Source organism: Aquarana catesbeiana, linkage group LG10 (genome assembly GCF_042186555.1).
Source record: "Aquarana catesbeiana isolate 2022-GZ linkage group LG10, ASM4218655v1, whole genome shotgun sequence".
Lineage (NCBI taxonomy): Eukaryota > Metazoa > Chordata > Amphibia > Anura > Ranidae > Aquarana > Aquarana catesbeiana.
In genome coordinates this window covers 112311377-112455555 of record NC_133333.1, presented here as the reverse complement: position 1 = coordinate 112455555, position 144179 = coordinate 112311377, and the positions used below count along the sequence as shown (strand labels likewise).

Genomic DNA, 144179 nt, shown 5'->3' with positions numbered 1-144179 from the left:
TTACTACTTACTCCTTTCAGAGTTGAGACATTAGTTTTGAAGCTCTCTGCCATTGAGACGTTCATTGGGTTTGTTTTCATGCAGTGGGTTTTATTTAAAAGAAATACCCTTTTAGCTTGTTAAAGTGGAGTTCCAGACATGTGTTTGCTTATTAAAAGTCAGCAGCTACAAAAAGCTACAGCAGCTGACTTTTAATAAACTTTTAATAAACAACCATTAACCTGTCCCATAGTCCAGTGGTGCACTCACCACAGCCGTGTTCTCCCGTGTCTTCCCTTGGCGGCGCCAGCATCTCTACTATAGGCAGTGATGGCTGGTGTTTTTTTTGGGGGGGGTGTGTGGCAAACAACCCCCCCCCACCGATGTTTGCCAGTTGGTCCGGCACTTACCCCATCGTGGCGGCTGGCAGGCAGTGTGGTGCAGTGGCTCTGAGTCCTCTCCTCCATGGCAGCTTCCAGCTCCTCCCTTCCTCCTCCTAGGTGTCCAATAGGATCACCTGTCCTTTCAGCCAATCGGGTGACCGGTGTCAAAACCCGCTTCCTGATTGGCCAGGGGAGGAGGATCGGTGTTACAACAACGAATATGGATTCACTGTTGTAACACACCCGGATGGGCTCGGAGCGCACTCTCTGCGACCCGAGCCCACCCTATATTGAAGCCTATTAGAGCCTGTGGCTCTAATCGGTGCTTCAAAAAAACAGCTCCCCCCGCATTGGAATCCATGCCTCGGTGTCCTGAAAGGAGCCGGATGCATGGATAGGGGAGGCATGATGGACAGGAGGGGGGGGAGGGGCGGCACCCATGCGCCCTTAATGGATGGGCTGCCCCTGATTATGGGCACCTGGCTGTGACAGCTTGCAGCTTCACAGCCAGGTGCCCACTGCGCATGCACGAGTGGCGCTGACGTCTGCGATTGGTCATGAAGTCTTCTAGGACCTGTCATATGTCCCAGAAGACTTTGGGAGGGAGAGCTACTGCTGAAGTGGGGACAATGTCAAATTTGGGTACCTGCTCTCCCCCCCCCTCCCCAAAAGCTCAGTTTCACAAACAGGATTGGGGGAGGAGGCCTTAAAGCGGAAGTTCCACTTTTGAGAAGAGAAGTGTGGGATTTTTTTCCCCTAATCATACTTATCTAGGTGGATGCAGCATTGGTTCGATGCTGCATCTGTCCCTGCTGGCTCTAACACTGAGAACCGAGCGATCAAACACCACCGATCGCTTGGTTCTCAGGGCTCCATGAGCAGCGAGCTGTAGACTGTAAGTCACCTTTTCTCTGCTCTGACCCTCACCCCCCCCCCCCCCCCCATCGCTCCTTGGAGCGCTGGGCTGTGGAGGGGGGGTTTAGTGGCTGGCTCAGGCTCTCAGCGGCTCACTGAGAGGCTGAGCTGGGTGCGGTCCAAGCATGTGGGTGGATCCCGACTCTATTGTCGCGGTCTTGCCCGAGCCCAGGCCGACACTGTGATGTCAGCAGACTTCAGCCATTGTCTGCTGAAATGAGGCACAGGAGTGCAGAATGAACTGCACTCCTGTAATCTACAAATGAGCTTCGGCTGTACTTCTCCTTTAAGTCATCATGTACACAGATTTGTGCAGAAAAGGGAAAAACAAATTCTGATGACAGTTACTATAAAAGTTTCATGAGTGACCAGATGAAGAGTCTGATAAAAAAATATACATACATGACAGCAAACATCTTATAAATGACAACTAACAGCATACCATTGGTGTTATGATATATAGGAATGTCATCTCAGCAAGCAGGCATTTACATGGAGAATAACAAAGTAATCCTGTACAATGTCCAGAGTTTGATTATTCCAGAAGTACCTGTGAATTAGAATAATAGGGATTTAGTAAAATTGGAGTAGCTGTGCATAATCAATGCACCAATCAGCTTCTAGCTTCAGCTTGTTCAGTTAGGCTTTGGAAATGAAAGCTAGAAAAAAAAAAAAAAAAAAAAAAAAAAAAGGAAATGAAAGCTAGAAGCTGATTGGTTGTCATGCACAGCTGATCCAGATTGCTATTGTCGGGGGTTTTGGTGTGGATGCGATCCAGTGCTCAGTGACAGTGAATCAGGAGAGAAGTATGGTGACAGTATGGTGACAGGCTGGGCTCACATTGTTTTGGAGAGTAAGGTGTACCTGGCGGTGACTCCTCCCAGTAATAAGATCTGGCAGGGCAGGTGGGGACACCACTCCCTCCTAGACGTGTACAGTCATTCCTCCACATCCAGCCTGGAAGTCATGAGATCTCCCGGCTCCCTCGCCCTGACCCTTCTGCTGGCCCTGGCAGGCTCAGGTAGGTCCATGTGGGTTCCATATTGCTGGTGGAGGGTGATCACAGGCAGAGAGGTAAGGGCTGTGCCTGGATGGGTCGGACACTCGCTGAGATCCAACGCTGCTTGTTTACAGCTTAGTAAATAACTGACAGGTTCCGACTCGTCCAGCTCTCCTATTACAAGTGCTGCACTCAGAGGCATTGTCCCAGTACTTCCCAGTGCTGAGGAATCCCATCACTGGAGAATGTGCCCCCCTGATCACTGGGGAGTGTGCCCACTGATCTCTGGAGAGTGTGCCCCCCTGATCACTGGGGAGTGTGCCCCCCTGATCTCTGGGGAGTGTGCCCCCCTGATCTCTGGAGAGTGTGCCCCCCTGATCACTGGGGAGTGTGCCCCCCTGATCTCTGGAGAGTGTGCCCCCCTGATCACTGGAGAGTGTGCCCCCCTGATCACTGGGGAGTGTGCCCCCCTGATCACTGGAGAGTGTGCCCCCCTGATCACTGGGGAGTGTGCCCCCCTGATCACTGGGGAGTGTGCCCCCCTGATCACTGGAGAGTGTGCCCCCCTGATCTCTGGAGAGTGTGCCCCCCTGATCACTGGAGAGTGTGCCCCCCTGATCACTGGAGAGTGTGCCCCCCTGATCTCTGGAGAGTGTGCCCCCCTGATCACTGGAGAGTGTGCCCCCCTGATCTCTGGGGAGTGTGCCCCCCTGATCTCTGGGGAGTGTGCCCCCCTGATCTCTGGGGAGTGTGCCCCCCTGATCTCTCACAGGTAACTGTCTGGGGGGTCAGAACTAGAAGGGTTAATCTGGGTTAATCCCATGACTCTGTCCTGGAGAAATGGATTGTGCAGAAGTCTGTCTGCAGCTCACTTTTCTTGTTTTCTCTGAGCTCTGACTTCTCACATTATATACATTTTACAAGCATTCTCTGCTAAGTGCTCTTGGACACAGGGGCCAAAAATCATACATTTTATAGACTCTTTTTTTATTGCTCTAAATGCAGCCCATTGCTTTCAATGGGCCTGTACACATGGCGGTAATAAAAAAAAAAAAAAAAAAAAAAAATCTGCGATACTGGTCAGTATTTTGCGCATGTAAATCACAACCCTTTAATTCTAGAGCTAGAGGAACCATTCTGGAATTTTTACGCTCGTATTTGTACGGAAGTTTCTGTGTTCGTTTTAAATAGGCGCACTGTACAGACCATACTCGCTCTTTTTAATGCAAACATTTCTTTTAGGAATGTCCAGCATTATTAGATCGGTACCGTGTGCAAGGGCCATAAAAGAAATGATTTAGGGGAAATTTGTAATTTTTTTTTAAACTGCTGTGTGTGTATGTATGTGTGTGTGTGTGTATATATATAATTTATTAGGGCTGTTACTGATTAAAATTTTTGTGTTCAATTAATCAATTTTTTTTTTTTTTTAATTGATTAATCGACTAATTTCTATTAATTATAACGCACATACAGATCCAACTACTTTCAGCTGATCTCCTTGCATTGCAACTCTGCATTAGTCAGTGGTAAATGTGGTATACACTATATACAATCACCCGACACTAGTTAGTTTCCACAATCCATGACTTAACTTCACAGTTCACACAAATACGTTTTAAATTCAAACTATAGCACTGACGTAAGTAATTTTTTTTCCCACAGTAGCGTGACAATCCCTCCACCTCCGGTCTAACTAATCGCTCTCACCTTATGGCATGGACCCCTGTGCAAACAGGTGGTAAAGCAAGCAGGTATCAAAAGGGTTAACACGGACCATAAACTTCTCTCACATCTCCTAAGGCCCCTTTCACACGATCGGACCGTTCAGGTCCGCCTGTCAGTTTTGACGGCGGACCTGAACGGGTGCTCCATGTTAGACTATGGAGCGACGGATGTCAGTAGAGACATGTCCACTGACATCCGACCCGGTCCGATCCCCAAAAAGCAGACTGATGGCCCTATGTTCAGATCCATCCCTGGCAGATCGGATCGGGTTAGATCCGATCCACCAGCGGCGCCTGACAAGCTCCTGCCCGCTCAGTGAGCAGAGAGGGACCTGTCATCCGCCGGCTCAGCGGAGATCAATGGGGAGATCTCCCGCTGAGCCGGTGGACCGAGGCGGACTCCGTGGAAGCGGACTCCGCCTCATGTGAATGAGGCCTTAGATCTCAGCAAGGACGCCAGGTCAGAAAGAAAAGATCTAAGTGCTCACTGCTTAAGTATAAGATTTAATTTTTGTGTTCAAACACAAACTACTCACATAGAGATGATAAAAACACAGCATGTGAAGCCGACAATCGTGTTAGTTCCGTAGGGCAGCAGCGGGTGACATCATGCATAGCTCCTCCCCCGTACGCGTTACGTTCAATCAGAACTTCGACATCACCGGACTCCTCCCCCCTTCCCCAAGTGCCTCCGTCTGCTAACGAAGGGAAGGGGGGAGGAGTCCGGTGACGTCGATGTCCGTGACGTCACCGGTTCTCTGACGGACCTCCCTGAAGACACGGAAGCCGGCGGAGAGGTGAGTACCGATCAAAAGAATTTTGATTGATCAAAAAAATTTATCGATTAATCGAGGAATTAATCTTTAATTATTTATATATATATAGCAGTTTGTCAGCTGCACATCCATGATGCGAATCTCCCGTTCCTCCACATCCCAAAGGTGCTCTATTGCAGTGCTTCTCAACCTCAGTCCTCAAGTACCCCCAACGGGCCAGGTTTTGGGAACTTCCCTTAGATAAAATAGCTGTTATCCATACTATGTCATTGATGATTTTGATTTAAAGCTGCTGTGCAAGGTAAAGGAAAACCTGAAAACATGGCCCATTGGGGGTACTTGAGGACTGAGGTTGAGTACCCCTGCTCTATTGGATGGAGATCTGGTGACTGTGGAGGCCATTGGAGTACAGTGAGCAAGAAACCAGTGGTGACATGATTGGAGCTTTGTGACATGGTGCATTATCCTTCTGGAAGTAGCCATCAGAAGATCGGTACATTGTAGTCATTAAGGGATGGACATGGTCAGCAACAATACTCTGGTAGGCCGTGGTGTTTAAACGTTGCTTAGTTGGTACTAAGGGGCCCAAAGTGTGCCAAGAAAATATACCCCACACCATTACACCACCAGCCTAAACCATTGATACAAGGATGGCTCCATGCTTTCATGTTTACGCCAATTTCTGACCCTCCATCTGAATGTTGCAGCTGAAATCAAGACTCATCAGACCAGGCACAGTTTTCCAATCTTCTATTGTCCAATTTTGGTAAGCCTGTGAGAATTGTAGCCTCAGTTTCCTGTTCTTAGCTGACGTGACGTGGCACCTGGTGTGGTCTTCTGCTGTAGCCCATCTGCTTCAAGGTTTGATGTGTTATGTGTTCAGAGATGGTATTCTGCACACCTTGGTTGTAACAAGTGGTTATTTCAGTTACTGTTGCTGTTACCTTTCTATCATCTCAAACCAGTCTGCCCATTCTCCTCTGACATCAGCAAGGCATTTTCTTCCACGCAACTGCCGCTCACTGTATATGTCCCCTTTAAACCATTATCTGTAAACCCTAGAGATGGTTGTGCGTGAAAATCCCAGTAGATCAGCAGTTTTTGAAATACTCAGACCAGCCCGTCTGGCACCAACAACCATGCCACGTTCAAAGTCACTTAAATCCTCTTTCTTCCCCATTATGATGCTCGGTTTGAATTTCAGCAAGTCGTCTTCACCACGTCCTAGATGCCTAAATGCATTGAGTTGCTGCCATGTGATTGGCTGATTAACAATTTGTGTTACCAAGCAATTGAACAGGCGTACCTAACAAAGTGGCCGGTGTGTGTGTGTGTGTGTATATATAGATATAGATATAGATAGAGAGATATAGATAGATCCAGCCAACAGCTGATTGGACCAGAGAATAGCACAGAGTGTAAGTTTGGATAGAGCTGAGGTTGAGCGGATGCCTAAGCTCATCTTGGTTAAACAGAAGGGTTGAGTTCAGGATCCTTCAGATCCTAGTCTGAACCATGAATGAACCCACCAAGAAGTTGTCACCTGTACCTGGCCAATCATCTGCAGCCTGGCGTATTCCCCACCCCGCAGAGACACATATACAAGAGGCTGTTCACTTTCTGCTGCCTCCGTTGCAGATAATTGGCCCAGCACAAGTGACAGCTTCATGACAGGCTCACTCACGTGGATTTCAGCTGGGATCCAACAACATCTGAGTCAGGTTGTATCAGTCAAAACAGCTTTACTACAATTAGTCATACACCGGCAGACTTTTGTTCGAAAACAGTTGTTTTTGAAACCTTACTTTGATTTTTCAGTGGTTAGTGTGATCAAATCAACAATCGTTTTTTCCACCGCAGTGACAAGCAAAATGGTAATCACAATCCCCTTTTTCCATTCCAAAATCAAATAAAATCGGCAACATTGTCATCCCCTGCTGTAGTAAATTGGATCATGCTCTACTGGGGTTTTTCACCTTCCTCTGGATCAACTGTGAGTGAAGGATTGTGTATATGGGATTGTATGATTTATTTTTTTTGGTTGAAGTGGATGGACTTGTGTCTTTTTTCAACCTGACTAACTATGTAGCTACTTTCTGTAGGCACTTACCAACAAACAGGGCACATAAGATATAGTTTTATGTTTCCTAAACTGTAATGAGTCTCCTGACTCCTCCAAACAGCCCCCTATTAGGTCATGTTCTGAATTTTGGCAGATATGTCCCAGAAGAGGAAAACATAATGTAGATCAAAAGCTTGGTGCTGCCCTGTACCCCTGCTGTTCTAGGCACTGATCCAGAGTACCATTATTGTGAATATAGCCATGTCCTTGAGTGTGTAGCTCTCCCAATCTATATATACACACATTGATCAGCCATAACTTTATGACTACAACCTAATATTGAGTAAGTCCCCCCTTTGCCACCAAAACAGCCCTGACCCATCAAGGCATGGATGCCACTAGACCCTGGAAGGTATGCTGTGTGGTATCTGGCACCAAGCCGTCAGTAGCAGAACCTTTAAGTCCTGAAAGTTGCATGGTGTGGCCTCAATAGATCGGAATTATTTTTCCAGCACATCCTACAGACTGCTTGATTGGATTGAGATGTGGAGAATTTAGAAGCCAAGTCAACACCTCAAACACATCGTTTTGTTCTTCAAACCATTCTTGAACCATTTCTGCAGTGTGGCGGGGCACATTATCTTGCTGAAAGACGCCATTGCCATTCGGGAATACCGTTTCCTTGAAAGAGTATACGCGGTCAGCAACAATGTTTAGGTTGGTGGTATGTGCCAAAGTAACATCCACATGAATGGCAGTACCCAAGGTTTCCCAGGAGAACATTGTCCAAAGCATCATACTGCCTCTGCCAGCTTGCCTTCTTCCCATGCTACATTCTGGTGCCATCTCTTCCCCAGGCGAGCAATGCATATTCACCTGGTCATCCACGTGATATAAAAAGAAACATCAATCATCAGACCAGGCCACCTTCTTCCATTGCTCCATGGTCCAGTTCTGATGCTCCCATGCCCATTGTCTTTTGGCTGCGGTCAGCATGGGCACCCTGACCAGTCTGCAGTTGCGCTACCCCAAACACAACAAACTGTGATGCCTATTTTCTATTTTTTCTGCTTTCAACATATCAACTTCAGGGACAACATGTTTACTTGCTCCCTAATATATCCCACCAACTTTCAGATGCCATTGTAATGAGATGATCCATGTTATTCACCTAACCTGTCAGTGGTCATGAAGTAATGGCTGACTGGTGTGCGTTTGTGTATATACACTATATTGCCAAAAGTATTGGGACACCTGCCTTTACATGCACATTAACTTTAATGGCATCCCAGTCTTAGTCTGTAGGGTTCAACATTGAGTTGGCCCACCCTTTGCAGCTATAACAGATTCAACTATTGTGGGAAGTCTGTCCACAAGGTTTAGGAGTGTGTTTATGGGAATGTTTGACCATTCTTCCAGAAGAGCATTTGTGAGGTCAGGCACCGATGTTGGATGAGAAGACTTGGCTCGCAGTCTCCACTCTAGTTTATCCCAAAGGTGTTCTATCGGGTTGGGGTCAGGACCAAACGCTCTCATCCATGTCTTTATGTACCTTCTTTATTTCTTGGTATTTTTGTATGTAAAGGCAGTTTGCAGGCAGGGGTTTGTGTTACCAGTCCTCTTCCCCTATGTTAGCAGTTTGAGACCCACTGACATCATCAGGTACAATGCAGATCCTATAGCTTTGCAGTTCTAAGTGAGGATGCCGAGGGACAGTCCACAAGCAGGAACGTAATGAACAAGAGGAGAGCGCCAATGCCGGGTGGGTCAGGTAGACAAAAAAGAAAAAAAGAATATTTAACCCTTGAAGTGCTGGGGCAGTTCCATTGCAATTAAGGATTTCTGTCTTTCCTGAATTTCAACTTTAACTGACCAACAGGGACCAAATTAGAGAAGTTCGCTGTTCGGATTCTCAGTAATGTTATCTATGAGGCTCTGTGTGGTGTCTTTTGACAAGAGAACTGATAATGCTTTATGAAAAAATACTGTTTTGAGTGAAAATAAAAAGCTTTCAGCGGTGAGCTGTTCGATCTTTTCACACCTATGTAGTATTTTTAGCATGTGAATTGAATGTTTTCATGGGAAAATGAGTGTGTTAAAAACAAAACTAATTCATGCATGTTGAGACTGATCAAATGTCGTAGCCTAGTGTTATATGATCTAACTGCAAAGTCTTGTGACTTTCAGAACATTCTCGATACTTCCTGACTCCCAATTCTGCTTCTGGATTTACCCAAATGTCTACAGAGGTGGCCCGAGCGAGGGAAAAATAGAATGTGAATGTTCCACCTGCGGCCTTGGCACAGAACATGAGTGCCAGATGGTGAACATGGCCTTGATATTGAAAGGTGCTTTTAGCTTGGATATAAAGAGAAGACTTTGTTTTAGGTTTGCAGTCTGGTTATCATGCATAAAGGGTTTTCATAAAGTGCATGATAAGATAAACCTGGAATAATAAACAATACAAGAATTTTAAATCTGACAATGAATATGAGATAAAAGCTGCCAAATGTTCCATTTTGCAGCAACGTTGGGTTGCAGTCTCATGTGTCTGGTAGGAAAGTGAGGGGTGCAGTTGGATTGTTTGAAAGCCTGATTTCCCCCCAGCACTGCACACTATTTTCTTATCTGCCTGTGCTGTAACTTCTCGCCATTAACAGCAAATGCTTTTACTGAATGGAGCATTTGTGTCTATAACAATGCTGCCTGTTGCAGGTGTTAGGTCCACCAGGCCGTTTGATGTGGCCCTTGCACCCAGGATTTTTTTTTCAGCTGAAGGTGGTGGAACTTAAGGTTCCACCACCTCCAGCTCTCGCCCTCCGCTCCCTGCTTACCACTGTTACTTGTAAACACAGAAACCTTTTGTATTTACATGGACAGGGTTCCTCTCAGTAGCAATCACAGATCCCTGCCTGCCCATCACTTACGGCAGGGACAGGGGAGATGCAGTGTGGGATGGGGCATCACGTGGTAAGCTGCACTGTGATCCTCATCTGTGCCTGGGTGCACAGATGCCAACCAATCTCCCTGCAAGTGAGAGAGAGCCGCCTACACTGCCGGGGGTTACTAGAGCAGGTGAGATATGAGAAACAAAATTAAACTTAGCGCATTTTTTGTTTAAAGAAAATTAAACTTAGGGCTGCTTCCATATCAAATACATGTACTAAATAAACATAAATAAAGTGCTTGTGCAAACTCTAGTCCATCATAGTGCAATAATAAGTGAAAAGTTCATCCATGCAAGCAAAGTGCCAAACATAGAAGATTGTTGCTTGTGAAGACTCAGGTGCCACTCTGTGCGCCCCTCCCGAGTCCCCACTCACCAGCAATATGATTCAAAACCGCATGATCTTTATCCTGCATCAGTGGATGAATCTACCTCCTTCCTTCTCCTCCATTTAAAAAGGTTCACATCATAGTGGTATAGGCATGCCAATGAAGAAAGAGATGTATATAGCGTAATACTGTTTTGGTTTATTGAAAATATTAAAAGCGGATGCGCTTGCAGCAATATAAAATGTTCAGGCATGTGTGTGTGTGTGTGTGTGTAATGTCCACCGTCATGGCGTCCGTTCCAGCTGTCAGATAAACTCTCTATTTCATCCCCGTTTGAGAGGGACGCGATAGACTGCAGGGATCCTCAAACTACGGCCCTCCAGCTGTTGCGGAACTACACATCCCATGAGGCAATGTAAAACTCTGACCTTCACAGACATGACTAGGCATGATGGGAATTGTAGTTCTTGAACAACTGGAGGGCCATAGTTTGAAGACCCTTGCATTAGAGAGTCTATCTGACGGCTGTAACGCACCATGCGGTTTTGAATCATATTGCTGGTGAGTGGGGACTCAGGAGGGGCGCACAGAGTGGCACCTGAATCTTCACAAGCAACAATCTTCTATGTTTGGCACTTTGCTTGCATGGATGAACTTTTCACTTATTATTGCACTATGATGGACTAGAGTTTGCACAAGCACTTTATTTATGTTCATTTAGTACATGTATTTGATATAGAAGCAGCGCTAAGTTTAAGTTTGTTTATTTTCTGTTAAGAGGTCTCTGACCTTACACGATAGCAGCAGCTTTAATTGATATTGTTACACATATTGCATTTTAAATGCACAATATTATTATTAGTTAGTGGGACACACAAAACCATAAACCATTACGTGTTATTCTCATTATTTTACTAGGTAATATACGAGGAAACTTTGGGGGTGGGGGGGATGAGGGAGGGTTTTGCAGTGGGTCAGAGGCGAGGAGGGGTGGATGTGAGATGTGGACAGCCTGTGAAAAGACCTGAATCCTGCACACTGCATAGCACACCCCTAAACCCTGCACACTGTATGTAGCGCACTACTCAATACTGCACTCCATACAAAGTGCATAGCTCCCAACTGTCCCTGATTTCGAGGGACTGTCCCGGATTTGGAACAGAGTCCCTCTTTTCTCCTCATTTGTCCCTCATTTTGGTGTCTGATATATATAGTTGTATATAAAATGCACTTTTTATCTTTCAGAAAGTGTTTCCAAGTTCTAAACCTTTCATTCAGTTTCTAAATTGCTGTATTTGTAAATTTCAAAAGCCAGTATAGAAGAATAGTAGTGGTAAAAAAAAAAAGCACGTGTGGGTTTAACTAATCATTTTTTCATATAATTCTCCTTTTTAAGGGGGCATGGCAGGGGGTGTGTCCTATGCCTACATACTTTTGCTAATAGGTGTCCCTTGTTCCCATCTAAAAAAGTTGGGAAGTATGAAAGTGCACCCCTGAACTTTGCACTCTGTAAGCAGCCACCCCTGGAAACTTCACTCTGTACATATCACACCCCTGACCTCTGCACCCAGTATGTAGCACACCCCTGATCTCTGCACTAAGTATGTAGCACACCCCTGATCTCTGCACTAAGTATGTAGCGCACCCTAGAACTCTGCACTCTACATAGCGCACCCCGGCCTTCTCCATCAGCTCATCCCCCACAGCTATTACCTTGTGTATAACTTGCCCCTCCCTATTAGATTGTAAGCTCAACAAGCAGGGCCCTCCTAATCCTTTTATTTTGCAACTGTTCTGTTTCCCTTTATTTTGTAAAGCACTGTGCAAACTGTTGGCATTATATAAACTCTGTATATTTAATATTATACTGAATTGTAGCCATCTTTCTATCCCCTAGTTTCATCAATGGAGGTGTATACTTCGAAGGAAGTCCAAGCAGTCAATGGAACAGATGTCCGCCTGAAATGTACATTTAGTTCCTCGACAACTCTAGGAGAAGATGTCACGGTGTCCTGGACATTCCGCCCTTTAGCAGGAGGCAGTGAAGAGTCTGTAAGTATCAGGACACTTTTACTTCAATAATGGTGAAGGCCAGAAGCCTTTGTTGATTGTTTGATGTATTAAACTCTAAACCGAATATGTAATATATTGCAGCTTTCCAATCATTGGATGTTGTGGCTCCGTGGCTGCATTTGTTTCTCTTTTTTTTTTTTGCCTTTTTTCCCCTTTGTTTTAATATGGTGATCTGGAAAATAACACACCCCCTGTTATAGATTGCCCCCCCACCTTGGATAAGGAAGCAAAAGATAGAGCTTTGGACAACAGTAGTTTAAGTCTGGGGAGGGGGGTGGGGCTTAGTGTTCGATGCACCAACAAATTTAGATATACTGTACTAAAATTGAAGCCAAACTCCAACACTTTTTAAGCAGTTAGTGCAACAGTTTTGTTCTATTTGGGATAAAGGTATTGCCTAAATAAATAAATAAAAGCTGTGTATTGTAAGCACCCCCTATCAGTGTTAAATGATTTGTCTCAACCTAACTGCTACACCTGCAGGACAGTATATTCTGTTGAAAAACAACAGACTTGCTTGCAAGATCACCAGGTGAAAATAAAAGAAAGCTTAAAAAAGAAAACGAATGCAGCCACCATTTATAAGATTTGGTAAGCTATAGTATAATGGTTTCTTTTGGATTTAATACCTCTTTAACTCTCATCCTTATAGTGACAGGGCCAGTAAAAAGAACGTGGGAATTTACAAAAACTGGAATGAACAGAATCTGGAGCAACTGTGCATGGCAGTCAAGGGGCTTCTATCTTCAATGATCATTAGAAGCTCATTTTCATGCACTGCGGCTCTAGATTCTGTTCGCTCCAGTTTTAGTAAATTCCCTTTTGATGTATAATAACTCATAGGAGCCAATCAGATGACAGAACAATTTAAATATGCATGGTTGCTATTTGCTACTATACTTTTGTATATTAATGTTTGCCTTATAAAATAAGTATGTTCGTTTTCAAATCAATTTTTTAAAGGGGTTGTAAAATCTCAATTTTTTTTTTTAATATAAAAATGACAAACATGGGGAAACTTGGGTGAGAAGGGGACAGGAAGAGGGGAGGAGGGGGAGGGGGAAGGAAAAACGAGAAGAGCTTTGTTTTGTTTGATTGTTTTCTCTTTGTTTCTGTTCTTACCCATCTATATTCTTCTCTTTGCGCTCTTTTTTTTTCTCTTTTTTTTTTTATATATATGACTATGACAATGTAATATGAAAACGCATTCTTAAGGTCATTGATATCCGGTAATACCCGATGATGTGTTGTTGAAGATGTATGTTCCATATTCCCATGATATTGTAGTACATCAACTGTCATATATTATGTAATGTGAAAGTCAAAAAAAATAAATTTTCTTTTCTGATTTAAAAAAAAAAAATGACAAACATGCCTATATTTACCCGCTCTGTGCAATCGTTTTGCACAGAGCAGCCCCAATCCTCTACTTCTGCGGTGACCCACTGGCGCTCCTGACTCCTCCTCTTCATCGGTGACCCCGCGGAAAGCCGCTTTTCCTGGGGGCACCTGTGCGGGCTCACTTTCGAGTCCCACTGCTGCGTCTATTGACACAGATAGCAGGACTCGGCCCTGTACCCCCTAAAACCTCCCCCCACTCCCGTGTCACTGAATTTGATCAACAGCAATGGAAGCTAATGGCTCCTGCTGCTATCAATCTGTCTAATGAGGAGAGAGATAGCGGCTGGATCTGCTGCCCTCGTGCACATCGCTGGATCAGATCGGGCTCAGGTAAGATAAAGGGGGGGGGGGGGGGGTTCGGAGGGAGCTGCAGCACAGAAGGTTTTTCACCTTACTGCATAGAATGCAGTAAGGTGAAAAACCGTGAGGCTTTACAACCACTTTAAGAAGGAAGGAAGGGATAAGCTTTGACAGGATCAGGAAGTGCAGAAACTTTTCCCATCACAATAGTTGGGCATTCAGCTGCAAAAGCAGAATTGGAGTCTTCTGCAGGTACAGTATGTGCAGGCAGCTCTAGGCGCTGAACGCTACACCTGCAACAGGTTTTTCTTTAATGAAAAAAATGATTTTAAAGAGCACTCTGTGCCTAATGATGACAGATATAAGGACACATTTAGGGACATTAAACCATAAGGATGATTTAATAATACATTTTGTTAGCTTCCTGTATTGTACAAGTGAGTACATGCCCCACTAGGCTCTGCTGCAACATGTTCTCACCAAGGAGGAGTCGCTATTGCAGAAAGTAACAACATATGTGATATTGTGTAACCTTTTCTACACTTTCCCAGGATGAATAGATTTGTGGTTATCTATCCATGGTAACTATGTAGAAAAGTTAAACTAACCCCACTTTAGAATCTAAATTTTGCTTATATTTTTTTTTCAATTCCTATATTCCGACACACTCATTGGTGGTCCTATTTTTAAATGTTCTATATTCTGATAAATATAACAAGCTTATTACTCACATTTTGTATAACTGTGAAATGTAGATCTAATAACCAAGCAAGGGTAGCTTGACAAAGTGTTTAACATTTGTTAAAGATAAGTAGTCTAATATTTATGCAATGTAGAATTATTTAGAACTAGAAATGCCACCTATGTAACAGCTCTAGCTCTTAAAATGTTCTCCCCTATCTTTCCTGATCCAAAAATATCTCCGACCATTTTCAAATCACTGTATTTGTAGACCTATAAGACAGAATATTCACCCCCTGCTTTGTCCTGATTTCCCTGATTTATTGCAGTAAAGCACATGATTTCCAGTGCGACTTTGGAGCTTGGCTTTGATGTGACTTTTGGTGCAATTTTTGATTCGACTTTACATTCTATGGATCAAAGTTGCATCAAAAGTCACACCAAAGTAGGGACTTTAAGTTGCAGTGATTTGAACGGATGCCATTGAAAAGAATGGTGTGTGATTTGTCATGCCTTATTGTCTTGTCTTCAACGAAATGCTAGATTGAAGGGCACCTTGTTAGTGCTTTTTCAATCTATGTCATTTATTAAATAAACAGACTCTCCAACGCCATACTGGCACAGTGTCTGAATGTAATTGCCCTCTAGTTGAGTCATTTAAAGGTCTAATTAGAGTTATCTAAACAAATCCAGGTTTGATTAAAGCCTGCCACACTCAATATTTACCTTACTGAACCTCGTTACCTTTGTAAAGTTGCCAGCGTGAACATCCAGCAATAAAAGGAAGTTCCTAAATTAATAAGAAAGTTGATTTCACCTGTCTGTAAATGGCTACAATGCAATTTTTAAGGCCATGTTCACAGGGGGCATCATATTAAAGCGTACATCTGTGGAAGGAGCTGTGTTTAACTGCATGGGGATGATCCCTATGCAGGCAATCCCTGTATGCAGAGGCTGCACCAACACAGATTCTGCTCTCAATCTGACATCTGTGCTGGTGCACAACCGCAAACATGTGCAGTTCGGAGAGGTGAACCCACACAGATGGCAGAATGGGAGCAGTGTCTGTGTCTGTGCAGCTGCTTTATCACAATTGACATTAATAGGACTGCAGGACTGCCTGCATGGGCATGCATGGAACACCTGTGCATCCCCATGCAGGTAAACATGGCCTTGCATGGGAGTATGCTTCAGTACACCTCCTGTGAACAAGGCCTTGGATTTTAGTGTTGAAAATATATATATTGACAATTTCACAGAACACAGTGAACAACATGTGAAATCACAATCCAAGTGTAGGGAGTCAGCCCAATGGCTATCGCCCACAGCTTGACTCCTGTTCTCTAGTAGTGTTGAGCTAGGGTGAAAGACCGTCCTCTGATACAAGGAATGATTCTGGCTAATAAGCCTTGATGTTCATAATAAAGATTTACATATGTAGGTTTTAGAGAGTAAAAAGAGAAAACCAGGTCGGAAAAAAGGAAAGAGAGAGAAAGAAGGAAGAGGGGAAGGGGAAAGGTGAATCGGAGAGGTACGGGAAGTAAGCAAGAGAAAGGGAGAGGTAGAGAGAGGGGGGAAAAGAGTAAAAGTCAGGGAAGAGCGAAAAAGCTGCTGAGGAGACATTCTCATGGAAAAGTAGATGTTAGAGTAGAGAGTGGCGGACTAATGGACTTGTGAGTCAGTGCACCTCAGGGATAGGATGCTTGTTAGGATAATCCCACCTTGTTCGACAGCATGTTCATGAGGGTGTCTGAGGTGGAGAAGTGGAGCCAGATAGACCACAGTATCTTGTACTTATCATATGTGTCATTATCAAGGGCCAACATCTACTCCATTCTCATGGTATCATTCATAATTGAGACCCAACGTGACAAGGGAGGAGTGGTGGTTGTCTTCCAATATGATGGAATGAGCTGTCTTGCTGAGGACATAAAAAAACATAGGAGGTTCCGTTTCTATGCCGTTATAGACCTGGGGAGTATGGAGAGGAGAGCGATCTTTGGGGAGGTCGGTAGTGTTTCATCATAAATGTTATTATAACATTCAAATACCTGAGTCCAGAAGGGGCGGATCCTCTCACATTCCTACCAGATGTGTAGGTAAGTCCCAGTAGAGGAGTTACATCGCCAACTGGAGGCTGGAGTAGATGGGAAAATTTTGTGCAAAGTGGAGGGGTCCCTGTACCACCTGGACAGAATCTTGTAGTTCTTTTCCTGAGAGTAGCAAGATATTGTTGATTTATGAGTAAAATGGAACAAGGTCTGCCAGACTGGTCTGGAGATGTCCTCACCCAAGTCCGCAGACCACATCCTGGTGTAAGATGGCAAGTGATCATGTGTTAGGGCCTGTAGTAGACCATAGAGGGATGAGAGAAGGTGTCTGGGTGTTTCAGAGAGGGAATATAGGTCCTCAAATTTAGAGTGGGGCGGTGTATTTGGCAGGAAGCGTGTAAGTGTTTGGTGAATGTGGATATGTGCAGTGTAGTGAGCCAGTCACAGGATTCTGCCAGCATAACCGGTGTCCCTTGGAGAGGATGTACAAACGCATGTGCTTGAGGCCAGTCAGGGTGTTTGAGAGACCACCAAGGTCGTCCCTCCAACGCCCTGAGGAAACGTTGGGTTATCAAACAGAAAGGTCAACGGGGATGGGTCAGAAGATAAAATGGCTCACAAACCCCTGTAGTTCCAAAGTTTAAGAGAGGCGAGCATCAGTGGTAAAGGAGAGGGTACAAGGCCTTGGATTTTAAGGCCTCATGCACACTGGATGTTTTTGGACGTTTTCACAGCTGTTTTTTTGGCTACAGATGTTTTTTCCTACAGTCAATAAACTCTCCAGCATGTTATCCTATGTGTCCATGCACATAGGCTGTTATCAACTGTTTTTGGCTGGGGCGTTTTTTGGCTGTAAAAAAAACCCAAGACTAGTAGGTTCTGAGAGGAGTTTTTCCAGTTGTAAAAACGCTCCCAAAGTCAAACGCCCAAAAACGCAGCTCACCATCGTTTTTTAACGTTTTTGATCCCATTGAAAAAAAAAAAAACGTTATTGCAAAACCGTTGAAAAACTCACTACAAAGCTACTGACGTTTTTTATAACGTTTTTAAAATGTCCTGTGTGCATTAAGCCTAAAGCTCAAGTTTATTTATTTTTACCCACTGCTGCAATTCGCATAGCTTACCTGTAATCATTTCACATGTCCTGCAGGCTGATTGTTCCTAAGGAATCTTCTCTTCAGTGATGCCCAGTCCTTTTCATGGCTCTCAAATTCTGTATCTCTCAGCGTTTATAGGTTCAGTCTTCAGGTCTTACATTGCATTTCAAAGCTCCCTATGGGGACCACCATCGGCACCTTCTTCAATGGTATGGTTAGACCAAAAGCTATAAACCCCCCACAGCTTTGGAAGTTCAGAGCCGTGTGGGGGACTGGGCATCGCCATACAGAAGATTTCTTCATCCCACAGGATGTGGGTCATACTGTTTTACATGTAAGATTTGTTACTGCAACAGTAGAAAGAACAATTAAGCAGACATCGGCTTTATTCTGGCCATACACTATACAGAAAATTGGCTGAAATTCTGTCATTTAGACAGTTTGTTCGTTTTTCAGCCAGTTAATGGGCACAAAATCGATTGGGATGTTTTTGAGCGGAAAAAACGAAGGACAAGTTTGGAAATTTTCTGCCGAACAAAAGATAAATTGAAAGGTTAATGTGTTTCCTGTCTGAATTGTTTGCACTAGGTATATGTAAAAGACTAACAAAAAATTGATTCATTTATGTCCACTGAAGGATTTATTGGCCATTACATGATGGCACAATCGTTTGCTCTCACGGCCAAATGTTCGTTTTTTAAATATGGGTGCGGCCGATTTTTTTTGTATAGTGTATGGCCAGCATTAGTCTAAGTTCACATTGTAGCGATTTGGCATGTGATTTGACATGTCAAATCGGAGGCAATTGCCGGCAATGGCACTGTCTGAATCGGTGCAGTGCTGCATTTGTCGCGCCACACCGATTCCCAAAAGTAGTTTCTGTACTACTTTTGGCGACTTCGGGGTGCGATTTCTATAGACATCTGTGCAGCAACCCACACAGATGTCTCTGAAATCTCCCCCGAAGTCGGGATTGACATGCGGGAATTAAATCGTTCAGTTTAGCTGAACTCGCACAATTTCATTCTCGCTGTCAGTGTCAGCCTGGGCTTAGCGCTCCTCCAAACCACAGTTTTGTAAAAAAATTGTAAAAGTAGTAATACTTTTAAAAAATAACCGCCTTTACAATTTTTTCTTTCCCAGGATGTGGGAAAAAACATCCATGAAGCCACAGATGAACTTACATTTTTGTATGAGCATGACTTTTACCGACACAACTCATTCTGTCCCTCTAGAGAATTTTCCAGAATTATTTTTTCTATTACCTTGCATCTCTAGGCAAGAAACTGCATTTATTGTGCGCTTTTGTGTCATCTCCTGGCTTGTAAAATTCTTGCAGGGGCAGCTGCTGCGAACTCAGCTCCTAACAACATAAGTGCTTCCCCCAGAACTGTATCTTACAAGATCCTTACATGTGGTATAGACCCTTTGAAGTCAAGGCAGTAGTCTTAGCTGGGAATCAATGTATGCATGCACAGAGAAGGGTGGGAGAGTTCTATAGTCCATTAGGTAGGGCTGACCATGCTACTTGGAATTTTTTCTCACTAAAGTTTATTAAAAGATATGCCTGTCAACATGGTACAGTTTATAGTACAATGTCATTACATTTTGAGTAGAAAGAATAAAAAACTCTCTAATGTTTGATGACCAATAAAACACAGAATGCCCCCTTCAATTCCTTCTCTACTTTCGGGAGATGCACACAATTAATCCTTTTACAAAGGGCCTACAGGACTCTCCAATAGATATTCAGTCGCAGGGAATCCCCATTATGCACATGATGTAATAGAAATGCGAACAAAATGCTGTATTTGCCATGATTAGTGGATGCAAACCAACCATGTTAGTCTCTTCTTTTTTTTTTTTTTTTCATGTCCCCCCCCCCATTCCCTTTATCTTTATCCTTTCCTTTATGAAAAAAAATATATATATTACTTCATAAAAATATTTTTTCCTTATTTTGCACAGATATACACTTTAACTGGTCACGCTGTCTTTTCTTTTCTTTGTATTAGGTGTTCTATTACCACAGGGAACCATTTCCACCAACTGAAGGACGTTTTCTAGGACGTGCAGTCTGGGATGGAAATACTAAGCGCAGTGATGGATCTATAATAATTAGGAATATCCAGCAATCCTATAATGGAACTTACCTCTGCCAAGTCAAGAACCCTCCGGATGTACATGGAGAAATGGGAGAAATTGTACTCAAAGTGGTTGACAAAGGCAAGTATGTAAATTTACTGTTTGCAGGCATCTAGAACTGTGTGTGATTCTTTATAACCTGTACTTGAAATAATTAAATTGTTCTTGTTGTCTTCACAGTGAAGTTTTCTGAAATCATGGTGCTGCTGTTGGTGATTGGGGTTGGCAGTATTGTGATTATCATTCTAGTTCTGGCCGTGGTCATGTTTCGACATTATCGCAAGCAGAAGACTCACAGCACAGCAATGTCAGTAATGGAATGGTGAGTGTCCACTTACTGAATGTTATGGGGGAATAAAGTATTGTAATTCATAGGCATGGATGGTATCTGCCAGGATAAATCATCAGCTGACAAGTATTCTGCATATAATTCTCTTTTTTTTATTAGTAGGGAAAAGTTAACTGAGAAGCCACTCAATCTGACAGAGGTCAATGCATGACTCCAAGAAGTTCCATCCAAGAGGTCAGTAAATGCTAATCAAAAAAATAAATTTTATAAAGTTTCAGATTTTTAAAATAGATGTAAGCGCTAACTTAAAATGGTTGAAAACGACCTTTTTGTGACTGAGTCACTTTAACATGTTACATTTTATTTTTCTGTTTCAATGAATTTTTTATTAATCACATCATATAAGACACAGTTACAATGGTTTTGCATCAATTCAGGTTACATATCAAAATGATCAAGATTGACCTTGTTTGATTTAACTATGCCCCGTTAGCTCAATCCACCATTAACACAATTTGGCCACACTTTGCTGCTGCATTACTACGCTCCTTGGGGCACCCAAAGATGTCCCAGGTCTTTTACATTCCAATATATAGTATTCCAATATACTACCGAAAAGAATTTGCTATGCACCGCTAAAGTGTTCGGGGTTGGATTGAGGACGAGGTATCACCCTAAATCCAAACTTCTATCAGAGCTGATCTTTGCAGCCATTGTGTTTTATCCGTATATATTGGATTGGGATATTGTAATGCTCTATGAAGTTGTTAAACGTATATGCTATCTATCTTTTTTTTTTTGCAGGTTTTTGTAGAAATCATTAAGTCTACCTCCAGTCCCGTGATTCTGTAGACGACATAACTTTTATCACTAGAAGACAAGCAGATGATCTCTTCACCGGTGGATAACAAAGGCACATTCTCATATCTCAGTGCCTGTTGGACTTGCTACAGTCTTGTTTTTACTGAATCGGATCTACTGTATGAATTTGTATGCTATTAAGAGTAGCATTGATGTGTCACTTGTATGTAATTAGAGTTGTGCCTGTCACAAACTTGGACAGTTCAAATTGAACATATGAAAAATCCATTAACAGAGCTTGGCCTCACATCCTCATGTGTATTGATCTTTGTGCGTGCCCACCATATTTATGGACCTGTAGGAAGGCTAGGGAAATGGGACCAAGCTCAACTTTTACAGGAAAAGTGGAAATTTGTATTTAACTTTAGCTGCCTATATTTGCTAGTATGTATCCTCTGCTTATGTATTTTTCCATCATACCTTTTAAAGTGAGCAGATTTGTTACAGACTTTTTTATTGAAAACCTGAGGTGCAAAATACTTACCTAACCAAGAACTGTCAGTCCATAGCTGGAATATCTGGGTGCCTGCAGGTCAGGTCCATTTTTAATTTAGGCACCCTTGGTGCTCTGATACACAGAAGTTTTGTAGTTCAATGTGTCAAATGCCTGACCCCATTCCTTTCCACTTCCTAGGCTTCACTATTTGCCAGGGAAGTTTTACATTGCAGCAGTCTGCCAAAAGTGAGGTTAAAGAGGCAGAAGTGTGGGGGGGTCCAGGTTCTTGCCCACTGACCTATGAGGTTTCAGCATTAGAGAGCACATAGGGTGCATTAGCTGATCAGAAATTCTAGTTCGGTGCATCCGGGGCTTGCTTTGTGTTGACTACTCTGCTCTGTATTGGTATTTTGCTTTTCAGGCATACTTTATAAAAGGATTTGCACATGTGTAAATAGAACTTTTTGGGTAGAAATGTGGAAGTTCCTACTGCTGACATGTTTTTGAAGGTGCAAGTTATGGGGCTGTCAAGCATTTTCCTTTCTTCACTGCTTAGTTGATCACTGACCTGAAATAAGCATTTGGATATCCAGTGTTGGTAACTGTCCTGAGACAATGATTCATTGAGTAATAAAAGTGTATATAAACCTTCAAATATTGTTAAATAATAGCTAACCTTTCCGTTCTTACAGACCCTATCTTGGTTTCTTCCATTTGGATTTTGCCTTCCTTTATTTTGACCTTGCAATGCTGCCAGTTTTAGTCTGCTTGGCCACTTTCTTTCCCAAGGTGACAATGCTCTTTGAGCAGCTCTGTAATCAGGCGTTATGTTGTCACCATAGGAATGAGCGTTTCTGCTCAGTACTAAAAGCTGACGTGTCGGGGAGTCACTATTTCTTCCTCCATTGTTAATTCTCAGTCATTCCTTACTGCATTGTCTATTCCCAGTGACATTGACACCCTCATAGGGTATATTTCTGTCATGTGCTGCAGCTTACAATCCCATGTCAAATGCCTTTGGCAGTTGGCCAGATTTAAAAGGCAGGCTTAGGTATACTTAAGGCATAGATGAGAATGACAGCCCTGGAGTTTGCACCTATTCTGTTTTTTTTAAAGGAAACTATAGTGATATTTGGTCAAATGAATTTTACTTTTTTATGAAAGTTCCTAAACTGATATAAAATATCATTTTTAATATTTGTATGAAATTCCAATTTACAAATAAACATTTATTGCTTTTTTATAGGCAGTACATACCGAGCTGTCGAATAAGAAATTCCCAGCACTAGATCTGCATTTACACTGATCACACTGCCTTAACTTTGTATTTTTGCACATTCAAAGATCTGTGGATTGTGTTGCCTTGATGGTATGATATATCCAGTAATAGTTTTCATCCAAAACTCTGTTAAGCCCTAACAAAACAATTTTTTGGGCTTTGGGTGGATGTTGGGGCAAAAGCAATGTAGGACGTACTGGTAGGAGACTTTCCCTGCTAGAGTTCCTAATTCTCTTTCCTTTTGAAACTATTACCTAGGAGTAGTAAGTCGCATTCAACGGAACTTGTTCTGTAATGTTGAAGGCATTTCATAGCTTATCTAAGCCATTTCTAATAAATATGAGGACCTCAGCACACCAGCATTTATAACTGCACAGGTAGTACAGGTTCCCTAATACAATCACCGTGGAATTTATTAAGGCAGATGTTCATTGTAGCTGTAGTGTTAGAAAAAGATCTTTTAAGCCCTTTATGATGGAGGGTTAAGTAAATCCTAATGTCTGAACACTGTTTTAAAACATTGACATGTGTTAGTAAAACTGTACATATCATTGCAACTACTTAGTGTATCCAGGTGAACCATACCTTGTTTTTTCAGAACAAATTGGTTATGGATATTTTCTGAATCTTTCTATTATCAAATCAAAAGTGACACAAAATAGTAGAAAAAAAAAAAGAAAATTCTTATTTATCTGTATATTCCTTGCTATTACCATAACCTGCCAGCAAAAGTTCCCAACGATCACAGCGCTACTACATATGTGTAAATTAATTGTTGTTTGTACCTGTAGTAGGGCACAGAAACCATACAGTGCATTTTGCTCTTTTTTTTTTCTACTTCAAACACACTGATATTAATTTTAAAAGAAAAACATTTTTTTAATCACTTCAATACCAGGCACTTTTCCCCCTTCCTGCCCAAGACAATTTTCAGCTTTCAGTGCTGTCGCTCTTTAAATGACAATTGCGCGGTCATGCAAAACTGTACCCAAACAACATTTTTATAATTTTGTTCCCACAAATAGAGCTTTATTTTGGTGGTATTTGATCACCTCTGGGGTTTTTATTTTTTGCTAAACAAATAAAAAAAGACCAAAAATTTTGAAACAAAAAAAGATTTTCTTTGTTTCTGTCATAAAATGTTGCAAATAACTACTTTCTTTTTCTCCTTCACTGATGAGGCTGCACTGATGGACATCACTGTAAAGGAGGCACTGGCAGGCATTACTGATGGGCCCTGATTGGCATCATTTTTGGGCACAGATTGGCATACCTGGTGGTCATCCCTGGTGGCATCCTCGGGGGGGGGGCTGCGCTGATAATCAATCAGCACAGACCCCCCCCCGTCAGGAGAGCAACCGTTCGGCTCTCCTCTACTCGCGTCTGTCAGACGTGAGTGAGGAAAAGCTGATACCTGACTCTTCCTGTTTACACCATGATCAGCTGTGATTGGATACAGCTGATTACATGGTAAAGAGTCTACATCAGAGACTCTTTACCAAGATCGGTGTTGCGGTGTGTCAGACTGACATGCCACACCACCGATTGCCGTGCTGCAAGCGCACACTAGCTGTTATCCTGAAAGACGTCATATGAGAAGTCTATTCAGGATAACGGAACCACCGTCCGGCCGTCATTTTGCTATAGGCCAGGCGGGAAGTGGTTAAATACCATCTAAAATACTCTGATGCTGACCTTTGACTCTGACCATGACCTTGACCCTGACCCTAACTGACATTGACTTAGATCAAACCCTGATCTAGATTTTTTTTTTTCTTTACACATACTTCTTTGTTTACAATTTTCTCCTGTAGCAAGGAGAAAAAATGCCGTGTATCTTTTTCTCCATTCAAGAGGAAAAAAAAACACTGGGTCAAGCTACACAGTGACTGATCACTGTGATGGCCAGTCAGAGGCTATTACAGTAATCGGAAATGGGGCCTCCTAGTTCACGATCATTGGTACAGGACATGGGTGAGAGCCTGGTTTCTGTGCTAGGAGCGCTTTCCCAGCACAAAGACAAGTACACATATCTGGATAGAGGACCCTACGGATAAAGGCAAACAAATAACCAAACTTAAGAGGACAGTTTTTACAGGTCACCGAGCAGTTTTCCTACACCTTAAGAAAAGGAAAAAAAAATTTTAAGGACAGTGAGTTGCACATTTTGAGAGCGCAGCTCTTTCGCATGAGTCCTGGAAGAAACTATCTACGTCAAATTGGAATAATCCCAAAACAGGGATGTGTGCCTTCAGCACATTTCACATTAAATCTTCATTCTGCCAGTTTGACAACAATTCATACGTCTAGCGCACATATGTGAATGGGAGGAATAACACCTATGTAGACTTCCTGTCACCAAATATGGAATACTGTAAGTAGAACAGGGTGGTTCCACACCTCCTATTTTGTCCTGCCTTGACACATTCCATGATTATTGGATTAAGGTGTCTGCTACCTGGTGGATATAAAAACGGGGAATTTTCATGGCACTCATCCAACTTAAAGAAGTGGCTTGGATAAGCTATAAGAGGTTTTTAGAATTATAGCAGTTCAGCTGAATGTAACGAACTAACACTTGTTATAGCATGACCTGGATAAATGAGAACCTTCACTGGAACTTTGAAACTAGTATTTTTTTCTTTGCCTCTGGCTTGTAAAGGTATTCTGTTCCGTATTTAATAATATTATGCCAAGGACCATATTTATAAAGCAACCAATGTGACTTTCACCAAACATTCACTGGTGGTGAATCCATCACTATAATTTAAAACACATGCACCTTGATGATTCATCTGCAGTGAATGTTTTAAATAGCTCAATGTTTTGTTATCACTACTTTTGCTTTGCATTAATAAAACTTGACCAAATGTGACCCCCCCCCCCCCTCACTCCAACTGGCTGAGTTCAGGTGTTTTGAAGTGTCTAGTGTGGAGGAACTCAAGTAGTCTGCACAGAGCCCTGGCTTTAGGGTAATTGAAGTTCTTTGGAAGAATTTAGAATGCTGATTGTGAGCCAAGTGTTGTTATTCAACATAAGTACCTGACCTCACAAATGTTCTTTTGGCTGCATCAGAACAAATTCCCACAGACGCACTACAAAATATTCCCACAAGAATGGAGATGTTACAGACACAAAGAGGTATATAGGTGTGATGGTCAAGTGTCTGCAAAGGTTGGCAATATAATGTATATTTAATTTCAACCAAATCCATCTTGTAGTATATTATTAACATGTAGCCTTATTTAAATATTTAATATTTAAATATTTCAATTTGCAACCAGCAATGATTTCCAACACTGCCAAAAATTAAAATGTTGCTTCCTAACAACCGTGGTGTTATACTTTTGGGTGGATTCAATAAACTCTATAGATTACCCCCCCCCCCCCCAAAAAAAAAAGTTGAATTTCCTTTTCTTATCTTGCCTCCTAGAGATCTGCACAAGGCTTGAGGTAACATTTCAAACTGCTGATCTCTCCTTCAGATTTACTACAGTAGACTTTTCATTTCCCTAATGAGGGGAAACAATGATTCTTTCTATGACACTGCAAAAAAAGTGTTTTATGCATGATATTTACCTGTAGCTTTGAGGCTGCTGTTGGGTGCCGCCATCTTGAATGTGATGTCATCAGCCCCAGCAGTGCCAGGACTGTCCTGTCACTCTGTAGTGTTCCCCTTCACTCCTCCTCCTACAGTTGCATAAAAAGTTATCTATGCACATGTTTTATGATGCATGTTAACGTGTTTATATATTTATTCTGTGTCGAGGAACCCACCTACTTTTCAATACAATGCTAAAATGTGAATGCACTGCTCTTTTTGTTCCGCTGTGTTGCCCAAAGATGGTGCAGGCACATTTTTGTTGTGCATTAAAGCAAACTTTTAACCCTTCACTAAAATTCACATCGGCGTGCGTCTCTGCAAGCTGATGTGGAATCATCTAACACTTTTTCCTTTTTTGTGACCACTTCGTGGTTTCCCTAAAGGCAGTGGTAATGTAGCCCAGGTGGCACAGAATGCCCCCTGGGAAGGTAATGTCACCAGTGCCATCTGAAAATTATGACTAAGCAAACCTTGATTGGTAAGACGGTTAATCTTGCTATGCCTGCATAGAGGTCTCATGATGTCTTATGATGTATCTTGATGGATTTTTATCTTCAATAAAGTAATGATTACTGCTTCAAACCTGGGAGTGCAGTCAACCTTTCTTGAACCATTGGTTCTTAGGGTCATAGTCAGACTTTTTCTTCCTCCAAACACGGCGAGTCGAGTTAATGCCAAAGAACTCAATTTTGGTCTCGCCTGTTCACAGCACTTTCTCCCAATCCTTCTGTGAATCATTTAGATGGTCATTGGCAAACTTCAAATGGGTCCTGTACATGTCCCTTCTTAAAGAGGGGGACCTCGTGCAGGCACTGCAGGATTTCAATCCATAACGGCGTATTGTATTACCAATGGTTTGTTTGGTGACTGTGCTCCCAACTACCTTGAGATCATTCACAAGCTCCTCCCGTAGTTCTGGGCTGATCCTTCACATTTCTCATAATCATCCTTAACCCATGAGATAAAATCTTGCATGGAGCTCCAGACAACTGTTGGAGCGATTATTCACAAATGCAAGAAATGATGGTTATTTTGTATTTCTTGCTGATGGTCTTGTAGCTCATTCCAGCCTTGCACAGGTCTACAATCTTATGCCTGACGTCCTTTGACAGCTCTTTGGTCTTGCCCATGATGGTGAGATTTGAATGGAAGAAAAAGATTCTGTGGATCGGTGTCTTTTATACACATAACAAGTTGTCGTTAGGAGCACCTTCTTAAATTGACAGGAATTATCTTTGTACCACATGAGCACATACTGTAGTCAATCTGTGCAGAAAATGAAAATCTGTGGGCACCAGAATTATTGTTGGTTGGTAGGGATCAAATACTTAATTTACTCACTGAACTGCAACTTTAATTTATAACATTTGTATCATGTGCTTTTTCTGGATTTTTGGTTGCTATTCTGTCTCTATCATTTAAAATCCACCTATGATAACAATTCTAGACCCTTAATTTCTTTGTAAGTGGGCAAACTTACAAAATCTGCATGGGGCAAATAATTATTTTCCCCACTGTAAGAGTACTTGTTTAGGTACTCTTTTTTACGTATTATTTTTTATAGAGGGAAAGGGTCCTCTTTAAGGCTCAGTGAGGACCTATTTAAAGTAAATGAGCAGCCTTAACTTGACACATGAATAAACCCATGTGTGGAAGCTGTATCTTTACAAGCCTTATTATTTTTATAATTTTACTTTTTATGCTCATTGAATAGTTTGAATACTGTGACTTTATTAAAAACATAATTTTTTTAGATGGGATGCTTTGCTTTGACGGTTTATTTTATACTACTTTATACAAAGCAGACATTTTGTATTTGTAGGATATATGTGCATTTAAGGAACACAACTTGTAAAATAGGCTTATTGTCTTGTGACTTTTTAAACTAGACTGTAGTCTGTCTGTGTCAATCTCTGTGCCATATTTTATGGGGGACACAGTTTAGGAGAGAGTGGAATGTTTTTTCTTCTCTCTACTAAGAAATATGATAGTAGGTGAAAAGGATTGTAATACTGTCTAAAGCTGGCCATATACTAGTATAATTATGTTTGAAAATTTTAATTTTACGAACATTCATTAAATTTTCGAATCCTTAGTGTGGTTAAATTGACATTCATTTTCGTCCATAGTGAAGAGGCAATTCAAAGGAACAGGATGTAAATGTTTTCTCAAACAAATGAATTTCTAACAGTGAATGCGTTTTTTGTTAAAAATCCATTCACTTCAAAAATCAAATGTTAAAAGCAAGTTTTTTTGGGTTTTTTTGTAAGTACTTTCTATCACCAGTTATCATGTTATTGAATGTACTGATGAGAATTTTCATATGAAAGCTTGTACGAATGTTTGTGTGGATGTTAGTTCAGAAATCAACTATGGAGTACATCACTGCAACAAATAGTAACCAATTGTATGTTCTTTTGCATTTTCAAACTAGGAGTATATTTATCCTATATGATGCTGTTTTCAATCTTCAGTGAGATAGAGCCACTGAATTTAGAGAAATAAACAAAGCCTTAAATTTGAAGAAAGTTCACACTTATTTTTCTAATATATACCGTTATCATATGTATCAAAGCCTACATATATTTGGGGTCAGGAAAACTAAATAAATATATTTGTAAATGAACTGAACAAAATAAAACTGCATTTTTTAAACATTGTTGTCTGTTTATCTGTTTATCGTAAAAATGTAATGCAGAGTATTTATTAAATCCATCTACTAAATAGAAGTTTCACATATGTTAAAGAAATAGTGTTATCAGTTTGGTATGCAAAGCAATTTGAAAAGAGATTCATTACTAAGTTTAACTGACATTAGCCTACTGAATTTGGTTTGGTTACAAAAATTGTTTAATTACTCCTGGGCATGAAAAAGTTAATGCAACTAAACTTGCCTAAATTGTCATATTCTTTTACTTTATTTGGTGTAAACGGGATTAAATTCCTGGTTGAAATGTCTGCAAATAAGTACTTGTGTTTGAGGTTTAACTAAACAAAAAAAATAACAAAACCCATTTACTTATTAGTTGAAGGTTACAGATAAAACAAAAGAAGTAAATAGATGTTTAAATTAGGTGGGATTTAGCCATTGTCATGTGACTTGTTTGTCCCTTTTATTGAGTCAGTGAGGTAATGTTGACTGTTGTCACTGATCTTATGCACTAGAATGAGTTGTAGTCGACTAAAGTCGTGCATACATGGATCAAAATTTGTCCGGTTTAGCAGGGACCTGACAAATGTTGATCCATGTATGGGCAGGTTAGTTGTGCACAAGTTGATTGTTTTCCCAAACGATCAGTGCCACAGGCTATAGCCGGAAACACTGATCATTGTATTCTGATGGTGAGGAAAGCTCCCTACTGTCAGAATACAATACTACAGCAGGAGGGATTCCCCCATCCACACATTCGGTTGAACAAAAAAAAAAATGAATCATGTATTTAGGATGGCCATACATGGATCAAAATTCCGCTGGTTCGGTAGGGACCTGCCAAATTTCAATTCATGTATAGCCACTGCAGTTGAACAGAAGTTGATCTACAAATCAACTTCTGTTCAACCACCCTGTAGGATTATTTCAGCTCAAACCGTGCTACAGGCTATAGATTGCAGTGCTGATCAGTGTATTCTGATGGTAGAGAAGTCTCCTCGCTATCAGAATACAAAGACTCAGCATGGAGGATTCCTCCAGCCAGCTTGAATGTGTGGATGGAGGAATAGGGTCAGATTTTCTGTTCACCTTGCTGGTTGAACTAAAAAAAAAATGCCTCATCTATGGCCAGCCTAGAAGAGAGCAGCTGGGGAAAAAGAAAAGCTAATGGGTAAAGAAAGAGATGGTATAACAGAAATAGGTCACGTTCTTTGGACATGTTCAAAGGTTCGGAGACTCTGGACCAGGGTCTACACCTTAAAATACACAGTATTGTGCAAGGAACCAGCTGATGTTCCACATGTTGCAGCAAGATTGATAACCCTTATTTTCAATACTAGTAAGCAGACAATTGGTCATTCATGGAAATCCTCTGTACTTCTCAGTAGTTCTCTACTCACTAAATGGTACCATGGGAAATACGAAACTATCCGCAATCTCTTCTGATAAACATAAAACATTTCTGCAAATTTGGTCTCCTTGGATCTCACACACCAAACTTAACCTGAGAGCATTGTTTTCTCTGATATAACTTATTTACCTGGTCCATGGGGGGGGGGGGGGGGGGGGGTTACTTTACCTCTTTAACCCCCACTTTCCTTTTTTCTTTTCCCCTAACCCCTTTTCCATTCCCTTTCATCCTTCTTCTCTGTTCTTTTTCTGACTGACTCACTACTCTTTTGAAACTTATAGTTCTCCAAGCCCTGGAGATGTCACAAACCTACTACTGAATATGTACCTTATATTTTTTTAACAAGAGTTGATATTTTCCTATCCTGATCTGCAAAGTAATGGGTTTGCAGTTTAAGTGATTCTAAACATATTTTTTTTTCTTTAAAATAACAAACATGTTGTACTTACCTGCTCTGTGCAGTGGTTTTGCACAGAGCAGCCCTGATCTCCCTCTTCTTGGGTCCCCTGCTGGAGCTTCTGGCTCCCCGCCACGTGCCCCCATAGCAAGCCAGTTGCTATGAGGTTACTTGTGTGGGCTTGCTCCTGAGGCTCGCTGTTTGTATCTATTGACACAGACAGCAGGACTCAGCCCCGCCTCTGCGTCACTGGCTGCGCTGTGTCTAAGCCAATGAGGAGGGAGAGAGCCTCTGCTCTCATGCGCATTGCTGGATAAAGATCGGGCTCAGGCAAGAATAAGGAGGGGGGGGGGGGCTGGGGGAGGGGGAATTGCATGCAGAAGGAGTTTTACATTAATGCATTAAGGTAAAAAAACCCTTGTTCCTTTATAACTACTTTAAAACCCTGGGCTTTTAACTCCCCATTTTCTCTTCTGTATTTGTATTGAAAACTTAATTTAAAAAAATTGAAGTTTGAACAAGAAACAGAAATATGAATACATGACAATGTAGCCAGCTGAAGCTCCCCCAGGTGACCCAACTCACATGAATGTGAAGACTTTTAAGGAAAGGGTGGAAGAGCAATGTTGAGTTTGTGGGTCACAAATTCTGGGAAGTTTATCATGTGAGTCTTTAAATATTCAAGTTAATTTGTAATCCTATTTTTTTTTTTCACTTCTTAAAATTTTGCCCCATGCTTTTTCAAATCCAAGGTATATTCAGTTTTGTGGATAGCAAAAATATAAATCATTGGTTTATATTGAGTCTTAGTTAAAAACAAAAAAACAAAAACAGCAGGACATTACTTACCATCGGTGTGATGTGTTCCTTATGCTGCTCTCTCCAGGTTTAGGTGACAACTTCCTCCTCTGATCTCCCCTGACCCTTGCTGCGGTAATCTTCCGGTGTGACGGAAGTTAATACAACTCAGGGAGTGATGGTAGGGAAGTAATGTAGCTTGTGCTGTTTTTTTTTTCTAAACTTTGGGTTTAAGCTGGCAATAAACTGTTTGAAATGTGTCCGGTTCCTGATGCATCCGATCAATTGGCCAGTGGGGCCAGCTGTCAAAATACAGTGACCCATGTGGGAGATTTGTCCATTCCTGATATATAGTGTGGATGAGCCCACAGGCTGAATGAAAAATATCTGTATGTGCATGGCCAGCTTTAGTGATGAATGGAAAAATTTTATAGAGAAGAGCCAGATATGGGCCCTCAAGAATGTGAAGGATAGTCCACAGAAGTCTGAAAACATTAGCCCAGTATCCAGTTAGTATTCTGGATAGTATGAGGCAGGACCACCATGTTTCAGTTTTCAGTTTCCATGTTTCATGTTTCTCCTTCTATATTACAACCTGTAAAGCATTAATTTGGGTGAAAAGAGTGAAGGTGTACCAGTCAAGGTGGTACTAAGAACCAATGGGGGAGAACATTGAAGGTTGATTCAGTTGTGGTAATATTGATTGAACATGTGATTGTGAAGTAGGTTTGTAGCTATTTCTCTCTAGGGAACTAGTATTTTCAAAAATTGAGTTTACAAATGGTAGAATACAATTTTTTACAATACAGGCCTACTTTAAAGTGATACTAAACACCACTGTTTAAAGAGGAAGTAAACCCTGATGGGTTTTACTTCCTCTTTTGCTCCCTGCAAAGCATGCAAATTAAAAGCATAATGGGCTAGTATGCATTGCATACTAGCCCATTATGTGACACTTACCTGCAAACGAAGCCTGTGCAGGCCGCGTCCATCTTCACCCCTCTTCCTTCCAGGGCCGCGGACTCCGGCTCTGTCACTAGCCGGAGCCGTGTGATGTCACTCCCGTGTATGCGCACGGGAGCCATCAGTGACGGCACACGCTGGGGAAGAAATGGCACGGAGGTCTGTTTCTTCACAGCGCATGCGCCGATGAAGACATCGGCACACTACAAGTGAAATATCTCCTAAACGGCGCACGTTTAGGAGATATTTCCACTACCTATAGGTAAGCCTAGGTAGAATTCACACACAAGCGTTTACAACCACTTTAATGTCCCTTCTATGTTTTATGTGAAGTATGGGCCCCATCCCCGACTCACCAAAACATACAAAAGGTATGACTAATAATATGAATCACTGATAAAATTTGCAATATTTATTTATACAAAAATGACAAAGAGAACAGCAAGACATATAATTTAAAAAGTTCAAATTACATAATTCGACATGTTCCCTTTACCCCTGTTGTCCAGCTGATCACCTCACCTTTTCATGACTAACACCTGCATTGATCATATGATTTTTTTCACCTTTACATTTACTTTATTCAGACTCTGGCCGGTATCTCATCTCTTCTTTCCAATCGCTGGGGGAGGCTCAGGTAAGCAGTTCCATCACCCTTTTTATCTCCCCCATTCTGTATTTGTTTGAAAAAAATTAATATATGTCATTTATTTTTGTATTTTGATATATTTCTACAGATGTATTGTCCTGATGAAGCGGTAAAACTGCGAAAGATGTCGAATTATCATGTCATCTGAACTTTTTCAATTATATGTCTTGTTGTTCTCTTTGTCATTTTTGTATAAATAAATATTGCAAATCAATTATCAGTGATTCATATTATTAGTCATACCGTTTGTATATGTACCGCAATAGTCCACTTGCTGTCCTTCTATTGGTGAGTCGGGGGTGGGGCCCATACTCCCAAACTTTTCTCCTTAAACTAACTTGGACGATGGTACATTTTATTAAGATATATCTTACTTATCTGGTACTGTGAGGCCATACACCTTCTATGTTTTTATGTTGATGATGGTACTGTAATTTTTTTAATTAAAAAAAAAAAAACATCTAAGTACCTTTTTGCTAATCGATATATAGCTGTCACAGACATGGCCCAGCTCTTCCCCAGCCTGTCTGCAGGGAAACATAAGCACAAGGAGCTTCTAGTCCTTTGCTGCTGGTCGCATGTTAAAAAAAAAAAAAAAACAGCCTTTGGAATACAGAGTAAAAACAAATAATATCAATAAACCGTTTTAAATCATCATACAAATATATATTTGAAATCAAATCTTTATTATTTTTTGGCAATAACAAGGGGTGTGGGCAGATTTCTGCCAGTCACAAGCTGTGTCAGATCCCTCAGCCTGTGTGTTAGAATAAGAGAGAGGTGAAGCCTCTGTTAATCTACATGTAATATCTCGCCTATTGTGTTTAGCTGGTTAGCAGGCATGGAGGAGGGAGTGAGCTGTCATTTACCACTGTGTATACACCTACATGTGTGACTCTAAAGTTACATGGGCTGCTCAGATGTGATAGGGAGGAAATGCTCAGCGTAGCGTAGAAACTCACTGAAAACTGAGCATGTGCAGTGTTGCAAAATCCCTAGTTGAACTTGGACAGAAGGTGGAGATAGAGAGCAGCAGGGTCAACCAGGTTTTTTGCAGAATACAGAAAACAAATCTCACGGTGACTAAGTGAGTATGAACAGCATGAAATACAGCATTCATGGATAGTTTTTCTTAATGACGTGGGTTTAGTGACATTTTAACATAATTTTCCTAAAGAGAAAAAATATTTTTAGACCTACAGTATGTAAAGGTGACCTCCATAACTTCAGGCAAACAGCTAATTCATCAGTTGTAGGATATAATCTGTGAACAGGTTTTACATGCTATAAATATTTGTAATTACTGCTTTCCTTTTAAAAATGGCAGGTTGAAATGATATTCTTTTGTGAGAAGACTTACCTTGGCTGCACTTTCCCACCACTCCATTGCTCTGTCAGAGCCCTCGGTAAATACTCATTCCTTCTGGAAATTGAGGCGCATGTGACCCTTCTGCCGGTGCTCTTGAGCTAACAATCACCAGGCCTGAACTCTGTCACATGAGGGGGGAGGAAGGAATGAACCCTGTGTAAGCTCTGACACCAGTACAGAGCATACGCAGGGTTTGCTGCTGATATCCTCGGGAAAGATGAGTATCAGTGGGTGGGGGTTGTTCCTTCAAGAGAACCTTTCACTAAGCTCTGGGTGGGCAAAGTACCTGAGTTTCTTTAAGTGTAAAAACAACCAGGCACTACACTACGGACATCAAATACACTCCCAGAGGCATATAGGATCACTCCCCTCTGGCGATTCACTTTGAGGTCAGACCCACAACTGCCTTGGCACATGCCTCATGGAAGCTTAGTGCTTTTGGCTTAAACTTTTTCTTTTACGTCTCTGTAAACCACTCTATTGCAGATTTCCTTGTAGCCCATGAGCATCACGAAGATATCCTACAAGGCTATGATGCCTTTAAAGCAGGGGTGTCCAAACTTTTTTCAAAGCGGGCCAGATTTGATGAAGTGAACATGCGTGAGGGCTGACCATTTTGCTTGACATTCTTTAAACCAGGGATATGCAATTAGCGGACCTCCAGCTGTTGCAAACTAAAAGTCCCATCATGCCTCAGCCTCTTGGTGTCATGCTTGTGGCTGTCAGAGTCTTGCTATGCATCATGGGATTTGTAGTTCTGCAACAGCTGGAGGTCCGCTAATTGCATATCCCTGCTTTAAACCATTAAAATTCGGTCTAAGTGTGTTCGTCCTAGCACTAATACACTGCCAAACAAGAATTCTCTTGCCTTTGTGGCTGTGTGTGGTGAAGAGATGAGCTTGGGCTTGTTATTTGGATATACCGTATTTATCGGCTTATAACACACACCTTCACTTTAAGAGGGAAGTTTCAGGAAAAAATCTTGAACTATAAATAAAGAACTGTGAAGCAAAATAAGGGTCAGTGCCTATCAATGCAGCCTCACAAGTGCCATGAATGCAGCCCCACCATTGCCATGAATGCAGCACCCCCATTGACATGAATGCAAACTCACCGTTGCCATGAATGCAGCACCCACATTGACATGAATGTAGCAGCCCCACCGTTGCCATGAATGCAGCACCCCCATTGCCATGAATGCAGCACCCACGTTGCCATTAATGCAGCACCCCCGTTGCCATGATAGCAGCACCCACATTGCCATGAATGCAGCACTCCCATTGCCATGAATGCAGCACCCCCATTGACATGAATGCAGACTCACCGTTGCCATGAATGCAGCAAACCCCATTGCCATGAATGCAGCACCCACATTGCTATGAATGCAGCACCCCCATTCACATGAATGCAGACTCACTATTGCTATCAGTGCAGCCTGATTCATGCCCATCTGCAGCCTTGGAGGAGACAGGAAGGGGGCGGGACAAGCGCCAACAGACATACAGGAGAAGATCCTGTTTTCTCGGCGACCTCTTTAATCGAAAGTCCCGCCTCCTATGATGGAAAGAACAGTCGTCCAATGACAGCGCAGGGGAGGGGACTTTCTATTACAGAGGCCGCCATGTAAACAGGAAATACTCCTGTATGTACAGCACTCGTCCCACCCCCACCCAGGCAGCCAGAAAGTATATCTTTTGTGGCCCCCAGTGTTCGGGGATTTGTTGGTGGCCACAAAAGATATACATGTCCAAATTACGAGGCGGGCCGCTCGAAACTGGAACGTGGGCCGTGATTGGCCTGCAGGCCAGCCTTTGGACACGCCTGCTTTAAAGCATTCCTACGTGGCATATTTATAGGCCAAATCAATGATGTAAAACAAAATACAAGTGGTCCGAGAGTTGAGCTAGAAAAACAGGTACGCCAATTGGAGCAAATGTATATAAAGAATCCCACTGACTCTAATAGAAGATCCTGGCTTTCTACCCAGGATGCATTGGACCATTTGGTTAACGTCCTCGGCAGATAGGAAACGTTTCTTCTCCAAGTGGCATTCTATGAGGAGGGGGAACAGACGGGAAGGCTATTGGCCATGATTGCCAGGGTTTAGCAGTCAGGAGGCACTATCTGTGCCTTGCAAACTGGGGAGGGCAGGTTAATCACTACTCTGGATTTCATAATTGCAGAACTTGTTTCCCTTAATTCTTCTTCATACCAAACTAAAAAGTATGTACTTCTGAAGATATCTTGACTTATTTGGACGGTATCTGCTTACTGGAACTGTCTGTGCATGACCGGAGAATGCTTGACTCCCCAATAACTTTGGAAGAGCTAAAAAAAAGCAACTGCAGGGTTCCCCAGTTGTAAGGCACGGAGTGATGATGACCTACCAGTAGAGGTACACAAACAATATGGGGAAAAGATAATGCCATTTCTCTTAAAGATGTTAAATTCTGCTAAACAACGTGCCACTCTACCACATTCTATGACAAAAGCTAACATCATTCTTCTATTGAAACCTGGTAAGGACCCGACTGATCCAGGGCCTTATAGGCCAATCTCCCTACTCCAAAGTGATGTGAAAATCTTGGGAAAGGTACTGGTTCTATGCCTTAATATGGTTATTTCCATGATTATACACCCGGATAAATCCGGTTTTATGCCCCAAAAGTCTACCATGGGTTAACCTTCGCAGGTTATTTCTCAACATACAGGCTAGGGCAGATAATATGGGTCACAGCGTTTTACTGTCTCTGGATGCGGCCAAGGCCTTTGACAGTGTAGAGTGGTTATTACTCTGGGCTGTCCTTTCCAGATTTGGCTTTGGCCCTGCCTTTACCTCCTGGATTAAACTGTCACCCACTGGCAGCCATCCGGGAGGGGGGGCAGATCTCATCATTTCCACCAGGCAGGAGCACCCGTCAGGGTTGTCCCCTGTCGCTGTTACTATTCGCACTAGCTATTGAACCTTTGGCTGCATCCATTAGGCAGAACCCAGACATAGTAGGCTTTCAGTTTAGTGCACTGCAGGAGCAAGTCATGCTTTATGCTGACAACACCATCCTGCTGTTAGGTGATACCATGCACTCCCTTGAAACAGCTATGAGCATTATTGCCCATTCTGGAGAGTTTTCAGGCCTCTTCATAAACTGGGACAAATCGGCATTAATGCTACTAGATACCAACCCTCCCCAAACCATTATTTCTTCCTGTCCAGTCCCAGTTACTTCTTTGTTTAAATACCTGGGCGTACAGGTTACACTTCGGCTGGTGTATATCTGCCACTTGAATATAACTCCCCTGCTTAACCACTTTAAGGACAAAAAGGATGCCAGTGTTTCACATGATGGCCCAAATCAGTTTCTACAAAGGGTTTTATTTTGCGTTGCTATACAATGCTGCTTAATGACTTTCTGATGGAAGAGGGATCTTGGCCCTTTTGTGGAGGATCAGTGGGAGGAGGTGCTACAGCAATACCCCAATGCTCGCCTAATGTGCAACAAACGCTAATACAACTATACATACTCCTGAGGGGGCACCTTACTCTGGTTAAGCTGCACAAACTGGGCATCCTAGACACCCCCCACCTTTATTAAAAATTCAAGGTGTAACGATATCATGTACGGGACATGAAAAGCTGTAGCTAGCTGCCATCTTGTGTGGAAGTAGCCATGACAGTTTGGCTAACCATGTAACATACAGAGAAATCTGAACTCCCTCCTCCCTCCTCCCTTGTCTTAGGAATTCAAAGCTTTTTAAGTTCAACAGAAAAGGTTATCTCAACAGAGAAAACAGAACCAGGTTAGGTCAGTAGAAAACATTTGTTGTAAGGGCAGTGTTCAGGCCTGTCGTAAAACTGTCACCCTCCCCATTCAGAGACCTAACAGGCCCTGGTTGTAAATTGTCTGAATACACCTCCAACTTATAAGTATGAAATTTCAGCATGTGTCCTAACTTCTGACTTAGTAATAGCACAGCCATAATCTGGACATATTTAGTTTCCTCAGATAATATGGAACGTTTCAAGTCCAGACACCCCTATGTCAGGTCATATGGGAAACCCCTGGGACCACTTATTCCTCCAAAGCAGGCTATACATTATAGAGATGGCATGTTTAGACTTGTTTTGAAGGAAATCTCAAGTTGAATAATAGTATGGATATTTGGAATCTGTAAACACTATAGATGCAGTTATATGAATATGTATTACAAAATCTACCTGGGACGTGGTCATGAGTGTAGACACCTCCCAGCAACAACCCCTAAACAAGATCACCAGACGATTGGTTACTGGTCACTGTCAACACCCCCTTTGATTTGACAGAAAAGAGGAGATGCCAAGACAATGGTCAGTTCTCCTTTTACCATCCAAGAAGAAACATCTGCCAAGTCGAGAACCGATTACCTAGCTCATCGATCGAACTCTGATCAACCCTCGGACATTAATTGCAAGTATTCTTCCTTCCCAATTCTACCTCATTGCTTTGTGGCTGTATATTGTCTTTATCTTTTTGAAACATCTTTTTTCTGTAAATATTTTATTTGCACCAACTTTGACCTTTTCATAATAAACTCTTATGTTGAAAAGTGTTAATCTTGTCTCTAAAGCTCTTAATGCAAGCTATAAACGAACCTGCCTCTTGAAGGGCGCTACTGTTGTAGAGTAAGACTCTGAGCAGACCTGTCTGTGGTGGCAGTGTGTGTGGCAGATGCTTATTCTAAAATTATAATTGGTATTGCAAAATTACGAGTCTCCCCCGGCTCGGTCTTTTAAACGGGGGTGGTGGCAGTTAAAGGGTTAATTGTGTAATTAGCCCAGTGACAATCACTCTCAGGCTGCTCGCACCTAGATTGTGGTCCCGCAAGCTGGAAAATCTTTGTGCTGGGCGCAGCTGAGAGTGGCATTGTTACGTAAGTGACAGCGTGGTGTGAGGTTGGCCGGTCCTTTGTTGCAAGTTAGCGAGGAGGGCAGGCATCTGACACCCGCGTTCGTCACACAAGGGACAACAGGGACCTGATCCATCTAACCTGGCGGTGTCCTAAGTTGAGAGTAATGCATATGTTAAATGCGGTATTTAAAATTGCTATATTACTTGACCCTAAACCTTGTCATTTTGGGATTTTAGATGATTTCAAGCTCACTGTTCAGATCAGAAAAGCTGTGACTAGAGCTCTCTTTCAGGCCCGGAGAGTAGTACTTAGATACTGGAAGTCTACTGACTCTCCATCCCACAAGGAGTGGGTACACTGTATGGGTGAAACTGCTATGCCTCGTACACACGATAGGATTTTCCGACAACAAATGTTCGATGGGAGCTTGTTGTCGGAAATTCCCACCGTGTGTAGGCTCCATCGGACATTTTCTGTCGGAATTTCTGACAAACAAAATTTGAGATCTAGATCTCAAATTTTCCGACAACAAAATCTCTCGTTGGAAATTCCAATTGTGTGTACACAATTCCGACGCACAAAGTTCCACGCATGCTCGAAATCAAGCAGAAGATCTGCACTGGCTATTGAACTTAATTTTTCTCGGCTCATCGTACGTGTTGTACGTCACCGCGTTCTTGACGTTCGGAATTTCCGACAAGATTTGTGTGACCGTGTGTATGCAAGACAAGTTTGAGCCAACATCCGTCGGCAAAAAAACATGGATTTTGTTGTCGGAAAATCCTATCGTGTGTACAGGGCATTAGCCTGGAAAAGTACATTTATCAGCCAGGAACGTGCAGTCAGGGGAGGCAGGTGAGGCAGAGCCATGAACATAAAAAAAAAAAAGAAATCGAGCTTTGAGGGTCACAGAGACCCCAAATTTAGAGCGTAGCTAGCCTTAGTCCTACCCCACCACTGGTAAAAATGAGATAAGGGGCTCCTTGCGCAGCCTGTCAGAAGCTACATACAGAGCGGCCAGTTTAAATACAAGCTGGCACACTCTGTTTGCAGCAGACTGAGAGGTTGAGCTCATAGTGCCTCTCCTCACTTCTTGTCAGAGTTACTGAGCACAATGGACAGCTTGGAGTCTTATACCAATGGTAAAGTACCATTAGCCCCAGCTGTCCAATAAAAATGCTGCAGTGGAGGCTGTCTTCTTACTGCAGTGTCATAGAAGGGACATGTGTCTAAAAGACAAATGCTCCCTTCCAGCTCAGTCCTTTTAACTAGAAGGAAAAAATTACTATTTTGAAGTTATAACTTCAAACTTTAGTAATTTGTCCGTTAAGCCACCTGCTTGAGTACAGTTTTTGAAAATATAGTGAATTACCTTAAAAACAATATATAATAATTATTTGTATAGTACTTATGGTAATTAACCCCTTGCCACCCAGGCCAATTCTGACACTTCTCTCCTACATGTAATGATCATCATTTTTTTTTTGTTGGGGGTTATGAGTAAGAAATTACTCATAACCCCCAAACATTATATATATTGTTTTTGCAGACACCCTGGGGAATAAAATGGTGGTCGTTGCAACTTTTTATGCTACACAGTATTTGTGCAGCAATTTTTCAAACACATTTAAAAAAAAAAACAAAACTGTTTCTTGAATATAAAAAAAAAACACTAAAGATAACCGATTTTTTTTGTATAATGTGACAGATGATGTTACGCCAAGTAAATAGATACCTAACATGTCACGCTTTAAAATTGTGCACACTTGTGGAATGGCGCCAAACTTCAGTACTTAAAAATCTCTATAGGCGATGTTTAACATTTTTTACAGATTACATGTTTAGAGTTACAGAGGAGGTCTAGTGCTAGAATTATTGCTCTCGCTCTAACGATCGCAACCTATGTAACCTGTGTGTATCTGGCTCTGATACTAGCCAGTGCCTCACCAGCCACTGACCTCACCGCCTGTCCCTGTTATCAGCACAGGGGATGCCCCCGCAAATTGGAAAACCTTTGGGGCCCGGGCCAGAGTCCATTAGAATTGGTGATGGATAGGCTACTCTTTGGTTGAGCCATACCCCCTTGGTAGGATAATTTCATTGTGCATGTATTAGTAGTGGTGGAGCGGAATGTGGTCATTAACTCGTTGCTCACTCAGGACAAAATAGCGAAAGCGGTAAGCTAAGATTGTACTTCTGTTTATATTAAACAATGTATTTGCTGCTGTACTAGGAAATTCAAAAAACTTGAGAGGCTGTCTTGGAAGTGCTGTGAACTTTTGTTCATTGCCTTGTGTGCATATTTTTTTTTTCAATAAAACTTTATCTGATTTAAAAAAAAATCAGGAAAGCACTAATGTACAGTATATAAATGGCCCAGATTTCTCTGTAAAGCACTGTACAGTATGCCACAGCTATAAAAATGAATATAATACTTCTACTATCAGTTTTTTTCTTCATAAAACAAAACTCTAAAGGCCTCTGTAAAAAGACATAATAGGAACGTTCACATACAGAAGTCATTTTTGTGAAATAATGAAACTGTGCAAAAGGTAGCTACTAGATCAGGCTGCTACACACCTTCTTTAAGCAAATAAAACGTACAGATTCTCCCACAATGAGCAGAAGTCAGACTGCTCTCTGTAAATGAAGTAATATTATTATTTCGATGAGTGATAAAGGGGTATAAATGAGAGTTTTTGGCTTGTTATGTCACATCATCTGTATACCTTGTACTGATAGACAACGCATGTACACAGTGTATATACCTAAATACATTATTATTTTTTTAGTTTGCTGAAAAGAATGATTTAAACATGCTCCTGCCAAGACAAAGGAAACACCATGATGGAAAAATACCCCACCCCATATGTAGCAAACAAGAGCACGTACCTCTGTACCATGCATTTTGGTGAGGCATTATTTAAAACATTATTTTTTATAGAGGTCTCCACACCTGTCCAAAAAGAGAGTCAACTAAGGAGGAAAGAGGGACAGAAGGATTTGGTTCCAAAAAAAGGGATAGCTGGAAGGTATGTTACTCTATTAACTATAGCATCAAGTGCTAGCGCAAATCATTTACCACTTTGCATGGGCACAAATGCTTGTAGTCCAACTCATAGGATAGGTGACAGTCACCCCAACCACCCAAATCATACAAAATAAATATAAATAAAATAAATTACCACAACAAATTAGACTGGAAATGGACCGTGCACTTTATTGTTTTATTAAATTAAAAAATGTAATAAATGTAATGTAATGGAAATGGACACTGCACTTTATTGTTTTATTACATTAAAAAATGAACTTAGCAAAAAAACATAAACATATAATGCTAAAAACCAGTATCAGAACTTGAGCTATATCAACATGAAATACTTCATCACAAGATATAGATGTCTACACAAGGAGAGGTAAATAACCTGCAACATTTACAGGTAAATAACATGCATTAAATATGTTAAGTGCACACATAATCTTATAGGAATGTATTTGTTGAAAAGAATGATCAGGGTCAGGATCTTTTTAACTACTTTGCCTCTTTGGTTGTACTATATAAGTCCAGAGAGTGAAGCATGTCAAACAAGCGCACAACTGCAGTAACAGCCATGAGCTTGTTACCGGTCTTAATGAGCCGGTTCCAAGCGGTCATCTAAAAGTGATCCAAACGACTATATAGTTAACCGATCACTTTTACAATGTGGGCATTGTGGCACTGGCTTCATGATTTTTGGAGACATAGACCCAGAACAAGCATGCAGATTATAAAACTGGTATAAAGTCATCACTCCTAATCCACACACTTAAAGAGGTAGTAAACCTCAGAGAAATAAAAAAATCGGCCCCGGGCAGTTTAGGTCATAATGTGCTAGTATGCATCGATCGCATACTAGCACATTATGACAGATTTACCTGAAATTGAAGCCCTTCAGCAGTGCGCTGTCACCTCTGAAGGTGCTTTCATCTTCACCAGGTATTCTTTCCGGCTTTGCAGGCTTCGGCGTTATGTATGGCCGAGCCAGCAGTGACGTTACTGTTTATGGCATGGTTCCTTCAGAGCGCATGCACCAGTGATGACTTGTGACACGTTTTTAGCCATCAGCAGGCTGTCGGCTGACATCACTCAGCAGGTCCAGGCTTGGGAAAGTCGGAATCTACCTAGAAGCCTGGCCCGACAGCTTGGTCAGCCTCTCAGCAAGCCACTGTGAGTCTGAGCCAGTCACACACCCCCTCCACAGCCCAGCACTCTGTTTGGAACTGTGCATGTGCAATTTCCAGTCCGGAGCCAGCCGAGACCACCCGAGTGCCTGCTACAGTGTGTTTGGTTGGTGCTGACAGGACAGGAGCAGGGAGAGTCGGGAGCGGGACTGTCAGTGCTGTTTGGACTGGAGTGGACTGAAGGGACCACCTGGCATGGAGAGAGACTGTCACTGTGACTCAGGAGGGGACGTGTTGTGTCGGTGAGGTGTCATCATCTGTGCTGCTGCACACTGCTATCAGTGTCATTGTGAGAGTCCATTTCATGTGCATGTTCCTGTCCATTCTAATTCATTGCCCTCCTAAGTCCTGTCCCTGAGCTACTTACTTACTATATTGAAAATAAAACAAGAAATGTTTTGCCTTAATAGCTACATTAAATGACATTGCATATTGTACTTGTTTGTAGCCTAAATACTGAAATTTGCACTTAAAACTGTAATTTTGTAACTTTTGGAAATACCAGTAAAAACTTGGCTGTGCCAGTAAATTTTGTGTGTCGTGTCAGTAAATTTCATTCTGGTAGGTTGGCAACACTGCGGAGGGACAGCTGCAGCTGGGATCAGTGCTGCAGCCATCTAGGTGAGTATGATTGTTTATTTTTTTTTAAAGCCATACTTCTCTTTTAAAATTGCCTTTAGATTAAATTCATAGTGTTGTGTGAGTTATACAAACTGTGTTGAATATTATATGTAGCACCCTCAGTGTACAGAGCTCCAAGGGCTTGGCCTCTGTTATTTCCCCCTGGCTTCTAGAACTTGCTGGATAGTTCTGGAACTTAGAGAGTGGAAGAACAGAGACTAAAGCCTGAATAAATATGGCATCTCCACCAATCCATGGGTAGGCAAGGCTCAGAAGGTGGGGGGATAGGCCATAAATGTTCAGGAGCTGGCAGTGAGAGAGTAGAGTCTGGGGTCCAGTCGTCCAGTGGAGGGGACCATGGTGCTGGGTGGCTCTGCCCCTGGGCAGAAGGAAGGAAAAGAGAGAGGGAGCAGCTGGAAGTTTCACCCCTTTGCCAGCCTCATCTAGGCTTAGCTGCAGCTACCCTGACAGTCAAGATTTGAGCCTGTATAGCAGGAAGACTGTGCAGCAGCCTCATGGACCTTAGGATTCACCAAAGAGGGACTGGGTGAGTTACATCTTTTCATCATAACCCAAGCCTGGATGCAAAGGGTGGGGCAGCCAGGTGCAATATTTTGCATGCCTATAACCAATAACCACTTAATGCTAGTTCATAGCCATCAAAGCCATCCTACACCTCTAGCTTGGGTTCAAAGCAGCCAAGTGTGATAGTATTTCTCTAAGGGGCATCACCTGTATTCTTCAGTTGGACCTTTTTTTGTCAGTTTGGCTGGGCCATGAATCCTACGGGAGGATAGCATTTTTTACATTAAAACCTTGCAGCCAGAGAGATTAGCAAATTCCCAAAGATTTCATTCAAGTTTTACAGTTTCAGGCATCCAATGCTTCCCCATTCCCCATCCAAGTTTAACCCCTAAATAAATAAACAAAAACAAAACAAAATTCCCCTGGACTGATTCTTGAGTCTGTGAGAGTCTGTGAGAAAGCTGCAAAATTCCTATTGCCTGGCTGTGTGTAAAGGGAAGGCTCGAAAATAAAGTAGCCTTTACCAAGGGGGCCCCCAGATCCTGGTGACCCCCCTATGTGAATGAGTATGGGGTACATAGTACATGATTAAAATGATACTAAAAAAATATAAATATATAATATGTGAAACTGATAACGGTAAACAATAAAAGCTGTAAACCAATAAAAGTGATCACACACTAATACACTATATATATGAATAGGATTGGTGCGCTATTATCAATCTATAGTGAAGCACAGTACCCCTCTTACTCGTGAGAAAGAAAACAATAGCAGTGTGTGTAAACTGCCATTCACACAAATAGAAATAAATATAAATATAAAGTGCAATGTAATGTGACACTTCTATACTAAATACTGAAAAACCAATGTTTATAGATTCTCTGGTGCATTGCTCATGCCCCTAGCACCAGAAACCTAGGCACAAATAGGTAGGCATAAAATAGTCTGTAGTATCCTAGCATTCATCTGCCGATACCGCTGGCTCCAATCTCTGATGAGAAAACAATCGGGTTGAAATGACCCCTTTTGCTTGTCTTTCCTTCCCAAAATAAACCCTTGACCATGGATCCTGGTTCTCAGAGAAAAGAAACAAAAAATAGCGCAATATTGCTAAGAACAACTGGGCTAAGTAAGCTAGATGAATACACTTACATGCGCCCAGGCTATACAAGCGTGTTGGTAACAGTCAGGTTCACTCCTCCTCACAGCCCCTCCGTGTATCGTACACCTTTGGCTGACATCACTGGCTCCTCCTCCCGACGTGTTGCATCACAGGTCACGTTACTTTTTCAAGGGATCTTACCCCTACTCATTCACCAAAAACAAAATAAAATAAAACACAGAGACAGTTTTGACAATTCCTTTATAAAAAAACAATGTTCCCCATGGTAGATCCATCGTTAATTATGACGCCTGACACCTGCCTCCTCCGCCGTCTGACAGTTCTTAAATAGCTCAGGGGTGGTGCCACCCAGTGATGTGACCTAGTAGCACCGCCCCCTTTTGACATCACTGACCCAACATGCACTGATCAATGATGTCACAAGGGATGCTGCCACCAGGTGACATCGCCAGGTGGCCCCCACCCTTAGCTATTTAAGAACTGTCAGACAGCAGAGCAGGCAGACAGCGGGAGCCTTCAGCACAAGCGGAGCTTTCTTTTTTCGGGACAGCGGTGGTGGTGGGCAGTGTGAATGACGATGGATCTACACCGAGGAACATATATTCTTGTTTTTTTAAATAAAGGAATTGTCAAAAACTGTCTCTGTGTTTTTATTTATTTTTGACAATGTTTTTGGTGAATGAGTAGGGGTACAATGTACCCCTACTCATTCACATGGGGGGGTGGAATCTAAGGCTCCCCTTGTTAAAGAGGTTGTTAAAAAAAATAAACCTGCAAGACAAAGGCATAATGAGCTAGTATGCATTGCATACTAGCTCATTATGAAATACTTACCTTAGAACGATGCACTGAATCAGCGCTGGCACACCGCCTACATGGCCGACATCTTTCACTGGAGTTACTTCCGGGTTTGCAGGCTCCGGAGATGTGATTGGCTGTAGACCCCCACAACCAACTACTGGCCAGGGTTGTGGGGAAGAATTTTATACCTATTCCCTTTTTGACCTTGTTACATTGCTGCTAAAAAAAACGTGGGGGAATCTTCCCATATTATGGGTTGTGGGGAAGAGACCCTTTCCCCCATCAACATGGGGACAAGGTGCTTTGGGGTGGGGGTAGGGTTGCCACCTCATCCCTTTAAACCCGAACACATATTAATTACACAGGTTCTGTGGCTGATTATGGTGGTAATTAAACTTACTTGGTGCCTTATCTGCATTTAATTAGCCTCAGAACATGTGTAATTCAAAGGTGTTTTGGTTTAAAGGAATGAGGTGGCAACTCTAGGTGGGGGGGAATGTCTCCTACTCTAGAGAACCGTCCTCATGTTGAGGGCATATGGCCTGGTATGGATCAGGGGGTCACTTGGATAATAGTCTGGTTTAGAATTTGGGGGGCCCTACGCCATTTTTTTTTAAGGGTTGGCATGGGGGTTCCCTTCAAAATTCATACCAGACCCTTGGGTCTGGCATGGGTTGTGGGGGGGGGGGGGGTGCATGCTGTTTTATTTTCTGATTGAACTTGTGTTCAAAACTGATCAGATGTCCGATTCAGATGCGTTTCCATAGAAGGCAATGAGCCTAGAATTCGCATCTGAATCGCACTGCAGTGCTCGAAAAATGCACAGGACTCTTTTTAAATTTGCAGGGAATTCGCACTGCCACTGCACCTCATATATGTGAACTTAGTCCATAGAAAGCTGGTTTAATTCACATGTCATGCGAATCGGATGCAGTTCAAAACACATCCAATTTGCATATATGAATGGAGCCGAAAGGTGATAACGTTTTTTTTCGACCTCCTGAGGAGGATGAGCTTGTGCTTTGTCAAAACATTGAAATAAAACGTCATCACTTCATGCCACTTTATATTTCGGATTATATATACTTCATGCTGTGGTTAGCACCTGGACCCATTTTCTCCGAATGTGTGTGCAATGGCAACTACTGAATTATACATAATTTTAGGGTAGGTAGAAAATATCTTATATATTATCGTTCATATAATATAATAAGAAATGGTACATTCTATTATTATTTTATTATAATATTATATTTAGTACCTTTATTATAATACTGTACTGCTTATTTTATCTCATGATAATCTACAAAAAATGTTCCATTCACAAGTATTGCTTAGCGTGGGGGAATCATTCTCGTTTTATTTTATGAAATTGGCTCTTAGGTTTTCTCCTTCACTGTTGGTGTAATCTTGCAGGAAACGTTTTTGATAAGATTAGGCTGCTGACATAGTGGGGAGGAGATCATTGTGTCATTATGTAACCTCACTGTGATGAATACAATACAAAGTCCTGTTGAGCAGCAGAAATGAGCAGTGATCCCAGCTGGAGGCGGGAGATGAATATTCTATACTCTGGTTTCACATTATATGTCGTCAGTAGTAGTATTGGAGGCTGGACGTAGAACACCGCCCCGCCTGTGAATCACCTGTACACCGAGAGCTCTTACCTGTAATTCCAGCCAGCACTTCCTGTTTACTCACCTGCTAGTCAGACTGGAGAGGCATAAACAAGGAATGGCTCCGTTGTGGGGGAATGTACTATGGAGGTCTCTTCTTGTCCTAATGATGGGTGAGTACTCATCGCTTTACACTGCTGATCTTACTTCTGATATGTTACATATTATACATGTGAAGGAGCTGCTGAAAGTTCCATTCTATGGTATTAAGCCGGCAATAGATGGATTGAAATTTGGCCGCTTCAGCAGGGACTGGCCGAGTTTTGATCCATCTATGGGCAGGCTGGTTGTACAGAAGTCGATCCATCGACCAACTTCTGAACAACCAGCCTGTTGGAAAATTTTTACTTGATCAGTGACCCCAACTATAGCTGGGAGTGCTGATGAGTGTATTCTAATGGTGGGGAAGCCTTCCTGCCGTCAGAATACAGAAGCTCTGCGGAAGGGATTCCCCCCCCCCCATTCACCTGGAATGTGTGGATGGGGGAATCGAGTCATTGTTCTTTCGCTTAACCCTCTGTTTGAATGTAAGAAAACAATTCATGTATGGCCTGCTGGCTTGTCTTTACACAGCTTTATTTTATAGTATGGTATATGGATCATTCACTTAATGAACAGTAAAACCTTGGTTTGAGAGTGTTTTTCAAGACGAGCAACATTTTTTAAATATTTGTTGACTTGATATACAAGTGATGTCTTGATATACAAGTAGCATCATGTCACAACTGAGTATAAAAGAGAAGAGAGGAGCCTCTAAGTGTAGCAAAATTTAATGATGGTACAGTATTTAGCAAGTCACATGGCTGATGATTAAGGCACATCTAAGTATGCAGGCATCTGGGGTAAGGCTGTCCACATAGACCGTTCTCCCACAGCACCATTGACGTCATCCCTTCCATGAGGGCTTCAAGCCTCGCTTTCAGATCGCTCTACTGCAGGGTAGTCTTCCAGGTCACGATTGCAGACTGACAGCGGTGAGAGTTGGTGGTGCGGAGGGCAGTCTATGTGGACAGCTTTACCCTGGATGCCTGCGTACTTAGATGTGCCTCTTTTAATCATCAACCATGTGAGTTGCTAAATGTTGTACCTTCATTAAATGTAACCATATTGCTACACTTAGAGGCGCCTCTCTTCTCTTTTATACTCTGTAGCTCCTGCTGGATTTTGCTTCTAATCCCCTTGTAGAGGCTGCCATTTGTGGATGGACATTTTATGGTTACACAACCTGGTCACATTGCTATAATCTTTTTAAACGAACTATAAACTGAATGATTTATGAATAAATAGTTGTGGAACGAATCATCTGAGTTTCCATTATTTCTTATGGGGAAATTAGCTTTGATATCCAAGTGCTTTTGATTACAAGCATTATTTCCAGAATGAATTATGCTTGCAATCCAAGGATTTACTGTATTTGTCACCTGCCAGAGTTGGATATGGAGATGGACTACTGGGGGGTATTGTATGAAATGCTTTCCAATCAGGTTCATCTTTCCGTTTTTCAGGTGGATCTGATCGAACGCTCCATGCAGCCCTATGGACAGGCAGTTGTAAATGGACTTGTGTCCCTATAAAAACCCAGCTACCACCATCCTGGTCCAGAACAACCTGATCATGACAGATCATAGCCTGATGTAGGGTTTACACCTCATCCCTTTAAAACCGAACACATATGAATTACACAGGTTCTGTGGCTGATTAAGCTGGTAATTAAACCCACTTGGTGCCTTATCTGCATTAAATTGGCCTCAGAACCTGTGTAATTCATATGTGTTCGGGTTTAAAGGAATGAGGTGGCAACCCTAGCCTGATGTAAACAGACAGCGGAGAAAATCGCTAGATTCCCCCATCCATGCTAACAGCTTTGGCAGATGAGTCTCCACTATTGGCTATTGAATTGAGGTAACTGCAGCACCCTAGGTTGTCTAAATGCAGTGGTGCTGCCAAGTAGTGACTGTATCTGATATAGGATGCAGCAACTGTTCAGCCAATAATTTTCCATATTGCTCAGTCGATTTTTAAATCAACTTTTGTCAAGCTGGGGGGCGCTTGTAAGGCCACACAACTTTTGACTGGTTCATCAGGAATTGGCCATAATTCAAGTTGTCTATGGGGGCCTTTATACCAAAAAGGGATCCTGTTGCTGGAGGCAACTTGTCAGGATTGCTAAGTGAGCAGTGACAACATTCACCTGCTTCTGCTTGTGTCAGGGGGTAACATCACAGGAGCAGATGAGAAGCTGTCAGCCAGCCATTTTCTGCCAGCAACAGGATCACTAGTGTTTCATAGCGTTTGCCTACAGCAAGTAAACAATAACATATGTAGGCCACACATTACAATCTCTGTTAGATCTACCAACAAATATGTAGTGCAAAGTGCTGGGTGACTTGATACTAATTGATTGGGTTGATTAGGTTTTCCTCGTATTTCTAGCAGAAATTGTGTAGTGAATGACTACCAATAGAGGGGATTCTGTCACTAGCAATTTGTAATCAGTAACAGAGCTTGTATAATTTATTTATTTCAGGTACTTATATAGCGACGTCAATTTACACAGCGCTTTACATATACATTGTACATTCACATCAGTTCCTTACCCCCAAGGAGCTTACAATCTAAGATCCCTAAAGCCGCGTACACACGAGCGGAATGTCCGACAGAAAAAGTCTGACGGAAGCTTTTCATCGTCTATTCCGGTCGTGTGTAGGCCTCATCGGACTTTTTTTTTTTTCCCGAAAATTCTGACGGACCTAGAAATGGAACATGTTCTAAATATTTCCGACAGAACTAATTCCGATCGGGAAAACCGATCGTCTGTATGCTGTTCCGACGGACCAAAAACGGCGTATGCTCTGAAGCAAGTATGAGACAGAAGCTATTGGCTATTGAACTTCCTTTTTCTAGTCCTGTCATACGTGTTGTACGTCACTGCGTTCTGGGCGGTTGGACTTTGGTTTGACCGTGTGTAGGCAAGACCGCTTGAATGGAATTTCGTCAGAGAAACCTTCGGAGTTTATTCCGATGGCAAAACCTGTCGTGTGTACGCGGCATTACTCCCATTCATACACATACTGGGGCCAATTTAGACAGGAACAAATTAACTTACCAGCATGTCTTTGGAGTGTGGGGGAACCCGGAATACTTGGAGGAAACCCACGCAGGCACAGGGAGAACGCAATGGGGGTTACGTGATTGGATGATATAAACAGCAGAGCTTCCCCTCATTTCAGATTTACCCCTCAGATCTACAGCGACTGCACTGCAGTGCACTTGTAGTGCAGAGTGGATTTGCTTTTCGTAAATCACCCCCCAATGTGTGTGTGTATTGTTTCCTTGCTGGGCAAACCTGCGAGATGTTGTTGCTCCTTCACTAGTGATCTCAGTTCAGTAAGGAAGTGATGTCCATTACATAACCAGGCAGCTGCACCCAATTCTGCCATTTTATCTTAAAGAGTAACTCTACTTTTGTTGAGGGGAAAAAAAAAACATTCTCCTCTGGGTAATCTATGTACATTGCAGGGGTTTTAACAAACTTTGTTGCAGCTCCCTACCTTTTTGTTATTCTGAAGAAATGGCTGTTGTCTGTGTCCATGTGCAAAGCAAATGTGAATGGAGGTGATTTTAATTATTAATCAGCTGCTGCACTTGCAGGGTGCCAATGAGAAAAGTGGCAGGGTCTGCAGCCCTTTAGATTTGACTTTTTTTTTCATTGGGAGTATCTCACCAAAATTTTATTTTTTTTTTTTTGCTTTAGGGATTACCCAAAATCTGACTTTTATCTTAGTGCAGGCTTACAGGAAAATCAGCGAGCCAATCACACAAGCAGGAAATGACCTTTTTTAGAGGGGCGTGCTGTACACTATCAGTGTACAGAATGCCTCCTGGTTGCCATACAGTATTACATTGCATATTACAGAAAAATAGTGCTGCAGATTGAAAAGGAAAGGTAATTTTTTAATAACATTCAATTACAATATAACTTGTGTAGTGTTTGTATATGCTATATTATTTTTTTGTTTGCTATTTTTTTTCCATGAAAGTGGAGTTACCCTTTAAGGTTATCACTCCCCTGCTGGCCATAACTCTTGAGAATCCTATGAAGTAGCAGTGTGACATATGCCCATGGAAGAAATAATAAGGAATACTTTATGAAAGCTATACAGACTATCATTCATTTCAGGCATTGTCTCCTAATGCCCCCTATAACTCTGACTCTGTCACTTATGCATTGTCTTTGGTTGGGAACAAAATCAGAAGTAATGAAGTTCTTTGTGCCATATAACACTATCAATAATGATGCTGACAGCACTCCACCCACGATGACAGGATCTCTAAGGGAGCTGAGAGAACACTTGCCTACTCCTATGAAGTTACTCCTGGTGAGAGAGATTCTGTAGTGTTTTTGGACAGTGAGGGAGCAACACTTAAGCAGCAGATGAGTGCTCTTTTGCTGTTGCTAGCAAGTTACTGCTCATGACTAAGAATAAGCATGGGTTTGGACCGAACTCAGAATAAGGCTGTCATTCCTGCAACCTACTACCCAATCAAGTGCGGCCAGGACATTCCCCCACCCCGCAGCTGCATGTACACAAAGGGCAGGGATGATTGTGACATTGTTGACTTGTCCTAATATGGCCATGTGGCCTTTGTCCTAATATGACCAATATCATTGACCTAATATAGCCATGTGGCATATTATGTCAGTGGTTTCATAAGCATCCCCACCCCTTTGTGTATGTACAGCTGTGGGGAATGCCCTGGTCGCAGTTGATTCGGTGGGACTGATATCTTCTTTCTGGGTTTAGTCTGAAGCCAAGTTTGGACCAAACCCAAGCTGATCCTTACTCGTGACAAGATCACTACTGTATTTATACATTAACACAGTGAGGGTGATTTACTATATAAACTGGGATCTTCACTCAACAAATTATCTGAATAATCGCTACAAATATCTAATCATTGGGTATACACTTTGAACACCCAATCATGTACGGATGCCTTTCACGCAACTGGACAGTTGAATTGAATATTCACAAATTTTTTTGTCGGTGGAAATTCTCAACTTCTTAAGTAAATAATACGTTTTCCATGGTGTCCTTTTTAGTGGAAAAATACAGTAATACTTTTTTTTTTAAATCATACCTGTGTAAAAATTGAAATAATCAAGCCAATTTCTGGCACTAGCAACAGTAAAGAAAAGATTCACTCTCTAGTTTAGTCTATAAGATACAAGCCAGTGTGTGGCTGGCTTTAAAATTAACAGGACTGAGAGCAAAGTTCAAAGATTAAACAACAACCAAATTAGTAAAACTAATATTTAAATGTTTACTTGAGCTGTGACAAACTGTTTGTGTCAGTATAGAATTAACCCTTATTTTTCCAATAATGGGCAAAACCGTTTAAGTTTATGAAATTACAATAATTTTCACCTTCTTGTCACATACCAATTTTACTGATATATCTGTGAATTAACAATTTCCAGCAGTTCATTAGGAAATTCTACAAAAGTTGCCTGTGTTTAGTTCACACCTACAGTAAGCAGTTTACTTTTGAATCGTTTCTGCGATGCATTTTGCGTTTTTGCACACACGTTTTTTTTAAGCGTTTTTCACACGTGTTTTGCAGTTTTGTTTTGTTTTTTTTTTGTTTGTTTTTTTATGCTCCTTTTTTTCACAATTTGTTGTTAGGCAGATTAAAAAACACACACTTTTCTGCAGCTTCTCCATTGAAGTCTATTAAACCTAAAATACACACTTTTGCTTTTAACCACTTGCCGCCCGCCATATAGCAAAATGACGGCGGCAAAGTGGTTGCGTTATCCTGACCAGGGGCATAACTACCACCATAGCGACCCATGGGGGCGCTATGGGGCCCGCAGCCGAGTAGGGCCCAGTGAGGATAAGAGCACCGCCGGCACAGTCTCCCAGCCAGGGGAAGATAGAGGAGAGGAAGAGGCGAGCTGTCCGTATCAGCAGAGAGCTGAATTGCCTGATGTAAGAGCTTTCATTAGAACTTCCAGTGTTCCCGGGGCTCACGTCACATAGCTCCACCTTTTGGCCCGGTGCCTTTGATAGACAGAACGCTGATCCAATGCAGGACATGTGACATCATCAAAGGCGTCGGGCCAAGAGGTGGGGAAGACGGGAAATTCAAATGAAAGCTATTACAACGGGCAATCCCGCTCTCTGCTGATCCGGGTGGCTTGCCTCTTCCTCTGCATAGGTGGGGCTGTATGGGGCACAGGCAGACCAGGCTGTATTGGGCACAGGTCACGCTGCATTGACACTAGGGCAGCTGTGGGGGGGGGGGCTGTTTGCAGGGGAGCCCCATACAACATTTTGCTATGGGGCCCTGCTATTTCTAGTTACGCCCCTGATCCTGACCGAACGTCTTATGACGTCTTTCAGGATAACAAGCCGATGCGCGCCCATCATTGTTGCAGCGTGTCAGTCTGACACACCGATCTAGGTAAAGAGTCTCTGACGGAGACTCTTTACCACGTGATCAGCCGTGTCCAATCATGGCTGATCACAGTGTAAACAGGAAAAGCCGTTTATCGGCTTTTCCTCACTCACGTCTGTCAGACGTGAGTAGAGGAGAGCTGATTGACTGCTCTTCTGATGGGGGGGGGTCAGTGCTAATTGATTATCAGCGCAGCCCCCCTGAGGATGCCCACACTGGACCACCAGGGAAGCCACCAGGACCATCGGGGATGCCCACCACTAGTTACCACCAGGTATGCCAATCAGTGCCCACAATGGATGCCAATCGGTGCCAAACAATAATGCCTGCCAATCAGTGATGCCCATCAGTACCATCCATTAGTGTCCATCCATGCCTTTCAGTGCTGCATATTAGTGCCACCTCATTGGTGCCCATCAGTGCCGTCAGTCAGTGGTGTATTTAGGTTTTGTGCTGCCCTAGGCCTGACTAAACTTGGGCACCCCCTAATTTAAATATGACCCACCCTTTCCTGTCAAGGCCACTCCCCTTCCTTTTTAAGACCCGCCCTGTCATCTTCATCTGATGAAGACAGAGGGACGTTGGGGGAGGAGGACAGACAGGGTTGTTGTGGTGGTCAAAAAGGCCTAGAGAATAGCAGGTTAGGCACGGCTCAGACCGTAGGAACAGTAATGGATAATGGCCAACAGGCCCTCTTACCAGACCCAGCGAAACCACAACAGTGATCCTGTGGCTCCCTCTCTGGTGGTGCAGGTACAGCGTGGCTCTCTCTCTGGTGGTGCAGGTACAGCGTGGCTCTATCTGGTGGTGCGGGTACAGCGTGGCTCTCTCTCTGGTGGTGCGGGTACAGTGTGGCTCCCTCTCTGGTGGTGCGGGTACAGCGTGGCTCTATCTGGTGGTGCGGGTACAGCGTGGCTCTCTATCTGGTGGTGCGGGTACAGCGTGGCTCTCTATCTGGTGGTGCGGGTACAGCGTGGCTCCCTCTCTGGTGGTGCGGGTACAGCGTGGCTCCCTCTCTGGTGGTGCGGGTACAGCGTGGCTCCCTCTCTGGTGGTGCGGGTACAGCGTGGCTCCCTCTCTGGTGGTGCGGGTACAGCGTGGCTCTATCTGGCCTCTCCCAGCACAATCCTCTTTTTTTTCTTCCCCTGTAGCACTCTGCTGTTTGCCGGGTTCCAGGTCCCCCCCCCAGTGCATGTATGTTGGGGGACTGTAGCCTGCTGTCTGTGGACATACTGGGGCCGTCAATCTTCTGGGACTAAGTTTCCCATAATGCCCATCCCCCTCCTGATTGGCTCTCTGCTATGACCAATGGGGAGGGAATCAGAGCGGGCAGAGAGGGGAACACGAGAGCCGCTCTTTTTCTCCTGTTCAACTTCAGCTGACAGGAGAAAGGAGGGGGGCGAGCGGGGGAATTACACAGCCGCTGTGTACAGCTCTCCTCTCCCTGTCACAGCGCCGCTGCCTAAGTTAACATCGCTTTGCCGCTGAGGAGGGGGGGTCTGGGGTGCGACTGCACCACTACAACTGCTTCTTGGTGTCACCCGGGTGCAGTCCGCTCCCCCCCCCGCCCGCACTCCCATAGCGATGTCATTGGCGGCCCTGCATGCATGAGTCGGGATGAGGATGCAGGTGTTTTTTTTTCGTGGGGGGGTTGTCGCCCCCCCGCAAAGTGCCGCCCTAGGCCTGGGCCTTGTCGGCCTAGGCCTAAATGCAGCACTGCCGTCAGTGCAGCCCCATCAGTGCCCGTCAGTGAGGGAGAAAATGTAATTATTTACAGTTTTGTAACAGAAACAAAAAAGTTTTCTTTTTCAAAATTTTCGTTTTTTTTTTTTTTTTTTTTTTTGTTTGTTTTAGCAGAAAATAAAAATCCCAGAGGTGATCAAATACCACCAAAAGAAAGCTCTATTTGTGGGAACAAAGTGATAAAAATTTAGTTTGGGTACAGTGTAGCATGACGGTGCAATTGTCATTCAAAGTGGTACAGCGCTGAAAGCTGAAAATTGGTCTGGGCAGGAAGGTGTATAAGTGCCCAGTATTGAAGTGGTTAAATAAGGGCCCTGACCATTTCCAAAAACACAGCGGCTGGAAAAAAGCATTGAGGTGAACGTGTCCCATAGGAAACTATGTTAAATGGACTGTAGTGCATTTTTGAAAAAAGCATTGAAAAGCGCATAGGCGTAAACCGAGCTTTAGGCTGAATTCAGTTCCATTTCCCATTTCATTACTACATACTATTAGCGCCTCTAGTAATTCTTCATGGTATTGTTTTAAACAAAAAGTGGAAGGAGTTTTTCTCAAATAGATTTTAATTGACAGATCATACATACATGTGGAGCTTGTCAGAATTTTATTGCTGTGACTTTATTGGGGAGATTTCATCCTGTGACATCAGGACAAAAAAATAACAAAAGTGGGGTCACCAGGACAGGAAGGGACAGTCTTCAGTAAAGGCCTCAAAGGTTCCAACCCTTTCCCATTATTTAAATCTGAACTCCAAGTATGGCAATTTTACTTGGACCAGTGAAAGTATGTGCCATACCCGTGGGATCCCCTGATGGCTGAAAATCACTGTCACAGACACCACTACTACAGGGGTTCTCCTGCTTTTGGGTCCCATGCCAAGCGTCTGCCCTGCTGCTTAATGAACACAAGGGGGCGATTGTTTGACGCAGATGGCATTGAGAGAACAGTTTGCATTTGCTCACTAAATACAAAGTGTTTTCCGATCAGATGAGGTGGATATTGTGACATCACCGCCAAACCTCTCTATCTTCTCCAATCATAGAACACTTTGCATTCATTGTTCTCTGAAAGGTGCCCGTGCTGAGTGATTTACCTCCTGTGTTCAAAATGGAGGAGGGCAGCCGACTGGCATGGGACCCAGAAGCTACTATCTACTACAGTGATTTCCAGCTTCCATGTGGATCCCATAGGTATGGCACATCCACACTTAAATTGGTCCAAGCTGGACTAATGTAACTATGTAAAAGTTGGCATAGCTAAAGTTCAGCTGTAAAAAAAAAAACAAAAAAAACGTGTTTTTTGTCTCCTCGTTTGAGAAATTTTCTGTCCATGTGATCCTCTACCACCAGAAGTGGGTTGAATTATTTCCAGTGTGGACTCAGACCAACCTTGATAGACTTTAACCCTTTCACATTTTTAATTTAAAAAAAAGTTTTGGTTGAAGTTTCAAAGTAAGAAGAAAAGGGAATAATCCATATTGCTGAGCAGGCAGAACGAGAACATTGAACCTTGTATAGCTGCCTTAAGCCGGCCATAGACGGTGTGACTTTCTTTCCTGCAACCCTTGAAAATCGCTCAATTCCCCCATCATCACAGTCAGTGTTGATGGGGGAATTCCTCCCATGGAGCTATTATATTCTCCCGGTGGGTGGTGCGGGGAGCCGTCTCAGCTGACAGAACACACAGGGATTATTGCTAGCGGCTATAGCCACTGACTATAATCACATTAAAAAAAAAAATCCGACAGGTTGGTTGTACCCAAGTTGATCGGTCGATCAACTTGGGTACAATCAGCCTACCCATACATGGTTAGAATCTTGGCCGGTCCCTCTAAACCAGCCGACATTCCAACCATCTATGTGTGGATTTAACAGAACACATATACAAAATAACATGGCTTAATGTGCACATTGATGTAAAGGGACCCTTATACCAACTTTCCATAATGTAAGCGTAACCCCCTTAACACAAAATAGACATGGTAGATGCAGAGTGCTTCAAGCTGAGTTCCAGGTATGGCAATTTTTACATAGTTACATTTATCCAGCTTGGGCCAATATTAGTATGTGTGTGCTCTACCCGTGGAAGCTGGAAATCGCTGTAGTAGGTGCTGCTAATACAGTGATTGCAGCTGGTTTCTGGGTTCTGTGTTGAGTGGCTGCCCTGCTACTTGCTGAACACAGGAGGTCACACGCTCGGCATGGGCGCCATTCAAAGGACACTTTCTATTTTATCAAAGAATGCTAAGTGTTCTCTGATTGGATGAGGTAGAGATTGTGATATCACCACTCTGCCTCTCCACCTTGGCCGATCAGAAAACACATTGGGGGTTATTTACTAAAGGTTAATCCCCTTTGCACTACAAGTGCACATGAAAGTGCACTTGGAAGTGCAGTCGCTTTAAACCTGAGGGGTAGATCTAAAATGAGGGGAAGCTCTGCTGACTTTATCATCCAATCATGTGCAAGCTAAAATACTGTTTTTTATTTTCCTTGCATGTCCCCCTCCGATCTACAGCGACTGCACTTCCCAGTGCACTGCAAGTACACTTCCCAGTGCACTTGTAGTGCAAAGTGGATTTGCCTTCAGTAAATAACCCCCATTGTATTCATTGAAAAAATGGAAAAGTGTTTCCTGAATGGCATCTGTGCTGAGTTACCATTGCATACATAGGAGGTAGAGTAGCTGCTTGGCACACGACCTGGGAAGTGAGCAAGTGGAGATTGCTATAGTAGCTATGCCTGCTACAGTGATTTCCAGCTTCTATGTGGATCTCACAGGTATGGTGCACACATACAGTGCCTTGAAAAACTGTTATACCCCTCGAAATTTTCCACATTTTGTCATGCTATAATCAAAAAGGTAAATGTATTTTATGTGATAGACCAACACAAAGTGGCACATAATTGTGAAGTGGAAAGAAAATGATAAATGGTTTTCAACATTTTTTACAAATATGTGAAGTGTGGCGTGAATTTTGTATTCAGCCCCCTTTACTCTGATACCCCTAACTAAAATCTAGTGGAACCAATTGCCTTCAGAAGTCACCTAATTAGTAAATAGAGTCCACCTGTGTGTAATGTAATCTCAGTATAAATACAGCTGTTCTGTGAAGTCCTCAGAGGTTTGTTAGAGAACCTTAGGAAACAAACGGCATCATGAAGGCCAAGGAACACACCAGACAGGTCAGGGATAAAATTGTGGAGAAGTTTAAAGCAGGGTTGGGGTATAAAAAAACATCCCAAGCTTTGAATATCTCATGGAGAACTGTTAATCCATCATCGGAAAATGGAAAGAGTATGGCACAACTGCAAACCTACCAAGACATGGCCGTCTACCTAAACTGACAGGCCGGGCAAGGAGAGCAGAGAATCAGAGAAGCAGCCAAGAGGCCCATGGTAACTCTGGAGAAGCTGCAGAGATCCACAGCTCAGGTGGAAGAATCTGTCCACAGGACAACTATTAGTCATGCAGTCCACAAATCTGGCCTTTATGGAAGAGTGGCAAAAAGAAAGCCATTGTTTAAAGAAAGCCATAAGAAGTCCAATTTGCAGTTTGTGAGAAGCCATGTGGGGGACACAGCAAACATGTGGAAGAAGGTGCTCTGGTCAGATGAGACCAAAAATTTAACTTTTTGGCCTAAAAGCAAAGCGCTATGTGGAAAACTAACACTGCACATCACCCTGAACACACCATCACAACTGTGAAACATGGTGGTGGCAGCATCATGTTGTGGGGATGTTTTTCTTCAGCAGGGACAGGAAAGCTGGTCAGAGTTGATGGGAAGATAGATGGAGCCGAAAACAGGGCAATCTTAAAAGAAAATCTGTTAGTCTGCAAAAGACTTGAGACTGGGGCAGAGGTTCACCTTTCAGCAGGACAACGACCCTAAGCATACAGCGGAGCTACAATGGAATGGTTTAGATCAAAGCATATTCATGTGTTAGAATTGCCCAATCAAAGTCCAGACCTAAATCCAATTAAGGATCTGTGGCCAGACTTAAAACTTTCTGTTCACAGACGCTCTCCATCCAATCTGATAGAGCTTCAGCTATTTTGCAAAGAAGAATGGGCAAAAATGTCACTTTCTAGATGTGCAAAGCTGGTAGAGACATCCCCAAAAAAGACTAGCAGCTGTAATTGCAGCGAAAGGTGGTTCTACAAAGTATAGACTACACTTTTCAGATATTTATTTGTAAAAAAATGTGAAAACCATTTATCATTTTCCTTCCACTTCACAATTATGTACCACTTTGTATTGGTCTATTGTAACATGTAAAATGTGGAAAATTTCAAGGGGTGTGAATACTTTTTCAAGGCACTGTAATTACATTGGTCCAAGCTGGAATACTCATGCCGCGGACACACGATCGGACATTCCGACAACAAAATCCTGGATTTATTTCCGACGGACGTTGGCTCAAACTTGTCATGCATACACATGGTCACACAAATTTTGTCAGAAATTCCGAACGTCAAGAACGCGGAGACGTACAACACTTACGACGAGCCGAGAAAAATGAAGGTCAATAGCCGGTGCGGCTCTTCTGCTTGAGTCCAAGCATGCGTGGAATTTTCTGCGTCAGAATTGTGTACACACGATCTGAATTTCGCCCCGTACACACGGTCGGACATTGATCAGACATTCCGACATCAAAATCCATGGATTTTTTCCGACGGATGTTGGCTCAAACCTGTCTTGCATACACGCGGTCACACAAATTTGTTGGAAAATCCGATCGTTCTGAAAGCGGTGACGTAAAACACGTACAACGGGACTATAAATGGGCAATAGCCAATAGCTTTCGTCTCTTAATTTATTTTGAGCATGCGTGGCACTTTGTCCGTCGGATTTGTCTACACATGATCGGAATTTAAAGGATCAGATTTTGTTGTCGGAAAATTTTATAGCAAGCTCTCAAACTTTGTGTGTCGGAAATTCCTATGGAAAATGTGTGATGGAGCCTACACACGGTCGGAATTTCCGACAACAAGGTCCTATCACACATTTTCCATCGGAAAATCCTATCGTGTGTACAGGGCATTAGAATTGATCTTTCACATTCATTATTCTAATTATTATTTTTTTTTTTTATGTACATCCTCTGCAACAGAATATGTCATAGATGTGTATCTGGGTAGCCAGCTAGCTGCATAGATTTTTTGGGGGGGGGACAAGTAGGAATGCTTTGCTACAATAATGATATGTGCTGGCCATATGCTTTATTGTTTTATCTCTGTTTCTTACCAGGTATCCCAGGGGTTCTGCTCATAGACATCCGCATGGACTCAGCAGTATATGGCGTTGTAGGAGAGTCCATCAAGTTATGGTGTAGCTTCTACTCCACTATTCCTAATTCTAAATTTGCAGCTGTGGACTGGAGATACCGCCCGCCGCAAGGCCCTGCTATTACAGTGAGTTATATAATTAAAAAAATACAAGAATATAAAATCTCATCTTTATATCATCCCATCTGTCAGATAAAAAGCTGTATCCTAGTGCCTGTGCTTTTTAAAAAAAGCCGCTTTCTACCCGTTTTCACAGCGTCTACCAGCGATCATGTGACGCCAGGCTCTCTGCTCTCCCTGTCTGATAGCTCCAGCGGGCGGGGCCGAGATTCCCCATCAGACATCAGGAGAGGAGAAGAGAGCCTGGAGTCACGTGGTCTCTGGGAGTTTTTGTTTTTTTTTTGACAAAATTAAGACTGCCTCCCAACTTTTTTATTTGGTAGCGAGGGACACCTATTAACAAAAGTATGCAGGCATAGGACATACACCCTGCTCGGGGTTAGACTGGCCTACCGGGATACTGCCTGCCCCAGGGCCGCTTTGAACTGTGGCTACAGTGGCCAGGCCCGATCCTTGGGTGGGTGCATTGCGGCCAGACGCTGAAGCTTAAGTGCAATCCTCCCCTCCCCCTCCTCATGGAAGGGAAGAAATTCTGAAAACCCTACCAGTTCTCTCCAAGTCAGTTACATAGCGGATGCGTCCGCAGAATTTGTCAAACTGGCAGCGCGATCAGGGGGTCTAGCCGTGGCAGCCAGGCAGGCTATTTGGATGAAGACTTGGTCAGGGGACCCTGCATCCAAGATGAGACTATGTAACCTCCCATTTTCCGGATGATCTTTTGTTTGGAAAAGGCTTGGACGAAGCCCTAGAAAGAATGGCGGACAGGAAGAAAACCTTCCCGACTGAAAAATGCAAACCTCCACAAAAGAGCTTTTTTCGTGGACAAAGAAAACATCCGCAAGAAGAAAATAAAGATTATCCCAAGAAGCACTGGATGGGTCACAAAGGGTAGCCAAACCCCAAAATAATGACTACAGAATGCCAGTAGGGGGAAGGATGGCTACCTTCCTACAACAAATTTATCCTAGACATCATTAAAAGGGGTTACTCCCTAGAAATCGACTGCCTTCCTCCAGAGAAATTTCTATTAACGAAACTTCCATAGGTGCCGAAAAGGGAAGGGCTCTCCCACTGTTACGGGGGGGATGGTAGACCAGAAGGTCGTTACTCCAGTCCCAGAGGAAGAAAAACGAAAGGGTTTTTACTTGCATGTTTTTGTAATCAAAAAACCTTCCAGGAAGTTTTGATCAATATTAAATCTAAAACCCCTGAATCAAGCGATACAATACAAGAAATTCCGCATGGAATCAGTATTCTCAGTCAAGAACATTCTTCAACCGGGAGCCTTCATGGCGACCATGGATCTCAGGGATGCCTATCTCCACATTCCCATACAAGAAAATTCCCAAAGATGCCTGAGGTTGGCAGTGGAGAGAGAGGGAAAGGAATATAATTTCCAAAGCAGGGCTCTTCCTTTCGGGCCTCATCACCGAGGATATTTACTCTTCGCTTTAATTCTGCACTTCCTCCCAGAGAGCTAACAGGAAGGAGGAAGCGCAGAACGCCGAGATCTTTCCGATCTCCACCGAAGTACACGCCGTTCCTTAGGCTTTTAGGAAGAGTGATCTACGTAAAGCACATACGATACCGACATTGAGCTATACGATCACTTTTGAACTTGCACAGTGTCATGGAAATTTGAACTTTTATCGCGTTAATTAAAAAATGGTTAAACGGAATTAGACTATGTGGAGTCTCTTTTCCTATGTCCCTGGATTTTGGAGGTTTCCATAAAGACACCCAGATCGAGCACACTGCAGGATGCTGATTGAGGCTTGATAACCCTTTGGTTCTGGTGAGTTTAAACCCCCTGGGGGATGTGTTGAGCACGTGGTGGAGGAATTTTGGTGAAAGGTGCACTCATCATTTATCAGCTATAAACTCCATCTGTGTCCACTAGAGACTGTTCTCTTGCCACCTTCTACTTGTCTATCTGTTATAACCATTTTTTCGTATATGGTAGTGACAGTATACCAGCCAGTCAGTTTTTTGTCAACTGATTGGAGCGCCGCTTTGATGTGTATTTGTTACTGATTAATAGTTCTGAATTACTCATCTATTGTTTATATGTATGACTTTTTTTTTTTTTTTTTTAAGTGGCTGCTGATTGAGATATATCTATAGTTAGTTTGTGTACATATCACTACCTGTAGTGAAGTCACTTGCTACTCCATAGCGCTGAGATAGCAAGAGTGGGGTAGGGCAAGGTTTTTTCTTAATTTGTTTTAACATTTGCATAATTTCATTATTTACAATATTGATGTCTTGTTTGTACAAAGTTTTTTTTTTTTTTTTTTTTAATCTTTTAGTACAAGCTTTAATGCACTTTATTTTTTTTTTACATTATTCTGACAATTCTTTTTATTGAGAGTTTACATATTACAAAAGAAAAGAAAAATAGAGGTTTGCGGGAATGAACACAGTGGGGAGCACAGGAGATTGACACTCCTGGAAGTGTTAGTTTCAGCAGAAACCTCAGCCAGGGATATCTTGTCAGAGGAGCAGAGTTTGGGAAATGGTAGGCAGGAGACATAGCTATTCGTCCTTCTTCATATCCTCTTTCTCTTTATGTGGTGGTAGAACTCCTTGGAGCAGCCACAGCACACTTGTGTTCATGAAGGCAGACCATTCATTTAAATGCCTGCTGCCTAACCCACCCAACACCCACCAAAAAAATGCAGCGTTTCCAGCAGCTCAATGCACATGTGCTGAGAAGATCCACTGGGGTGCCATTTAGAATGAACAGCACTTCAGCGCATCAACACTCATAACACAAATTATGGTAGTGTGCATGTTTCCGCAGCACAGTAGTGTGAAGGGACCCTTATGCTGTGTACACACGATCGGACATTCCAAAAACAAAATCCATGGATTTTTTCCAACGGATGTTGGCTCAAACTTGACTTGCATACACACGGTCACACAAATCTTGTTGGAAATTGTGAACGTCAAGAACGCGGTGACGTACAACACGTACGATGAGCCGAGAAAAATGAAGTTCAGTAGCCAGTGCGGCTCTTCTGCTTGATTCCGAGCATGCGTGGAACTTTGTGTGTCAGAATTGTGTACACACGATCGAGATTTACGAAAACGGATTTTGTTGTCCAGAAAATTTGAGATCCAGATTTCAAATTTTGTGTGACGGAAATTCCAATGGAAAATGTCCGATGGAGTCTACACATGATCGGAATTTTCGACAACATGCTCCCATCGAACATTTTCCATCGGCAAAATCTGACAGTGTGCACGGGACATTAGGGTAATTTCACATTATGTGTGGTGACAGACGCTTTACCGCATACTAAAACGTCTGTCACTACAGGGAGACACCGGAAACAATTGTTTACCTATGTGTCCCATTCACACTGCAATACAGACGAGCGCTGCTAGACATGTTGTATTTTATTGCAGTGCAATGGGCCAGATCGCAGGGCAATGTCACACAGAGCAGCATGCCGCCTGACATTTCAGTGAATAATTTGTACATTTTTCACACTTCCAATAAAGCTTGTAAACACATCAACCACACACTTTGATGCCACTGGAACAAGATAATCAATGTTATTCAGTTTACCTGTCAGTGATCATAATGTTATGACTGGTCAGTGTCGGAAACTTTATTTATGGAGACTTGTAAAGAAATTACAGGTCCACTTTAAGTAGAATTCCAACAAGTCACTCTAGTAAGTGTCAGATTTAAACCAGCCTTTTTAATACAAAGAGCTCACTGTAACACAAATTCGTCTGAAGCGTCAATCAATACCTTGTACATTTCATTGCAACTGCATTCCCAACAATGGCCATTTCAATGAGCCATCTAAGGTTGCTACATTTCCTGGGAAAAAATACCAGCCTTCTGATCTCTTTCCTATTAGTAATATTGGCAGCAAGCCCGAAGGCCAGGCCAGTAAATTACCAGCGTGACTCCAGGTACTTGTTGGCACATTACAGGGTAATCTTTCATGAATATACTATGTGGTTGTACTTGTGTTATTTCTGTGGGATTTTGAATGACACTAAGATGATACCAATAATGAAAAGTTAGGTTTATAACAAGAACTACACAGACGTGACAGACGAATCGCAGCAAAAATACACACTTGTGATAACTAGGAATGCAGTCTAGACAGGTTCAGCAAGTCAAATGGATGGTGTATAATTTAAAGTGTATTTTAAACCCAACGACGCCACGGTATAATATATATTGCAGCTTACCAATCCTTAGATGTGTCAGCAGCATTCATTTTTTCTTTTTAATCAGGGTTTTTTTTAAATTTATTTATTGTTACCTTTTTAGAGGAGCAGCATTGTCACCCTAATGCCGTGTACACACGAGCGGACTTCTCGTCGGACTGAACTCCGAAGGAATTTTCGACGGAGTTCCAACCAAACGGACTTGCCTACACACGATCCCACCAAAGTCCAAGATTTGGAACGTGATGATGTACGACCGGACTAGAAAAGGAAGTTCAATAGCCAGTAGCCAATAGCTGCCCTTGCGTCGTTTTCGGTCCGTCGGACTAGCATACAGACAAACGTTTTTTCGATAGGAATCGAGTCCGTCGGAAAGATTTGAAACATATTCTATTTCTAAGGTCCGTCAGATTTTTCGACAGAAAAGGTCCGATGAAGCCCACACACGATCGGAATGTCCGACGGATTTGTTCCGTCGAACCTTTTTCTGCTGGAAAGTCCAGTCGTGTGTAGGCAGCATGAGACAGAAAGTGTGTTTGGACTACAAAACTAAGGTTACCACCTTTTCTTTAAGCCAAACACTTTAGCGGCACAGGGAAGTTTTGTTTTTTTTACATAGTATACACTATAGGATTATAAAAGACCTGGGACATCTTTGGGTGCTCCAAGGAGAGTGGTAATGCAGCGCACTGTGGCAAACAGTGGATGGGGCCAAACTGCTCTTGCTCACATTCCCACCCCCCCCCCCACCCCCCTTAGTGATGCCAAACCTGCCCCCAGGCAGTGGCCCGCAGCTCCCTGATGGCAACAGATTTTTGTGTGACTATCTCAGTTACTTGGGGAGCCACAGCCCAGTCTGAATAATGTGTCCGGGTTTTAGGCAGACTGAAACTCGGACACATAATTTCAATCCCAGACTGTCCGGGTGAATCCAGGACAGGTGGCAAATCTATACAAAACACCTCTCCCTCTCCTCATCTCCATAACATCAGGGAGAGAGGGACAGGACTGATCACATAATTATAATTATTTTAAATTTAGTGTGGCTTAGGAAGTTAAAAGCTCTCTGGCAGGATTAACAAGTATTTTTCTGTACTTGCAATATTTTTAGAGAGACAATATGAGGAAATGTTCATATATTAGTTATTTAGATACACACATGTGGCAACTAGGAATGTATTCTAAACAGGTTCCATCAGTAAAATGGATTGTGGGTGATTCAAAGTGTATCTAAACCCATCACCATAGTGTGTTAAGAGACTACAGAACATCTCTGTGTCTCCTCTTCTCCATAACGTAGGGGGAGCTGTGTCGTAGTCCACCAAAGTCAACTGGACAGGGCTGATCAAATTTTTATTTTTTTTCCCTTATTTTTTTTCCCTTATTTTTTTTAATTCAGTGTAGCAAAGGCAGAGAGCTTGGGAAGTTGCAAGTTCTTTGGATTTCTGTCAGGATCAACCGGTATATTCAACAGTTATTTTTCTCTACCTACAGCATGTAAAAATTTGTATTATTTTTTTTGGCTAGAAAATCTTAGAACCCCAAAAATTAGTTGTGTTTTTTTTTTTTAGCAGAGGCCCCAGAAAATAAAATGGTGGGTGTTGCATTTTTTTTTTTTTTTATGTCCCACAGTATTTGGGCAGCAGTTTGTCTTGGGAAAAATACACTTTGATACATTTTTATGCACAAAAACACAATATAAAAGCACACAGTGACCTGAGCAATATAATGTTACCTTAGTAACATTGTACTACTCTGGGGAAGTGATCAGGATTTTTTTACACATTGCATATAGCACTGCATTACATTGCTATAAGAAAGCATTTTACTGAATGAAACTGATTAATTCAGTCTGTTTTTTGTTTTGATTAGCTGTGATTGGCCAGAGCTATAATCACGTGGTACAGATGGGCTGTGATAAGCCCCGTCTGTACCATGTGATCACACTGACCAATCACAGCTAGCAACACAGTTGTATTCAATGGATGGCATGAAAAGAAGCCATCTATTGTTTATAACTGTCATGTGACCTGGTGTCATACATCATGGCAATCACATGGTACTGGCAGCGAGCCAGTACTCGGATCGGTCATCGGCCCGTGGACACGGTCGCTGATTGCGCGGCTGCACGATCGACAAATTCTGACAGGACGTCATATGACGCCCAGTCAGCATAGGCGTGCGCAGCCTATTGGATTAGGGTATGTAAACAAACATTTTGAAATATGTTAAAACAATTTTTAATATTTCAATACATTTTACATCTTATGGCAGAACTGGTCAGAGGGAGAAAGTGGGGGTGAGAGAGGGGAAGATGGGATCAGTTGGCAGTGGAAGTGCTGGAGGGCATGGGATCAGTGGCAGTGCTGGAGAGGTGCGTGTGTGTGTGGGGGGGGGTGATCCGTAGCAGTGCTAGGGGGTTGATGGGATCAGTGGCAGTTGTGGTGGGGGGGGTAATGGGATCAGTACTGGGGTGGGTGGGATGAGTGGCAGTGGTCGGGGGGTGGGGATCAGTGGCAGTGCTAGGGGATTGATGGGATTAGTGGCAGTGTTGGAAAGTAGATGGGATCCGTGGTGTTGATGGTGGTTGTGGTGGGGGGGGGGTGGGATCAGTGGCAGTACTGGGGGGAATGGGAAGAGTGGCAAGGTTGGGGGGATCATTGGCAGTGCTGGGGGTTGATGGGATCAGTGGCGGGGGGATTCGTGGCAGTAATGGGGGGGTGGGATGAGTGGTAGTGGAAGGGGGGTGGGATCAGTGGGTATGCTGGGGGGGGTGGGATCAGTAGCAATGCTGGGGGAGGGGGGAGATAGGATGAGTGGCAGTGTTGAAGGGCATAAGATCAGTGGCAGCAGTGGTGGAGGGGTGGGATCAGTGACAGTGCTGAGTGGGGGAGATAGAATGAGTGATAGCGCTGGGGGGCATGGGATCAGTGGCAGCAGTGTGGTGGGGGGGGCTGGGATCAGTGGCAGTGCTGAGTGGGGGAGATAGGATGAGTGACAGTGCTGGGGGGCATGGGATCAGTGGCAGCAGTGTGGTGGGGGGCTGGGATCAGTGGCAGCAGTGTGTTGGGGGGATGGGATCAGTGGCAGTGCTGAGTGGGGGAGATAGGATGAGTGACAGTGCTGGGGGGCATGGGATCAGTGGCAGCAGTGTGTTGGGGGGCTGGGATCAGTGGCAGCAGTGTGTTGGGGGGATGGGATCAGTGGCAGTGCTGGGGGCATGGGATCAGTGGCAGCAGTGTGGTGGGGGCATGGGATCAGTGACAGTACTGGGAGGCATGGGATCAGTACTGGGAGGCATGGGATCAGTGGCAGTACTGGGAGGCATGGGATCAGTGGCAGCAGTGCTGAGGGAATAGGATTAGTGGCAGTGCTAGGGGGGAGATTGGATGAGTAGCAGTGCTGAGAAGCATGGGATCAGTGGCAGTGCTGGGTGGGGGGATGTCTGGATGGCATCAGTGGCAGTGCTGGGTGGGGGATGGATGGGATCGGTGGCAGTGCTGGGTGGGGGGATGGATGGAATCGGTGGCAGTGCTGGGTGGGGGGATGGATGGGATCGGTGGCGGTGCTGGGTGGGGGGATGGATGGGATCGGTGGCGGTGCTGGGTGGGGGGATAGATGGGATCGGTGGCGGTGCTGGGTGGGGGGATAGATGGGATCGGTGGCGGTGCTGGGTGGGGGGGGTGGATGGGATCGGTGGCGGTGCTGGGTGGGGGGATGGATGGGATCGGTGGTGGTGCTGGGTGGGGGGGATGGATGGGATCGGTGGCGGTGCTGGGTGGGGGGATGGATGGGATCGGTGGCGGTGCTGGGTGGGGGGATGGATGGGATCGGTGGCGGTGCTGGGTGGGGGGATGGATGGGATCGGTGGCGGTGCTGGGTGGGGGTATAGATGGATCGGTGGCAGTGCTGGGTGGGGGGGATAGATGGGATCGGTGGCGGTGCTGGGTGGGGGGATAGATGGGATCGGTGGCGGTGCTGGGTGGGGGGGATGGATGGGATTGGTGGCAGTGCTGGGTGGGGGGGATGGATGGGATTGGTGGCACTCACTTGCTCTCAGTGTGGACTCCATGCTTGCTGGGTCTCCAGCTCCCTCCAGGCTTCATGTGTTTCCTCACACAGTGAAGACCTCCTCCGCTCCTACTGCATTAGCTGGCTCTTCCAGTCCCCTGGACACCATGCCCACATCTGTCCTGCTGCTGCGGAGCCCCGGAGAAGCTGGGAGGCGGAGCCAGCAGTTCTAGTACAGTAGCCGATGGAAAGTAACATGGAGCACCAGGCTGGATGAGAGGGGCAGCGGGGCGGCATATAGAACAACCGATGCTCTGCATTTTCCTCTATGCAGCACCTGAATGCTCGCTTCCCCTCCTCTTCCTCAAGAAAGCATTTAACGGCTGCAGGGAGGGAAATGCAGAGCATCGGTTGTTCTATATGCCGCCCTGCTGCCCCTCTCATCCAGGTGTAGACAAGTATGGCAGGGGAGCCGCACAGCCACTCAAAGCATGGGGCCAGGTCGCAAATGCAAGCCTTATGCCCTGTACACATGATAGGATTTTCCGACGGAAAATGTGTGATAGGACCTTGTTGTCGGAAATTCCGACCGTGTGTAGGCTCCATCACACATTTTCCATAGGAATTTCCGACGCACAAAGTTTGAGAACTTGCTATAAAATTTTCCGACAACAAAATCCGTTGTCGGAAATTCTGATCGTGTGTACACAAATCCGACGCACAAAGTGCCACGCATGCTCAGAATAAATTAAGAGACGAAAGCTATTGGCTACTGCCCCGTTTATAGTCCTGACGTACGTGGTTTACGTCGCCACGTTCAGAACGATCGGATTTTCCGACAACTTTATGTGACCGTGTGTATGCAAGACAAGTTTGAGCCAACATCCGTCAGAAAAAATCCATGGACTTTGTTGTCGGAATGTCCGATCAATGTCTGATCGTGTGTACGGGGCATTATAGTTACGCTTCTGCCTGCACATTTCGGTACACTGAATGGAACTGGCGCCCGTGGTGATTAGGGTGTGCCCAGGCACACCCGGCACCCCCCCTGTGCACGCCTATGCCAGCCAGGATAACTGAACTACCGTCCGGCCATCAATTTGCTATTGACCCTGCGGAAAGGTGTTAAACTCCTCGGCCTACCTGAGTATTGTTGCTGACCATGTCCATCCCTTTATGACTACAGTGTACACATCTTCTGATGGCTACTTCCAGAAGGATAATGCACCATGTCACAAAGCTCAAATCATCTCACCACTGGTTTCTCGAACAGGATACTGTACTCCAATGGCCTCCACAGTCACCAGATCTCAATCCAATAGAGAACCTTTGGGATGTGGTGGAACAGAGGATTTGTATCATGGATGTGCAGCCAACAAATCTGCAGCAACTGTGTGATACCATTATGTCAATATGGACCGAAATCTCTGAGGAATGTTTCCAACACTCTGTTGAATCTATGCCACGAAGAATTAAAGCAGTTCTGTAAGCAAAAGAGGGTCCAGCCCGATACTAGCAAGGTGTAACTAATAAAGTGGCCGTCGAGTGTAGATAGATAACATGGCATCATAGTTTCTCAGATGGCAATGTGGATACCAAAGATGTTACTGTAATAAAAGGATGAAAGTGACCAAAGGACAGAAAAAAAAGGGAAATAATAAGAGCACAAAAAGTGACAGACCTAGCAAAGTCCACCTGTAACTGGATCTAAAAGGTTTGAGGAGATAGCTGGACTTGTGTTTATTAGGCCCATGGATCCCAAGTCTTTTTGAATTGTTTTTAGCATCATTGATTATACTGGTAATCTTTCCGTGTCGGTGTCATAATCCCTGAAATCTTATGCTTGGCCCATGCTAAGGATTTTTGCCCAAGCCCCAGCTATGACTTTGGCTGCCAGAAAAATAAAAAATACTATTCTTTGTGAGCAACGAGGTTTACTCCTAACTGGCTCATTAAAGTGGAGGTCCGCCAAATTTTTATTTTTTTAAAAATCAGCAGCTACAAATACTGCAGCTGCTGACTTTCAAAATAAGGACATTTACCTGTCCAGGGCACCTTTGATGTCGGCACCCGAGGCCGAACTGTCCCTCGGTCCTTGGGTGCTGCTGCCACCATCTTTGGTAGGGGAATCGGAAAGTGAAGCCTTGCGGCTTCACTTCCTGGTTCCCTACTGCGCATGCACGAGTCACGCTGCACAATCTGAATGGTCCCTGCTGTCTCTGGGACCCGTGTGTGTCCCAGCAGACAGCAGGGGGGGGGGGGGGAGTGGCATAGCTCCCGGTATCTGCACCCCCTCCCCCCTAAAAGGTGCCAAATGTGACACCGGAGATGGGGAGGGTTCCGAAAAGCGGAAGTTCCATTTTTGTGTGGAACGCCGCTTTAAGTAAAGCAAATTGGAGCTGTTTTTTGTATTTGTAGCCCTATAACCCATGGAAGCAAGGCAAAAAAAACCCTTCAACCTAGGGCATTCCTACTATATGTGGTACATAGTGCCTTGTAAAGCACAACAGGAAAGAGCGCGAATACAGGTGGTGTCCCCTACTTACAAACGGAGGGAGACAACAGGAAGTGAGAGGAAATCTCCCCCTAGGAAGGGAAATTCACTCCTGGAAGAGTTAATATGGCAAAAAGGTGTCTCCACTGATGCTTTATCACCAATCCCTAGCAGTGTTTCCCAAAATTTTCTAAATCCAATTGTCATTGGGACACAAAGTGAGGTGAAATCTTCTAAACTGGGGTACAGACAGCAAAACAAATGTCACATGGGTGATAACCCTTCCCTATGTTATCCAAAAAGCTTAAAAATAGATTTTATGGCTGGAGCTACACTTACAAAATGTACCTGTTCCAAATTACAAACAGATTTACCTTAAGAACAAACCTACAGTCCCCATCTTGTTTGTAACCCGGGGATCACCTGTACAGTTTTGCAAGGTGGGAAGGAACCAGGTACCTCCTAGTCAGCAGTTCCCCCATTTTTTTAATCCACTGAAGTAAAGGATCATTTGTGTGCCCTGTATCGCTATAAAAAGCTGCTTTATCCACTGTGCAGATATTTATTTCAAGCATAACTTTTGTTAGTAAACCCCCAGTGTCATGTCAAAAGTGCATGTCCTGTACCTGCATTTAGTTTTAGTTCTCTCCTACAACTTGCCATGGGCCCTACAATCTAAATCTCAACCAGCTGCTGTGCCCAAGGTCTTGAGCGATTCCCCATCATACTCCTTGTCAATGAGGACATCCATTACAGTGATAAGCTATACTGGGTGTAGAGAGAGGGTAGGCATCAACCACAACATTTGCGTAATCGATTGCCCTTCATTTTGGGGTTTTTGGAGGGCTGTAGAAAATAGTTAAAAGGGACCATAGTTGCCATTCTAACTAATTCTTCTTTTGTAGCTCACAGAAAATTATATGTATTTTAAATCCCCTATTTTGACAATTATTGCAATAATACTAGCGCCAGCCACGTAGGTTTTATTTTAGTCATTTCTATTTGTTGCCTATGTGAATACATTATGAAATGTATTATATAGGGTTGTATTGAAACAACCCTACTGCATTTTTGTATTATCACTTTCTGTCTCCTTGAAACTAGCTTTTCTTAAAATTGGCCTTTGTTTTTTTTTTTTTTTTTACATATTTTTCCTTAAGGCATATACTGCATATTATCCTCTCTTGTACATAGATATGAATGTACTTGTTTTCCACATATTTTTCCTAAAGGGGCCTTACACACAGGGTGAGCTCCATCAGAGTCAGCCTGCCCAGCAGGGAATCTGTCTGCTGATCAGGCAAAAAGCTGGTCTGTGTCTGCTCTGCTTATGCAGAGACACTGACACAGCCCGCTCTCAGATGTACACGGACTGCCTGTCCATTGACACCCGACTGCCATCCAATCCACCAGATGGAGGGGGGGGATCCCAATCTGTCTGTTTTAAGTGGACAGGATCAGATCAGATGTTGGCCGGTGTCAATGGACGCATGTCCATTGACACTCACCGCTCCATAGAGGAAACTGGGGGATCCGATCGGGTCCGCCTGAAGAACTGACAGGCAGACCTCATCGGTCCGCCCCTGTGAAAGGACCCTAAGACATATAATGTATATTATGCCTCTTGAACACAGATGTAATCATTTACTGGTGTTTATACACAGATCCTGCCAGAAAGATATTGCGTAAAAAATGCAGGGTATGTTCCATTAAAGCAATGCGTATTCATGCATACAGGAGCATAAATGTGCATACGCTTATAAATGGCATACATTTTTTCTTCATTCTTTTCTACTGCCAATGTTTCATATTACATGTGTAGCAATAACTCTCGGTGGAGCTGCTGGTTTAAAGCGGGCTGTTACCTTCATTCTCGCCACCTCTGTTTCACTGGCACTGGGTCTAGGGTCCCGTTGAGTTTACCTCCGGACAATATAGGCACCAAACACTTGAGTATCTTTTCCAATGCTTTAATGAACAGGTAATAAAGGAATAAATAAAAGGAACAATCAGCGCAAAACAAATAACAGAAAGCAAATATTGCAAGCTGAACACTATAGGATTCACCAACCCAAAAATAATGTAATAAAGAAGATTAGTGCAGCGCAAAAGAAAATGTCAACATAAAACATAAGTCCTTATTAATCCGTATATAGATTAAACGTCAATCCTTGATCATGGAAGGACGTGTAAATTCTTCTCCATAACTTATGCACACTGAATCTGTAGGAAATGCGCTTACCAGAGTGGTTGGACCTCTAAATTATAGGAGGTCAAACGGGCATGATAATCAAACACCATCAACACAACGACATCGGTCGCCTGGGTAGTTGTCCTCATCCACCATAGCCTGATGACAAGCTGGAGATAGTGTAAACTGTATTGCAGTAATCCTTAATCAGATCCTCAGTGTATATAGCAAAGCACTTCTTTAAAACAGCAATTTCATTTTCTATGCTGCTTTCCTTCCCTTTTAGAGCTTTCTTCGGGATGCACTTCACTGCAAAAAGTTTACCAGTCACCTTGTCTTGGGCTAACACCACTTCCGAGAATGCTCCCTTTATCTTCCCTCACTCAATCACAGCAGGAGCACACCTGCAGCTGGGAGCAGCTTACAATGGAGGTTGTGGTGGACTGCTCACAAGGATTGAGTGAGGGAAGATAAAGGGAGCATTCTCGGAAGTGGTGTTAGCCCAAGACAAGGTGACTGGTAAACTTTTTGCAGTGAAGTGCATCCCGAAGAAAGCTCTAAAAGGGAAGGAAAGCAGCATAGAAAATGAAATTGCTGTTTTAAAGAAGTGCTTTGCTATATACACTGAGGATCTGATTAAGGATTACTGCAATACAGTTTACACTATCTCCAGCTTGTCATCAGGCTATGGTGGATGAGGACAACTACCCAGGCGACCGATGTCGTTGTGTTGATGGTGTTTGATTATCATGCCCGTTTGACCTCCTATAATTTAGAGGTCCAACCACTCTGGTAAGCGCATTTCCTACAGATTCAGTGTGCATAAGTTATGGAGAAGAATTTACACGTCCTTCCATGATCAAGGATTGACGTTTAATCTATATACGGATTAATAAGGACTTATGTTTTATGTTGACATTATTTTCTTTTGCGCTGCACTAATCTTCTTTATTACATTAGGTAATAAAGGAAGTAGCAGGAAAAAGGTAGAAGGAAAGTTGCAGGGAAGCTCAAATACCTTTTCGTAGTATTCTTTAGTACATTGTTAGGAATTGAGCACTTGTAGTTGAATGCACTCCCCTTGTGGGATTCAATCTTTGCCCGCCTGGATAGGCCTCTCTCACTTGCCTAGCAGCCAGTACGCAGCACGAACAAAAGTCTCTGCCACAGACTTGTTTGGAACAAAACCGGTACCATCCTCTGCCACAGGATGTAATGGTTTACGATGAATATCAGACACAGCACTTGAACCTTTAAGCCAACCCGGCAGTACTATGCACTAAGACTACTTCAGGATACGTCCTCCAACCGAGTCACCAGGCCCCTCTCCAGACCAGCACTCTGCATGATCCTTCCATGACGGGTCCTCCCCTGGGATCTCCTCAGTTGTCCAGCTTCTTCACTCAAGATAGACAGCTCAGGACCCTTCCTCTGCCGCTGTGGTAGGCCCCAGACAGGCTTCTGGGCCCACCCACACGCTGCAGCGACGTGGGCCTCCGGAAAGGAGGACCACAAGGTGGTATTCCTAATGCGTACCTGTCGGCCAGGAGGGCCAGCAGGTGGACAGAAAAAGACCCCTAAACATGGAGTCTGTCCCATAAATACCCTCTCCCAGAATGCAACTCGGAGGACCACCTCCACCGAGTTGTCTCTGGGACAGAGGAGCACTCATACGCTTCAGCACATTGCTTTTCCAACACCAGCCCTTGGTGACAACGACACCTACCGGCACAGTGTGGAACCACACGCAACTCAGCCAAGCTGGAACAGAGGCAAATCTAACTTCACCTATCAGTAGTAGATTAAAAATCTACCAGCGCTACACATGTATGTACTTGTGTACATATAAATTACTGCATTCAAATGTAAGATTTTCAATTTTTTTTTTATGGTTCTAAACGCATTATTGCATTACAGATTCTTACACAGCTGTGTGTATTGTCCCATAGACAACAATGTGTTCAGATCTGTAAAAAAAAATGATGCAACACGGCTACAAATGCTGCATTTTCTTTCACCATTGTGCAAGAGGCCTTTATACACATCAAGATAATATATTAGAGAAAATGGAAAACGCCTGCTGGAGAAGTAGAATAAAGTATCAGACTATTAATAATCTGATACAATTCAGTCTGGTGAAGGGTTCTATACCTTTTAATGTCCAACTCTAACCAAAACTTTTTTACTTTTTTGTGGGCAAATGAAACGGGCACTTGGTTTAGCCAGTGTTTTTATTTTATCCAACACTTTTCTCACTGAAACACCAGTTCTTCCTCAGGGATGCATCATAAGAGAACAAACAGCTGCTTTATAACCAAAAGGCTACATTCACATGGCCACAAAAATGTTACTTATCTTATTACATATGTTTTTTCTAGCACAAACTCCTGCCTAATAATCAGTAAATACTTGTGTAAAACTGTCCTGTTTCTCCCCCCATTACCTCCTCTGGCGTACGTGTTCTCAGATGCAGATCTTTGGATTCTGTGCTGCAGATCTGAACGCAGTGCATGTTTACGCACCTGTGTGAATGTCGCCATTGAAAGCAATGCAGCTGTGTTATTATTATTTAGATTGTTTTGATTATTATTATTATTTAGTTTAGACTATAATTAACCACCTCAATACTGGGCACTTGCCCTTCCTGCCCAGGCCATTTTTCAGCATTCAGCGCTGTCACACTTTGAATGACAATTGCGCGGTCATGCCACACTGTAACCATGTGAAATTTTTATCATTTTCTTCACACAAATAGAGCTTTCTTTTGTTGGTATTCAATCACTTCTGGGGTTTTTGTTTTTTCCTAAAAAAAAAAAAAAAAAAAATGTTGAAAGAATTTTTTTTTTCTTAGTTTCTGTCAGTAAATTTTGTAAATAAGTAATTTTTCTCCTTCACTGATGGGTACTGATCAGGCAGCACTGAGGTGGCACATAAGGGCACTGATTAGGTGGCATGAATATGCCGCACTTAGGTGACACTGATATGTGGCACTAATGAGCACTGATAGGCGACACTGATGGGCAGCACTGGTGGACATGGATAGGTGGCATTGATGGGCATCAGTGGGCATTGGTGGGGAGCAGTGATAGCCAGCACTGACTGGCATCACTTATGGCCACTGATTGCTGGCAATTGTGAGCACTGATTGCTGGCACTTGTGGGCACTGATTGCTGGCAGTGGTGGGCACTCATTGCTGGCAGTGGTGGCACTTAATGGTAATCGGGGCACTGATAATCAATGCCCTGATTACATACGTAGATGTCCCCCTGTGAGGAGATGCCGGCGATTGGCACTCCTTCCCTTTCACTCTGTCACTGTGAGGCAAGGAGCTCCGATTACCGGCATCTCCGTGTTTACATATGACCAGCTGTGATTGGACACAGCCGATCACATGGTTAGAGAGCCGTGGCTGCGGCTCTTTACAGAGAACGAGGTCACGCCGTGTCCTAGCAACACAGCGTGGCCGCCGTGATCAGGGCCACTGAAAGGCCAGTACAACTGGCCCTGTTGTTCCAGGCCCAGCATTCAGGAGGGGCCCAAGCAGCCTCGCAGACAGTCAGCACAGAATAAAAAAAAGGCTTTCAGAATTACACCCCCGCTAAGCCGCTCCTACTGGCTTAGGTTGCTGTATTATTGCTATTTTCCGGGCCCCTCTCTGATGATATTTGCTGGTGGGAGTGAGGGACTTTTTTTTCATTTTTCGGCGCATGCGCAGTGCATTCCACACCACGCTACATGTCCTGGCTACCTGCTGCGGCTGACCATTTCCTTCCCTGGCGGAGTGATCTTCCTCCACTCAGGAGTTGGCCCCGGAGACGGAGATGGAGAGTGTGAGGCGGCAGCAAGGCAGCTGACGGTGTCCAGGAGGAGAGGGGAAGCCAGAATTCATTGTGGCTGCTGCAGCACCCCTGTACTATGTCACCTCCTATAATACAAAGGCAGCAATCAGAAGGTTTTCTGTCATAGTGTGTCACATGACATGGCTGGTAGGTGCTGATTTTGTTAACTTATTGGTAATAAGTTAACAAGGGCACCCAACAGCCATGTCCTAGGACACACTGTGACAGTGCCAGCCATGATGGAGCACCTGCTGCCTGTTGTTATTATAATGCTGATGATCCTAACCTGCCTGAGTTGCTGTCTGTTATAAAGGCTTCTTTCACACAGAGTGGAATCCGCGCGTTTAGTGGGGGATCTGTCCGCTGATCCGATTTACATGTGATTATTTTTTTCAAGGCGGGGCCAGGGGCAGGGTTGAGGGTGGGGCTGAAGGGGGCCCCATCAGGTAGGCTGTATGGGGCCCCATGATTTCTATCAGCAGCCCTGGCAGCGATGCTCGCCTCCGAGAGCGGTCGTTCTGGGAAGCCGTCATATGACATCCACCCAGAATGAGAGCCGCACCGCCCAGCCATCATTTGAAGGTGGGCAGGCGGCAAGTGATTAAAAAATGTTTGTAAATGTTTTTTTACAGCCTTGTGAATGAGGCCTATAAAAATTCATACTATTTTATATCCTTTTGCTAAAATTAATGTATGTTAACGCATAAGTTAACATGGGTTTCCTCCCATACTGCAAAGATATGGTAGTAAGTTCATTGGCTCCTGTCTAAACTGGTCTTCTATGTGTGTGCATGTATGTAAGATAGGGACCTCAGACTGTAGGCTCCTTGAGGGCAAGGTTAGATAGGAATGTACAGTATGTAAAGCACTATGTAACGTAGTGGTGCTATATAAATACATTTACGTAATGAAAATTAATAACTAATTTCATACTGCGCTCAAATGCATATATATAAATATAATCAAACAGTGTTCAGTGTAAATAAATTTGTTCAATAGTAAAGTCCATGAATCACCCCCAACGATTCTTCAATCATGTGCACAGTGATGGTATGCAAATTCAGTGACAGGACAAGGTGCTATCTTCCATCGGTTTGGGCAAACACTCTACTCACCAGAACGATCAGACACCCATGACAGATGTCAGATAGGCAGAGAAGTGTATGAAGAAGATGCATCCACCAAAATATCACCTCCTCTCGCCGATGATGCAGCCAGGTGAAGATGGGAATCAAATGATCAGACACCCATGACAGATGTCCAGTGAGCAGAGATGTGTGTAACGATGCATCCAAATACAGACATCTCTTGAACATCATGTGCTTTTGTGTCTTATGCTATCAAAACACAATGAAATACCCAAATTAATGAATGAATAAATTTAAATTTGCACTGCATAAAAATATATATATATATATATATATATATATATATATATATATATATATATATATATATATATATATATATATATATATATATATAATTTTTATGCAGTGCAAATTTAAATTTATTCATTCATTAATTTGAATTATATATATATTGGTACTGCCATGAAACTTCTCCTGATGGAGATAGAAAGTAGTCGGCAAATTGTTCACGCATGGCAATGTAGGATGGGTGGAGCAAGGCTTTCTGGGTAATTTCCTTAAATGCAAAGAAACTGCTGTAAACGGATGAAAACATGGGTGTAAACGTGTACATTAACGGATGAAAACGTATATTAACGAAACAGAAGACGGATGAGAACGGAGATTAACAGAACGGATGACGGATGAAGTAACGGATAAGAACTGATACGTTTTTAACGTGGCTAAACCGACGGAGCCCGTGTGAAAGGGGCCTAAGGAAGTAAGCTTGTACCCACCTCAGTGTTAATAGTGGGTGTGTAACACCAAAACAATAATTAAGCAGTTTGTGCAATTCTATGCAATTATACCCTCAATGCTTCAGCACCAACAAAGTTGGAAGCAAGATCATCTTTAGGCTTACTTTCAGATCACATCTATAATAGGGAGGCACGTCACTACCTTTTCTATTTACTCTATCTCTTAAAAAGCATAGCAGTAAACATTAACAAGCATGATAATCATGATTTCAGTAGCAACAATTAAATCCTAATGTTCCTCAAGCACTAAGACCTCAGGCTTTCTTGCCTTGCACCTCAGGTTTGTGGTATGTTTGAATATACAAGTGACAGTTTACAGACTGGTTTTTGGTCTAATTTATTTTTTTTTTTGTGGAGCTGTATTGTTCTAGAATATATTGATACATTTTCCGATTCCACTGACAGGTTCTGTTACTCCTTCCATTTCTAGATTCTACATTATCAGGCAAAAGCATACCCAATTTTAGAGGGACCCTTCAAGGATCGTGTGATTTGGGAGGGGGATATTGGAGGAGGAGATGCCTCCATTCGGTTGAATGACCTGAGGCTTACAGATAATGGCACCCTGTCTTGTGTGGTGAAAAACCCCCCAGATGTCCATGGGAAAGTGCCTGAGATGAAGCTAACGGTCACTCTGCAAAGTAAGTTTATTATCCTAAAGGAAAAGAGTTTGGAACTCACATTAAAACATATAAAGTAAACCAAAAACTAAGTAACGCAAAGCGTCACCATATAGTAAATAAAAGAATAATTTCTCAGTGACAGCTGCACTCACAAAATGTCCACATAAACATTATACATAATAATGAAAAACGTGTTGTGCTATCAATATAGAGTGCATAAATTCAATCAAGTAAGAAATTCATATATATATCAAAAACTGTAAATAAGAATATGTTAAACATTCTTAAATAATGTAGAAAAAAGTCCATCAGAAAAAAGAAGAGAAGAGCTCTTGTGCAAGAAGTTAATTTATGCTTCTGTATCAACAAAAATCCATATTTCAGTGGTCATAGCAAAATCTTCACATCCAAAAGTGCACATCCAACTCTCAAGCTGCTTACCAGCTATTCTGACCCCAAGATAGGGGGTCTGGCTGATTTTTATCCCATTATCTCCATGGGATGGATGATATCAGGAGCCAAGATTCCAGGATGGGTTACCATACAACCAGGATGCTCAACAGTGGGCTGTCTCGTGCCCTGATTGGACAGATTGATAGCAGTGCAGCCATTGGCAGCACCGGGGGGGGGGGGGCGAGTCCTGCATTCTGTTTAAATGGACACAGATAAGGGACTAGGGAGTACGCCCGCATGGGTGTCCACCAAGGAGAGCGCTTCTCCAATGTGGCCACTCTATGCGGGGAGGAGCCACCAGAGCCGCTGAGGGACCACAAAACAGGAGGCCCGAGGCCACTCTGTGCAAAACGAACTGCACAGTGGAGGTTAGTATGACATTTAAAAAACAAACAAACAAAAAAAGGGGGTTTACAACCCCTTTAACTTAGCCTAATTTAATAGTTAAACAGGCACACGTCTGCCAATATATAAGAATGTATAAAGAAATGTTAGTATTGCAGTTTGTAAATAAATGAGCAAGCTATACCATTACAAATGTTTCCCATTGCAAACCTTGATTGTGTACCACTTCTATTTTCTTCAGGTCTTTCCTTTAAATTTAATACAGTCATCTTGCTGTCTGCACTGGTGTTTATACCCTCCATTTTGGTCTCCATAATATTACTGGTAAGAATGAAAAGGGCGATTCGGAGAGAGAGAGCCAGGAACAAGAAGTTGAAAAAGTCTCCCATTGAAGCATCGCGAGAGTAAGTGTCACCACAAAGGACTATGTTTAAATTTTGTAAATTTACCATAATTGTTTTTAGGTCTAAAATAAGTCATAGTAGAATTAAAACTATTTTGGATAGAGTAAGAGAGGGTTGTAACCAGTCAGGTTTTTTTTGCCTTCTGTGTCCCATTGGGAAGAAGTAGTTAAGAATAAATTTATTCTAAGTAAGGGAATTCCTAGTGGTCACCAGAACTTGTGTTCCCAATGAAAGATTTCCCCGGTGTCCTGTTCCGGCTACTTCAATTTTCAAATTGAAGGATGTTGGGTCGTAGGGAGCTGACAGGGTCACCCATGTAGCAAAGTTCCTGATTAAACTTGCCAAATTAAGCGTATTATATGTCTAACTTAAGTCTTCAGTCTGGCAGTCTTCAGTAGCATTGTATATAATGAATATTATATGTGGCCCTTCGGTGATCATTAGATTGATTGGCTGCATTTGAGACCCCATAAGCTAGCAATCATTGATCTAAAATGTATATTTCACTTCTGTATAAAAAAAAATAAAAATATGATATTGATATTTTAACAGCTGTGTCTATGATGAAAGCGATACAGCTCCTCTTCACCACACACCTCCGTCATCGGAAAAACCACCAGGCTGTCTAATGAAGCTTTGTTTACGATGTGCAGATGCCGATGTAAGTTTAACCCCTTCACATATTTTATGTCTATTTTACCATTTTGCAATGTTCAGATTCAAATGATAACTTTAACTGCTTTGTGTATTAATTGAAATATTACATTAGTTATCTGGATTTGGCTCATGATTTGTTAGCAATATTTTTATATTTACTATTCAGTTGTAATAAACATGCTGAAAAAAAATGAAACATTAAAAAAACAAAAGCAGTAAGTACAGAATAAGCTAACTAAAAATCAATGACAACATATTAATGAACTGATGCTGGCAACACTTAAAACTGTGCAATGTCACACATTGGTGGCAAAAAATAAAATCCCAAACTGTGCGCTATTACAACATTTCATAAACGTGATCATATACACCAATCAGCCAAAACTTTATGATCATAGACAGGTTAAGTGAATAGTAGTTGTGCACCAAAATGAAAATTCTGGTGCTGAAACCGAAAATTCTGGATGTACTTAACCGAAAACGAAAACAAACAGTTTTTAAAAAAAATGTTTTAATCTTAACAAATTTTTAACTAATGTTTTAATTTTTAATTCAATTGCATTGAAGTCCAATGGGATGCAGCATGCCATTATCGGCACTTTTTTTTTTTTTTTTTTCCTTTCGGCAAAACGCTGATAACCCTATTTTCAACTGATAATTTTCGGCGGCCAATATATATCGGTGAATCCCTAAAAGTTGTAATGATACAGGGCCCCTGCACAAGGATGATTCGCACATTCGTGAAGCATTCCATATACTCTGTACTGTGTATGTAAGCAATTCAAAACTTCTTCAATAAACAGTTATTTAACTAAAACATTGATTATCTTGTTATAATGGCATCTGAAAGTTGGTGGGATATATTTTGCATGAAGTGAACATGTTACCCCTGAAGTTGTGTTGAAAACAGAAAAAATGGTCATCACAGTTTGTTGTAGAGTGGTTTTTTTTTTTCTATGTAAGCACAGACTGGTCAGGGTTCCCATGCTGACCCGTGTCCATGGTCAGAAGTGCCTACAATGGGCACGTGAGCATCAGAACTGCGCCACGGAGCAATAGAAGAAAGTGGCCTGGTCTGATAAATCATATTTTCCTTTACATCATGTGAATGGCCAGTGTGTGTTGTTTAACCTGGGGAAGAGATGGCACCAGGATACAGTCTGGAAAGAAGGCAAGCCAGTGTGATGGTTTGGGCAATGTTCTGCTGGGAAACCTTGGGTCCTGCCATTCATGTCAATGTTACTTGACACGTACCACCTACCTAAATATTGTTACTGTCCAAGTACATCCCTACATGGAATTGGTATTCCCTGATGGCAGTGGCCTCTTTTCAGCAGGATAATGCACCCTGCCACACTACAAAAATGGTTCAAGAATAGTTTAGGAATACAACAACGAGTTTGAGGTGCTGACTTTGCCTCCAAATTCTCCAGATCTCAATCCAATCGACCATCTGTGGGATATGCTGGAAAAACAAGTTTGCTCTATGGAGGCCCCACCTCTCAATTACAGGACTTAAAGTGGTTCTAAAGCCTTAAGGTTTTTTCCTAAATGCATTCAGGTAAAAAAAAAAACCTCTGTGCCTGAAGGATCCCCCTTATACTTGCCTGAGCCAGATCTCAATCCAGCACTGTGCACGAGAGCAGCAGCTCTCTGTGACATGGAAGCTGGGGGCAGGGCCTGAGCTGCACTGTCTGTGTCTATAGATGCAGACAGGACGGCTCGGGAGCGAGCCCGCACAAGTGCCCTCATAGTACCTGTCTATGGTGGGCACTCACTGAAGAGGAGGAGCAAGGAGCACAGGCAAGCGACCTGATAAGAGTAGGGTCGGGGCTGCTCTTTGCAATGCCAGTGCACAGAGCAGTTAAGTAACATGTTTATTTTATTTAAAAAAAAAAAATTAAACTTTACTATTAAAGGATTTATTACTGACGGCTTGGTGCCAGATACCTCACAATACAAACAAATGGTCACTGCCCCCACCTACTGTATAACTGGCCTTCATAGCAAGGAGCGCATGGAAGGGCAACATATGTAAAACAAAATCAAAGAAAAATTTCTAGCACAACTTGCCAGCCTGCAAATAACTGAATTGTCCTGTCTAACAGTTTGCGTTAAAAACAGGGTTTTTCTGCAGTCCTAACTCTCTAAATTTTGAGAGCCTCCATAATAGAAGCACATGCATTATAATGGATAGGCAGAGGACAGCCTGGAAGGAGCCCACCGATCCTTAAAGGCACAGGGGTGCACTGGACACCCAGTATATAGCACAATGGCAGCAAAGGTGTCCAGTACGTCCCCTCACCAGTATTCCAACAGTACAAACAAATGGCCACTGCCCCCACCTATAACCTGGCCTGCACAGCAAGGAGCACATGGAAGGGAAATGCATGTAAAACAAAACCAAAGAAAATTTCCCAACTAACTGAATTATCCTGTCTACCAGCTTGTGTTAAAAACAGGGGTTTCATTTGCACACATTTGCAAACACATGTGTATGCTGCAGAGGCTGCAACAAGGCACCCCAGTATTATCTGCAGTCCTAACTCTATGTATCTGTGCCAGATACCACAGCATACCTTCAGAGGTCTAGTGTAGTCCATGCCTTGACGGGTAAAGGCTGCTTTGGTGGCAAAGGGTGAACCCAAGATTAGGTAGGTGACCATAGAATTATGGCTGAGTGCTGTATATCCAAACATTGTGTGACATTGCATGGTTTTATAGGAACATAAATGGCACATTTTTTAACAGAAATAAGATTTATATATGCCCTGCCTTCTGTGCTGTTTTCAGATTTATTCCAAACGTGTTGCTGTTTTAGTGAATTGATTTTTATATGCTTTTTTTAAGTATTTATCATACCTCAAAATATGTTCAAATATTGTGCATGTGAAAAATTAATCTGACTAATGTTTTCCAATTCATTGAAGAATTTTATCACTTTTTTTTTTTTTTTTTTTTTAAACCAGTAAAAAAAATGCATAGAAATGTAAATATCGCATTTGTTATCCTTTTTAGAGAACTAATGTTTATATGTCCTGCCTTGTGTTTTTTTTTGTTTTCAGGTTTATTCCATACACTAACATAGTTTGTTCTTTATTTAAAGGATTCATATGATTACTGAGATATACGGATTGTGACTGGAAATATACGGATTATGAAGGTGTTGGACAAAACAATGTGGAGAAATACTTGAACTATACAGATTTACTCGGACTGACGTGATGACTATTTTTATCGTCTGTTCAAATCTAATACAGCGAAACTACATTTTGGTTTTGGACTTAAAAAACAGGAGAACTTGAAATAAATTAAAGCATATTTTTATATATTTTAATAAAATGTTTAATATTTAGGTAGTTTTTGTCTCTTGTACAGCTATAAATAATAATTGTAATATACCAGTTGTGTGACTGCAATCACCCCTCTTATTTTGTTTTGTTACTGTCGTGCGACTTTTACCGGGGGAAAATTTTTTTTTGACAATTCAATTTTATATACTTTCATCAGAATTGAACAGAACTACAAACCAATAACGAAAAGGATAACCAAACCCAAGAACAAAATGTAATCTATTGCAGTTTACCAGTATTAGATGTGGTGATTGCATTCTTCTTCTTGTTGTGTGTGTTTTTTTTTTTTTTTTTCTCGGCTTAGAATATTTTCAACAAGTTCAGAAAATAACTGTTGATTTTGGCAGAATGTTCTTTTTGTATTTCCTGTGAGCTGAAAAGAAAGGAAAACATACCTTGACTTTGTTCTGTAAACTACGAATCCCATCACCGACAATGTAAATAATGGTGGACAAAGGCGTGTTTGAAGTCCAGCCTGGGTGACAACCATGGCTGCCCGATAGCTAGTTGAGGAGTGAACCATGCAGGGATGGGAAGTGTGTTATTTCCAGGATTACATTACTGTTATGTGAAGATGTCAATAGGCCCTTAAACCTAATAAAATAAAAAAGATTTCTCCATCCACAAACGAGGTAGATGAGAAATTTACCCCCACCCCCCCAGGACATTGTATTTAGACAGTGAGACCCAACGCTACCAGAATACACCGATCAGGGGCTGCAGCTTAATGCGTTAGTTAATGGCACAGTAAGTTTAGGTAGTTCCCCAGATTGTATTTTTTTTTTCATAGTCTTTGTTAATCCCCATAAAATGTTTCTATTTTTGTTCTTATTTTAATAAATACAGACTCTAATCTGTTACATTGATCAGTGCTAACAAAGGTTCTGATAGTTAATCTGATATACTGTACAGCAGCTATACCTGTGGGAGTATGTCCAGCAGGGGAATGACTCCAGAATGTATGAGGTCATGAGATATAGTATAATTCAGGTCCATAACTAGTTAAAAGAAGATTTTTTTTTTTTTTTTTTTTTTTTTAATTTGTTTGTTTTTATCATCAGGGCTAAGCTACGCTGATAATTTTAACCCTTTCCTGTCCCTTTCCCTCCATAGTTGTCACTTGATCAGAAGCCCATCCTGGCCCCTCCCGATCATGGAAAAAAAGGATAATGGTAGCACATCAGTGTAGTCAAAATCTTGAAGGTTCTTTATTGTTGCCAAGCCAGACAGATACACAGGAACATGGTTGACGTGTTATTTGTCTGGCTTGGCAACAGTAAAACACCTTCAAGATTTTGACTACACTGTGGTGTGCTACCAATATCCTCTTTTCTATTGCTTTCTTTGGTGAGCACCTGCTCAGTCAATTACCTACCGATTACCTGAGCGGTGTATTTTTTTTGTGGTGGGATTGTTAGCCCACCATCATAAACAGAGACTGAGAGCTGTTTTCAACAGCTTGGTCACTGTGGTGGGAGCGTGCTTTCGGCACAGAAACCTTGGCCACCATGGATGCAAGTGTGGCGTTTGGGCATCAAGGTCTATGCATCCTGCCGCTGTACATAAAGCATTATGTGATTGCCAACAGGTTAATCTATTGCTGCTAAAGGCTCCAGTCACACTTCTATGACTTGTTAAGCGACTTTGGACACATAAATTAGCATGACAAGTCGCAGCTCATTATTTTCAATGGCATCAGATCGGTACAACTTAAAGTTGCAGCGACTTTGAAAAGGTGCCTGCACTACTTTGATGCAACTTAGTGCCAGAGAGTGTAAATTTGGATCAAAGTAGCACTCAACATTATACTGGTAATTATGCAACTTTGGAGTGGCGCAAGTATGAGTGGAGCCAAAAGAGTTAATAGGCAGCAACCTCATTAGGCTAGAGCTATACAGGAGATTTTTAGTAACTCCATAGTTCTAACCTCACTAGCAATTAGTCACTAGAGGTAGAAAATGATTGCTAAACAAATGAATCCCTAAGGTGTAGGCTACACAGGTAGCGTTCAATAGCATCTTGTGGTGAGCAGTTGCACATGATAGGATCATTGCACAGTCTTGGCAGATTGATTACTAATACTATACATGTACACTGGATGCTAAAATCAACTGCCCCAGATGCCTTAGCAGCAAAAAAACACTTGACGTTTGTAAATGCGTATACCCCTGTCAAGCCCTTGTTTTGGTTTTTTTTTTACATTTCATAATAATGTATTCTGGCTATTGGGATTTAAAAAAACGCCCAAGCGCTAAACGCGCATAGCGTTAACACGCATTTACAAGCATTTTTGCTGCATTTGTTGTTTTTCTGCCAAAAACACTCCTCTCCTAAACGCGATTCTGATGTATTCAGGAGAGGAGCGTTTTACTGCCTCTAAACTCTGCTGCTCTTAAACTCTGATAGAAGCCTATGTGTGCATGGACACATAGGGGTTTATTTACTAAAGGAAAATCGCTGTAGATCTGAGGGGGACATGCAAGGAAAATAAAAAACAGCATTTTTTGCTTGTACATGATTGGATGATAAAATCAGCAGAGCTTCCCCTCATTTCAGATCTACCCCTCAGATTTACAGTGACTGCACTTCAGAGTGCACTTGTAGTGCAGAGTGGATTTGCCTTTAGTAAATTAACCCCATAGGCTTTTATTGAGTTGAGTTCAGGGGCTTTGGCAAAAAATGCCAACAACCTGAACTTAGGGGCAGCAGTATGCATGAGGCCTAACTCCATAGCAAGCCCTTGTTCTTCTGTCTAGTGATTAATTGCTACTCCTAGTGGCTAATCACTAGTGATTTTAGTAGCAGGATTGAGCCACTTAAAATCTTCTTTGTAGTTCTAGCCAAATATAGTAACTGCCCATTAAAGCTGAACTCCAGGAATGAACCTTTTTTAAACTTAAAGCGGCGTTATAGCCGTTTCTGTGTTTATTAAAAGTCAGCAGCTACAAAAAGTGTATCTGCTGACTTTTAATAGACACACATTCACCTGTCCCATGATCCAGTGATGGGGCTGCCCAAAGCCTTGGTTTCTCTCCCCCCGCAACGGCATCACTAGTGTGGGCACCCAGCTGTGACAGTCTGCGTCGTGCTGTGCTGTCCTGAATGGCCGGACAATCTTCTGGGACCTGTGACGTGTCCCAGAAGATTGCAGAGATAGGGAGAGGAGAACTTCCGCTCGAGTTGCCTAGGCAGTAGGAGCTGGGTACCTGTCAAAACTAGGTACCCGCTCCCCCCCCCCCCCCCCCAAAAAAAAATGTGGACACGGTGAGAAAATAAGATGAAAAATATGTCTTTCAAAACGATCATATGATAATCTGATTGCTAGTACATAGCTTTTGAGCACCAATCACGACAGTTCATCTAAAAATATCCAAAGGGGAAAATATGAATTTTTGTTTAAGCAGTACAGTATTGGTTCAAAAAAATCAGAAGAGCAAGACCATTCATGCTCAGAAACGAAAGAGTACATTGCACTACAATATAATACATCACTTCTGAAAGTTGTATGATGTTGTACAAGAATTTTAAGTAACCTCTTAATTTTCAATATGAGACTAACATACAAAAAAAAAAGCAGAAACGAAAGATCATTCGTCCGCTATTCTCATTGTGTGTATGAGGCTTTACATTGGTCCAGCTTGGTTACATATGATTCTTTGTCTCACAATCAGAGGGCCACGGGGAATGTGGAAAATCACTGTAGTAGTTAGTCACATTCAGCTGGACTTGTTCTGTAATGCTGAAGATGTTTTGCAGCTTACCAAGCCACTTCTTTAGTTCCTAGGGCAGTGATGGCAAACCTTGGCACCCCAGATGTTTTGAAACTACATTTCCCATGATGCTCCTGTACTCTTCAGTGTAGTTGAGCATCACAGAAAATGTAGTTCCAAAACATGTGGGGTGCCAAGGTTCACCATCACTGTCCTAGGGTGTCAGGAAGATAACCCAGCATTTATAATCACACGTTAGGATATGTGACATTAAATTACATCCTTATTTTCCAAAAATCATTCATTCACATCCACTACTTAATGGCCCTGTAATGTTACTTTTATGAAATTGTTTCTGCTTCCATGTAACATTCATTGTGAGCGCCCGAAGCTCGAATTTTCCCCCTTGCGTCATTTGTTTGAAACCAGCAGTGCATGTTTGTTGCATATCCCATAGTCCATCTTGGGAGCAAACAAGAGAGGGTGCCTATGTCCCTACATACAGTGGGACCATAAAAAAACAACAGAAAGTTGTATCACAGCAGAAAAAAAATGCTATTAGGAGATTTGGAGGAAGTTGAGAGCGATAGGATGTACTTTTTTGTGTTAAGAATACATAGTAGATAATAGATTTTTTTCTTCTTTTTAAACAAGAGGGCCCTGCTCAAGTGATTTGTCAGCTGTATATTGAACAAAGGGGGTTACCCATCTGGCACTTCCACTGTTTTTATCACATTTTTATGTTTCAATGAATACAAGGCGATTTTTCAATGCACGAGGTAATGATCGTGAAGTCATCCTCTCTGTCTTGCCCAGAGAATGGCTTGTATTGATTGAAAAAATACATGACATTCTCTGAATGGCATAGGTGTTGGGAGAGCAAGCCTCTGTGTTCAGTATACGGATGGCAGCACGCAACCAACGCTGACTGTATGTAGCACTGGCTAGTACAATGAATTTCTGCATCCCCAGTGCCAATATGGATGTGAGTTATGAGCTGTAACCAAACCAGACCAATGCAAATTTTAAATGAAGACAATTTCGGGATTTCAGCTTTAAACCTCTCACCAGCAAGAGCTTCAAATTGCCTATTTAGCTTTAAAATGGAACTCCAGGCCCCTTCCAAAAAAAAATTAAGTCAGCAGCTACGCATACTGTAGCTGCTGACTTTTAATGTTAGGACATTTACCTGTCCACAAATCTAGCGGTTTTCAATCAGCTCTCGGGTGCTGCCACCGCCGCTACCTCGGGTAAGGGAAACCAGCAGTGAAGTCAGTTCCCTAATGTGCATGTGCTTCCGGCAGAGGAAGGAGGAGGAGGGACGAACTTCAGATTGAGATAGCGCGGCAAACTCACCCAGAAGTGGAAGCAGATACCTGTCAAAACCAGTTACCCGCAGACAAGCGGACCTTCCTCTTTTGGGTGGAGCTCCACTTTAACCTTACTGTTTTGTTTTCTGTTTTGACTAGATGCTCCAGCATAATTCTGTACATAAAACAAGCTATCTGTTCATCATTGGCTGTATGTCCTTTTTGCTGCACTGATAAATGTTCTCTAAATTAAACTGTTTATATAGTATTACTTTAAATATTTGTTCATAATTGTTTTTAAGTATGTCTAAATAAAAAAGTACACACAAAAATAGTATTGTGTTTGATACATATATTAGATAATAGAAAAAAGCATGTATGAATAAAAATAGAATATATAAATTATGTATATGTATATAGGATTATTGGCTGCAATACTAAGAACTCTCACTAGATGTCAGTGTACTATATACACATATATATGGTAATGACTGTTGTTTCTCAAAATATGTTATTCTTTCCTGCAGTGCTTGATACAATGTTGCAAGAAGCAGTTGCTAGTGTTTAACTCTTCACTTGCTGATATATATGCAGCTGTACAACAGGATACAGAAGTAATGTAAAAATTACATTTGACCTGTTTTTGATGGGAATATGGGTAGAATTATTATTTCTCATGGGGATTACTGGAGGAATATCATGTTAACACCCAACAATGAACATATTTAACCCATTACTAATAATAATATGCATATACTTTTTCTACATGGGGATTATGGGTGGAATATTGTAGTTAGACATACATAGGAATATATTAAACCTACTTCTGATATAAATATGTATATAATTATTTTTCTACATGGGGATTATTGGTGGAATATTGTTTATAAACATACATAGCAAAATATTAAACCTATTTCTGATGAGAATATGTATATAATTATATTTCTACATGGGGATTATTGGTGGAATATTGTTTATAAATATACATTGCAACATATTTAACCCATTTATGATATGACTATGCACGTAATTATTTTTCTACATGGGGATTATTGGTGGAATATTGTTTATAAATATACATAGCAACATATTAAACCCATTTCTGATGAGAATATGCATATAATTATATTTCTACATGGGGATTATTGGTGGAATACTGTTTATAAATATACATAGCAACATATTAAACCCATTTCTGATGAGAATATGCATATAATTATATTTCTACATGGGGATTATTGGTGGAATATTGTTTATAAATATACATAGCAACATATTAAACCCATTTCTGATGAGAATATGCATATAATTATTTTTCTACATGGGGATTATTGGTGGAATATTGTTTATAAATATACATAGCAACATATTTAACCCATTTATGATATGAATATGCATGTAATTATTTTTCTACATGGGGATTACTGGTGTATAAAGTTTATAAATATATATAGCAACATATTAAACCTATTTCTGATGAGAATATGCATATAATTATGATTCTACATGGGGATTATTGGTGGAATATTATTTATAAATATACATAGCAACATATTAAACCCATTTCTGATGAGAATATGCATATAATTATATTTCTACATGGGGATTTTTGGTGGAATATTGTTTATAAATATACATAGCAACATATTTAACCCATTTATGATATGAATATGCATTAATTATTTTTCTACATGGGGATTATTGGTGGAATTTTGTTTATAAATATACATAGCAACATATTTAACCCATTTATGCATGTAATTATTGTTCTACATGGGGATTATTGGTGGAATATTGTTTATAAATATACATAACAACATATTTAACCCATTTATGATATGAATATGCATGTAATTATTTTTCTACATGGGGATTATTGGTGGAATATTGTTTATAAATATACATAGCAACATATTAAACCCATTTCTGATGAGAATATGCATATAATTATATTTCTGCATGGGGGTTATTGGTGGAATATGACTTGTAAATATACATAGCAACATATTAAACCTATTTCTGACTGATTCATTTTTATGAAGATGAGCCGATCAACCGAGTCAGTGGACAGGTGCACTCTGATCCGTTATAAAGCCTCCAGCCGCACTGAATGTGTGTTCAGATAGAACGCTTGATGCAGGACAGGCCAGTAGCTCAATTGCATAATGTGCAAACTCTGGCCAGTGATCCATCCTCAAGACCCAGTAACTCAGTGGATTTTCGGTTGGAAAGGTCTCCAAGTCTAATCTTGCCCAAGGTATTCCTGCACCATGTAAATCAGACACTAGCGATGGTTGCTGGAACCAATCAGACCTTGGGGCTGCGGATTAAAAAATTGTCTGAACATCGGTCAGATGGCCACCTTCTCCACCGCACCTTCTATGACTGACTGAAGCCTCAGCAACCTATTGTCCAGGAGGACCAGGAAATTGTAGCCTCCCAGGCTCTGGAAACGCATTGCACAAACCTTTCTGCAAGGTCTCTTGAAGATGTTTCATCCTCTGCTCCCTCTGCTATGGCTGTTTAAGTGTATAAGCTGTATAACCTTACCCTTTTAATGTGGATCAAGTAGGGTTGCCAGCCAGTATTGATCCCTCTCCTTGATACCACAAATAAGAGGGTCCTTTCACAGGCTTTGCATGATCAGCGAGGCCATGCAGCGTAGGTTTGCTGAGGCATTTGGTTCGGAGTCCTCTGGGTCACTAAGGACAACATGATCCGCAGCCACCTCCTCCAAGCCACCTACAAGTCCATGGGTTTCTGGGGACTGAAAACGATCCCTTGAAGACTGCTGCTGATGCTGAGTGCCAGGCTCCACCTCCATGCTGACACAATCCTCCTCCTCCTCTTCCTGTGTCATAGGCGGGCCTGCAGGAATAATGTCTGGATAAAGGGGTCGTTGGGAGTTAAGGAAGTCCTCCTCTTCCTCCCTCTGTTCTGCCTCCAGTGCCCTGTCCATTATTCCACGTAGCGTGTGCTCCAACAGGTAGACAAGAGGGACAGTATCACTGATGCATGCACTGTCACCATCCTCGTGGCCTCCTCAAATGGTGACAGGACAGTGCATGCATCCTTGATCATTAGCCACTGGCGTGGTGAAAAAAAGCCAAGCTCCCCTGACCCTGTCCTGGTGCCATACTCGCACAGGTAGTCATTGATGGCCCTCTGCTGTGTGTGCAGCTGCTGCAGCATTGCCAACGTTGAGTTCCACCTGGTGGGCATGTCACAGATGAGGTGGTTCTTGGGCAGGTTGCATTCCTTTTTGAAGATCAGCCAGCCGAGCACTGGCATTATATGACCGGGAGAAATGCCCACAGACTTTCCTGGCCTGCCTCAGGAGATCCTGTAAGCCCAGGTACCTACACAAGAACCGCTGCACCACCAAATTAAGGACGTGAGCCAAACAGGGAACATGGGTCAAGTGTTCCTGTCGGAGGGCGAAATAGAGGTTGGTGCCATTGTTGCAAACCACCATTCCTGCCTGAAGCTGTCATGGCATCGACCACCTCTGAACCTGCCCCTGCAGAGCTGCCAGAATCTCTGTCCCGGTGTGGCTCCTGTCCTAAGCAGACCAACTCAAGCACCGCGTGGCATCTTTTTGCCTGAGTGCTTGTGTAGCCCCTAGAACGCCTACTTAGCACCACTGGTTCCGAGGTCAAATCTGCACAGGAAGAGGCGATAGAGGAAGAAGAAGAGGAGGGGGTGGAGGAGAGAGGTGTGGCAGAATTACCACTACCAGCATTTTGGAGGCATGGTGGCGGAACAAGCTCCAACATTAATGCACCCTGTTCTGCATCCTTCCCAGCTGCCAGCAGGGTTACCCAGTGCGACATGAAAGAAAAAGGTAAAGTCCATGTCCATGCCTGCTGGACCATGAGTCAGCGGTAATATGCATCTTACCGCTGAGCGCCCTGTCCAACGAGGCCAAGACATTGCCTTCCACATGCTGGTAGAAAGCCAGAATGGCCTTCCGAGAAAAAAAATGGCGTCCACATGTAGAGTCAGTGACCTCATCATCCCCTCCCTCCTCACCACTGGAGCAAACCTGGCAGTGCGCTGCTGCTGGGGGAACATAACTGACAGTTTCTTGTCCTTCTTGGGCACCCCCTCTCTCTGGGCTCACGTTACTGCCTTCATCATCAACCTGGGTGCCATCATCGGAGCCTTCAAAATGCTGTGCATCCTCCTGCAGTATGTACCCGAAACTGTGGTCAAACAGTTTGGGGGACTCCTCAAGACAAGATGGTGGGGCTAGGTAAGGAGTGACTGATGTAATTGAGCCAATGGAATAGGCCGCTTTGGCAGCTGCATTGGCAGCCAAACTTGTCTTAGCCTGGGTGACAGAGGATGAGGAGGATGAGGATGGCTTTGTGATCCACTCTACCAACTCTTCTGCTTGTTGTAGCTCAACACGGCCAGCTGTCGAAAAAAAGGACAAGCGTGCCCCATGGACACGTGCTGAGGATGCACCGTGTCTATGACCAGAACTGTTGGCTGTAGACACAGTGCCTGCTTGCCCTCTTTTAGTGGCCTGTGAGCGTCTGCCCTTCCTTGGTGGCCTTCCAGGCATGGAGTAAAATTGGATTAGCAAAACACCGCCTGAAGTTTACTAGAAAAATTTAACCAGGAATGGCCTGCAGTCAGGTATAGGCTTGGCTAGACTAGAATGCAGTGGATATATATATGTTGGAGACTGTGTATATATATATATATATATATATATTTAATGCACTGCAGATCACTGAATCTCTTGCCTGCCTGCCTGCCTGCCTGAAAGTGTATTTGAGAACATACACCAGCAACGGCCTGCAGTCAGATATAGGCTTGGCTAGACTGGAATGCAGTGGATATATATATGTAGGAGACACTATATATATTTTATGCACTGCAGATCACTGAATCATTTGCCTGCCTGCCTGAACGGGTATTTGAATACGTACACCAAGAACGGTCTTCAGTGAGATCTAGCTAAACTGGATACAGCGTATCTATATATATATATATATATATATAAAATTATATACACAAAGCCGGCATATATATATATATATATATATATATATATATATATATATATATAAAAATATATATATATATACACACTAAATACACTGCAGCTAACTGAATCAACTGCCTGTATGAAGTATATTATTAACAGTACACCAGGAATGGTCTGCAGTGAGATCTAGCTAAACTGTATACAGTGGATGGATATATATATATCTATCTATCATATATATATATATATATATATATATATATATATATATATAGATATAGATATATCGACATATATCTATAGATAGATAGATAGATAGATAGATAGATAGATAGATAGATAGATAGATAGAGATATATATATACCTATAGATATATATATATATATATACAGTAAAATCTTGGTTTGCGAGCATAATTCGTTCCAGAAACATGCTTGTAATCCGAAGCACTTGTATATCAAAGCATTTTTTTTACAGGGTATAAAAGAGAAGAGAGGCACCTCTAAGTGTAGCAATAAGTTGCTAAATGTTGTACTGTCATTAAATGTAACCATATTGCTACACTTAGAGGCTCCTCTCTTCTTTTTTATACTCAGCTGTGACATGACGCTACTCATATATCAAGACATCGCTTGTATATCAAGGCAAAATTTAATAAAACATTTTGCTTGTCTTGCCAAACGCTCTCAAACCAAGTTACTCTAAAACCAAGGTTTTACTGTATATATATTAAATACACTGCAGCTAACTGAATCAACTGCCTGTCTGAAGTATATTAGAAACAGTGCAGCAGGAACGGTCTGCAGTGAGATCTAGCTAACTGAATAAACTGCCTACTCAAAGTAAATGAAATGAAACTCTCTCTCTCTCTCCGCCAGCAACACACTACACAAGGCCGATGTGCAGGCGGCCTTATATAGTGGGGGCATAGACTTAACCCCCTGAGCCATAATTGGTCAAAGGCACCCTGCCTTTGGCCAGTTATGGCTCTTTGCTGATGGCGCTGTGATTGGCCAAAGCATGCGGGTCATAGTGCATGTTTGGCCAGTCATCAGCAAGCAATGCACTGCGATGACTCAGTGCATTATGGGGCGTGACGCGTCGCTCGAATTTGGCGCGAACGCCCCATAATGTTCAATATTTGGCAAACAATCGAACAGCCGATGTTCGAGTCAAACGCATGTTCGACTCGAACTCGAAGCTCATCCCTATTCCTAGGCATGTTTAACCATGGCATTTCACCCATGAAGAAAAATAATTATGTGGCTAATCATCTTATAAATAGGTTAAATATGTTAAATGTTATTGTAAATGATATTCCAGTCATATTCAACCTAAAAAACAATAACTTTACCCATATTATTATGAGAAACAGGTCAAATATATTATATAGGATGTTTAGCTAAGATATTTCACCCATAATCCCCATGTAGAAAAAAAATATATGCATATTCTTATCAGAAATAGGTTAAATAGGTTCCTATGTATATTTATAAACAATATTCCACCCATAATCCCCATGTAGAAAAATAATTATATGCATATTCTCATCAGAAATGGGTTTAATATGTTGCTATGTATATTTATAAACAATATTCCACCAATAATTCCCATGTAGAAATATAATTATATGCATATTCTCATCAGAAATGGGTTTAATATGTTGCTATGTATATTTATAAACAATATTCCACCAATAATCCCCATGTAGAAAAATAATTACATGCATATTCATATCATAAATGGGTTAAATATGTTGTTATGTATATTTATAAACAATATTCCACCAATAATCCCCATGTAGAAAAATAATTATATGTATTTTCATATCAGAAATAGGTTTAATATGTTGCTATGTATATTTATAAACAATATTCCACCAATAATCCCCATGTAGAAAAATAATTACATGCATATTCAGACCATAAATGGGTTAAATATGTTGCTATGTATATTTATAAACAATATTCCACCAATAATCCCCATGTAGAAAAATAATTATATGCATTTTCATATCAGAAATAGGTTTAATATGTTGCTATGTATATTTATAAACAATATTCCACCAATAATCCCCATGTAGAAAAATAATTATATGCATTTTCATATCAGAAATAGGTTTAATATGATGCTATGTATATTTATAAACAATATTCCACCAATAATCCCCATGTAGAAAAATAATTATATACATATTTATATCAGAAATAGGTTTAATATATTCCTATGTATGTCTAACTACAATATTCCACCCATAATCCCCATGTAGAAAAAGCATATGCATATTATTATTAGTAATGGGTTAAATATGTTCATTGTCGGGTGTTAACATGATATTCCTCCAATAATCCCCATGAGAAATAATAATTCTACCCATATTCCCATCAAAAACAGGTCAAATGTAATTTTTACATTACTTCTGTATCCTGTTGTACAGGTGCATATATATCATCAAGTGAAGAGTTAAACACTAGCAACTGCTTCTTGCAACATTGTATCAAGCACTGCAGGAAAGAATACCATATTTTGAGAAACAACAGAGTCATTACCATGTATATGTGTATATAGTACACTGACATCTAGTGAGAGTTATTAGTATTGCAGCCAATAATCCAATCATCCCATCATCCCAATATGCAGTTTAGTACGTCCCAAAAAAGAATACTAAAAAAATTATCCATTTCAGTAGTATATACAAACAGGGTCTCCCGCCATGCAGATTGTACTCTGTTGACCAGGACCGCTTTCTATCACTGGGACACCCCGCTTTCTCTTCACTTGGACACTACTGGCTTTGATGCCAGGCTGGCTAATCCCAAAACCTGGAAAAGAAGAATGATATATCTGGGCCTCTTATTTTAAATATTCCAGACCAAGGGTCCCAAATAATACAGCTTGCAATAATATAGCAATGCCGTCTCTTACTCTCAGAATACATATTCGTGTTTTTTCTATACTTAGTTTTATTAACCAACAATGCAGAAAAGATCTACCTGAAGGTTATACCATAAGGTAAAATTAGGTAAAACAGTAAAGTTCAGAAAAAGAACAGCGAACAAAAGAAGTAGCAAAACACAGAATGTACATCATAAGTTATAATACAGAAAAATGTCAAAAAAATGAAAAGTAAAGCAGAAAAGGGTATATCCTGACATAATAGCCAAAGAAAAACAAATTTACATAGTAGGCATGTCACCTGTCCAGTTTGGTTTACACACAAACAAAAGAGAAGGCGCACAAGCTCTGGTGCAATACCCTTTATTTATGATAAAAAAATAGATAAAAATGCACTAACAAGAAATGAATCAGAGCTTGTCAATCACATTTCCCCATCATGGTACCGTGCACCAAAATCCTCTCACCTTGATAGGATCTCCAGCTGACAGCGTGGATAGGGCAGCAGTCCTGGATCGAATGCAGTTGCGCTGTGCTTGATCTCATGCATGCTTACAGTTCACATGCACAGGAAAACGTGATTGGGGTCAAGTAATGGGAGCAGATGGCTGCTGATGGGGTATGTGAGCTGTTGCTACGACAAAATGCTTCGGAATCTGTGTGCTCTTCTCTCTTGTTTGTGTGTTTGCAGTTTCCAGTGCCCGCTGGTTGTGAGAGCTGCACGGTTGTGGTGCTATTGAAGATTAACCCTTTCAAGGTTGGAATTATATTGAACTTTTGGACCCTCTTTATGCAGGTCACCTGTGGCGTTAGCACAAGTACTGGCATATGTGTATACATAATTCAGTATGGTTTAGCCACTCACCCCAAATTTGGACAAATAGCCTCTGGCTTCATATATCAATTTATACAGTGGTAAAGATTAATTAGGTTTTTCCAGAAATTATTATGGATAGAGTCAGCATGCATCCATTGGGGTAACACCATTTTCCTTACATAATATATTGGACGTCTTAAAAAGTGATTCTGTATGGCCTTAATGTCTATGTCTTCAAAAAACCCAATATGCATCACTTATGCCGCGTACACACGGTCGGAATTTCTGTCAGAAAAAGTCAGATGGGAGCTTTTCATCGTATATTCCGACTGTGTGTATGCCCCATCGCACTTTTTCCGTCAAAAATTCAGACGGACTTAGATAGAGAACATGTTCTATATTTTTCCGACGGAACAAATTACTATCGGGAAAAAATGCTTGTCTGTATGCTGTTCCGACGAGATTAGCAGAAGGAGCCCAAAGGATGGCGCACTGGCTATTGAACGTCCTTTTTCTAGTGCCGTTGTACGTCACCGCGATCTTGACAGTCGGAATTTGGTGTGACTGTGTGTATGCAAGACAGCTTGAGCGGAATTTCATCGGAATTCCGTCGGAAAAGCCTTCAGAGTCGTGTGTACAGGGCATAAGGGTTGCAAATATTGGGGAGGTCAAAAGAGGAGGCAATAAAGGCAGTAATTTGAGACCAGAAAGGTCTAATTCTATTGCAACTCAAAATCATGTGCAAAAAAATTGCCAATTTATTTTTGGCATTTATGACTAGGCTTGTCCTTTTTATGCATTGAAAGGTTTGCAGGGGGGGCGTGACCTAGCTATTGAGGAGTGAGGACGTGCATCGCCTCAGCTCCGTACCACCTCCTCACACAGCATAGCTCTGGAGGGGGATCCTTACCTCCAACGGCTACTTCAATGTCCCAGCGATTGCGGTCTTCCTCCCAGCCGTCACGGACCAATCGCTCATGGCAGGACTCTGGGTTGCGGTTTGAGGCCCTCACCCCTAGGGAGGAGGGCCCTGAACCCGCCCTACAGATGTTTGGTTTATTGATATGGTTTATGACACGACTTAACTGGTAATTTTCTGTGTTTGTTCTCTTTCCTCTCTTCCCCCTTTCTCTCTTCTCTTCTTTCTCCTTCCTCCTCCTCTTCTCCCAGGAACATCCCTTCGCTTCACCATCTGCATCGGGCGAGCTGGCACATCTCAGTCTCCAGATCTCCCATGACTACACTTAAGGTAATATCATATAATGTACGCGGCCTCTGCTCCCCAGGCAAACGTAGCAAACTATGGTGGGAACTTAAGAAGTCGGAGGCGCAGGTGGTTTTCCTACAGGAAACCCATTTTACTCCCCATTCAATGCCTAAACTGCCCACTCATCTCTACAACCAGTGGTTCCATAGTACTTCCCCAATCTCCAAATCCAAGGGTACAACGGTGGCGATTCATATATCCTGCCCCTTTCAGCCCACGGGAAACAAAATAGATCCTCAAGGTCACTATGTATTTCTAAAAAGGTACTATTGCAGGGAAATTGTATACGTTTGCCACGATCTATGCCCCAATACCAACCAACTTACTTTCATAGACACGGCCCTAGAACTATTGGCGGAATTTAACCACTTGCCGACCGCCTAACGACAGTATATACGTCGGCAGAATGGCACGGGCAGGCAGAATCACATATATATACGTGATCTGCCTCCCGCGGGCGGGGGGTCCGATTGGACCCCCCCGGTGCCCGAGGCGGTCGGCTTGTGACTGGGAGCGATGAGAGGTGAGGGGGAGACCAATCCGTTTGTGGCCCCCCCCCCGCGATCGCTACCAGCCAATGAGAATCTTCCTTTGCTGCTGTATGCTAAACAGCAGCAAAGGAAATGATGTCATCTCTCCTCGGCTCGGTATTTTCCGTTCCGGCGCCGAGGACATCACTGTGTAAAACACACACACACACTCAGTAGAACATGCCAGGCACACATTACACCCCTGATCCCCCCCCCCCCCCGATCGCCCCCCGATCACCCCCCAATCACCCCTCCCCCCCCCCGTCACACTGACACCAAGCAGGTTTTTTTTGTTTTTTTTTATTACTGCATGGTGTCAGTTTGTGACAGTTACTGTGGTAGGGCAATTAGGGTTAGCCCCCTTTAGGTCTAGGGTACCCCCCTAACCCCCCCTAATAAAGTTTTAACCCCTTGATCACCCCCCATCGCCAGTGTCACTAAGCAATCATTTTTCTGATCGCTGTATTAGTGTCGCTGGTGACGCTAGTTAGGAAGGTAAATATTTAGGTTCGCCGTCAGCGTTTTATAGCGTCAGGGACCCCCATATACTATCTAATAAATGTTTTAACCCCTTGATTGCCCCCTAGTTAACCCTTTCACCACTGATCACTGTATAACTGTTACGGGTGACGCTGGTTAGTTCATTTATTTTTTATAGTGTCAGGGCACCCGCCGTTTATTACGAATAAAGGTTTAGCCCCCTGATCGCCCGGTGGTGATATGCGTTGCCCCAGGCAGCGTCAGATTAGCGCCAGTTCCGCTAACACCCACGCACGCAGCATATGCCTCCCTTAGTGGTATAGTATCTGAACGGATCGATATCTGATCCGATCAGATCTATACTAGCGTCCCCAGCAGTTTAGGGTTCCAAAAAACGCAGTGTTAGTGGGATCAGCCCAGATACCTGCTAGCACCTGCGTTTTGCCCCTCCGCCCGGCCCAGCCCAGCCCACCCAAGTGCAGTATCGATCGATCACTGTCACTTACAAAACACTAAACGCATAACTGCAGCGTTCAGGCCTGATCCCTGCGATCGCTAACAGTTTTTTTAGTAGCATTTTGGTGAACTGGCAAGCACCAGCTCCAGGCAGCGTCAGGTTAGTGCCAGTACCGCTAACACCCACGCACGCACCGTACACTCCCTTAGTGGTATAGTATCTGATCGGATCAATATCTGATCTGATCAGATCTATACTAGCGTCCCCAGCAGTTTAGGGTTCCCAAAAATGCAGTGTTAGCGGGATCAGCCCAGATACCTGCTAGCACCTGCGTTTTGCCCCTCCGCCCGGCCCAGCCCACCCAAGTGCAGTATCGATCGATCACTGTCACTTACAAAACACTAAACGCATAACTGCAGCGTTCGCAGAGTCAGGCCTGATCCCTGCGATCGCTAACAGTTTTTTTGGTAGCGTTTTGGTGAACTGGCAAGCACCAGCGGCCTAGTACACCCCGGTCGTAGTCAAACCAGCACTGCAGTAACACTTGGTGACGTGGCAAGTCCCATAAGTGCAGTTCAAGCTGGTGAGGTGGCAAGCACAAGTAGTGTCCCGCTCCCACCAAGAAGAAGACAAACACAGGCCCGTCGTGCCCATAATTCCCTTCCTGCTGCATTTGCCAATCCTAATTGGGAACCCACCACTTCTGCAGCGCCCGTACTTCCCCCATTCACATCCCCAACCAAATGCAGTCGGCTGCATGAGAGGCATTTTCTTTATGTCCTCCCGAGTACCCCTACCCAACGAACCCCCCCAAAAAAGATGTTGTGTCTGCAGCAAGCGCGGATATAGGCGTGACACCCGCTATTATTGTCCCTCCTGTCCTGACAATCCTGGTCCTTGCATTGGTGAATGTTTTGAACGCTACCATACACTAGTTGAGTATTAGCATAGGGTACAGCATTGCACAGACTAGGCACACTTTCACAGGGTCTCCCAAGATGCCATCACATTGTGAGAGACCCGAACCTGGAACCGGTTACAGTTACAAAAGTTAGTTACAAAAAAAAGTGTAAAAAAAAAAAAAAAAAACACAAACAAAAATATAAAATAAAAAAAAATAGTTGTCGTTTTATTGTTCTCTCTCTCTCTATTCTCTCTCTATTGTTTTGCTCTTTTTTACTGTATTCTATTCTGCAATGTTTTATTGTTATTATGTTTTATCATATTTGCTTTTCAGGTATGCAATTTTTTATACTTTACTGTTTACTGTGCTTTATTGTTAACCATTTTTTTGTCTTCAGGTACGCCATTCACGACTTTGAGTGGTTATACCAGAATGATGCCTGCAGGTTTAGGTATCATCTTGGTATCATTCTTTTCAGCCAGCGGTCGGCTTTCATGTAAAAGCAATCCTAGCGGCTAATTAGCCTCTAGACTGCTTTTACAAGCAGTGGGAGGGAATGCCCCCCTCCCCCACCGTCTTCCGTGTTTTTCTCTCCTGTCTTAACAGGGAACCTGAGAATGCAGCCGGTGATTCAGCCAGCTGATCATAGAGCTGATCAGAGACCAGAGTGGCTCCAAACATCTCTATGGTCTAAGAAACCGGAAGCTACGAGCATTTTATGACTTAGATTTCGCCGGATGTAAACAGCGCCATTGGGAAATTGGGGAAGCATTTTATCACACCGATCTTGGTGTGGTCAGATGCTTTGAGGGCAGAGGAGAAATCTAAGGTCTAATAGACCCCAATTTTTTCAAAAAAGAGTACCTGTCACTACCTATTGCTATCATAGGGGATATTTACATTCCCTGAGATAACAATAAAAATTATTAAAAAAAAAAAATGAAAGGAACAGTTTAAAAATAAGATAAAAAAGCAAAAAAATAATAAAGGAAAAAAAAAAAAAAAAGCACCCCTGTCCCCCCCTGCTTTCGCGCTAAGGCGAACGCAAGCATCGGCCTGGCGTCAAATGTAAACAGCAATTGCACCATGCATGTGAGGTATCACCGTGAAGGTCAGATCGAGGGCAGTAATTTTAGTAGTAGACCTCCTCTGTAAATCTAAAGTGGTAACCTGTAAAGGCTTTTAAAGGCTTTTAAAAATGTATTTATTTTGTTGCCGCTGCACGTTTGTGCGCAATTTTAAAGCATGTCATGTTTGGTATCCATGTACTCGGCCTAAGATCATCTTTTTTATTTCATCAAACATTTGGGCAATATAGTGTGTTTTAGTGCATTAAAATTTAAAAAAGTGTGTTTTTTCCCCAAAAAATGCGTTTAAAAAATCGATGCGCAAATACTGTGTGAAAAAATGAAACACCCCCCATTTTAATCTGTAGGGCATTTGCTTTAAAAAAATATATAATGTTTGGGGGTTCAAAGTAATTTTCTTGCAAAAAAAAAAATAATTTTTTCATGTAAACAAAAAGTGTCAGAAAGGGCTTTGTCTTCAATGGTTAGAAGAGTGGGTGATGTGTGACATAAGCTTCTAAATGTTGTGCATAAAATGCCAGGAAAGTTCAAAACCCCCCCAAATGACCCCATTTTGGAAAGTAGACACCCCAAGCTATTTGCTGAGAGGCATGTCGAGTCCATGGAATATTTTATATTGTGACACAAGTTGCGGGAAAGAGACAATTTTTTTTTTTTTTTTTTTGCACAAAGTTGTCGCTCAAACATGCCATGGGAATATGTGAAATTACACCCCAAAATACATTTTGTTGCTTCTCCTGAGTATGGGGATACCACATGTGTGAGACTTTTTGGGAGCCTAGCCTCGTACGGGACCCCGAAAACCAAGCACCGCCTTCAGGCTTTCTAAGGGCGTAAATTTTTGATTTCACTCTTCACTGCCTATCACAGTTTCGGAGGCCACGGAATGCCCAGGTGGCACAAAACCCCCCCAAATGACCCCATTTTGGAAAGTAGACACTCCAAGCTATTTGCTGAGAGGTATAGTGAGTATTTTGCAGACCTCACTTTTTGTCACAAAGTTTTGAAAATTGAAAAAAGAAAAAAACATTTTTTTTCTTGTCCTTCTTCATTTTCAAAAACAAATGAGAGCTGCAAAATACTCACCATGCCTCTCAGCAAATAGATTGGGGTGTCTACTTTCCAAAATGGGGTCATTTGGGGGGGGTTTGTGCCACCTGGGCATTCCATGGCCTCCAAAACTGTGATAGGCAGTGAAGAGTGAAATCAAAATTTACACCCTTAGAAATCCTGAAGGCGGTGATTGGTTTTCGGGGGCCCCGTACGCGGCTAGGCTCCTAAAAAGTCCGACACATGTGGTATCCCCATACTCAGGAGAAGCAGCTAAATGTATTTTGGGGTGCAATTCCACATATGCCCATGGCCTGTGTGAGCAATATATCATTTAGTGACAACTTTGTGCAAAAAAAAAAAAAAAAATGTGTCACTTTCCCGCATTTTGTGTCAAAATATAAAATATTCCATGGACTCAACATGCCTCAAAGCAATTTCCTTGGGGTGTCTACTTTCCAAAATGGCGTCATTTGGGGGGGGGGTTTGTACTGCCCTGCCATTTTAGCACCTCAAGAAATGACATAGGCAGTCATAAATTAAAGGCTGTGTAAATTCCAGAAAATGTACCCTAGTTTGTAGGCGCTATAACTTTTGCGCAAACCAATAAATATACACTTATTGACATTTTTTTTACCAAAGACATGTGGCCGAATACATTTTGGCCTAAATGTATGACTAAAATTGAGTTTATTGGATTTTTTTTATAACAAAAAGTAGAAAATATAATTTTTTTTCAAAATTTTCGGTCTTTTTCCGTTTATAGCGCAAAAAATAAAATTGGCAGAGGTGATCAAATACCATCAAAAGAAAGCTCTATTTATGGGAAGAAAAGGACGCAAATTTCGTTTGGGTACAGCATTGCATGACCGTGCAATTAGCAGTTAAAGCGACGGAGTGCCAAATTGTAAAAAGTGCTCTGGTCATTAAGGGGGTAAATCCCCCTGGTTAAGGAGGGTTTCCTAGTCCTTGGTGGCGACTTCAATGTCAGCCCCAACCCCTTACTTGACACATCCCATACCCGACCCTCATGCTCTTATGCCTTCCTCAAACACTTTTGCAAGGCCCTTCAGTCACACCTCCTGATCGATAGTTGGAGGGTGCTTCATCCCACCAGCAGGGACTTTAGCTACTACTCCAAAGTACACAACATATATACCCGAATAGACCACATCTATGTAGACCACCCTACACTCGAGCTTCTGCAGTCTACACTCGAGCGTCTGCATCCATTGGGAACATAACGATCTCTGATCACGCTCTGGTCGTGATGGCTTTCACCTTACCATCCGGCACCCATAGGGCCTGGACGTGGAGGCTAAACGAGAACCTGTTGGATGATACTGCAGCGGCAGCTAAGGTAACGGATGCCACAACTAATTTTTTCAAAGAAAGCACCACAGATGGCCTCAGTAAATGTATAGTGTAGGAGGGTCATAAGGCAGTAATTAGGGGGTAACTGATATCCTTAGGCTCCAAGCTAAAAAAAACGCATCAAGCGGATTTCAAAAAGGTGCTTGATGCCCTCCAAAAGGCAGAACATAAACATAGCGGAGACCCTGAGGCACTGAAGAAGCTGACCGAACTGAGGGAACTTTTCGTACAGTTGTTAGATCGGCAACATAGGCATGCGCACAGGGTGTGCCAGGTGTGCCTGGGCACACCCTAATCATGCTGTGCTGCACAGATTCCCCCTGCTGTTTGGCTGCAGAAGAAGGGACTGGGGAATTTCTGTCTTAAAAGTGAGATATCAGGGGTCTGTTTAGACCTCTGATATCAAGCCAAAGCCCCCCAATAGAGCTCCTAAAAAATTGTATAATAATAATAATATATTATTAAATAAAATTGTAAAAAATAGAAAAATTTTTAAAAAAGCTTATGATAAAAAATATATATAAAAATAATATAAATAAATAATAAAAAATATAAATAATAATAATAATAAAAAAATAACAAAATATTTTTTTATAAAAATAATAATAATAAAAAAAAAAAATATATATATATATATATATATATATATATATATATATATATATATATATATATATATATACATACATACACACGTGTGTTTGAGCTTTGGGTGCACACCCTAATGCCATGGTCTGTGCACGCCTATGATCGGCAAGCATGTAAGCAGGCTAGATATATGTCTCATAAATACTATGAACATGGCAATAAATGTGATCGTATGCTCGCAAGGGTTCTTCGAAAGAAGCACGCTCAGGCATATGTACAGAAGCTTCACTCCCCCTCGGGTGAAATTGTGGTCCAGTCTTCTAAAATTGCCTCAGGGTTTCAGGAATATTACTCCCAACTGCACAATTTAACCCCTGACCAGCCCACGCTGAGGTGCCCAGATCGGCTGCCATCTAGGAATATCTGGCCTTTGCTGATGTTCCTTCCTTGACCAAAGATCAATGCACCACGCTGGAGCTACCGATTACTACCAATGAGATTGAGCTAATAGTGAAATGCTTGCCCAATGGGAAAAGCCCTGGACCTGATGGTTACACCAATGCATACTATAAGGCTTTCCTTCCCCTCTTGGTGACCCCTATGTGTAGCTGCTTTAACTCCATAGCTGAAGGCAATCCTTTCCCCCGGAGGCACTGCTGGTTCACATCACAGTAATTCCATAAGAAGGCAAAGACCCTACAGTCCCCCAGAGGTACCCCCCCCCCCCCCCCAATATCCCTCCTCAATGTTGACGTTAAAATCCTGGCAAAAATTATAGCGAACAGGCTGAAACATCTTATGCCCCATATCATCCACCCCGATCAAATGGGATTCATCACAGGTAGGGAAGTTAGAGAAAATTCCATTAGAGCTATCCAACTTATCCACTGGGCCCCTGCCCGTCCCGACCCTAAGCCTTACATAATCCTATCGACGGATGCCGAAAAGGCCTTTGACCAAGTTGATTGGTCATATCTGCGAGCAGTGTTAGAGACCCAGGGGTTAGGACCATGTATGCTGACATCAATTATGGCCCTATACTCCACTCCTTGCGTACAGCTCAAGATAAACGGGGTGCTCTCCTCACGGTTCCCAATCAGGAATGGCACGAGACAGGGATGTCCCCTTTCACCCCTCCTTTTTCACCTTGGTATTAGAGCCGTTACTGCGTACCGTAAGAGTGAATGCGGATATAAAAGGTCTAAAAGTTGGTAATGCTGAACACAAGCTGTCAGCATATGCTGATGATGTGCTGTTCCACCTTTTGGAACCCCTGATCTCGTTGCCCAACCCAACCTGATGTGAGAACTCAAGCATTTTGGACTGCTTTCCAATTTCAAGATTCATTTCTCAAAGTCAGAAATCCTACCCATTCAACTGACCCCCTCCTTGGCAAGCAGCTTGCAGGTCGCTTTTCCCTTTACCTGGGCCAGGTCCTGTTTTAGATATTTGGGCATACAGCTAACAGACTGTTTTATATCCTTTATGCTGCCAACTACCCCCCACTTGATGCGGTCAAGAGAGACCTTTCACAATGGGCCAAGACCACCTTCATGTGGCTAGGTTGAATAAACATCATAAAAATGAACATTCTGCCATGCATACTTTTCTTCCTACAGATGATACCGATACCCCTGCCCAGGGACTTCTTTACCCGGATCTCTAGCATGCTGTCTGGGTTTGTGTGGAATGCACGGAAACCCAGAATACCCTTGAGAGTACTAAAGTGCTCAAAACAGGCAGGTGGATTGGGAGTCCTCGACGTACAAAAGTATTATAGGGCTAACGCTCTTCAGAGGATCCTCAATTGGCGTTTCCACACTCATTCCAAGCTATGGGTCTCCCTAGAGAAATGTTTGGCAGGGAGGAATCTGATGTACGCACTGTGGCTGTCCTGGGAACACAGGGGGCTGTCTGACACCACCTCCCCACTGACGGCCCATGCTCTTTCAGTCTGGGACCGAATTAACCCAATTCTGAACCTGTCCCCCCCCCCCCCCGTGTCCCCGCTGGATCCATTGGGTGGGTTTCTGTGGTTCCCTCCTGGTGAACAAACTGCCTTTTTTGGCCCCTGGGTAGGTGACGGCAATGCCAGTTGTGGTAAACTCATGAGGAATGGTACGCTACTGAGTTTTGAGAACCTACAGGCCAGACATAGCGGCTCCCAGATGAATTTTTGGAGGTACAGACAGCTCCACCATTTTTTCGAGATCCATGGCCACTCTATAAGAGACATTTCGTCTCTCACACCCTTCGGAAGCCTCTTCGTGGAGGACGACCCGATACCCCACATAGTCTCGGAACTGTACCGCCTGCTAGGCTTCACTACACACGACCCTAAACCTACACACACGCGGGCATGGGAGAGAGGCCACAACTTAGCTGGCCCACCTTTACCAGCTCACTCTCTCAAGCTCTATTGAGTCTAAAACACAAGAAACAAACTATAAAGTTCTGTCCAGCTGGTATAGAGTGCCAGCAGATTTGGCACGTATCTACCCTTCTGTATCAGACCTATGCTGGCGAGACTGTGGACACACTCCTACACATATGTGGGAGTGCCCCCGGATCAAGCCCTATTGGGAAGACATCAAATCCCAAATAAAAGATATCCCCGGTCCACTTCCTCCTACATGTCCCTCAGATCCTGATTAGTCGATATAAGAAAAGCACACTGCCACATTTGTTGAATGCGGCCAAACGCTTACTCCCAATTTACTGGAAGCAGCCATGAATTCCTACAAGGGAGGAATAGATTGGCAAGGTGAATGACATTCGGGAGGCAGAGGACTGGATAGCGACCTGTAGGGGTACTCGTGAACGCTTCAACGGTATATGGGCACCCTGGATGGACTATGTGGCCAACCCAGGGCATGTATCCTCCAGTCTAGACTTAGCACTGCTAGAGCTGGCAGAACCGTCCCTTAGATCCTGCGAGGGTAGAGATACTCTTGTTGCGAGATAGCCTTCCCCATTCCCTCTGGAGGTTGTCGGGCCTCGGTGCGGCTCCCTCGATGCAGATCTGAAGACTCTACATAAGAATACAGGTATGCTCTGATCCCTTCTTCTCCCTAATTTCTCCTCTTCTCTCTCCCCCCTCCTTGTTCTTTAGAACAATGTAAACTCTCCAGGTTACGTGGATTTGGACCTTCATTTCATTCACACTGTACTAACTGGAATTATGGCTACAGTGCAAGAATTGTTCTACTCACTCCTTTACTTTATTCTCCGGCTTGTTTGTATGTACCTTTTTATCTTTTTGATACATGCCTATTTTGGTTAGGCCTTGACTATCTGAAACTGTTTGCTATATGTTAATTTTGTCCTGTTTGCTACATGTTAATTTTGTCCTAAATAAAGATTATACATATAATATATTCTGTGAAAGAATATGGCCTGGTATGGTTCCCCCCCATTCTGGCCTGTTGGGCTGCATGCTCGAACGAAGGTCTGGTATGGATCGGTGGGGGACCCCCATGTTGTTTTTTATGCCTACTCATTACATTTTATCTTTGGACACTGTTGACCATTCATCTACCATCATTCCTTGGATTGGCCTGGACCAACCTGGGGGCTGGGTGTCCATTGCTGCTCGGCCTTACGATTCGTATCCGTTTACTGTTCATTGTATCCAGAGTGGCATCTCCAGGAACCGAGGATTACGAGCTCGTTTGACTCACTGCCGTATGGTATGTGTGTCCATCTCAGCTGGTAAGAGTACCCTACCTCTTATCTGTGAATTCTTCGTAAGTGTCCATAGGCATATCAACTGGTTTATCCGGATTATATATTATCAAGCCCATCTGGAAACGGGGGAATAAGAACCTTTTCCATTCCTCATGCACATGTTTTTTGGGCTGTGTTAAACATCCTATTGTGTCCTATTAGCACAATTTGTGTTTACATTTCTTTCACAATTTCATATCATACCATTTTTGTGTATAGATTTTATTCACATTTATCATATGTTTATGAGTATTGGCTACTTCCTATTACCAGTACTTGAATCTATGTGCATTAAAAAAAAAATGTTTTTTTGGTCACTTGATTATATGTTTCTACTCACATGGTTACTTTTTTGAGCGCTACACACAATTTTTGTACATTGCTGTTGAACTTTGTTTGAGTGTTAGCTGCTCTTGCACATTCTTTTTATTTTATTATTTTTTTGGTTTAGTGCAGTATTTCCCGCCTCCTCTCTCATGTAGTCCCAGAAGACTATGGGTTCATTTTAATGTCCAGCCCAGCATCACCACCCAGAGAAAGAGAGAGGAGTCATTGCTGCAAGGGAGAGAGACTGGAGCAGCACGCTGTGAGCCAGGGGACAGAGCGGCTGCAAGGATACTGCCCCTGCAGTCCCAGTTGCGGGTGTTGCCACGGGCAAGTGAGAGAACAACTGTTTGGAGGAAGCGTTGTTGCTGTGTCGCTGGGATTGGTGCGAGACTCTTGTGGCCATTGTCTGTGGCTGTCACTAATTGCACAGCGTTGGCACTTTGAAAAAAAAAAAGTTGGTTTTGTGTTGCAGTTTGGGCACTTGGGCTCAAAAAAGTTCGCCATCACTGCCCTAGAGAGAGAGACTGTTCCGTAAAGGCACACTAGAATGTTTTCATAGTTTCACAATGTTCTGCAAATGAAGTCACACAGAAACAATCTCCCTCCAGTGCAGTGTTTAGCCTGTGAATAAAAAATTGCTATCATATAAAAAAGCAGTCTTCCACCAGTGCTGTCCATTTCTCCCTGCTCCATGTGCGTCCTAAGCAAGCCAGGTGCTAAGGGGGTACCAGTGTGCTACCAAGCCAGGTTGTGTGTGTCCTTAGATGTACATACACAGCACTGGTAAGACACATGCACACTCCCTCCTCATAGGCATTTTTCTGACAGCAGCAAAAGCCTAAGACTCCTAATGTTCCCAGTATCTCCTGTGAGTGTTACTGCAGCCAGAACAAGTGTTAAGCGATTGGGGGGGGGGGGGGGGGCTGCAGCATGTTTTTAACTTAGCTACATTTCCGACCAGCCACCATCGTTATGTTATATGGCGGCAGGTTGGCTCTATAGGGGGCGAACGCCCGCTGCGTGATGTAGGAGGTGATGCAAGTGCCCGGCGGCCCCAGGCAACCGCGATCGCTCCTGAGAGAACAGACAGATCTCCATTCTGTCAGGTGAGAGGAGGCAGATCTGCTGTTCCTAGTGATCAGGAACAGCGATCTCTCTCCTCCTCCAGTCAGTCCCATCCCCCCATAGTTAGAACACACAATGAGGGAACACATATAACCCCTTGATTGCCCCCTAGTGTTAACCCCTTCCCTGCCAGTGACATTTATACAGTAATCAGTGGCTATTTTTAGCTCTGATTGCTGTATAAATGTCAATGGTTAAAAAAAAAAGTGTCAAAAGTGTCCGATCTGTCCGCCGCAATGTCGCAGCCCCGCTAAAAATCACAGGTCACCACCATTACTAGTAAAAAAAATAAATAAAAATGCCATAAATCTATTGCCTATTTTGTAAATGCTATAACTTTATTATATATTTATTATAGCAGAAAGTAAAAAATTTTGTGTTTTTTTCAAAATTGACGCTTTTTTTTGTTTATTTCGCAAAAAATAAAAACTGCAGAGGTGGTCAAATACCACCAAAATAAAGCTCTATTTGTGGGGAAAAAGGACATACATTTTGTTTGGGTACAGCTTCCCATCACAGCGTAATTGTCAGTTAAAGCGATGCAGTGCCACATCGCAAAAAATGGCCTGGTCATTAAGGGGGCAGGGGCGTTGCTAGGGGGTGGCTATTGGGGCTATAGCCCCGAATCTGGGGCCCATAGCCCCGAGTCTCTTGCTGCAGGATCCCTGCCTAACCAGCGGGTTGCGGCTGCTGAAGCGGGCATGCTGACTGCATGAGAGTGGCGGGGGAGAAGAGAGAAGTGAGCAGGCAGACGAGCAGAGATGACATCTCTCTCCACCCGCCCCACATTAGCGCTCTTCGCAGCCAGGCCTCTTCAATTTGGGAGTGAGGTGCGGCGAGCAGCAGAGAGATGAGATCATCTCTCACTGCCAGCCACACATCAGTGCTCTTCCGCCCTAACAGCATGGTAGAGTTGAGGCCATGTGCTTCCTGTCATCACAGAGCTCCACTTTGCAGCCAGACCCCCTTGCTTGAATGTCGGAGGTGCTTGTCAGCCTGCCACCAATGCAGCGTCAATGCACATTTGGTGGCACTGACTGGCATGGCAAGTGACATTCCACATCAGTTGGCAAGTGACAACCCACATCTGGTAGCCGGTGACGTGGCAAGTGACAATCTGCAAATGGTGGCAGGAGATGTGGCAATCTGCAAATGGTGCCAGGAGACGTGGCAAGTGACAATCTGCAAATAGTGGCAGGTGACGTGGCAAGTGACAATCTGCAAATGGTGGCAAGAGATGTGGCAAGTGACAATCTGCAAATGGTGGCAGGAGACGTGGCAAGTGACAATCCACATTTGCTGCCAGGTGAAAGTGGCAAGTGACACGCTGCATCTGGTGACAGGTGACGGTGGCAAGTGACACGCTGCATCTGGTGGCAGGAGATGTGGCAAGTGACACGCCCAGGGCTCCCACTGATTCTGCAGTATAGTGAGTTGAACCACTTCATTATAACATGAGCCATCGCCCGTGAAAAATTGCACCGGTCTCTCCTCCCCCCCCCCGGGGCATGCAAAAAGGTTGGTGACCGCTGCTATGGGCTCTAGCCCCAGATCTTTTGCAGACCTAGCAACGCCCCTGAAGGGGGGAAATCCTTTCGGGGCTGAAAATTAAAGAAGAACTTCGGGACAGGCAAAAGGTAAAAAAAAAATCCCCCATGTGTACACGCCCTTCAAAAAACACTAAGAAGTTATTACATTTGTGAAATTCCTTACTATTGAAGAGAAAAGTCTAACTGAATTTAATTCAAAAAATAATAGCATCTGCTCTACCAAGGAGGAGGGATTACGGCAATGATTACATCATATCCTCTCCTCTCTCTCTTTTTTTTAAATCAGGCATTTTTTCTAAACATTTTTTGTTAATACAAAAACAAATGTACAGTAGTAACATTGAGACATCCAAAACAGAGGCTCCCGATAACCCACAATAGAATACTCAAACAAAACAACCAAAACAAAATAAAATGAACTATAGCACTTTCTTGACTCAATTTTTATGTGAGGAGAAAATACTTAAAATATTCAGAGTACACTCGTACATGAGGGAACTCTCCTCTCTCTTTACAGGAAAAAGAACTACATTTCCCATGAACCTTTGGGAATTGCAGTGAATATGGGAGGGTACACTAGGCCTGTACACATAGCTCCCAACTTTTTGAGATGGGAATGAGGGACACCTACCAGCAAAAGTATGCAGGCATAGGACACACCCCTTGCTATGCCCCCTTAAAGGAGAATTGTACAAAAAAAACAAGATTGGTTAAACCCACAAGTGCTTTTTTAACACTACTATTCCTTTATATTGGCTTTTGGAATTTACAAATGCAGCAATTTAGAAATCAGAGGAAAGGTTTAGTGGTGGAAAACACTTTTTGAAAGATAAAAAGTGCATTTTATATACAACTATATAGATCAGACCAAAATGAGGGACAAATGAGGAGTAAAGAGGGACAAATGAGGGGGAAAGAGGGACAGAGGGACATTGCTCCAAATCAGGGACAGTCCCTCGAAATCAGGGACAGTTGGGAGCTATGCTGTGAGCTATGCTGTGTTAAATTTGAACTCGCCCACTTCAACATAAATCACTCCCTCATTCTCCAGCCACACTACTCAGCACAACACAGACAGTGAGGTGAAATTCTTAGAAATGTAAAGCATGCATTTTTAGATTGCAAGCTCTAATGAGCAGGACCCTCTGATTCCTCTTGTACTAAATTGTAACTGTAATGTCTGCCTTTATTTTGTTAAGCGCTGCCCAAACTGTTGGCACTATATAAATCCTGTATAATAATAACTCTTTCATGCCTATTTCTGACATGTGTTGCCTACAAGTTAAAATACGTATTTTTTGCTAGAAAATTACTTAGAACCCCAAACATTATATATACAGTATCTCACAAAAGTGAGTACACCCCTCACATTTTTGTAAATATTTTATTATATCTTTTCATGTGACAACACTGAAGAAATGACACTTTGCTACAATGTAAAGTAGTGAGTGTACAGCTTGTATAACAGTGTAAATTTGCAGTCCCCTCAAAATAACTCAACACACAGCCATTAATGTCTAAACCTCTGGCAACAAAAGTGAGTACATCCCTAAGTGAAAATGTCCAAATTGGGCCCAAAGTGTCAATATTTTGTGTAGCCACGATTATTTTCCAGCACTGCCTTAACCCTCTTGGCCATTGATTTCACCAGAGCTTCACAGGTTGTCACTGGAGTCCTCTTCCACTCCTCCATGACGACATCACGGAGCTGGTGGATGTTAGAGACCTTGCTCTCCTCCACCTTCGATTTGAGGATGCCCCACAGATGCCCAATAGGGTTTAGGTCTGAGACATGCTTGGCCAGTCCATTACCTTTACCCTCAGCTTCTTTAGCAAGGCAGTGGTCATCTTGGATGTGTGTTTGGGGTCGTTATCATGTTGGAACTCTGCCCTGTGGCCCAGTTTCTGAAGGGAGGGGATCATGCTCTGCTTCAGTATGTCACAGTACATGTTGGCATTCATGGTTCCCTCAAAGAACTGTAGCTCCCCAGTGCCGGCAGCACTCATGCAGCCCCATCCCATGACACTTCCAACACCATGCTTGACTGTAGGCAAGACACACTTGTCTTTGTACTCCTCACCTGGTTGCCGCCCCACTATCTGAACCAAATAAGTTTATCATGGTCTCATCAGACCACAGGACATGGTTCCAGTAATCTATGTGTGTACTTACCTTTGTTGCCAGCAGTTTAGACATTAATGGCTGTGTGTTGAGTTATTTTGACGGGACAGAAAATTTACACTGTTATACAAGCTGTACACTCACTACTTTACATTGTAGCAAAGTGTCATTTCTTCCGTGCTGTCACATGAAAAGATAAAATAAAATATTTGCAAAAATGTGATGGGTGTACTCACTTTTGTGAGATACTGTATATTTTTTAGCAGAGACCCTAGAGAATAAAATGGCAATCGTTGCAATATTTTATGTCACGCTATATTTGCGCAATGTTCTTTAAAATGCAATTTTTTGGAAAAAAGACACTTTCACGTATTAAAATAAAACTAAACAGAACTGCTTTCTTTCAGGAACTGGCCCCTGAGATTCCTGTGGATAGGCTGGAATTAGACTGTATCCACCGGTCCCTTGCCTCTAAACCGTCAGATGGCCCCCCAAGGGATATCATCATTAAATTTAATTATTACCACACCAAAGAGAAAACTCTTATGCCGCGTACATACGATCGCACATTCCGACAACAAAATCCATGTTTTTTTTCCAACGGACGTTGGCTCAAACTTGTCTTGCGTACACACGGTCACACAAAGTTTGACGGAAATTCCGAACATCAAGAGCGCAATGACGTTCAACAAATACAACGGCACTAGAAAAGGGACGTTCAATACCAAGTGTGCCACCCTTTGGGCTCCTTCTGCTAATCTCGTGTTAGTAGAAGTTTGGTTAGAGACGATTCGCGCTTTTCATACTCGTGCTTTTCAGATCGTTATTACTGCTCTTCAGTTTGTGCTTGTGGGTTGGTATCTGTTCTTTAGTGCGTGTAGTCAGTTCACATTTGTTTGTCAGTGCGTATCATTATTATTACAGTACGTATTTGATTCTCCGTGCGACTTGTCTGTTCGTTTCTGAATTTCAGCTCGCTCTTCTCAGGCCTTTCTGTTTTTCAGTGCTTTCTGTTAGTTTGTTCTGACCAGCCGACCGTTTTGAAGCCATGTTGCGGTTACGTACTCGTTGTTGCGGGAGATCCAGGAGAATAATCCTGATGATTTCAGGAATTATCTCTGGATGTCGGACCCCGTTTTTCACCGTTTGTTGGCTTTGCTGTCCCCCTATATTAGCAGGCAGGACACCTGCATGCGGCAAGCCATCACTCCCGAGCAGAAGCTAGTCGCCACGTTGCTGTGCTTGGCAACAGGGAGAAGTCTCCAGGACATCAAGTTCTCGACAGGCATCTCCCCCCCGGGCTCTGGGAATCATTATTCCAGAGACCTGTTCTGCCATCATTCAGATCCTGCAGAAGGACTATATTAGGGTAAGTTTTCTCCTTTAACATCACATTCTATGTATTTAATGTTTGCTAATGTATTGTATTTATTTCATCATTCCCTAATTACCATGATTGTAATATGCTGTGAATGTTCCCTTTATCCTCAGGCATGCTGGAAGCTTTTAAACTTCCTTTTTTGTCCTTCATGCATATTTATCTTCACTAACCTCCCCAGCATGCTATGCTGGGCCCATACACACCTAGCCTAGTCACTTAACAATGTATTTTGTCAGCTCCATTGTACTGCTTTACCCTAAACACACCCTAAAATGTGTACAAATGTTATTTGTGTGCTTAAATTCATGCAGAGTGCCAGAGGCTTTTTTTGGGATCCCAAAATCATTTGGAACCCTCCCTCCCCCCAACCGCTAAGTCAACCGATACCAATCCTCTATCTGCTGACATTGCCAAACCCATACACACTATATACCTACCTCTTTTGTGGTCATATTTATGGATGAATTCACCAAAGCATGTCGTGCAAGGGCCTGCCTAAACATCTTTGTTGTATAACATTTTTTTTGTCACATTAGAAATAGCCTTTGTTTGGCTCAACAAGCATGTTTCCAAACAGAACATACACAGCTCAGGAACTTACAAAGTTCAACTTTGACAAAGTGAAGGCAATATCAGACATTAGTGTATCCAAACTGTGTTGATATTGCCTTCATCAGATGGAGTGATGTCACCCCTGTAAAAGCCAAATTTTGAAGATGCACACAAATTGGGATTCAAAATGGGGATTTCCCTCCTGATCCCAAGCCTAATGTCAACATGTGCTAGCTCCCATCATGGGTGATCAATGGACATGTTTTGGGGGTGCAACCCCTTCCTCTCACCTACTTCAGTTGCATGGAAGGGGTTGCACCCACAAAACGCGTACATTGATATCCCGTGATGGCAGATAGCACATGTTGACACACCCATGTGCATCTTCAAAATTTGGCTTTTAAAATACTTTAAAACTTGTTTTTCAAAGCAAAAATACACAATAAAACAGTACAATTGGTGATAAAGCATCAGTGGAGGAGACACCTTTTTCCCATGCTAACTCTTACAGGAGAGAATTTCCCTTCCTAGGGGTAGATTTCCTCTCGCTTCTTGTTGTCTCCCTCCATTTGTAAGTCGGAGTCGTTTGTAAGTCGGATGTTTGAAAGCAGGGGCCTGCCCTATATACTCTGCAGAAATTTGGGCCTTAGGTGTTGGTGGTACCAGAACACTGTAAGCCCTCACAGGTAATCTTGGTGGGCGCTGTAACGGGCCCTGCTGTGAAATATTATATCAAGAATTGTAATTACATGCCCCTGTTGAACAGGGTCAGAAAAATTGGGCCTTTGGTGGTGGTGTTGCCACAACACTGTAAGCCCTCACAGTTACTCTTGGTGGGCGCAGGAACTGGCCCTGCTGTGAAATATTAGATCAAAAATTGTAAATACACACCCCTGTTGAACAGGGGCAGAAAGATTGGGCCTTAGGCACTGGTGGTGGTGCCACAACACTGCAACCCCTCACAGATACTCTAGTTGAGCGCAGGAACAAGCCCTGCTGCAAAATATTACAGCAAAAATTGTAATTACACTCCCCTGTTAAACAGGGGCAGAAAAATTGGGCCTTAGCCACTGGTGGTGGTGCCCAGAACCAAAAATGTTCTTACAAGCTATCAACATGAACATTGAGGAGGAATAGGATAGTCTCTCAGCATAACAGGATAGTCACTCAGCATCAGCATAGGCAGTCTTCAAGGGATCTCACATCAGCATCAGGTGCTTGGTAGCTGGTAATCCAAGACTGATTCATTTTTATGAAGGTGAGCCGATCAACCGAGTCGGTGGACAGGCGCACTCTGTGATCGGTTACAAAGCCTCCAGCAGCACTGAATGTGCATTCCGAAAGAACGCTGGATGCAGGACAGGCCAGTAGCTCAATTACATACTGTGCAAGCTCTGGCCAGTGATCCATCCTCAAGACCCAGTAACCCAGAGGATTTTCGGTTGGAAAGGTCTCCAAGTCTGACCTTGCCCCTAGGTATTCCTGCACCATGTAAATCAGACTCTGGCGATGGTTGCTGGAACCGATCAGACCTTGGGGCTGCGGACTAAAAAATTGTCTGAACGCATCTGTCAGACGGCCACCTTCTCCACCGCTCCTTCTGTGACTGACCGAAGCCTCAGCAACACGTTGTCCAGGACCAGGCATTTGTAATCTCCCAGGCTCTGGAAACGCGTTGCACAAACCTTTCTGCAAGGCCTCCTGAAGATGTTTCATCCTCTGCAACGTCTGGATAAGTTCCGCAACCTCACCCGTGTAACGTGGATCAAGGAGGGTTGCCAGCCAGTACTGATCCCTCTCCTTGATACCACGAATCTGAGGGTCCTTTCGCAGGCTTTGCAGGATCAGGGAGGCCATGCAGCGTAGGTTTGCTGAGGCATTCGGTCCGGAGTCCTCTGGGTCACTAAGGACGACCTGATCCGCAGCCACCTCCTCCCCTCTTCTGCATGTTGTGGCTCAACACGGCCAGCTGCAGAAAAAAAGGACAAGCGTGCCCCACGGCCACGTGCCAAGGATGCACCATGTCCACAACCAGCAATGTTGGCTGTAGACACAGAGCCTGCTTGCCCTCTTTTAGTGGCCTGTGAGCGTCTGCCTCTCCTTGTTGGTCTTTCAGACATACTGTATTTGATATATTTGTAATGTATTTAAATAGGTACATCAGGAATGGCCTGCAGTGAGATGTAGCTGCACAAAGCTGAGATGTTTATATATACTGGATATACTGCAGCTAACTGAATGAACTGCCTGTAGTATATTAGGAAGAGAACAACAGGAACGGTCTGCAGCGAGATCTAGCTGCACAGGATACAGTACTGAATATACTGCAGCTAACTGAATGGACTGCCTGCCTGTAGTATATTAGGAAGAGAACAACAGAAACGGTCTGCAGCGAGATCTATCTGCACAGGATACAGTACTGAATATACTGCAGCTAACTGAATGAACTGCCTGCCTGTAGTATATTAGGAAGAGAACAATAAGAACGGTCTGCAGCGAGATCTAGCTGCACAGGATACAGTACTGAATATACTGCAGCTAACTGAATGAACTGCCTGCCTGTAGTATATTAGAAAGAGAACAACAGGAATGGTCTGCAGTGAGATCTAGCTGCACAGGATACAGTACTGACTATACTGCAGCTAACTGAATGAATTGCCTGCCTGTAGTATATTAGGAAGAGAACAACAGGAACAGTCTGCAGCGAGATCTAGCTGCACAGGATACAGTACTGAATATACTGCAGCTAACTGAATGAACTGCCTGCCTGTAGTATATTAGAAAGAGAACAACAGGAACGCTCTGCAGCGAGATCTAGCTGCACAGGATACAGTACTGAATATACTGCAGCTAACTGAATGAACTGCCTGCCTGTAGTATATTAGGAAGAGAACAGGAACGGTCTGCAGCAAGCTCTAGCTGCACAGGATACAGTACTGAATATACTGCAACTAACTGAATGGACTGCCTACCTGTAGTATATTAGGAAGAGAACAACAGGAACGCTCTGCAGCGAGATCTAGCTGCACAGGATACAGTACTGAATATACTGCAGCTAACTGAATGAACTGCCTGCCTGTAATATATTAGGAAGAGAACAACAGAAACGGTCTGCAGCGAGATCTATCTGCACAGGATACAGTACTGAATATACTGCAGCTAACTGAATGAACTGCCTGCCTGTAGTATATTAGGAAGAGAACAACAGGAACAGTCTGCAGCGAGATCTAGCTGCACAGGATACAGTACTGAATATACTGCAGCTAACTGAATGAACTGCCTGCCTGTAGTATATTGGGAAGAGAACAACAGGAACGGTCTACAGCGAGATCTAGCTGCACAGGATACAGTACTGAATATACTGCAGCTAAGTGAATGAACTGCCTGCCTGTAGTATATTAGGAAGAGAACAACAGGAACGGTCTGCAGCGAGATCTAGCTGCACAGGATACAGTACTAAATATACTGCAGCTAACTGAATGAACTGCCTGCCTGTAGTATATTAGGAAGAGAACAGGAACGGTCTGCAGCAAGATCTAGCTGCACAGGATACAGTACTGAATATACTGCAGCTAACTGAATGGACTGCCTGCCTGTAGTATATTAGGAAGAGAACAACAGGAACGCTCTGCAGGGAGATCTAGCTGCACAGGATACAGTACTGAATATACTGCAGCTAACTGAATGAACTGCCTGCCTGTAGTATATTAGGAAGAGAACAGGAACAGTCTGCAGCAAGCTCTAGCTGCACAGGATACAGTACTGAATATACTGCAACTAACTGAATGGACTGCCTGCCTGTAGTATATTAGGAAGAGAACAACAGGAACGCTCTGCAGCGAGATCTAGCTGCACAGGATACAGTACTGAATATACTGCAGCTAACTGAATGAACTGCCTGCCTGTAGTATAATAGAAAGAGAACAACAGGAACGGTCTGCAGCGAGATCTAGCCGCACAGGATACAGTACTGAATATACTGCAGCTAACTGAATGAACTGCCTGCCTGTAGTATATTAGGAAGAGAACAGGAACGGTCTGCAGCAAGATCTAGCTGCACAGGATACAGTACTGAATATACTGCAGCTAACTGAATGGACTGCCTGCCTGTAGTATATTAGGGAGAGAACAACAGGAACGCTCTGCAGCGAGATCTAGCTGCACAGGATACAATACTGAATATACTGCAGCTAACTGAATGAACTGCCTGCCTGTAGTATATTAGGAACGGAACAACAGGAACGGTCTGCAGTGACATCTAGCTAAACTGGATACAATATATACAGAGGGGACGGAAAGTATTCAGACCCCCTTAAATTTTTCACTCTTTGTTATATTGCAGCCATTTGCTAAAATCATTTAAGTTCATTTTTTTCCTCATTAATGTACACACAGCACCCCATATTGATAGAAAAACACAGAACTGTTGACATTCTTCCAGATTTATTAAAAAAGAAAACTGAAATATCACATGGTCCTAAGTATTCAGACCCTTTGCTTTGACACTCATATATTTAACTCAGGTGCTGTCCATTTCTTCTGATCATCCTTGAGATGGTTCTACACCTTCATTTGAGTCCAGCTGTGTTTGATTATATTGATTGAACTTGATTAGGAAAGCCACACACCTGTCTATATAAGACCTTACAGCTCACAGTGAATGTCAGAGCAAATGAGAATCATGAGGTCAAAAGGAACTGCCTGAAGAGCTCAGAGAAAGAATTGTGGCAAGGCACAGATCTGGCCAAGGTTACAAAAAATTTCAGCTGCACTTAAGGTTCCTAAGAGCACAGTGGCCTCCATAATCCTTAAATGGAAGACGTTTGGGACGACCAGAACCCTTCCTAGAGCTGTCCGTCTGGCCAAACTGAGCTATCGGGGGAGAAGAGCCTTGGTGAGAGAGGTAAAGAAGAACCCAAAGATCACTGTGGCTGAGCTCCAGAGATGCAGTCCGGAGATGGGAGAAAGTTGTAGAACGTCAACCATCACTGCAACCCTCCACCAGTCGGGGCTCTATGGCAGAGTGGCCCGACGGAAGCCTCTCCTCAGTGCAAGACACATGAAAGCCTGCATGGAGTTGGCTAAAAAACACCTGAAGGACTCCAAGAGTGAGAAATAAGATTCTTTGGTCTAATGAGACCAAGATAGAACTTTTTGGCCTTAATTCTAAGCGGTATGTGTGGAGAAAACCAGGCACTGCTCAACACCTGTCCAATACAGTCCCAACAGTGATGCATGGTGGTGGCAGCATCATGCTGTGGGGGTATTTTTCAGCTGCAGGGACAGGACGACTGGTTGCAATCAAGGGAAAGATGAACGCGGCCAAGTACAGGGATATCCTGGATGAAAACCTTCTCCAGAGTGCTCAGGACCTCAGACTGGGCCGAAGGTTTACCTTCCAACAAGACAATGACCCTAAGCACACAGCTAAAATAACAAAGGAGTGGCTTCACAACAACTTCGTGACTGTTGTTGAATGGCCCAGCCAGTACCCTGACTTAAACCCAATTGAGCATCTCTGGAGAGACCTAAAAATGGCTGTCCACCAACGTTTACCATCCAACCTGACAGAACTGGAGAGGATCTGCAAGGAGGAATGGCAGAGGATCCCCAAATCCAGGTGTGAAAAACTTGTTGCATCTTTCCCAAAAAGACTCATGGCTGTATTAGATCAAAGGGGTGCTACTACTAAATACTGAGCAAAGGGTCTGAATACTTAGGACCATGTGATATTTCAGTTTTTCTTTTTTAATAAATCTGCAAAAATGTCAACAATTCTGTGTTTTCTGTAAATATGGGCTGCTGTGTGTACATTAATGAGGAAAAAAATTAACTTAAATGATTTTAGCAAATGGTTGCAATATAACAAAGAGTGAAAAATGTAAGGGGGTCTGAATACTTTCCCTCCCCACTATATATATATATATATATATATATATATATATATATATACTAAATATACTGGAGCTAACTGAATCAACTGTCTCCTCAATCGATCTAAATGAAATGAAATTACACTCTCTCTCTCTGAACGCCGGAACACACTACACACAGCCGATGTCTATGGCGGCCTTATATAGTGTGGGGCGTGTAGTTAATCCCCTGAGCCATAATTGGCCAAAGGCACCCTGCCTTTGGCCAATTATGGCTCTGTTTGCTTACGGCGCTGTGATTGGCCAAAGCATGCAGGTCATAGTGCATGCTTGGCCAATCATCAGCCAGCAAACCACTGCGATGATGCAGTGCATTATGGGCCGTGACGCGCCACTGGAATTTGGCGCGAACGGCCCATAATGTTCGATCTTCATCAAACGATCGAACAGCCGATGTTTGAGTCGAACTCATGTTTGACTCGAACTCGAAGCTCATCCCTAGTGGAGAGTTAGGAGGGCATCCTCAGTGCCTCAAAACTTTGGGGTGGAGGGCATCCTCAGTTCCTTAATACCTTGGGGTGGAGAGTTAGGAGGGCATCCTCAGTGCCTCAATACTTTGGGGGTGGAGGGGTAGGAGGGCTTCCTCAGTGCCTCGATACCTTGGGGTGAAAAGTGAGGAGGGCATCCTCAGTGCCTCAATACTTTGGGGTGGAGTTGTAGGGGGACATCCTCAGTGCCTTGATACCTTGGGGTGGAGAGGTAGGAGGGCATCCTCAGTGCTTTATTAGTTTGGGGTGGAGAGGTAGGAGGACATCCTCAGTTCCTTAAAACCTTGGGTGGAGAGGTAGGAGGAAATCCTCAGTGCCTCAATACTTTGGTGTGGAGGGGTAGGAGGGCATCCTCAGTGCCTTGATACCTTGAGGTGGAGAGGTAGGTGGGCTTCCTCAGTTCCTTAATACTTTGGGGTGGAGAGTTAGGAGGGCATCCTCTGTGCCTTAATACCTTGGGGTGGAGAGGTAGGAGGGCATCCTCAGTTCCTTAATACCTTGGGGTGGAGAGTTAGGAGGGCTTCCTCAGTGCCTCGATATCTTGGGGTGCAGAGTAAGGAGGGAATCCTCAGTTCCTCAATACTTTGGAGTGGAGGGGTAGGAGGACAACTCCAGTGCCTTGGGGTGGAGAGGTAGGAGGGCATCGTCAGTACCTTAATACCTTGGGGTGGAGAGTTAGGAGGGCATCCTCAGTGCCTCAATACTTTGGGGTAGAGGGGTAGGAGGGCTTCCTCAGTGCCTCGATACCTTGAGGTGCAGAGGTAGGAGGGCATCCTCAGTTCCTTAATACCTTGGGGTGGAGAATTAGGAGGATATCCTTAGTGCCTCAATACTTTGAGGTGGAGGGGTAGGACGGCTTCCTCAGTGCCTTATTACTTTGGGGAGGAGGGGTCGGAGGGCATCCTCAGTGCCTCAATACTTTGGGTGGAGGGGTTGGAGGGCATCCTGAGTGCCCTGATACTTCGAGGTGGAGGAGTAGGAGTGCATCCTCAGTACCTCGATACCTTGGGGTGGAGAGGTAGGAGGATATCCTCAGTTCCTTAATGCCCTGGGGTGGCGATTTAGGAGGGCATCCTCAATGCCTTGATACCTTGGGGTGGAGAGGTAGGAGGGCATCCTCAGTGCCTCGATACTTTGGGGTGGAGGGCTTCCTCAGTGCTTCAATACCTTGGGGTGGAGAGTTAGGAGGGCATCCTCAGTGCCTCAATACTTTGGGGTGGAGGGGTAGGAGGGCTTCCTCAGTGCCTCGATACCTTGAGGTGCAGGGGTAGGAAGGCATCCTCAATTCCTTATTACCATGGGGTGGAGAGTTACGAGGGCATCCTCAGTACCTCAATACTTTGGGGTGGAGGGGTAAGGAGGGGTTTCCTCAGTGCTTTATTACTTTGGGGTGGAGAGTTAGGAGGGCATTATCAGTGCCTCAATACGTTGGGGTGGAGGGGTAAGAGGGCATCCTCAGTGCCTCAATACTTTGGGTGGAGGGGTAGGAGGGCATCCTCAGTACCCTGATTCTTCGAGGTGGAGGAGTAGGAGGGCTTACTCAGTGCCTCAATACCTTGGGGTGGAGAGGTAGGAGGACATCCTAAGTTCCTTAATACCTTGGGGTGGAGTGTTAGGAGGGCATCCTTAGTGCCTCAATACTTTGGGGTGGAGGGGTAGGGAGGGCTTCCTCAGTGCCTTATTACTTTGGGGTGGAGAGTTAGGAGGGCATCCTCAGTGCCTCAATACTTTGGGTGGAGGGGTAGGAGGGCATCCTCAGTGCCCTAATTCTTCGAGGTGGAGGAGTAGGAGGACTTACTCAGTGTCTCAATACCTTGGGGTGGAGAGGTAGGAGGACATCCTCAGTTCCTTAATACATTGTGGTGGAGTGTTAGGAGGACATCCTTAGTGCCTCAATACTTTGGGGTGGAGGGGTTGGAGGGCATCCTCAGTGCCTTATTACTTTGGGTTGAAGGGCATCCTCAGTGCCCTAATACTTCGAGGTGGAGGAATAGGAGGGCATTCTCAGTACCTTAATACCTTGGGGTGGAGAGGTTGGAGGATATTCTCAGTTCCTTTATACCTTGGGGTGGCGATTTAGGAGGGCATCCTCAGTGTAGGCAGGGGACGGAAGGGGATGAGGGGGGGGAACAGGACAGAAGGAGAATAAGCATGGGATAGAGAATGTCCTCCAATGTGTTTCGCGTCATGATTAGGGGGTAGGGGGTTCAGGGTCCCCGGAAGCATCTACCCAAGAGGACCAGATTTTATCAAATTTCCCTGGGCATTGCCAACTTTCATATGTTATTCTATACAGAGGGAGTACCAAGTTAACCGACCTTCTCCACGAGGCTAGAGTAGGAGGCTCTACCAGTTTCCATCTCAGTAAAATTTCACGTCTAGCATAATATAATGAGAAGGTAAGACACAATTTACTATACCTGTCTCCCTCAACATCTTCCAAATGGCTGAGTAATAATATTTGAGGATCAACCGGTATATTTAAACCTGTGACATTGCCCAGTGTGGAGGCCACTTCTGTCCAAAAGGGTCGGAGTTTGGGACAGGACCAGACTATGTACCAGAAGGTGCCCACCTCCTGCCTGCATCTTTGGCAGTTGGGATCTCTTTGATGGTAAATGCGCGCCAATCTCTGTGGGGTGAAATACACTCTGTGTAGGAACTTAAATTGTACGAATCTATCTTTTGCAGCGATCATGGAAGGAATGTAGGAAATTAAGCACTCCTTCCACTCTTCCTCGTCCAAAGAAGGAATATCCATCCTCCACTTTTCCCAGGTTTTGGTTAATTTGGTATCATACTCTACTGCAAGGTATAGATATAGTGTTGAGAGAGGCTTCCCCATCACACTGGAAATCAAGACCCGTTCAATGGAGTCAAGTTCCAAAGTGAGGGGGGCAGGGAACTGGGCTTCAAAGGCGTGCTTCAGCTGCCAGTACCTGAATTGAAAAGAGGATGGGATAGCAAATGACTGCCTCAGAGCCTGAAAAGTCATGAGCCTACCGTCCTGAACTATATGTTTTAAGGTAAGGATTCCCTTCTTTGCTCATAGAGAGGGGTCCGGTATACTGTAAAAGTGAGGAAGCATAGGGTTACCCCAAAGGGGCATGTGTGGTGAAATGTGATTAGGTTTCCCGTATTTCTTCCTAGCCTCCTGCCAGACCCTCACGGTGGTTCGCATCATCCTCAGTTCCTTAATACTTTGGGGTAGAGAGTTAGGAGGGCATTCTCAGTGCCTCAATACTTTGGGGTGGAGCCGGGGTAGAAGGACATCCTCAGTGCCTCGATACCTTGGGGTGTTGAGGTAGGAGGGAATCCTCAGTTCCTTAATACATTGGGGTGGAGAGTTAGGAGGGCATCCTCAGTGCCTCAATATTTTGGGGTAGAGGGGTAGGAGGGCATCCCTAGTGCCTCAATACTTTAGGGTGGAGGGTTAGGAGGGCTTCCTCAGTGCCTCGATACCTTGGGGTGGAGAGATAGGAGAGTATCCTCAGTTCCTTAATAACTTGGGGTGGAGAGTTAGGAGGGTATCCTCAGTGTGTCAATAATTTGGGGTGGAGGAGTAGGAGGGCATCCTCAGTACCTCGATACCTTGGGGTGGAGGGGTAGGAGGACATCCTCATTTCCTTAATACCTTGGGGTGGAAGGGTAGGTGGGCATGCTCAGTGCCCTAATACTATGGTGTGAAGGGGTAGGAGAGCTTCCTCAGTGCCTAGATATCTTGAGGTGCAGAGGTAGGAGGGCATCCTCAGTTCCTTAATACCTTGGGGTGGAGAGTTAGGAAGGTATCCTCAGTGCCTCAATACTTTAGGGAGGAGGGGTATGACGGCTTCCTTGGTGCCTTATTATTTTGGGGTGGAGAGTTAGGAGGGCATCCTCAGTGCCCTGATACTTTGAGGTGGAAGAATAGGAGGACATCCTCAATTCCCTAATACCTTGGGGTGGAGAGTTAGGAGGGAATCCTCAGTGCCTCAATACTTTGGGGTGGAGGGGTAGGAGGGCATCCTCAGTGCCTTATTACTTTGGGGTGGAGGGGTAGGAGGACATCCTCAGTACCTTAAAACCTTGGGGTGGAGTGGTAGGAGGGCATCCTCAGTGCCTCAATGCTTTGGGGTGGAGGGGGTAGGAGGGCATCCTCAGTTCCTTAATACCTTGGGGTGGAGACTTAGGAGGGCACACTCAGTGCCTCAATACTTTGGGGTGAAGGGGTCTGAGGGCTTCCTCAGTGCCTTGATACCCTGGGGTGCAGAGTTAGGAGGGCACCCTCAGTACCTCAAAACTTTGGTGTGGAGTGTTAGGAGATCATCCTCAGTTTTTTGATACCTTGGGTTGGAGAGGTAGGAGGGCATCCTCAGTGCTTTATTACTTTGGAGTGAAGAGGTAGTAGGAGATCCTCAATTCCTTAAAAGCTTAGGGTGGAGAGGTAAGAGCGCATCCTCAGTGCCTCATTACTTTGGGGTGGAGGGGTAGGAGGGCATCCTCAGTGCCTTGATACCTTGGGGTAGGGAGGTAGGAGGGTATCCTAAGTTCCCTAATACCTTTGGGTGGAGAGTTAGGAGGGCATCCTCAGTGCCTCAATACTTTGGGGTGGAGGGGTAGGAGGGCATCCTCAGTGCCTTCTTACTTTGGGGTGGTGAGGTAGGAAGACATCCTCAGTTCCTTAATACCTTGGGGTCGAGAGTTAGGGGGGCATCCTCAGTGCCTCAATACCTTGGGGTGCAGAGTTAGGAGGGTACCCTCAGTGTCTAAAAACTTTGGGGTGGGGGGGTAGGAGGGCAACCTCAGTTCCTTGATACCTTGTGGTGGAGAGTTAGGAGGGCATCATCAATTCCTCAATACGTTGGGGTGGAGGGGTAGGAGGGCTTCCTCAGTGCCTCGATACCTTGGGGTGCAGAGTTAGAAGGGCATCCTCTGTTCATCAATACTTTGGGGTGGAGGGGTAGGAGGACATCTTCAGTGCCTTGATACCTTGGGGTGGAGAGGTAGGAGGGTATCGTCAGTTCCTTAATACCTTGGGGTGGAGAGTTAGAAGGGCATCCTCAGTGCCTCAATACTTTGGGGTGGAGGGGTTGGAGGGCATCCTCAGTGCCTCAATACTTTGGGTGAAGGGGTAGGAGGGCATCCTCAGTGCCCTAATTCTTCGAGGTGGAGGAATAAGAGGGCTTACTCAGTGCCTTGATATCTTGGGGTGGAGAGTTAGGAAGACATCCTCAGTTCCTTAATACCTTGGGGTGGAGTGTTAGGAGGGCATCCTCAGTGCCTCAATACTTTGGGGTGGAGGGGTTGGAGGGCATCCTCAGTGCCTTATTAATTGGGGTGGAAGGGCATCCTCAGTGCCCTGATACTTCGAGGTTGAGGAGTAGGAGGGCATCCTCAGTACCTTAATACCTGGGGGTTTAGAGGTTGGAGCATATTCTGAGTTCCTTAATACCTTGGGGTGGCGATTTAGGAGAGAATCTTGAAAGCCTCAATGCTTGGGGTGGAGGGGTAGGAGGGCATCCTCAGTGCCTTATTACTTTGGGGTGGAGAGGTAGGAGGACATCCTCAGTTCCTTAAAACCTTGGGGTGGAGAGGTAGGAGGGCATTCTCAGTGCCTCAATACTTTGGGGTGGAGGGGTAGGAGGACATCCTCAGTGCCTTGATACTTTGCGGTAGAGATGTAGGAGAGCATCCTCAGGCCCTTAATACTTTGGGGTGAAGAGTTAGGAGGGCTTCCTTAGTGCCTTGATACTTTGGGGTAGAGAGGTAGGCGGGCATCCTCAGTTCCTTAATACCTTGGGGTGGAGAGTTAGGAGGGCATCCTCAGTGTCTTAATACCTTGGGATGGAGAGGTAGGATGGCATCCTCAGTTCCTTAATACCTTGGGGGGAGAGTTAGGAGGTCTTCCTCAGTGTCTGAATACCTTGGGGTGGAGAGGTATGAGGACATCCTCAGTTCCTTAATACCTTGGGGTGGGGTTTTAGGAGGGAATCCTAAGTGCCTCAATACTTTGGGGTGGAGGGGTAGGAGGGCATCCTCAGTGCCTCATTACTTTGGGGTGGAGAGGTAGGAGGACATCCTCAGTTCCTTAATACCTTGGGGTGGAGAGTTAGGAGGGCATTCTCAGTGCCTCAATACTTTGGGGTGGAGGCAGGGCCGGACTTACCATTGGGCTTGACTGGGCTCAAGCCCATGGGCCCCGCCCAATAGGTGGGCCCCGCGGGCCCCAGCTGAGTGTACTCGGCTATACTCGGCTAGTTTCGCATACAGTCACGCCTAGTCCCGCCCTATGATGGACATAACACAGGGACTGGGCGTGACTGTGAGCGGAGCTAGCCAAGTACATTCGGCTATGTGTGTATATGGGCGGTGCTCGGCTCCGCTCACAGTCACGCCCAGTCCCACAATTGGACCCGTGTTATGTCCATCATAGGGCGGGACTGGGCGGGACTGCGAGAGGAGCCGAGAAAAGCCGACAGGAGCCGAGATACACAGGACCAGCTCTGTGTATCTCGGCAGCACCATATTTAAACTGCAGTGACACTGACAAGTTACTGCAGTTTAACTGCAGCTTGGGCAAGGCTGCAAATGACACGGACAAGACTGCAGATGGACACTGATAAGGCTGCAAATGGAGGCTGCAAATGACACTGACAAGGCTGCAAGGCTGCAAATGACACTGACAAGGTTGCAATGCTGCAAATGACACTGGACAAGCATGCAGATGGACGCTGTGCAAGGCTGCATTGATGAGCATTTGTAAGTTTTTTTCCTTAAAAGTTTATTCCTTAAAATTCCTTAATCTCTTAGCTTGAGGTTTGCTTAAAAGAAAACTAAAGGTTTAAAGTAATGTATAGAAGGTAGGGCCCGAAAGTGACACAAGCCCAGGGGCCCCCACCACCCTAAGTCCTGCCCTGGGTGGAGGGGTAGGAAGACATCCTCAGTGCCTCGATACCTTTGGGTGGTAAGGTAGGAGGGAATCCTAAGTTCCTTAATACCTTGGGGTGGAGAGTTAGGAGGGCATCCTCAGTGCCTCATTATTTTGGGGTAGAGGGGTAGGAGGGCATCCTTAGTGCCTCAATACTTGGGGGTGGAGGGGTAGCAGGGCTTCCTCAGTGCCTCGATACCTTGGGGTGGAGAGGTAGGAGAGTATCCTCAGTTCCTTAATACCTTGGGGTGGAGAGTTAGGACTAAAGGTTAGGACTAAAGGTTTAAAGTAATGTATAGAAGGTAGGGCCCGAAAGTGACTCAAGCCCAGGGGCCCCCACCACCCTAAGTCCTGCCCTGGGTGGAGGGGTAGGAAGACATCCTCAGTGCCTCGATACCTTTGGGTGGTAAGGTAGGAGGGAATCCTAAGTTCCTTAATACCTTGGGGTGGAGAGTTAGGAGGGCATCCTCAGTGCCTCATTATTTTGGGGTAGAGGTGTAGGAGGGCATCCTTAGTGCCTCAATACTTGGGGGTGGAGGGGTAGCAGGGCTTCCTCAGTGCCTCGATACCTTGGGGTGGAGAGGTAGGAGAGTATCCTCAGTTCCTTAATACCTTGGGGTGGAGAGTTAGGAGGTTATCCTCAGTGTGTCAATAATTTGGGGTGGAGGGGTAGGAGGGCATCGTCAGTACCTCGATACCTTGGGGTAGAAAGGTAGGGGGACATCCTCAGTGCCTCAATACTTTGGAGTGGAGGGGTAGGAGGACATCTTCGTTTCCTTAATGCCTTGGGGTGGAGGGGTAGGTGGGCATGCTCAGTGCCTTAATACTATGGTGTGGAGGGGTAGGAGAGCTTCCTCAGTGCCTATATATCTTGAGGTGCAGAGGTAGGAGGGCATCCTCAGTTCTTTAATATCCTGGGGTGGAGAGTCAGGAGGGTATCCTCAGTGCCTCAATACTTTGGGGAGGATGGGTATGATGGCTTCCTCGGTGCCTTATTTTGGGGTGGAGAGTTAGGAGGGCATCCTCAGTACATCAATAATTTGGGGTGGAGGGGTTGGAGAGTATCCTCAGTGCCCCAATACTTTGAGATGGAAGAATAGGAGGACTTCCTCGGTGCCTTGATACCTTGGGGTGGAGAAGTAAGAGGACATCCTCAATTCCCTAATACCGTGGAGAGTTATAGGGCGTACACACGGTCGGACTTTGTTCGGACATTCCGACAAAATCCTAGGATTTTTTCCGACGGATGTTGGCTCAAACTTTTTTTGTCTACACACGGTCGCACAAAGTTGTCGGAATTTCCGATCGCCAACCACGCGGTCACGTACACCACGTACGACGAGACTAGAAAAGGCCGGTTCAGAACCAAGCGCGGCACCCTTTGGGCTCCTTTTGCTAATCTCGTGTTAGTAAAAGTTTGGTGAGAGACTATTCGCGCTTTTTCAGACTCGTGGCTTTCAGATCGTTTTCTGCCGTTCAGTTTGTGCTTGTGGGTTTGTATCTGCTCTTCAGTGCGTGCAGTCAGTTCGTATCGGAGTTTTCTGTGCGATCTTGCCCGCTCGTTGCTGTTTTTCAGGTCGCTCTTCACAGGCCTTGCTGTTCTTCAGTGCGTTCTGTTACTTCGTTCTGAGCAGCCGACCGTTTTCTAGCCATGTTTCGTATGCATACTCCTCGTAGAGTTCGTGCTGTGCGGGGGCTTGGTGTTGGGGTCCTGACCTTGACACAAGTCCAGTCCATGAACAGGGTGGGGAGGAGTTCATGGACCAAGAATTGGTTGCTTCAGCGTGACCAGTTCTCTCATATGCCTTTGCTCCGTGAGATCCGTGAGAATAATCCTGATGATTTCAGGAACTTTCTCCGGATGACAGACCCCGTGTTTCATCGTTTGTTGGCTTCGCTGACCCCCTATATCAGCAGGCAGGATACCTGCATGAGGCAAGCCATCACTCCAGAGCAGAGGTTGGTCGCTGCCCTGCGGTATTTGGCCACAGGGAGAAGCCTGCAGGACTTGAAGTTCTCTGGGTATTATTATCCCAGAGACCTGTTCTGCCATCATCCAGGTCCTGCAGAAGGAGTATATGAAGGTAAGATTTTTATCCTTTTATATCACATTTTATTGTATTGAATGTTTGCTAATATATTGTATTTCTTTCCTCATTCCATAATTACCATGATTGTAATATGCTGTGAATGTCCCCTTTGTCCTCATGCATGCTGGATTTTTATGTAATTATTATTTTATGTCCTTCATACATATTTGCCCTTCACTAACCTCCCCATCATGGTGTCTCCTGGCCCTATATTCACCTCATGTAGTCACTTAACAATGTATTTTATCAGCTCCATAGTAGTGCTTTACCCCAAACACCCCCTAAAATGTTTGGAAATGTTATTTTTGATTTAAATTCAGGCAGAGTGCCAGAGGCTTTTTTTTGTGGTGTCCCCAAATAATTTTTAGTAACCCTCCCTCCCCCAACTGCTAAGTCAGCTGATCCCAATTCTCTATCTATCCTCAATCATCTATCTGCTGACTTTGCCAAACCCATACACACTATACCCATCTCTTTTGTGCTCAGATTTATGGATGAATTCCCCAAAGCATGTAGTGCAAGGGCCTGCCTGTATACTTTCCAATGGTACTGTTTAAAGTTTTTGTATCCTATTATTATCTTGATAGGTAATAGCAGAATGTCCAAATGTCCTCAAATGTGTACAGTGTGTATTTATATCTTTGTATTATGACACTTCTTACCTGTCCAGTGGTCTGCCAATAGTGTAACTAAGGAGGGGCTGTTCAAAGTAATACCCATTATTTAGGCATTCATCTCTCAATGAAGTGAAGAGGGTTACCTGTCCAAGATTTACACACACCCCCTATAATGTTAGAAATGGCCCATGAGAGGGGGGGGAGGGGGAATATGATAGGTGTACCTTATACTTTGGCGTTGTTAAATTCCCCTTAGTAAATGCTATCTGGAGGTTGCCCCATAATGTTTGTGTATAATCTGCTTGCCATGTTTCAGAGTAAAAATAATAATGTTTATTGTTTTTTCATAAACAGTTTCCTTCCACGCCACAGGAATGGCAGACTGTGGCCTCCCACTTTGCAGAGCGGTGGGACTTTCCTAACTGCGGAGGAGCAATTGATGGGAAACATGTCCACATCGTCCCACCACCCAACACGGGGTCGTACTATTATAATTACAAGGGGTTTAATAGTATAGTGATGTAGGCGGTGGTGTCGGCTAATTACGACCTCTTGTATGTGGACGTGGGGAAGAATGGCCAGATGTCCGATGGTGGAGTCATCTCCCAGACGGAGTTCTACAGGCGTCTCCAGAATGGCAGCTTGGACTTGCCAGCTCCAGAGGACAATGTGGAAGGACTCCCATTTGTGTTTGTTGCTGATGAAGCGTTTGCGCTGGGGGACCACCTGATGCGGCCATTCCCAATGAGGACCCTCACCCCGGAACAGAGGGTTTTTATTTACCGGCTGGCCAGAGCCCGAAGAGTGGTGGAGAACACATTTGGAATCCTGGCCAGCCGGTTCCGACTATTTCTGACACCCATCCATATGGCGGAGTATAAACTGAACCATATTATACTGGCGTGCTATGTTCTCCATAACTTTTTAAGGAAACATTCGGCCAACTATGCTGGCTCAGTTGGGCCTGAGGCCGGAATCCTACATCAAACCACACTGACGGCGCTTGAAAGTGGCCGTCCTGGCTTGCCCTCCCTGAGTGCCCGTGATGTCCGGTTACGCTACCTGGAGTTCTTTGCGGGTAGGGGGGCTATCAATATGCCAGACAATCTGTGAAGCCTTTTTATAATAAAAAAAAAAGAAATTCTTGGTGGACATTTACTGCTTGTGTTTGTTTTAGCTGACCCTGACAGCAATGTGTTGAGTCCAGAAAATGTCGTGATTGTGTAACCTTATACAAAGCACTGTTGGCTGTTATTTCCTAAATGCAAAAACACATTTCACTACAAGTGCACTTGCAACTGCACTGAAACTGCACTTGTAGTGCCAAGAGGATTTGCCCTTAGGAAATAACACCCATTTTTGCAGAAAACAGCAATTACATCACCCCAAAAGTGTTGTATTGTAGTGTTGAGACAATAATCCACACATTCTTGAGTAAGCAACTTTTTTATACCTGCACAATCACATGTGCATTTACCAAAGGTTTTTTAACCACTTGAGCCCCGGACCATTATGCTGCCTAAGGACCAGAGGTCTTTTTCCAATTTGGCACTGCGTCGCTTTAACTGCTAATTGCGCGGTCATGCAATGCTGTACCCACACGAAATTTGCGTCCTTTTCTTCCCACAAATAGAGCTTTCTTTTGATGGTATTTGATCACCTCTGCGGTTTTTATTTTTTGCGCTATAAACGGAAAAAGACCGAAAATTTTGAAAAAAAATGATATTTTCTACTTTTTGTTATAAAAAAAATCCAGTAAACTAAATTTTAGTCATACATTTAGGCCAAAATGTATTCGGCCACATGTCTTTGGTAAAAAAAATGTCAATAAGCGTATATTTATTGGTTTACGCAAAAGTTATAGCGTCTACAAACTAGGGTACATTTTCTGTAATTTACACAGCTTTTAGTTTATGACTGCCTATGTCATTTCTTGAGGTGCTAAAATGGCAGGGCAGTACAAAACCCCCCCAAGTGACCCCATTTTGGAAAGTAGACACCCCAAGGAAATTGCTGAGAGGCATGTTGAACCCATTGAATATTTATTTTTTTTGTCCCAAGTGATTGAATAATGGCAAAAAAAAAAAAAATATTTACAAAAAGTTGTCACTAAATGATATATTGCTCACACAGGCCATGGGCCTATGTGGAATTGCACCCCAAAATACATTCAGCTGCTTCTCCTGAGTATGGGGATACCACATGTGTGGGACTTTTTGGGAGCCTAGCCGCGTACGGGGCCCCGAAAACCAATCACCACCTTCAGGATTTCTAAGGGTGTAAATTTTTGATTTTACTCCTCACTACCTATCACAGTTTCGGAGGCCATGAAATGCCCAGGTGGCACAAAACCCCCCAAAATGACCCCATTTTGGAAAGTAGACACCCCAAGCTATTTGCTGAGAGGCATATTGAGTCCATGGAATATTTTATATTTTGACACAAGTTGTGGGAAAGTGACACTTTTTTTTTTTTTTTTTTTTTTTTTTTGCATAAAGTTGTCACTAAATGATATATTGCTCACACAGGCCATGGGCATATGTGGAATTGCACCCCAAAATACATTTAGCTGCTTCTCCTGAGTATGGGGATACCACATGTGTGGGACTTTTTGGGAGCCTAGCCGCGTACGGGACCCCGAAAACCAATCACCGCCTTCAGGATTTCTAAGGGTGAAAATTTTTGATTTCACTCTTCACTGCCTATCACAGTTTCGGAGGCCATGGAATGCCCAGGTGGCACAAAACCCCCCCAAATGACCCCATTTTGGAAAGTAGACACCCCAAGCTATTTGCTGAGAGGCATGGTGAGTATTTTGCAGCTCTCATTTGTTTTTGAAAATGAAGAAAGACAAGAAAAAACATTTTTTTTTTCTTTTTTCAATTTTCAAAACTTTGTGACAAAAAGTGAGGTCTGCAAAATACTCACTATACCTCTCAGCAAATAGCTTGGGGTGTCTACTTTCCAAAATGGGGTCATTTGGGGGGGGTTTGTGCCACCTGGGCTTTCCATGGCCTCCGAAACTGTGATAGGCAGTGAAGAGTGAAATCAAAAATTCACGCCCTTAGAAAGCCTGAAGGCGGTGCTTGGTTTTCGGGGTCCCGTACGTGGCTAGGCTCCCAAAAAGTCTCACACATGTGGTATCCCCGTACTCAGGAGAAGCAGCAGAATGTATTTTGGGGTGTAATTTCACATATTCCCATGGCATGTTTGAGCAATATAACATTTAGTGACAACTTTGTGCAAAAAAAAAAAAAAATGTGTCTCTTTCCCGCAACTTGTGTCGCAATATAAAATATTCCATGGACTCGACATGCCTCTCAGCAAATAGCTTGGGGTGTCTACTTTCCAAAATGGGGTCATTTGGGGGGGTTTTGAACTGTCCTGGCATTTTATGCACAACATTTAGAAGCTTATGTCACACATCACCCACTCTTCTAACCACTTGAAGACAAAGCCCTTTCTGACACTTATTGTTTACATGAAAAAGTTATTTTTTTTTTGCAAAAAAATTACTTTGAACCCCCAAACATTATATATTTTTTTAAAGCAAATGCCCTACAGATTAAAATGGTGGGTGTTTCATTTTTTTTTTTCACACAGTATTTGCGCAGCGATTTTTCAAACGCATTTTTTGGGGAAAAAACACACTTTTTTAAATTTTAATGCACTAAAACACACTATATTGCCCAAATGTTTGATGAAATAAAAAAGATGATCTTAGGCCGAGTACATGGATACCAAACATGACATGCTTTAAAATTGCGCACAAACGTGCAGTGGCAACAAAATAAATACATTTTTAAAAGCCTTTAAAAGCCTTTACAGGTTACCACTTTAGATCTACAGAGGAGGTCTACTGCAAAAATTACTGCCCTCGATCTGACCTTCGCGGTGATACCTCACATGCATGGTGCAATTGCTGTTTACGTTTGACGACAGACCGCCGATTGCGTTCGCCTTAGCGCGAGAGCAGGGGGCGACAGGGGTGCTTTTTTTTTTTTTTTTTTTTTCTTTATTATTTTTCTGCTTTTTTTATCTTATTTTTAAACTGTTCCTTTCATATTTTTTTTTTTAATCATTTTTATTGTTATCTCGGGGAATGTAAATATCCCCTATGATAGCAATAGGTAGTGACAGGTACTCTTTTTTGAAAAAATTGGGCTCTATTAGACCCTAGATCTCTCCTCTGCCCTCAAAGCATCTGACCACACCAAGATCGGTGTGATAAAATGCTTCCCCAATTTCCCAATGGCGCTATTTACATCCGGCGAAATCTAAGTCATAAAATGCTCGTAGCTTCCGGTTTCTTAGGCCATAGAGATGTTTGGAGCCACTCTGGTCTCTGATCAGCTCTATGGTCAGCTGGCTGAATCACCGGCTGCATTCTCAGGTTCCCTGTTGAGACAGGAGAGCCAGAGAAAAACACGGAAGACGGTGGGGGGGGGCATTCCCTCCCACGGCTTGTAAAAGCAGTCTAGAGGCTAATTAGCCGCTAGGATTGCTTTTACATGAAAGCCGACCGCTGGCTGAAAAGAATGATACCAAGATGATACCTAAACCTGCAGGCATCATTCTGGTATAACCACTCAAAGTCGTGAATGGCGTACCTGAAGACAAAAAAATGGTTAACAATAAAGCACAGTAAACGGTAAAGTATAAAAAATTGCATACCTGAAAAAGCAATCATGATAAAACATAATAACAATAAAACATTGCAGAATAGAATACAGTAAAAAAGAGCAGAACAATAGAGAGAGAATAGAGAGAGAGAGAACAATAAAATGACAACTATTTTTTTTTATTTTATATATATATTTTTTTTTTTGACACTTTTTTTGTAACTAACTTTTGTAACTGTAACCGGTTCCAGGTTCGGGTCTCTCAAAATGCGATGGCATCTTGGGAGACCCTGTGAAAGTGTGTCTAGTCTGTGCAATGCTGTACCCTACGCTAATACTCAACTAGTGAATGGTAGCGTTCAAAACATTCACCAATGCAAAGACCAGGATTGTCAGGACAGGAGGGACAATAATAGCGGGTGTCACGCCTATATCCGCGCTTCCTGCAGACACAACATCTTTTTTGGGGGGGTTCGTTGGGTAGGGGTACTCGGGAGGACATAAAGAAAATGCCTCTCATGCAGCCGACTGCATTTGATTGGGGATGTGAATGGGGGAAGTACGGGCGCTGCAGAAGTGGTGGGTTCCCAATTAGGATTGGCGAATGCAGCAGGAAGGGCACTATGGGCACGACGGGCCTGTGTTTGTCTTCTTGGTGGCAGCGGGACACTACTTGTGCTTGCCACCTCACCAGCTTGAACTGCACTTATGGGACTGGCCACGTCACCAAGTGTTGCTGCAGTGCTGGTTTGACTACGACCGGGGTGTACTAGGCCACTGGTGCTTGCCAGTTCACCAAAACGCTACCAAAAAAACTGTTAGCGATCGCAGGGATCAGGCCTGACTCTGCGAACGCTGCAGTTATGTGTTTAGTGTTTTGTAAGTGTCAGTGATCGATCGATACTGCACTTGTGTGGGCTGGGCTGGGCCGGGCGGAGGGGCAAAACACAGGTGCTAGCAGGTATCTGGGCTGATCCCGCTAACACTGCGTTTTTGGGAACCCTAAACTGCTGGGGACGCTAGTATAGATCTGATCGGATCAGATATTGATCCGTTCAGATACTATACCACTAAGGGAGGTGTATGCTGCGTGCGTGGGTGTTAGCGGTACTGGCGCTAACCTGACGCTGCCTGGGGCTGGTGCTTGCCAGTTCACCAAAACGCTACCAAAAAAACTGTTAGCGATCGCAGGGATCAGGCCTGACTCTGCGAACGCTGCAGTTATGCGTTTAGTGTTTTGTAAGGGACAGTGATCGATCGATACTGCACTTGGGTGGGCCGGGCCGGGCGGAGGGGCAAAACGCAGGTGCTAGCAGGTATCTGGGCTGATCCCGCTAACACTGCGTTTTTGGGAACCCTAAACTGCTGGGGACGCTAGTATAGATCTGATCGGATCAGATATTGATCCGATCAGATACTATACCACTAAGGGAGGTGTACGGTGCGTGCGTGGGTGTTAGCGCTACTGGCGCTAACCTGACGCTGCCTGGTGCTTGCTTGCCAGTTCACCAAAATGCTACCAAAAAAACTGTTAGCGATCGCAGGGATCAGGCCTGACTCTGCGAACGCTGCAGTTATGCGTTTAGTGTTTTGTAAGTGACAGCGATCGATCGATACTGCACTTGGGTGGGCCGGGCGGAGGGGCAAAACGCAGGTGCTAGCGGGTATCTGGGCTGATCCCGCTAACACTGCGTTTTTGGGAACCCTAAACTGCTGGGGACGCTAGTATAGATCTGATCGGATCAGATATTGATCCGATCAGATACTATACCACTAAGGGAGGCGTATGCTGCGTGCGTGGGTGTTAGCGGTACTGGCGCTAATCTGACGCTGCCTGGGGCGACGCATATCACCGCCGGGCGATCAGGGGGCTAAACCTTTATTCGGTAATAAACGGCGGGTGCCCTGACACTATAAAAAATAAACGAACTAACCAGCGTCAACCGTAACGTTTATACGGTGATCAGTGGTGAAAGGGTTAACTAGGGGGCAATCAAGGGGTTAAAACATTTATTAGATAGTATATGGGGGTCCCTGACACTATAAAACGCTGACGGCGAACCTAAATATTTACGTCCCTAACTAGCGTCACCAGCGACACTAATACAGCGATCAGAAAAATGATCGCTTAGCAACACTGGTGACAGGGGGTGATCAAGGGGTTAAAACTTTATTAGGGGGGGTTAGGGGGGTACCCTAGACCTAAAGGGGGGTAATACTAACTGTCCCAACACTGTAACTGTCACAAACTGACACTATGCAGTAATCAGAAAAAAAAAAACCTGCTTGGTGTCAGTTTGTGACAGGGGGGGGGGTGATTGGGGGGGGATCGGGGGGCGATCGGGGGGGGGATCGGGGTGTTTTGTATGCCTGGCATGTTCTACTGTGTGTGTAGTGTGTTGTGCACTTACATTGATGTCTTCTCCCCTCGGCGCTGGAACGGAATACCGAGCTGAGGGGAGATGACATCATTTCCTTTGCTGCTGTTTAGCATACAGCAGCAAAGGAATATTCCCATTGGCCGGCGGCGATCGCGAGGGGGGGGCCACGAACGGATGGCCTCCCCCTCATCTCGGATCGCCGGGGAACAGAACGGGACCGCCTCGGGCGGCGGGGGGGGGTCCGATCGGACCCCCCACCCGCGGAAGGCAAATCACGTACATGTACGTGATTTTGCCTGCCCGTGCCGCTTTGCCGACGTAAATCGGCGTTAGGCGGTCCTTAAGTGGTTAAAACAAACCAACATGTTTGTTGTATAACAATTTTTGCAGTAGCATTATCAAAAATCGAAATGTCCATTTCAGATAAAACAGGCCTGTGTAAAACCAACAAGAAAGCCAAAAAACTTGAACTTACAAAGTTCACATTAGGTAAAACCTGAAGGCTATATCAGACATCAGTATTTAGGAACTGGGTTTGATATAGCGTTCAGATGGGGGGAAATCACCCCTGGAAAAGCCAAATTTGGAAGATGCACACCAATTTACGAATGTCAACATGTGCTATCTGCAATCAGGGGGGATCAAAGGACGTGTTTTGGGGGAGCAAGCCCTTCCTCAACGCTACTTTATAATTGAGGAAGGGGTTGCACCCCCAAAACGCGTCCATTGATCTCCCGTGATGGCAGATAGCACATGTTGGCACACTGTGTGCATCCTCCAAATTTGGCTTTTCAAAACATTGCAAAAAAATTTAAAAGATTGGAGCACAATCCAAAAAGTGATTTTGTGGGGTTTTAAATTCACCCCAAAACATCAATGATGTTGTTATTTTTTTTAATAACATCATTGATTTTTTGCTGTATGTTTTGCAGTTCAACATTACACCCCATGATCTCCCCGATCAGGATCTGGGCACTTTCTGATGTGAAACGTTCTGGATCCACAACATCACGATCACCTAAAAAGAGAGAAACAAAACAAAAACAGGTCTCAAAAATCTGCCACCATCCATCTCGTTTACCTGAGCCTGTGGTCGCAGACACTCACCTGTTGTGGTGCCAATCTCCACCACATCTTCTTCTTCCTCCTGCTCAGCTTGAGTTGGTGGTATTTCACCTTCTTCCAGAGGTGGGGGGTCTCTGGTCTCCTCGGATGAGGGGTGTCCTCCGAGTCTTTTCTCCCCTATGTAATACAAAAATGGTATAATTAGCACACAGATATTTGATGGCCGAACTAGAAATAGGAAACATTGCTTGGAAGTGGGGTACAATTGTCTATTTTAGCCGAGTTCCAAGATGTATTTTTTTTATTGGCCTTTGTCAAGCTGCAATACTTTACCTGTTTAGTACAAGCTTCACAGATGGAGACCCCCCTATAGTATACACTGGAGCACCTGTGTGGCCCCCTAATAAAAATGGTGTTCTGGTGTCCCACACTAGTGCTCCAGTGTCCAGATGTGAAAACAGCTGCTCAGTGTCCTCTCCTTACACACAATCTAGTTGGCATTTCATTCTAGTAACAAACCCATCTACACAAACAAATATTTGGCATCCAAGTAGGCCCAAAAAAAATGTGGGAAAATGCATATGGCCTAAACAATGGTGTTTTAGAGGCCGAAAGAAAAATGTTTGATACGAACGAATAATGGGCCCATGAACATTAAAGTTGCCCTTTTAAACTGTACAATTAAGAAAAGCATATGGAGTAGCACGAACGGAATAAAGACAGAAAGAATAGGAACACAGCACAACTACTTACTTTTTTGCAGCACTCTCCGGATCTTTCGGTACTGCTCTGGCTCTCTTAACTTCAGGTCCGACCACCGCTTCCTGAGCCGATCTTTCGATCTTCGTACCCCGAAATTCTTGTGAAGGCTTTTGACCACTTTCGCCATGATCTTTGCCTTTCTGATGTTGGGGTTGGGGTAAGGCCCATACTTTCCGTCATAGTCGGACTTCTTCATGATGTCGACCATCTCCAACATCTCCCCAAAGGACATATTTGTGGCCTTAAAACGTCCCCTTCTGGATCGGGACGTGTCCGGATCCGGGCTTTCCTCCTCCTCGTTGCTATAATTAGCACACACCTGCTCTAACTCCGCCATGTGCTCTTCACCCACTGCGCCGAACGAAAAGGGGCGGGGAATAGACTAGAAAGAACGTCAGGGGCGGGCGGAGTTACACGCATGTGCAGTGTGTATAAAGCGTAACACGCGTGCGTATTACGTACGATCTGTGAGCGTAGGAAGGAGCATTGGACGCGCCGATCGTAAGAACGAAGGTAAGAGACAAACTTGTGCCTATACTGCTTCTACATTGAAGCCTATATT

General features: G+C 43.5%; 2 protein-coding genes across 2 annotated transcripts; both read left to right on the top strand.

The window, feature by feature from the left end:
- Positions 1–1986: 1986 nt before the first annotated feature.
- On the top strand, positions 1987–28990 carry MPZL2 (myelin protein zero like 2). The gene is made up of 6 exons (XM_073602463.1): positions 1987–2298; positions 12016–12170; positions 19737–19947; positions 20047–20188; positions 20315–20389; positions 20960–28990. The coding sequence occupies exons 1-5, from the start codon at positions 2097–2099 to the stop codon at positions 20364–20366; spliced, it is 762 nt and encodes a 253-aa protein (XP_073458564.1). The 5' UTR covers positions 1987–2096; the 3' UTR covers positions 20367–20389; positions 20960–28990.
- Positions 28991–48321: 19331 nt separating this feature from the next.
- On the top strand, positions 48322–87353 carry MPZL3 (myelin protein zero like 3). Its single transcript, XM_073602461.1, has 6 exons — positions 48322–48542; positions 61886–62049; positions 81092–81302; positions 82324–82486; positions 83039–83147; positions 86250–87353. The coding sequence occupies exons 1-6, from the start codon at positions 48488–48490 to the stop codon at positions 86265–86267; spliced, it is 720 nt and encodes a 239-aa protein (XP_073458562.1). The 5' UTR covers positions 48322–48487; the 3' UTR covers positions 86268–87353.
- The last annotated feature ends 56826 nt before the right edge of the window (positions 87354–144179 follow it).

Coding starts and splice junctions, on each gene's coding strand:
- MPZL2 (XM_073602463.1), top strand. CDS start 2,097: ATGGTGACAGGCTGGGCTCACATTGTTTTGGAGAGTAAGGTGTACCTG. Junction 2,299..12,015: donor GCTGGCCCTGGCAGGCTCAG/GTAGGTCCATGT, acceptor TCTATCCCCTAG/TTTCATCAATGGAGGTGTAT. Junction 12,171..19,736: donor CAGGAGGCAGTGAAGAGTCT/GTAAGTATCAGG, acceptor TCTTTGTATTAG/GTGTTCTATTACCACAGGGA.
- MPZL3 (XM_073602461.1), top strand. CDS start 48,488: ATGGCTCCGTTGTGGGGGAATGTACTATGGAGGTCTCTTCTTGTCCTA. Junction 48,543..61,885: donor TCTTCTTGTCCTAATGATGG/GTGAGTACTCAT, acceptor GTTTCTTACCAG/GTATCCCAGGGGTTCTGCTC. Junction 82,487..83,038: donor CCCATTGAAGCATCGCGAGA/GTAAGTGTCACC, acceptor ATATTTTAACAG/CTGTGTCTATGATGAAAGCG.